This window comes from Schistocerca nitens, chromosome 3 (genome assembly GCF_023898315.1).
Source record: "Schistocerca nitens isolate TAMUIC-IGC-003100 chromosome 3, iqSchNite1.1, whole genome shotgun sequence".
Classification (NCBI taxonomy): domain Eukaryota; kingdom Metazoa; phylum Arthropoda; class Insecta; order Orthoptera; family Acrididae; genus Schistocerca; species Schistocerca nitens.
In genome coordinates this window covers 213,596,115-213,734,502 of record NC_064616.1, presented here as the reverse complement: position 1 = coordinate 213,734,502, position 138,388 = coordinate 213,596,115, and the positions used below count along the sequence as shown (strand labels likewise).

Here is a 138,388-nt window from a genome sequence, read left to right as displayed (position 1 = left end):
AACATCCATGCCCGAGGCAGGATTCGAACCTGCGACCGTAGCGGTCTTGCGGTTCCAGACTGCAGCGCCTTTAACCGCACGGCCACTTCGGCCGGCGGTAAATAAAGAAGATGAAGTAGGTTATGTGAATGTGCACCAGTTTGCTGTACTTCTGGATTATCTCTTTCTCAATGTATAGTTTCCTTGTCAATGTAAACTGTTGCATACCTGATAATTCCATTCATAGAAAAGAAATATGTGCGTAAGCTAACCTCACGTTCACAGTTAACAATTAAATCTGTCTGCAAGAATGAGAAACAAATCTGAGTGTGAGAATGTAAAAAACATATCCGATGTCTCAACCAACACTGTCCGTTTAAAAAAAAAAAAAAAAAGAAAAAAGACTGAACTTTAATGAGAATAATTAAACTCAAACGGCAACGAACGTATTAAAATACAAAATCTCCCAGTGAACAATGAATACAATACGCGCATTGTTGCGTTTGTGGTGCCTGTCATTCATTGCGGTCTACATCAGTCTATTTCGTGATCTTTACGTGTAATCTGAGCACCCCACTTACATAGTTTGCAGATGAAGCTGTAATTTACCGTCTAGTAAAAATCATCAGACGATCAATTCCAATTATAAAATGATCTGGAGAGAATTTCTGTATGGTGCAAAAAGTGGCAATTGGCACTAAACAAAGAAAAGTGCGAGGTCATCCACCTGGATACTAAAAGAAAAAAAATGGTTCAAATGTCTCTGAGCACTATGGGACTTAACATCGAAGGTCATCAGTCCCCTAGAACTTAGAACTACTTAAACCTAACCAACCTAAGGACATCAAACACGTCCATGCCCGAGGCAGGATTCGAACCTGCGACCGTAGCGGTCGCGCGGTTCCGAACTGACGCGCCTAGAACCGCTCGGCCACATCGGCCGGCGGTGCTAAAAGAAATCCGATAAATTTTGGGTATACGATAAATCGCACAAATCTAAGGGCTGTCTAAACTCAACACTGTTAATTGACATGCATTAGGCAGAAGTGAGAAAGACTTATGATGCAGAATAATATTTAAATGATATAATGGTATTATTCGTGATAATCGTACCTTTTTTCTGTATTACTGTTTAGAATATATAAATAATGGTTGATGGATACACACTGCACATATTCTGTGACATTGCTGCAATTAGTTTGTTTCATCATAAATACCAAGACAGCTCTTCACTGAAATGTATTTGTACAGCATTTCGTCGGTGATACATATTCAAGGAAAATTGGCGACAACATGAGCGTACCCAGTACAACACAAAAATCTCGTAGAAGGGTATCTCGAACTAAATATTTTGTCGAAGACTCAGAGCAAGATAAACATTGTGTTAAATCCCACTGACATCAACAGATGTTGCGTAAGTAGATGAATTCATGTGTAAATTGGTTGAGAGCAGACTCAGAGAAAATTTGGAAATTTGCGGTAAGGTCTTATGGGACCAAACTACTGAGGTCATCGGTCTCTAAGCTTACATACTACTTAATCTAACTTAAACTAACTTACTCTATGGACAACACACCCTCCCATGCCCGAGGGAGGACTTGAATCTCCGACGGGAGGAGCCCCCCGGACCGTGACAAGGCGCCCAAGACCGCGCGGCTACCCCGCGCGGCCTGATGCAGAGGATGCAGTTCCAGTCCACAAATTCTCCGCTGACAACTCAAAGCCAACGTGACTCACAACCGTTACTGCCACGTGCAAAGTTCCATATTAAGAAGAAAACGTAGTTTCATTTCATGAAATGTCTGTTAGTTGATAGTAATCTTGTCATAAATCCAACTGAAGAGAACTGCTGGCCTATATTTGTTGTGAAAGTGTGAATTCCTTGCGTAATAATATCACAGTGCTGATGTCCAAGCATAAAGAATCCCAAAAGTGTGTTCAATCAGAACATTACATAGACTATAAATATTGTTATAAAAGATTAAATGCGTAAGCTACTAGAAAGATTGACATATGTATGTTAAAGTGCTGTAGTACACGAACAGCCAAAGGAAGTTGGCACAAAAGAATAAGTTTGGCGGAGGCAATTAAGTATAGAGCTTAAGTTGAAAATCCTAATGCTAATCAAATGACAGAACACAATAAACACTGCATAGTAAAAGATAAATGAAATTATTCACGTCAGTGGAACAAAATAATCTTGGTAAGAAATCATGAACAAAATATTATTTCCACACTAGACGTTAAATGGGGAAAAGAAAATCATAGCATCAATGAACAAATATGTGACAAAGTTAAGTTACAAAAAAAAAAAAAAAAAAAATGCATCATCATCATGGTATATTAAATCAATGTTCGTGTGTGTATGACTGGCTTACATAAGGTGAAACATATTTACAACAATTACAGGTTAGAATACTACGTCCTGCAGAATGGTCGAGCTCGATCTAGAGCAACTACTACCAGGAAAGTGGATGAAGAGAAGAAACAAAAGGCATGCACATGTTACCGGCCAAACCCGATTTTAGGATGAACTAGTTTTAGGCAAAATTAGTTCAGATTAGGACGTACCAGTTTATGCTAAAGCATGTAAATTCTAACTAGAATAAATCGATTCCACCTAGGCTAAACTGTTTCATCCTATAGGTAACAGGATGAACGGGTTTGACCTAGGTGAAACTAGTTCATCCTAAAATCGGGTTTGGCCGGTAACACATATAAAACATAATTCCTCAAAAACATATCTCATAAATCCACGTAATGATAAAATCAGCATATTACCCAACAATCACAAAGCCATCACGTCCATTACTAATGGAAAAAAAATTTCAACAGTAATCTCCGTATACTCCATCTTAAACTATATATGTGCCTACGGTTTCTTACGGCTAATTGCTCATAGAATTTACATTTCACTATTCCGTCTCAGTAGCCTCTGCTGAAAATAGGATATCTCCTTCAATCAGTTACATAACGTGTCAGACCCGTCCAAAGAATAACTGTCTTATCCACATACAAATACTTAACATTGTATGTCAGCGTGCTTCAAATTCGTGAGCATAAAAGTATATGTGCCTGTAAGAAATATTACATCAGTTTAGAATGTATCTGATGTTACCTTCTATCAATCATGCTTTTATCCTATTTAATATTACTATGTGAGGAAAATTTGTTGCTTCCTCATTACTTTCTCGTTTTTCCAGAATTGTGTGACATATACAGGTAAAAATATTTTATGATTAATTACATAGGACTGATGATCAGTAACAGTAGAGCAAATTGTATCACACAAGTACATGAGCTAAAAGAAATACAAATTGGTTTACACCCTCTTCATTCTATAAAAACCAGGATCAATACTTAACCTCCAACTTACTCCTAACAAGACAAAATGACATTGAATAATATCAAAGGTGCACACCTAGACCCATAAGGTAGTTTGCAAAATTGGTAAAAAATTCTAAAACATAAAGAGGCCATGTACTTACAATTCAGATGTAATTAAATGTGCCAAAAGCTGCATATCAAGTCAAGAGTAGAAAATACGTAACACCATGAAATTTCTGAAATACTTCAACCAACGTTTGAGGTCTGTCTCTATCCGATACAATAATTTCATTAATTTGTCTCAAATCAAGGAAAAGTCTCGGAAAGCCATTTTTTTCGGTACAATGTGTAACAGGCTGTTGTAAGGACTACCTGCTGTCTCATCGATACTTTGCTGGAGCATAGGTTCAGTTTCCTGTTTAATATTTTCTCTGTTAATGAAGGAATGGTGTAGTATCTGGCTACAAATGCATTATGAGGTTTCACGCGAAATTCATAAACAAATCCACGAATAGTTCAATGAACGTTGTCGAAAACGTGAACATGAGTGAAGAATCTGCTGGTCATGTTACTTATCTCGGTATGATGCTGCTACACGGCTGTCTACTTTAACCTGTATTGCCTGAGAAATATCTAAATTCGATTTGTCATCTCCATTCATCTAAGGGAAATCTACAGTTGTGTAGTGTGATGTGTACCACATCATATTTTTATTTGAAGTTAAAAAAATGTAATCTGTTGATGTCTTATTCTTCCGCTGAAAGGCCATGCTCGAAGTATAATGTAATTTGAGCATCGTTGTTAAGTAGCGAAATGCATAAGTTGTTGAAATCAAAAATGGATTTATGTCTCTTCGAGAAGTCCATACCAAGAATTGCTACCATCGTAAGTAAAGGAACACTCGAAAAGCCTGCGAAAAATATGTAACCTTTTACTGTGATTTCTAAATGCATTTGCGTTTAGATATCAGTTCCTTTTTCCTGAAACAGTACCTCTTACTTTAGTTCTTTGTAAGAGTAAAGTTAGACATGCTTCATCATAATTTCATTTGTTGAATGCTGAATCACTGTTTACTGTGATGAGAGAAACTGAGTCTAGAAAGGTGTGTCTTCGTATATCTGAGTACTGATAATCCGACTGTAAATATGTTTCCGTGGTTCTTCATTTTAATGGAACAGCGTATTCCTAATGTCTTCCAAACAGATAATATTTTCAACAATGTCGTCAGAATGAGTAGTACACTGTGTTGTTTCAACCTGAGCATCTTCCGGACTCCTGGCTGCTAGTCACTGCTGTCCCCTGCTTTCAAGTCTGTGTGTTGGGCGACAAAACTTCTACTCTTTGTACTGATCGTTGTAATTCCCAATTATTGGAAATATGTTGCCGTGAATAGAAGCGACTGTCTGATTCATTCAACGAAAAGTTCTGCTGGGTTTTGAAATTCTCCCTTCTCCAGTTGTCATTTGTTTTGTTTCTGTATCTGTCCTTTTCCCTGTAATTATAGTTTCGTTGCCTGTGCTTGTAATTATTTTGTTGGTTTGATGTGCAGAGTACTGTTTCTCTGTACATAATTGTTGCCAGAATTATTAGGCTGAGAGTATGACTGTGACCTCGACTATTGATGTGAAGAACTGATCATATTACCTCATGTATAGTATGATCGCTGGTTGTAGAAGTTCAGATTTCGTTGGTAATTTTTCTGTGGTGATCTGTTAAAATTCTCGTTTCCCTGATAACGATTTTGATTCTGTCTGTTATTCCCGTACCGATTGTCTCTATTGTCATGAAATGATCGTGACTGTCCTCTGCTAAGTCCATCATAACAACTGCGGTTATTCCGTGAAAAGTTACTGTTTCTGTAAGAATCGTTACATTCCTCAATTTCGAGAAGTTGTAAGACGCTGAGGAAAGCATTTGTTATATTTCTGGTGTCCTGTTAGTGATGATATGCGTACTGATCTGGGATGTTTTGAAATGCATAGCTGTATTAATCCAGATGAGCTGTATCGTTCTGTTAAATGCTGATTGAGTTAAAGTTGCAAACTGTGAGTTTTCAAAATTTGGTAAGCTGACAAGTTTGTCCTTGACCCCACATCAGATCGGTTAGCGACAAGAAATTGTTCTGAAATTCTTTTGATGAATAATATTGTCGTGCTAAAGGTTGCAAACGCATAGATGGTTCTCCTTCTAAAAAACTGCAAACAAATTCTAATTTATGCGTGAGTGGCCAAGTAGGTGGTAAATAATAACTGAATTTCTGAAACCATTCTGAAGGATGTAAATCATTAACACCATTGCGAAAGACTTTGAACTTTTTACTGACAAAAAATGTTTGTAGTCACAACTATATTGTCTCGGAGTATGTGTTAAAACAAGTGTGAGAATGCTCACGTTCATGAGCAAAACCCTTTTCTCGTGTAAGTCTGCCTAAATATTCTTGCACCCATTCCTGTTCATGTCCATAATGACTCTCACAGCAATCACGTGTAAAGTATTCAGGTGTCAAATTCTTCTCAATCTCAGCGAGATGAATGTATAACCCATTTACTTCCTGTTTATGTTGTTTGTTAATTGCCATTTGTCCTTCCTTGAAGCCTTCTAGAGAGAGGAATTCTTCCATATAGTAAAATGTATTGGCTGTCTACCATCAGAGTGATTGCGTGCGTATAACTTGATTTGCGTAACATTGCTTGAAGCATCATCTACTTCTGCTTTCAGGGTGTCAAATTGTTCTATCGTGCTGAGGTCAATCTTTTTTGATCCTGCTTCTAAATGTTGTATTTCTCCAGAATGCTTTTATGATTTCCTTTGCCTTCGTAACCGCGGCAGTAGCAACTACCTTGTTAATCTTTGAAACAATTGAAGTTACGTCTTTGCGATATGTGTCTTATTTCTTTCAATTTTTCGTCAAGCTCAGTCTCTCTTTGAGAAAAATGTTGTTTTAACCGTGTCTGTGTAGCTGCAATTTCTTCGATCATTGTAGTGACATTATTTAACTCTGCTTTAACTCGTGTAGTTAAATTATTTTCGAGTAAATAGATGTTTTCTTTTTGTTTCGTAACAACGTGATTCGCTGTCAATTTGTTGTTTTCTTGTTATAACAGCTGAAGCAAAAAATGGCTCTGAGCACTATGGGACTTAACATCTGAGGTCATCAGTCCCCTAGAACTTAGAACTTATAAGCACATCACACACATCCATGCCCGAGGCAGGATTCGAACCTGCGACCGTAGCAGTCCCGCGGTTCCGGACTGAAGCGCCTAGAACCGAGCTGAAGCAGAATTCCAAGATCGTTATTCTGCAAATAATTCGTAATACTCTTTGGGTGATGAACCTATTGTTTCTCTGTGTTTTCAGTAGTTTTTGAAAAATTTTGCGTCGTCTGTATAGTCCTACTGTCCGACTGAGTGGAATCCAGAACATTTAATTGGAACCTCGGTTTCATCAGTGAAGAAACTATTTATATCCACGAAAATGTTGCTATCTGTGTCCTGTAGGGTGTCTGTATTAACCGAAGGCTGACTGTCCGAGAGGAAAACAGCAGCATAATGCACTGTTCCATCAGAATTAGATTCTATGTTGTTGACAACTGAATCATCTGAAATCAAAGTATTATTATCTATCAAATTTTACATATTGTTTTTCCGTGTAATATTAGTGGTTAGCGATTTGCTACTCCGTAAAGCGTGCGGCATGGTAATGGTAATATTACATAAAGGAAATGCAAAAATATACCCCAATAAGATGAAAAGAAATAAAAATGGTTAGGAAATGGCGCAGCAGCAAAGCGAAATTATAAATAAATGGTAGACATGAGCAGTGCACTGAATCCAAAAATTCACAGAAAATTCCTCCGGCGCCCCATCCTGGCAAAGGTCGCCAAGTGAAGGTCATCTTGATAAATAAAGAAGATGAAGAAGGTTATGTGAATGTGCACCAGTTTGCTTTACTTCTGGATTATCTCTTTCTCAATGTATAGTTTTCTTATCAATGTAAACTGTTGCATACCTAATAATTCCATTCATAGAAAAGAAATATGTGCATAAACTTACCTCACGTTTACAGTTAACAATTAAATCTGTCTGCAAGAATGAGAAACAAATCTGAGTGTGAGAATGTAAATGACGTATCCGATGTCTCAACCAACACTGTCTGTTAAAATAAAAATAAAAAAAGACTGAACTTTAATGAGAATAATTAAACTCAACACTGTTAATTTACCTTGTGAAATTGAAAGCTAGTATGTCCTGTGTTTGGTTTATCTGTGTCGCAATGTAACTGCTCTAATAGAAAAAGAAGAAAAATATATAACCACAGAGGCAGGATAGAAGAATTAAGAAAATGTAAGCACTCACAACATGCTGTGTCGGCAACCTGTTTGGCTCGATAATGTCTATATCTTCTGTAGCAGAATGGATGCATTATCCGTAGAAGATAAAAGAGGCCATCTACTGCAGAGTTCCATTTTCAACAATGTGGGCTGTGCAGTGTGATCCAAAAGATCTGCACATGCTCCAGTATTGTACTCTGGCGTTTTCTAACAAAGAGGTCCAGCACAGCAGAACTCCAGTTATCCAAACTCCAACTATCCGGATCTTTCAGGAAAAAGAAATTTGTACCATATGACTAAATTCGATGGTTCTGTTAGATATTTATTACTGTATACAGTACACTGTATGTTTTTTATCGTTCTAAACTCAAACCGCAACGAACGTATTAAAATACAAAATCTCCCAGTGAACAATGAACACAATACGAGCATTGTTGCGTTTGTGGTGCCCGTCATTCATTGCGACCTACATCAGTCTATATCGTAATCTTTACGTATAACCTGAGCAGCCCACTTAGATTGTTTGCAGATGACGCTGTAATTTAACGTCTAGTAAAATCATCAGACGATCAATTCCAATTACAAAATTATCTAGAGAGAATTTCTGTAAGGTGCGGAAAGTGGCAATTGGCAGTAAACAAAGAAAAGTCCGAGGTCATCCACCTGGGTACTAAAATAAATCCGATAAGTTTTGGGTATACGATAAATCGCACAAATCTAAGGGCTGTCAATTCGACTAAATACCTAGGAATTACAATTACGAGCAACTTAAAGTGGAAAGACCACATAGATAATATTGTGGGGAAGGCGAAACAAAGACTGCGCTTTGTTGGCAGAACATTTAGAAAATGCGGCAAACCCACTTAAAGAGCCGGACGGGTGGCCGAGCGGTTCTAGGCGCTACAGTCTGGAACTGCGCGACCGCTACGGTCGCAGGTTCGAAAACTGCCTCGGGCATGGATGTGTGTGATGTTCTGAGGTTAGTTAGGTTTAAGTAGTTCTAAGTTCTAGGGGACTGATGACCACAGAAGTTAAGTCCCATAGTGCTCAGAGCCACCTCAAACCCACTAAAGAGACAGCATACATTACACTTGTCCGTCCTCTGCTGGAATATTGCTGCGCGGTGTGGGATCCTTACCAGGTAGAATTGACGGAGGACATCGAAAAAGTGCAAAGAAGGGCAGCTCGTTTCGTGTTATCACGCAGTAGGCGTGAGAGTGTCTCTGATGTGATACTCGAGTTATGGTGACAGTCACTGAAACAAAGGCAGTTTTCTTTGCGGTGAAATCTATTTACGAAATTTCAATCACCAACTTTCTCTTCCGAATGCGAAAATATTTTGTTGACATCCACCTACGTAGGGAAAAATGATCATCATAATAAAATAAGAGAAATCAGAGCTCGAACGGAAACATTTAGGTGTTCCCTTTTCCCACGCGCCATTCGAGAGTGGGATGGTAGAGAAGTAGTATGAAAATGGTTCGATGAACTTAAGTGTGAACTGCAGAGTAACCATTGGGATGCAGATGTAGATGTACACTGACTTGTCGCTATACGTTCCGTCTTCCGCGCCTTTTGTTTTGTTTTGTGCATGTGGTTTAATTTACTGTGCAGCACATGTCTTCTGAAACGAAACGCCTTGTCCTGTCCGTGGCAGACAAAATAAAAGTCCTTGAACATTAGGCAAAGGCGTGAATGGTAACCAGTTATCTGAGATGTTTGGTGTGAGAACATCGGAAATTTAAGACATAAAAAACCAAGTTCTCAATTTTAAACTCTACGTCTTTCCTTCAGCGTGAAGATGAGAGTTCGTTGAGAAAAACAGACGGAAAGAGCAAAAAGAAAAACCTTGAAGAGGCTGTTTTAAGCGGTTTTTGCAGCAGCGACCATTGGGAAACACTCTTTCAGTGTCAATTCTATTATGAAAAAACAAAACTTTTGGGCTAGAAAATCGACAGTTTTGCCTTCATTTAAAGGGAACAATGGCTGGCTACGGACGCTCCGCGCCATCTCTCCCGGATTTGCCCTATTTGTCTTTAACAAAAGTAAAGAGAAGTAGCATGGAAAAGGCATCATGTGTTGCGTTAACAGACGCAGATCAGATGTGGATTACAATTACAGACATGCCAGAGGACTGTGCAGTAAAGAGTAGCCGAACTCGGCAGCAAATGTCACAGCAGAGCCTTAACCATATAGCAAGTTGGGTAATGTTACCACACCAGGGTAAGCCTCTTGTTTTGACTACGGGACAAGGCGCCAGGTTATACACTACTGGCCATTAAAATTGCTACGCCAAGAAGAAATGCAGATGATAAACGGGTATTCATTGGACAAATATATTATACTAGAACTGACATGTGATTACATTTTCACGCAATTTGGATGCATAGATCCTGAGAAATCAGTACCCAGAACAACTACCTCTGGCCGTAATAACGGCCTTGATACGCCTGGGCATTGAGTCAAACAGAGCTTGGATGGCGTGTGCAGATACAGCTGCCCATGCAGCTTCAACACGATACCACAGTTGATCAAGAGTAGTGACTGGCGTATTGTGACGAGCCAGTTGATCGGCCACCATTGACCAGACGTTTTCACTTGGTGAGAGATTTGGAGACCCTGCTGGCCATGGCAGCAGTCGAACATTTCCTGTATCCAGAAAGGCCCGTACAGGACCTGCAACATGCGATCGTGCATTATCCTGCTGAAATGTAGGGTTTCGCGGGGATCGAATGAAGGGTAGAGCCACAGGTCGTAACACATCTGTAATGTAACGTCCACTGTTGAAAGTGCCGCCAATGCGAACAAGACGTGACCGAGACGTGTAACCAATGGCACCCCATACCATCACGCCGGGTGATACGCCAGTATGAAGATGACAAATACTCGCTTCCAATGTGCGTTCACCGCGATGTCGCCAAACACAGATGCGACCATCATGATGCTGTAAACAGAACCTGTATTCATCCGAAAAAAAATTATATTTTGCCATTCGTGCACGCAGGTTCGTCGTTGAGTACACCATCGCAGGCGCTCCTGTCTGTGATGCAGCGTCAAGGGTATCCGCAGCCAAGGTCTCCGAGCTGATAGTCCATGCTGCTGCAAACGTCGTCGAACTGTTCGTGCAGATAGTTGTCTTGCAAACGTCCCCATCTGTTGACTCAGGGATCGAGACGTGGCTGCGCGATCCGCTACAGCCATGCGGATAAGATGCCTGTCATCTCGACTGCTAGTGATACGAGGCCGTTGGGATCCAGCACGGCGTTCCGTATTACCGTCCTGAACCCACCAATTCCATATTCTGCTAACAGTCATTGGATCTCAGCCAACGTAAGCAGCAATGTCGCGATACCATAAACCGCAATCACGATAAGCTACAATCCAACCTTTATCAAAGTCGGAAACGTGACGGTACGCATTTTTCCTCCTTACACGAGGCATCACAACGTTTCACCAGGCAACGCCGGTCAACTGCTGTTTGTGTATGAGAAATCGGTTGGAAACTTTCCTCATGTCAGTACGTTGTAGGTGTCGCCACTGGCGCCAACCTTATGCGAATGCTCTTAAAAGCTAATCTTTTGCATATCACAGCATCTTCTTCCTGTCGGTTAAATTTCGCGTCTGTAGCACGTCATCTTCGTGGTGTAGCAATTTTAATGGCCAGAAGTGTAATATAACAAATGGGCTCTGAAGGCATATACGAGGGCAGTTCAATAAGTAATGCAACACATTTTTTTTTCTGAAACAGGGGTTGTTTTATTCAGCATTGAAATACACCAGGTTATTCCCCAATCTTTTAGCTACACAACACTATTTTTCAACGTAATCTCCATTCAATGCTACGGCCTTACGCCACCTTGAAATGAGGGCCTGTATGCCTGCACGGTACCATTCCACTGGTCGATGTCGGAGCCAACGTCGTACTGCATCAATAACTTCATCATCCGCGTAGTGCCTCCCACGGATTGCGTCCTTCATTGGGCCAAACATATGGAAATCCGACGGTGCGAGATCGGGGCTGTAGGGTGCATGAGGAAGAACAGTCCACTGAAGTTTTGTGAGCTCCTCTCGGGTGCGAAGACTTGTGTGAGGTCTTGCGTTGTCATGAAGAAGGAGAAGTTCGTTCAGATTTTTGTGCCTACGAACACGCTGAAGTCGTTTCTTCAATTTCTGAAGAGTAGCACAATACACTTCAGAGTTGATCGTTTGACCATGGGGAAGGACATCGAACAGAATAACCCCTTCAGCGTCCCAGAAGACTGTAACCATGACTTTACCGGCTGAGAGTATGGCTTTAAACTTTTTCTTGGTAGGGGAGTGGGTGTGGCGCCACTCCATTGATTGCCGTTTTGTTTCAGGTTCGAAGTGATGAACCCATGTTTCATCGCCTGTAACAATCTTTGACAAGAAATTGTCACCCTCAGCCACATGACGAGCAAGCAATTCCGCACAGATGGTTCTTCTTTGCTCTTTATGGTGTTCGGTTAGACAACGAGGGACCCAGCGGGAACAAACCTTTGAATATCCCAACTGGTGAACAATTGTGACAGCACTACCAACAGAGATGTCAAGTTGAGCACTGAGTTGTTTGATGGTGATCCGTCGATCATCTCGAACGAGTGTGTTCGCACGCTCCGCCATTGCAGGAGTCACAGCTGTGCACGGCCGGCCCGCACGCGGGAGATCAGACAGTCTTGCTTGACCTTGCGGCAATGATGACACACGCTTTGCCCAACGACTCACCGTGCTTTTGTCCACTGCCAGATCACCGTAGACATTCTGCAAGCGCCTATGAATATCTGAGATGCCCTGGTATTCCGCCAAAAGAAACTCGATCACTGCCCATTGTTTGCAACGCACATCCGTTACAGACGCCATTTTAACAGCTCCGTACAGTGCTGCCACCTGTCAGAAGTCAATGAAACTATACGAGACGAAGCGGGAATGTTTGAAAATATTCCACAAGAAATTTCCGGTTTTTTCAACCAAAATTGGCCGAGAAAAAAAATGTGTTGCATTACTTATTGAACTGCCCTCGTAAATAGGTCTAGATTTTGAGGCAGGGATCACTCTTCATCGCAAGAAGCCAGCAGTACCTCCACGACACCAGAACGATGCCAGACAGAGAACGACTAGGCGTCGCCACCTGCAACCGTGGGTTCGAGACCAGGCTGTGCCTGCCGTCTGCACTAAGTCATTGATGGGGCTTGGTGACTCAGCTCTGCCGACCTGCCATCCACAACAGCCGACTCTACCACTGAGTTCCTGGTGGGACTCGCCACCACAACGACAGCCGCCACCTGACATCTGTGGAAGGGCAGCGGTTCGAATCCAGAGTACAGCAAGTTCCTCACGCCGTCACAGTGGCTGCGTGTGGAGCCAAGAGGCTGCCCCCTGGAAGGGGCGCCATTGCAACACAACACGACGCATCACTAACATCGACACCTGTGGCTTGCAGTCACTGCCTGCTTCAGTAGCGTGAGGCACTGGCTCAGTAACAGAGTCTGGCGGAAGCCAATGCCTCTACAAGAAACCCGGCCATGGTCAGCAAGACGAGGGAAGCCTGCCTCGCTTTCCCATGTATCAATATCAATAAAGTCCTTTGCAACTGTTAACAGTGTTTGCCACGGACCCCCTCGTTTCTCTCACCATCCTTCTGAGATCACAGAGTGGTGTCATAGGGTCCGACGCCGCGACAATGTACAACGAAGAGATGCCACCCCTTGCAGCGCACAGCGCATTTTCCAAGCTACAGCCCACGGTGTCTGGACGAACGGAAGGTTCCAAATGATTGGAAAAGAGGACAGGTAGTCCAAGTTTTCAAGAAGGGTCGTCGAGCAGATGCGCAAAACTTTAGGCCTATATCTCTGACATCTGTTGTAGAATTTTAGAACATGTTTTTTGCTCGCGATCATGTCATTTCTGGAAATCCAGAATCTACTCTGTAGGAATCAACATGGATTCCGGAAACAGCGATCGTGTGAGACCCAACTCGTTTTATTTGTTCAAGAGGCCCAGAAAATATTAGATACAGGCTCCCAGGTACATGCCATTTTCCTTGACTTCCGCAAGGCGTTCGATACAGTTCCGCACTGTCGCCTGATAAAGTAAGAGCCGACGGAATATCAGACCAGCTGTGTGGCTGGATTGAAGAGTTTTTAGCAAACAAAATAAGCATGAAACTTCCTGGCAGATTAAAACTGTGTGCCCGACCGAGACTCGAACTCGGGACCTTTGCCTTTCGCGGGCAAGGAAGTTTCATATCAGCGCACACTCCGCTGCAGAGTGAAAATCTCATTCTGGAAACATCCCCCAGGCTGTGGCTAAGCCATGTCTCCGCTATATCCTTTCTTTCAGGAGTGCTAGTTCTGCAAGGTTCGCAGGAGAGCTTCTGTAAAGTTTGGAAGGTAGGAGACGAGATACTGGCAGAAGTAAAACTGTGAGTACCGGGCGTGAGTCGTGCTTCGGTAGCTCAGATGGTAGAGCACTTGCCCGCGAAAGGCAAAGGTCCCGAGTTCGAGTCTCGGTCGGGCACACAGTTTTAATCTGCCAGGAAGTTTCATATCAGCGCACACTCCGCTGCAGAGTGAAAATCTCATTCTGAAAATAAAGCATGTTGTTCTCAGTGAAGAGACGTCTACAGACGTTAAAATAACATCTGGTGTGCCACAGGGGAGTGTTATGGGACCATTGCTTTTCACAATATATATAAATGACCTAGTAGATAGTGTCGGAAGTTCCATGCGGCTTTTCGCGGATAATGCTGTAGTATACAAAGAAGTTGCAGCATTAGAAAATTGCAGCGAAATGCAGGAAGATCTGCAGCGGATAGGCACTTGGTGCAGGGAGTGGCAACTGACCCTTAATATAGACAAATGTAATGTATTGCGAATACATGGAAAGAAGGATCCTTTATTGTATGATTATATGATAGCGGAACAAAGACTGATAGCAGTTACTTCTGTAAAATATCTGGGAATATGCGTACGGGACGATTTGAAGTGGAATGATCATATAAAATTAACTGTTAGTAAGGTGGATGCCAGGTTGAGATTCATTGGGAGAGTCCTTAGAAAATGTAGTCCATCAACAAAGGAGGTGGCTTACAAAACACTCGTTTGACCTATACTTGAGTATTGCTCATCAGTGTGGGATCCGTGCCAGGTCGGGTTGACGGAGGAGATAGAGAAGATCCAAAGAAGAGCGGCGCATTTCGTCACAGGGTTATTTGGTAAGCGTGATAGCGTTACGGAGATGTTTAGCAAACTCAAGTGGCAGACTGTGCAAGAGAGGCGCTCTGCATCGCGGTGTAGCTTGTTCGCCAGGTTTCGAGAGGGTGCGTTTCTGGATGAGGTATCGAATATATTGCTTCCCCCTACTTATACCTCCCGAGGGGATCACGAATGTAAAATAAGAGAGATTCGAGCGCGCACGGAGGCTTTCCGGCAGTCGTTCTTACCGCGAACCATGCGCGACTGGAACAGGAAAGAGAGGTAATGACAGTGACACGTAAAGTGCCCTCCGCCACACACCGTTGGGTGGCTTGCGGAGTATAAATGTAGATGTAGATGTAGATCGTCGTTAGAGTGTGTGAGACTATTTTTGCTGTTGTCAGATGATAGTCATGGGATATAAATTTAGGGTACATAATTATATGGGGGTTACCCTTACAAGACTGGAGGACCCAGCTGATTTATCACAGTTTAAGGGGAATTCTGGAGATGAGTGTTTTGTACTCAGTGTACTTTGCTCGGGCACTCCCCCCTCGTGCCGAATGGGTGGCAGTGAACTGCTTTACATGTAATAGTTTTGGCATTTATCTAGGCAGTGTAGGGAGTCCAGGTGGCTGATGATCAGACAGAAGAAGTATGTTGATAGAGCGACTACCTGTTCTGTCTGTATTAGTTTTGTTATCTCTCTTTCTTTTTCTGAGTCGTGAAAATGAGTAAGGTCAAGGCAGAGGCATAATCAGAGTCACAAGGTGTCGTCAGTGAGGAGGCTTCGTAATTGTTAGTGAATCAGGTGGTTTTAAACAATGTATTGGCGGAGAAAGATCACAAAACAGAAGTGTTGAGGTCTCAGGTTATAGGGTTAGATCCGTCTGTTGCTAATCTGTTGCTAACCTTCTCTGGCATGGCGTCGGAGGATGTGGTAGCGTTTATATGAGATCTTCAATCATTGCCTAGCTTAGAGGACTGGTCAGACAAATAATTATTATTGCGAGGCTGTGTTTGGCGGAGGAAGCTAAGTTGTTCGTAAGGTGCACAGAAGCGTTGCGTAACGCAGAAATGTTTAATCAACTGAGACAGGGGTTGGAACAATGGTACAGGAAACAGGATAGTGCGCTATTTATTCTGGCATACTGTGTCGAGGAAGTATAATGAGGCAGTGGAGGACATCACTGATAACATTATGAAGTTGACTTATCACAAAATGACGAGGCGAACGAAGTGGTGCTGCAGAAGGCCGAGCACCGAGCACTCCGTGCTTTCCTGAGGGATTTGAGAGATGTCTAGGTGGGTGCATACGGGGGCTCCTAAAGATTTCCATGCTACATCTACATCTACGTGATTACTCTGCTATTCACAATAAAATGCCTGGCAGAGGGTTCAATACACCACCTTCAAGCTGTCTCTCTATCGCTCCACTCTCGAACGGCGCGCGGGAAGAACGTGCACTTAATTTTTTCTATGCGAGCGCTGATTTCTCTTATTTTATCGTGACGATCATTTCTCGATATGTAGGTGGGTGCCAACAGAATGTTTTCGTAATCAGAGGAGAAAACTGGTGGTTGAAGTTTCATGAGGAGATTCCGTCGCAACGCAAAACGCCTTTGTTTTAATGATTGCCACTCCAATTCACGCATCATGTCTGTGGCACTATCTCCCCTATTATGCGCTAGAACGAAACGAGCCGCCCTTCTTAGAACTTTTTCGATGTCATCCGTCAGTCCCACCTGATGCGGATCCCACAGCGCACAGCAATACTACAGAATACTCTTTAGTAGACCTGTTGCACCTTCTAAGTGTTCTGCCAGTGAATCGCAGTCTTTGGTTTGCTCTACCCACAATATTATCTATGTGATCGTTCCAATTTAGGTTATTTGTAATAGTAATCCCTAAGTATTTAGTTGAATTTACAGCCTTAAAAATAGTGTGACTTATTGCGTAATCGAAATTTAGCGGATTTCTTTTAGTACTCACGTGAATAACTTCACACTTTTCCTTATTCAGGGTCAATTGCGACTTTTCGCACCACACAGATATCTTATCTAAAGCATTTATCATTTCGTTGTGGTTATCTGATGACTTTACAAGACGGTAAATGACAGCATCATCGGCAAACAATCTAATAGGGCTACTCAGATTGTCTCCTATGTCATGAACATAGATCAGGAACAATAAAGGGCCTATAACACTTCCTTGGGGAACGCCGGATATTACTTCTGTTTTACTCGATGACTTTACGTCTAATACTATGAACTGTGACCTTTCTGACAGGAAATCACGAATCCAGTCGTACAACTGAGGCGAATTCCATAGGCACGCAGTTTGGTTAGAAGACGCTTGTGAGGAATGGTGTCGAAAGCCTTCTGGAAATCTAAAAATATGGAATCAATTTGACATCCCCTGAAGAAAGTACTCATTAGTTCATGAGTATAAAGAGCTAGTTGTGATTCACAAGAATGATGTTTTTTGAATCCGTGCTGACTATGTGTCAATAAATCGTTTTCTTCTAGGTAATTCATAATTCTCGAACACAGTGTATGTTCCAAAAACCTACTGCAAATCAACATCAGTGACATGGGCCTGTAATTCAGCGGATTAGTCATATTTCCCTTTTTGGTTATTGGTGTGACTTGAGCAATTTTCAGTTCTTTAGGTTCGGAACTTTCTGTGAGCGAGTGCTTGTATGTAACTGCTAAATATGGAGCTATTGTATCATTATACTCAGAAAGGAATCTGACTGATATACAATCTGGACCGGAGGCCTTGCCTTTATTAAGTGATTTAAGCTGCTTTGCTACACGAGGATATCTACTTCTATGTTTCTCGTCTTGGCAGTTGTTCTTGATCGGAATTCAGGAATATTTACTTCGTCTTCTTTCGTGAAGTAGTTTCGGAACACTGTGTTTAATATCTCCCCTTTAGTGGCACTGTCGTCAGTGACTTCACCGTTGTTATCGCGCAGTGAAGGAATTGATTGCATCTTGCCACTGGTGTGCTTTATGTATGACTAGAATCTCTTTCGGTTTTCTGCCAGATTCCGAGACAGAGTTTCGTTGTGGAAATTATTAAAAGCATCTCGCATTTGAGTACGCACTATATTTCGAACTTCTACAAAACTTTGCCAATCTTGGGGATTTTGCGTTCTTTTAAAGTTGGCAGGCTTTTTTCGTTACTTCTGCAACAGGGATCTGACCCGTTTTGTGTACCATGGGGGTCAGTACCACCACTTATTAATTTATTTGGTATATATCTCTCAATAGCCGTCGATACTATCTCTTTGAAATCATTCCACATCTTTCCTATGCTTACGTGATCAGATCGGAAGGAGTGGAGGCTGCCTCTTAAAAACGCGTTAAGAGCATTTTTATCGGCTTTTTTAAATAGATGTACTTTGGGTTTCTTTTTGATGGTTGTAGGTGTTACGGTATTCAGCCTAGCAGCAACTGCCTTGTGGTCGCTGATCCCTGTATTCGTCATGATACTCCCTATTTGTCCAGGATTATTTGTTGCTAAGAGGTCAAGTATGCTTTCGCAAGCATTTACGCTTCGAATGGGCTCGTGAACTAATTGTTCAAAATAATTTTCTGAGAAAGAATTCAGTACAATTTCGGATGACGTTTTATGCCTGCCGCCGGCTTGAAACGTATAATTTTTGCAGCATATCGAGGGTAGATTGAAGTCACCACCTACTATAATTGTATGAGTGGGGTGCCTATTTGAAATGAGACTCAAGTTTTCTTTGAACTGTTCAGCAACTATATGTTCTGAGTCTGGGGGTCGGTAAAACGATCCAATTAATAGTGTAGTCCGATTGTCAAGCATACCCATACTATTTTGCAGGAACTACCTACTTCAGTTTCACTACAAGGTATATTACTTCTGACAGCAGCAAATACTGCACCACCAACTGTATTTAATCTATCCTTTCTGAACACTGTGAGGTCATTTGAAAAAATTTCGGCTGAACTTATTTCCGGCTTTAGCCAGCTTTCTGTACCAATAACTATTTGAGTTTCAGTGGTTTCTATTAGAGCCTGAAGCTCTGGTTCTTTCCCAACACAGCTACGACTACAATACCGATCGTTTCTTCAACTACCTTACTGAGTTTTATCGGCCCCCTTTTAGACGGACGCCCTTTCTGTGGTTTCCTGACACCCTCTAAGCTAAAAAAAAAAACAATGCCCAGTCCCTTCCATACAGCCCCTTCTACCCGTGTAGCCACTACGTGTGTATAGTCGACTCCTGACTTATTAAACAGAACCCGGAAATTCACCACCCAATGGTATCGCCCCACATTGTGGTTGCCTACTGAAGGGGCAAGTATACTGTCAGAGGTAAGTCTATTGTTCTCTTCTGATTGACAGGACCTTAACCTATTGTTCTGCTCAGTGGATTATGTTCCCCTGGGGATAATCTGTCCTCCCGAGAAATTTCCTCACACCCATTCCCCACTCCTCCACCACCCAACCGCTCTGGAGACTTCCAACTCTCCCCCCCCCCCCTCCTCCTTGCCAATACAAGTACACTTTCAGGCTTGAGTTAGTCGAATAGACCCCTCCCACTCTATCAATTTGATTGCCTGATCAATTAAATCGATCAATTAATTAACCCCTCCAACTCTAGTAAAAACCCCAGCTCCCCCTCCCTCACTTCCCTCCTCCCCTCCCACCTGGAAATTGGCACCTCCGTGCTGGAAAGGAAGGATTCCACAATAGGAAATTCAATTAAATAGCAGAGGATATGTTGTTTATTTGTAAAAAATTCAATTTGCAGGTGTTGGATCTCTCTTGCTCATTATTATCTGCTGTTTGGGAATGTACATGTCTTGCAAAATACATCGAAAATATGTACTTAAATCGATCGCTTTGTTTATTCTCATCATGCAAAGAATATTGTCATGAAAAACTCATCACACGTAATTACACTGTTAAAAATTTTTTGATCGCGAAGCACACACTGTCCACCATCCACTGGCCCACACACTGTGCTGGCGTATACCACTGCAGCAGCCACCATATAACACCATGTACCAGTGTCCAAGAGACTGCACTATGCGCACTTGGGGCCTCGCAACCAATGTCAGACCAGTTGCCACACCACCAGCAGCCTCATGCGACGCAAAGACCAGATGTCATGCTAATTCCCAAACAACAGTTTCACATGATGGCATCAGTTTGATATTTGATACCCACAAAATTACATCGAAAAAACACATGCTCTATCTCGCTCTCTCTCTACACACACACAAGCGTTCACATCTTGAACCATGCCACTGCCGGGCCTGCATGCACCATCGATCACAGTAGAATCGAACCACAAACAAATCAGTGTTTACCTAAGAAACCGCCAGCTGTATCAGGCTGATTGACTAACTAATTAAATCAATACCCTTTGCATGGAACAGTTTTCCTCTACTTCCTATTGGTGGATACTAGGATTGGAATATTTGGTGGGATGAGATCGTGCAACCACCTGGTTACCAGACACAACTGGATTGTTTTCCCGTGCCTCCTATCAGTCAATACTGGCACAGTTAGATCATTTGGTAGGAAGTCCATCACGTTGGAGGGAGCTGAAAATTTCAGATTTCAGCTCAGTTGCATGCTATATCCTCAAACAATTTGTAGGGGGGGGGGGGGGGCTGGACAGATGCGTGCTCGCAATGCAACTGTCTTAAACAATAAATTGATCATTCAGGAATTTGATTGGGTTTTTAAAGCACTATAAAATTCCTAAATTGTTTCTCTCCACTTCACGTGGAAGGAGAAGGAATAGTCTACCATGTGATGGGATAGTAACAACAACAACAAGTATCTCAACAAGACAGAGACTACTGCAATGTATTGAGAAGCACTAAACACAACACACATAAACCACGATCCAGTCCATAGTAATGAGTTGTCATGGATAGATGTCGGAGATAGCTATCAATCGAGAATTTGACGCCACGATTGGGTTTTTAAAACGCTATAGAATTCCTTAATTGGTTCCCTCTGCTACATTCAGAAGGTGGAAAGACCTACTGCCTGATAGGTAGAGACAACAGCAAATACCACTACAAGATAGAGTCCACTGCAATGTATTGAGAAGCAATAAATATGACACACTCAGACCACAATCCAGTCTGTTGCAGAAGTTGTCATGGCTAGTTGTCGAAGATGGCTGAAACACTCGCACATCTCATGTGCTCATGTCCCGATGTCCACACACTCTCCACCAATACCATCATATGCCACCAGGCCCAACACTCAGTGGTCAGTGGTAACAAATGCCGCAGCTGCAGCTGCAGTCGTTGGTGTATGCCAGAGTGCACCACTCCTACCATGGAGGGCACCTGGGGATGATTGGAGTGGTAGGAATTCGGATGTTATCAATATATCCAGCGCCAGTACTTGGCAGTCTCTTAGGAAGAGAGACATAATCGTCTTAAAAGCGACCAGATGTTAAAAACACGATCGCAACGACCATGTTATTGTCACCCTGTACAAAAAGCAGTCTTTTTTCTACAGGCACACACAAGTATTGCTAACGATATCCATGTTAAAAACTATACAAGCTTTATAAATCAAGGTATGGTATTGCTTCTGAATGAAGTGGTCTTCCACACAAATACCGCAACGTTGAATATAGACGGTAATCGTGGGGTGTGTATTTACAGAATGAAAGTGCATGTGTACATCAACAGAGGTGTACGCTCGTAATAAAATCACCCTTACCATCGAATTTAGAAAGTAATGCGGTTAAGGAATGGGGTATTAAGCCAATATTGGCAACTACCTCTTGCCACTGCTAGATATTTTCCAAGCTAACAAACAGTATTTGTAGCGCATTCTATATCAATACCATGTAAACAGTGTAACAGAGGTTCTGCAATATATCCACAGGGTTATATGCAAGGCAGGATCATGCTTGACTGAGAATGATCACATACTATAGATGGTGTGCTTTGTAAAGAATCACTTAAAAAATGCATCTCTAGATTGAAGTCGTAAGAAATGTACAAAATCCTATGACCCATTCACTGGCTTTCCACCGAACAAGGTGGTGTGGTGATTAGCACACTGGACTCACATTCAGGAGGATGACTGCTGAAACCCATATCTAGCCATCCTGATTTAGGATTTCCATGATTTCTCTAATTAAGGCATATGCCGGGATGGTTCCTTTGAAAGGGTATGGCCGACTTGCTTCTCCATCCTTCCCTAATCCAATGCAACTGATGACCTTGCTGTCTGATACCAAAAAATCAACCAACAAACTGGCTTTGTGTTGGATCCTATGGAGATGTCTTTTAATGATTACAGTCACTGATGATTCTTACACCCATGTTCCCACTCTTTCTTGCTGTGAGGAAAATATTCCCTACTGCTCTTGCAAGATCATGCACACAAGAATGAATCATAGGGGACAAAACTCCTCCAACATCACGCAGCATGATAAATAACTTTCCACGCAATTTACCATCCACATTAACAGTCGGCATAATTCTATATGAATACGTTAAGGACTTGCGTTAGTTCATCTTGATACAAATCTCTTGGTACCTCTAATTCCCAGGGCTTCATTCATATGCATTTCCTCTTCAAACCCTGATTGGTTGGAGTTGAAAACTAATTCCTTACTGAAATACTGAATAAGTTTGTTAATCTCATCTACAAATTTTTTGGCTAAGTCTGTAGTTTGCTGCTCATTGTCAAGTTGACACTCTGTTCGAAATTTCGTTACCTTACGATTTCTAATTCTGTAGCACTGTTTGACGTTATGCAACCATCCACTGCTTCCCTTGAAATCATTATAATCTATGTCGTGCGCAATTTGATGTGCATAATGTAGTAGGTCAGTATCACACAAATTATGTGAATTGTGTTGACTATCATTGAAATGTGCAAACGCCAGTTTTTATAACAAGTGCACCTTGTCCTCCCTTGAATATCTTATGCACTACACGATCATTTTGCTGTGGACTTATTCTAAATCTATTCATTATTGCTTTTTTACTATGCTGCGAGTAGGAGGGCAACAAGGACACAAGCACATTTTGTTAGTGCAGCTTGCCTACATTCAGGAACAAGTATGCATTCAGAGGGACAAACTTATTGTTCTCTTTTGCCTGATAGGTCCTTAGCCTATAATTCTGAACCTATTGTTCCCCCACCTGTCCCCCTCCCCCTCCTCCTCCCCCTCCTCCTCCCCCTCCTCCTCCCCCTCTTTCCCTCCTCCCCCATCCTTCTGGGAACTCCCCTCACTTATACAAGCACACTCTTCATATCAGTTTCATTGACTAATCAATTAAATTGATCAATTATTTAATCCCCCTCTAGGAAACCCCCTGCCCTCCTCCCCTCCCCAATCTGGAAATTGGCAAGAGAAAGACTCAGTTGATTGGCCATTTGGAGGGAAATAGATTGGAGTGTATGGAATATTGTTTAAGCACTTTGTACAACCTATGGCATACTGTTTATTTAAACAATTTATAGGATACAAGATAATGTATGAAAATATTTTATTTATTTAAAGAATTTGGTGGGAAATCGATTGCAGTATATGAAATATTGTTCAAACAATTTTGACAATGTAGTTTATTTATTTACACTCCTGGAAATTGAAATAAGAACACCGTGAATTCATTGTCCCAGGAAGGGGAAACTTTATTGACACATTTCTGGGGTCAGATACATCACATGATCAAACTGACAGAACCACAGGCACATAGACACAGGCAACAGAGCATGCACAATGTCGGCACTAGTACAGTGTATATCCACCTTTCGCAGCAATGCAGGCTGCTATTCTCCCATGGAGACGATCGTAGAGATGCTGGATGTAGTCCTGTGGAACGGCTTGCCATGCCATTTCCACCTGGCGCCTCAGTTGGACCAGCGTTCGTGCTGGACGTGCAGACCGCGTGAGACGACGCTTCATCCAGTCCCAAACATGCTCAATGGGGGACAGATCCGGAGATCTTGCTGGCCAGGGTAGTTGACTTACACCTTCTAGAGCACGTTGGGTGGCACGGGATACATGCGGACGTGCATTGTCCTGTTGGAACAGCAAGTTCCCTTGCCGGTCTAGGAATGGTAGAACGATGGGTTCGATGACGGTTTGGATGTACCGTGCACTATTCAGTGTCCCCTCGACGATCACCAGTGGTGTACGGCCAGTGTAGGAGATCGCTCCCCACACCATGATGCCGGGTGTTGGCCCTGTGTGCCTCGGTCGTATGCAGTCCTGATTGTGGCGCTCACCTGCACGGCGCCAAACACGCATACGACCATCATTGGCACCAAGGCAGAAGCGACTCTCATCGCTGAAGACGACACGTCTCCATTCGTCCCTCCATTCACGCCTGTCGCGACACCACTGGAGGCGGGCTGCACGATGTTGGGGCGTGAACGGAAGACGGCCTAACGGTGTGCGGGACCGTAGCCCAGCTTCATGGAGACGGTTGCGAATGGTCCTCGCCGATACCCCAGGAGCAACAGTGTCCCTAATTTGCTGGGAAGTGGCGGTGCGGTCCCCTACGGCACTGCGTAGGATCCAACGGTCTTGGCGTGCATCCGTGCGTCGCTGCGGTCCGGTCCCAGGTCGACGGGCACGTGCACCTTCCGCCGACCACTGGCGACAACATCGATGTACTGTGGAGACCTCACGCCCCACGTGTTGAGCAATTCGGCGGTACGTCCACCCGGCCTCCCGCATGCCCACTATACGCCCTCGCTCAAAGTCCGTCAACTGCACATACGGTTCACGTCCACGCTGTCGCGGCATGCTACCAGTGTTAAAGACTGCGATGGAGCTCCGTATGCCACGGCAAACTGGCTGACACTGACGGCGGCGGTGCACAAATGCTGCGCAGCTAGCGCCATTCGACGGCCAACACCGCGGTTCCTGGTGTGTCCGCTGTGCCGTGCGTGTGATCATTGCTTGTACAGCCCTCTCGCAGTGTCCGGAGCAAGTATGGTGGGTCTGACACACCGGTGTCAATGTGTTCTTTTTTCCATTTCCAGGAGTGTATTTAAAGAATTTGGTGGGAAATCGATTGTAGTGTTTGAATACTATTTAAACAATTTAGACAATTTGTGGAATATTGCCTATTTAAACTATTTATGGGATACAAGTTCGTTTATGGAATATAGTTTATTTATATATGTACAGAATTTGACAGGAAATCTATTGTAGTGTGTGGAATATTTAAACAATTGCGGCGATTTTGCATTCCAATCACGTAAGGAAACGCGTATTTACACTGTCACAGACCGCTTAAACATATCTGAAAAGCTTTCTCGTGTCTCGTCACCCACGCAGGCCGCCTCAGCCGCGCATCCCGACGGTTGTCGGCGGCTCCACAGCTACGTGAAGTACCACGCTAAGGCCTGAACAGGAGCATCAATGACGGCACCCCTTTGGTACTGTTACCTGAGAAATTCCTGTCACTGTCCCTTCGCCATATAAAGAGGTCTGTATACATGAATCAACCTGTCACATACCAGCGCTCGCGAGAGATGCCTTCCTTCCCAATCAAATACCTGACAGGGAATCGACCCAGAAATACTGCTGAAGTTAATAAATAATTAATTTCTGGCTACATGATTGTGATGTAGAGGATTTAAGGCAGATGTGGTAGCTATATCACACACACACACACACAAATTGATGATGTCACAAAGATAGTAGGAGGCTGGCACGAAATACACTTAAAAAAAAAGATAGTTGCATACAGAGAGAGAGAGAGAGCTGTAGTTTGCTTTACAGATGACACAGGAACTAGCTTGGGATATTTCATTCCGCCGTGGCCTCTAAGCTGCCCGAGCATTCCTGGCGCACTTTCTTGTGCTGCATTTCAGAAACTGCCTCAGGAGTTGTTAAATCTGGTGCGGAGTATCACATCTTGAAGATGTCGCAAATGTTGCATCAGAAGACATTCCACAGGAAATCTTTAGAGTGTAACAATTCGCTTCACACAACTTAAAACTACTCGAAATAAAAAAAGATCGACACTGTACAGTATTTTGCGTGCATAAACAGGAGTGTTATTTTTTTCACGAGGAATTTCATTAAATAATCCAAACCTATTACTATTTGATATTACGATTCGAAGTGGTGATATATGAAATGATAGTTGGAAATTCAAATGTCGACGTGAATTTATACCATCATGGTTATAGATTTCCCAACCACTACAGGTCTGCTAAGAGTATTTTAATTTTTAAAAGTACTGTCAGATTCCTAAGTTGACTGATTCTCTCAGCTACACCAGGACGAAGAAGGAGGGAGTAAAGGGTCTACTATGTGATAGGATAGTAACAACAATAAATACTGCTTCGATGTATTGACGAGCGCCAAACATGACACACCCAAACCGCGATCCAATCTGCAGTAATAAGTTGCCATGATCAGATATCAGAGGTCACTCACAGTCAGTAATTTGACATCGCAATTGAGGGTTTAAAGCAGTATAGAATTCCTAAATTGGTTCTCTTCACTACATTCGGAAGGAGGAAGCCCTACTGCGTGATAGGATAGAGACACCAACAAATACCATTGCAAGACAGAGTCCTCTGCAATGTGTTGAGAAGCACTAAACACGACACACCTAAACCACGACCCAGACTGTAACAGTAGTTGCCATGGGTAGATGTCGGAGATTGCTGAAATACTTGCACATCCCGTTCACTCACCTCCCAGACGCCCATACACAGCGCGCCCGTCCCCTCTTAAATGCCACCAGCGGTGACGTTCAGAGACCGGAGAAAACTACCGCTATAGCCGCAGTCATGGACGCGTGTGTATGTCAGAGTGCACCATCCCCGGCCATGAAGGGCATCCGGGGATGATTGGAGTGGTAGGAATCTGTATGTTATAAATACGTCCAGTACAAACATCCATCATTTTGAATCTTTTCTCGTGCAACACACACATCCGCTGTCGTGGGCAAGATCAGACAGGTCGGCGCATTCTTTGTACCCGGGCCAAGCTGAACAAATCCGTTACTTCGAGTTGCCGACTCCTCGTAACCAGCCATCTGCAGTGCACTACAAAACAAGCAGATGTAGCTTGGATGTATACAGTAGTTCTGAACAATTCGACTCCAGCATAGACCCACTAGTTTTAAAAAATCCACTTTACCCAATCCGAGGCAGTGATGTTGTTCACTACACACCTCGAATTTCTCACTCAAAATATAGATTCCTCTCATTTATAGGATTTATTTTCGAGGATAGAAGAAATCGGACAATACACGCGTTTTCACATCGCTAAAGTATCGTTACTTGTGAAAATCCTCTACAGGATTATGGTATAGGCTGTTCTCCCTCTAAGTATAGTTTCATCAGGCAGAAAAATATCTTTTCTTATTTGTCACATCCCGCATCACAGAGCTAGAATACTAAACTCATTTCTGGCTCATGATGGAGTGGTAAGGTCTACCACTGTCACAGAATGCCTCTTTGCTTTCGGACTCTCCCTTAGGGTAATAGCACAGAGAAATTGTTAATATAAGGTTTCTACTACATATCACTTTATAAAGTCGATAATCCATTTGATTTTAGTACGATGGTAGTCTCTCCTTATGTAGGTGAGAGATTAAAATATCGTTAAAAGATATCACCGCAACGAAAAATATGCCAAGTCAAGAATCATATATGTGCTGCGCTAGCGATAGCATCCACCAGCCAGGTGGCACATCATTGATATCAAATCGATAGGCTAATTAATGAAATTGATCTTGGGAGTCACTTTGCATAGCTAGTAATTTTTCTTTTTCATTAGTTAGATTACACTCACCAGATAGTACAAATGGGAATCCCTGGAGGGAAGATGACGTTCTTTTCGAGGAACACTACTGAGAACTGACATTTGAAGCTGACCGCAGAAGGACTCTACCGCCGGCAACATACATTTCACATAAGGACGACGCTATTAAAAACATGACCACAACAATTCTGTTACCGTCACCCTGAAAAAAAAAAGCGTCTTGGTTCTACAGGCACATGCACAAGAGTCGCTGATAGTGTAACGTTTTCTGGTAGAAATGCTGTCTGCAATTTGGAGTCAAGTCTTTCCATACACATACCTGGGTGGATCCTATGAAGATATCTTTTAATGATTACAGCCACTAGTGAATCATATTCTTGGCACTCTCATATCTCGAAATGAGTCACCGTTTTCGAACCTATCTGCTACAGGAAATCTTAGACAGCCCCCCAGCATCTTGTAACTGTTCCTTAGTCTCTGCCCTATCATCCATGAACCTTTGTCCATTTGACCATCTCAATGCATGTCAGAACTGAGCAGAATTTGGAGAGCTCTATATCTAAGACCTTCTGCAACCCGTGTAGAAACAGGGTGAACTGCGTTAATGAGAGGACCGTGTTTTGTTTACTCAGTGGAAATGAGACCATCTTATCATAGCTCAGCAAACTATGTATGATGTGTAAGGCCAGCGTCAAACGAATCTTTCTTCTGAAACATGAGGTAGTAGTAGAAAAAGACAGTACAATCAGTTACGGGGACTGGGAGACTGATGGGGGTTTCGCTACTGCATTGTGATGCGTGTCCAAACTACATACAGATACTGCAGTCCGAAGGAAATCTGCATTGCTCATGGTGCATTCATGTCTGTTACCCAAACATTCTCTCTATCATTGTTATTTTGTACCATCCAACAGAGAAAAAAAACTACAAACTATAAGAACTCCACTAACATCAAATCGTAGAGAACTCGAAAAGATATTACTGCATCCCTGTCTTCCAATATACAGGGTGAGTCACCTAACGTTACCGCTGGATATATTTCGTAAACCACATCAAATACTGACTAACCGATTCCACAGACCGAACGTGAGGAGAGGGGCTAGTGTAATTGTTTAATACAAACCATACAAAAATGCACGGAAGTATGTTTTTTAACACAAACCTACGTTTTTTTTAATGGAACCCCGTTAGTTTTGCTAGCACATCTGAACATATAAACAAGTACGTAATCAGTGCTGTTTGTTGCATTGTAAAATGTTAATTACATTCGGAGATATTGTAACCTAAAGTACCACTCGAGTACCACTCCTCCGTTGTTCGATCGTATGTATCGGAGAGCACTGCAACATACATCGCGTTTCTACAGAATGATTTGCCAACGTTGCTCGAAAATGTCCCACTGGAAACGCGTCGACGTATGTGGTATCAGCATGATGGTGCACCTGCACATTCCGCAATTAACACTAGGCTGACCCTTGACAGTATGTTCGGCGGGCGTTTCGTAGGACGTGGAGAACGTATAAATTGGCCAGCCCGTTCTCCTGATCTTACACCTCTGGACTTCTTTCTGTGGGATGCGTTAAAGGATAATGTGTACCGTGATGTGCCTACAACCCCAGAGGATATGAAACAACGTATTGTGGCAGTCTGCGGCGACATTACACCAGATGTACTGCGGCGTTTACGACATTCATTACGCCAGAGATTGCAATTGTGTGCAGCAAATGATGGCCACCACATTGAACATCTATTGGCCTGACATGTCGGGACCCACTCTATTCCACTCCGTAATTGAAAACGGAATCCACGTGTGTACGTGTACCTCACCCCTCATGGTAATGTACATGTGCGTCAGTGAAAAAGACCAATAAAAAGGTGTTAGCATGTGGACGTAATGTGCTGTTCCAGTCTCTTCTGTACCTAAGGTCCATCACCGTTCCCTTTGGATCCCTACGTAATTCGGTGCTCTCCGATACACACGATCGAACAGCGGAGGAGTGCAACTCAAGCGTCAACTTTAGGTTACAATATCTCCGGATGTAATTAACATTTTACAATGCAACAAACGGCACTGATTACGTATTTGTTTATATGTTCAGATGTGCTAACAAAACTAACGGGGTTCCATTTTTAAAAAAACTTAGGTTTGTGTTAAAAAACATACTTCCGTGCATTTTTGTATGGTTTGTATTAAACAATTACACTAGCCCCTCTCCTCACGTTCGGTCTGTGGAATCGGTTAGTCAGTATTTGATGTGTTTTATGAAATATATCCAGCGGTAACGTTAGGTGACTCACCCTGTATACACTCCTGGAAATGGAAAAAAGAACACATTGACACCGGTGTGTAGGACCGACCATACTTGCTCCGGACACTGCGAGAGGGCTGTACAAGCAATGATCACACGCACGGCACAGCGGACACACCAGGAACCGCGGTGTTGGCCGTCGAATGGCGCTAGCTGCGCAGCATTTGTGCACCGCCGCCGTCAGTGTCAGCCAGTTTGCCGTGGCATACGGAGCTCCATCGCAGTCTTTAACACTGGTAGCATGCCGCGACAGCGTGGACGTGAACCGTATGTGCAGTTGACGGACTTTGAGCGAGGGCGTATAGTGGGCATGCGGGAGGCCGAGTGGACGTACCGCCGAATTGCTCAACACGTGGGGCGTGAGGTCTCCACAGTACATCGATGTTGTCGCCAGTGGTCGGCGGAAGGTGCACGTGCCCGTCGACCTGGGACCGGACCGCAGCGACGCACAGATGCACGCCAAGACCGTAGGATCCTACGCAATGCCGTAGGGGACCGCACCGCCACTTCCCAGCAAATTAGGGACACTGTTGCTCCTGGGGTATCGGCGAGGACCATTCGCAACCGTCTCCATGAAGCTGGGCTACGGTCCCGCACACCGTTAGGCCGTCTTCCGCTCACGCCCCAACATCGTGCAGCCCGCCTCCAGTGGCGTCGCGACAGGCGTGAATGGAGGGACGAATGGAGACGTGTCGTCTTCAGCGATGAGAGTCGCTTCTGCCTTGGTGCCAATGATGGTCGTATGCGTGTTTGGCGCCGTGCAGGTGAGCGCCACAATCAGGACTGCATACGACCGAGGCACACAGGGCCAACACCCGGCATCATGGTGTGGGGAGCGATCTCCTACACTGGCCGTACACCACTGGTGATCGTCGAGGGGACACTGAATAGTTCACGGTACATCCAAACCGTCATCGAACCCATCGTTCTACCATTCCTAGACCGGCAAGGGAACTTGCTGTTCCAACAGGACAATGCACGTCCGCATGTATCCCGTGCCACCCAACGTGCTCTAGAAGGTGTAAGTCAACTACCCTGGCCAGCAAGATCTCCGGATCTGTCCCCCATTGAGCATGTTTGGGACTGGATGAAGCGTCGTCTCACGCGGTCTGCACGTCCAGCACGAACGCTGGTCCAACTGAGGCGCCAGGTGGAAATGGCATGGCAAGCCGTTCCACAGGACTACATCCAGCATCTCTACGATCGTCTCCATGGGAGAATAGCAGCCTGCATTGCTGCGAAAGGTGGATATACACTGTACTAGTGCCGACATTGTGCATGCTCTGTTGCCTGTGTCTATGTGCCTGTGGTTCTGTCAGTGTGATCATGTGATGTATCTGACCACAGGAATGTGTCAATAAAGTTTCCCCTTCCTGGGACAATGAATTCACGGTGTTCTTATTTCAATTTCCAGGAGTGTATATCAAAAACAAAGACCGCCTGCATGCTGGCATCGGGTATATGTGCTGATCCTGTTAATTATACAGATATTGACCCACTCAGTGATTGAAACCACCTGCACAGAGCAGTGTAAAGTTTCATTTCCTGTACTATGGGAAGACCATATCCCACAGACCATGAGTAGCAATAGGTAGTCCCTGTGTCCCTGTGGTGTTGTTTGACACTTTTTTTCTGCTGTAACTTATCCAAGCAATGTATGACTCCAGCTTTGTACACTGCCGTACATTGTGTTTTCTACCACGACTTCAAGGTCTGTGTCAAGTTCTTAACTGGCATTAACACATTCTGACTGGAGATCACACAATGTAAATTATCCTGCTGCTCCCACAACATACAAACACTGGGTGATTTTAAATAAAAGGCAGTCGCAACATGTGGAAACTGGAAGAGTTTTGCGATGTTTCCAAACAGCCATCCAAAGGTGATTGATGACCTCTACATTTCAACTCATCTTTCACAGTGATGAGATAGCTGATGGCTTGGTGTTTTGTTTCGATTGATCCCTCATATGACAGTCGTGTACGTGATCACGGCTTCGGTGCTATTCATCCCCAGAAGGTGCTGCCCCTCCACCAAGACTCTTTCTCAATCTTAAACAAGCGATGTTTGTCAATCATTACGTGCTAATCAACAGCGTACCAGTGGTTGGATGGGATGGAAAAGACACCATCGCTGCACTGTGATAAGCATGACAGTTGATAGTGCGATCAATTGTAGCAATTTTACCAGTTTTTCTGTAATTTCAATGCCTCCTAGTGACACAGCAGCATGGTTCCCAGTTTCTGTATCATCCCTAAACCATCCCCTCACTACTTTGTGAGTACCATTGCAAATATAAATAGATGAATGTGGGGTATGTCCATTCATCGTTAATTCTCGAACTTATACACCAAAGTATACTAGACAGCGATCTACAGATTTCTAGCACTCGAATCATAGGGTGTCACAGAGCATTTTCGCATTCTTAGGATAAAGTTAGAGATCGTATCTTTGGCCAGTGCTCCCTGTAACACTGTCGCTGATTTAATTTGCAGCTGACCAGAAGTAGGCAGCTACATTCCACATCTCATGAAGGAACAGAGTGAGCCAAGTCCATAACTTCTGTTCCCCACCAATCTTACTCGTGGCACCCATCCAAGTCCACAAAATCTCTCCAGGTACACACATGTTGAGTAGGTTAGCACCCCTTATCAGTGTATAGTAGGTATAAGAGCTTTGTGATCATATAATAGACGGTTTAGAATAGATGTGTGGCTTATGCATGATGGGCCTCAAGACGCATGTAGTTTGAAACATTTTATGTAAATAAACTGTGCTATCAATTCTAAACTACTGCTCTTGTGTTTGGTGTCCATACCAAGAAGATGTTGGTAATAGTGAAATGATCATGGAACATAAACAACGCATTCCTAAGGCGACACGTTCTGCACTCAAAACACATTATAACGTTAGAGCGGTGCGGCTAATATCCCAATATAAGAAATAAATCCCCAGCACATGACATACATTCTTGATTCAAGTTTTTCTTTGATAAACTATGGTAACTAACTGTAAAGTATTAAAACTACTACCTTGCACACCAAAGAAATCATCGATTCTTTGTAAAACAAACACTACCTAGGTTGCCAGAGGTGTATGACACCTGCTGTTTACGTGGTTCACGCCCGATTACGGTTCGGAAATTATGATATGTTCACAAGAGCCCTATAAAATGATCGTCGACAGCCGAAAATGCATCTGAAGAAACAGTGACATCTTAGGAAGAAATAAACACCATGATCAGTAGCCAGAGATGTAACAGTCCCACCACAGTTTACCTCCGCCCCTGGTAACCTTCCTTGGGTCAACAGAAAGGTCCGATCTTACTCGTCGGCTTTGACCCGTGACGTAAGCGTGTTGTGGTGTGTGACGTCATTACGGCGCGGAAAACCTAATACATGGTTTGATGTACTCTTGTTTAAAGAACATGTATACGTAATATGAAGCAATTTGATGAACATATTGATCTGTAGCGTAGCCCACTTGAGGTTAGGTTGGGAGTTTTTTTTTTTTTGGAATGCGGCCGCGGCAGCGGCCGCCTATGATTCGAAAATATTGATTTGACACTAATGAAGCCTGTGGGGGGATGGGGGGGGCACTGCAGACTCCCCCCACCGCATAACGACATATTTAGTTTCTCCCCACCCAAAAACCCCCAATTTCCCACGCTTGTCCCGTTACAGTCATTAGGCTTTTTGTGAAACTTGTGTATTTCAGTGTTTACAATACGTATTCGATGTTTTTATATCCGCCATATTGGAATTGTTGTTTATGGTCGTTTCCGCGGTATTTGTGACGTCATGGGTCAAAGCCGACGGGTAAGATCGGACGCTTCTGTATTTCCCCTTCCTTTTGCAAACAGAAGTCATGGTCCCATGTTAGGCTGTATTCCTCATGTGCGGGATAATATTACCGTTTCGCCTCGACGTTATGTCTCTAGAATGCCTCATCTCTCCGCTATTAAGGTGTGTATATGTAGCATCAGTCTACTCTTCTCCTCCAGAAAACACAATTTCATTGATTTGATTGATCTTTCATGGTATTTGTCTCTAATCTTGTGAATTCTCAGTCAATTTCCGTAATTTTACTTGGTTTTCGCGATTTTACGTTTTTCATGGTTGTTGTTGTTGTGGTCTTCAGTCCTGAGACTGGTTGGATGCAGCTCTCCATGCTACTCTATCCTGTGCAAGCTTCTACATCCTTCTGAATCTGCTTAGTGTATTCATCTCTTGGTCTCCCTCTACGATTTTTACCCTCCACGCTGCCCTCCAATGCTAAATTTGTGATCCCTTGATGCCTCAAAACATGTCCTACCAACCGATCCCTTCTTCTAGTCAAGTTGTGTCACAAACTTCTCTTCTCCCCAATCCTATTCAATAGCTCCTCATTAGTTATGTGATCTACCCACCTTACCTTCAGCATTCTTCTGTAGCACCACATTTCGAAAGCTTCTATTCTCTTCTTGTCCAAACTAGTTATCGTCCATGTTTCACTTCCATACATGGCTACACTCCATACAAATACTTTCAGAAACGACTTCCTGACACTTAAATCTATACTCGACGTTCATGGTATTTCCCTCAATTTTTACGTATCTCATATCAATTTTTCTTTATTATGCCAGATTTTCCTCGAATTTTACCGATTATGAGTCATCTTCCACATTTTTTCCCCAAGAGAACAACGGAAAAATGGTTAAATGTGTGATAAATGACCTGCAGAAACATCTCCCTCTCAACTGATCAGCCCATCTACTTCCTATCACCCTTTAACACAGATCCATGTAAGTTCAGAGACAGGTGGCTCTCTTTTCCAGGAAAGCATCAAAGACAGCAGTCATCTTGCATGTATCGCTATTACCTCTATAGACATACATTAGAGTGTTGCCATACAGCAATTGTTTGTTTGCTGACACCGCAAGGTTGTGATTGACGAACAGGACAGAGAAGCACATTGTAAATACTGTTTGTTAGGGTTTAAAACACCTATACAGTTGTGCACAGGGTGAAACACGAGATTCATTCTGTAGTTGTATACTGCAGTCACCCCAACCAGTAATACAACGCTCTTTAGGTAAGGACACTTCTTTTAGGTAATGATACTTTTCGTCGATAGCTTTGGGGTCACACCTGGCCTTGTGATCCGACATATATATATTTATTACTGTACATTTGGTGGTTATCCACGTTAAACATTCTATTCCAACTGCCTTATCGCTGTCGACGAAAAATGACTGTTTCCCTGGTTCCCAGTGCTTCCATGTCAACATGTTCTCATTATCCTCTTGCTGTCGCATACTCGTTCCCATGTAGAAGAATTTTCCTGCACCAAGCAGAAGAAATACAAGTGCTCCCTCAATTTCCCATCATTTCGGCGTATTCACCCTCAATTTATACGTATTTTCCGTCATTTTTCGTGGTTTTGTCGATTTTATATCACTTCTACACATACAGTCATGCATTACCTCTCGTTCTCTATTCTAAAATTGCTTGTAAATGTAGTACAGTTGTCAACACCTAGCAAAAATGCAGGATTTTTCTGGTCAGACGGCATAGTATAGCACTGTACTCGAATGCATCCAGTCACCTCCAACCACATATCCTGCAGCTGCAGTGTGTTTGCTTCGTTTTCTGTACTTCTGTGACTGTGCAGGCGTAGCGGACGGCTCCTATGACTCAGAGCAGACCCGAGTTAGTGTTTGAGTGTAGATCCACCACACATTTTATCCGGAGCGATGATGAGATGTGGAGTATAGATACTTAGGCTAGAGGAGTGCCCACATCTCAAAACTGGACTGGTTAGGGCACACATTAAGCATTCTAAACAGCCACAAGATGGCTGTCTTGCATTGGGGAGGTACATCACACTAATTGTTGCTTCATACCTTAACATATGTAGATCGACTACAGTAATAACGATTGTGTGTGAATTCTACCCATTTTACCTTACAAAGTTGAGACCCATTGCGCTGTATGTATGAAGGTGGGTACATCATGTGATACTGAGAGGCACCCACTTGCCTTGCTCATACTGTGGCATCAAGCAGTCAGGCCTGCAAGATGAGTGGTCTGCCAAGCGAGTGGATTCATTCTTATTTATCGAGTAACATGAACTCTAGTACTCACACTTAAGTTACAAGTTATCCTCCTGTATGATTAATACGCAACGGAAACACGCATCTGACTATCAGTAATTTACAGAACTCTGACTGTACACTACGCACTGGCAATACCACATTTTCTTTCCTTTTTTTTTATTTAACGGCTTTTGTCTACACGTGGCCACCGCACTGAATATGAATGGCGCACACATTATAAATTCGGGACATTATGACAACATACAATTCGAAGGAAAAGTCCACCAATCTTTTTCTTTTCACTATCTTATTTATTCCGATAAATTCTCTAACCTAAACACACAAATTCTATAACCTACAACAATAACACATGAGAAATTCCGCCCAGTGGGCATGGCTTTACATTGGTGAATCTCTATATTATGGTCTCGTAATTATTTAACGCTACAGTGCACTTTCTGGATAGGATGGTGGATCTTTTATTATTTCTCACACTTCGACTCTCACAATCATCATCACGAAACTTTCCTCCAGACCGAGCAGTACAAAAAGGAACGCGCATAACCCACTAATCTATTGAAACTACCTCGCTACTCTCCCATGCAAACCACACAAACCCAAATTACATGACATACACCACACTACAATGTGAAATACTACACAGGGAATAGTCACAACATTATCACTTTCAGCTTTCCCACTTCAATTAATATTTATCCCAGTTTCACACGACACTGCCCCACTTTGTAATTCTACTTTCCTACTATGAACTCTGGAGAAATATGCACGTCTTCCTGTGCAATGCAAGCCAAGTTGCGTTGCTGGATAGACGGCCGACTCACCTTGATTCTCTCTCAGAGTTTAAATCTAGCGTCACACGGAATCATATCACGCAAAGTAATATTAAGAACATATTCATCACACACGCGGGTCCTCAACTGATACCATGGACGAGTACTTCTCTTTATCCTTTGTCTCATACACAGATTGAGACTCACACAGTACTCACCACGTGGAAGTACTCGTCTCTAATTTCAAGTCCTGCACACGCCATTTCTTAAATATTTCAACTTATGGTACACACGCTATTTCTTAAATATTTCAACTTATTGTACACACACTAGTAATTCAGCTTAACTTAAGCACACGGAAGTATTTCAACTTATTGCTACACGTGGTTTCATTGTGACCGTTGGTCACTTCCGAAGATTACTACAGTCCCATTAATATTACCTGCCTGACATTTAATTCTCCCCACAAAAGTTCCTGAAATAGAGAAATTATTATTTCAAACTACTCTTAAATATTCCACATGCATACCATGTCTCCACTCTTTCATCATTACGGAGCACAACTAAAACAGGTCTTAACAGCACAAGATCCAGCGGCAGAGTGCTGAAACATGGCCGTTCTCTAGGTCCTCTCACACCTCTGTCGAAGTGGGGGAGCAACTTGCTACCGTATTGGTCAGCCACATTTCAGGCGCTCAAAGCTCAGGTAAATTTCATCTCTTTGGTCCCACCAAAGGTGGCCAAAGGATCGTCTCAAAGATGATGATATATTCACATTCACTATCTGCGGTTAGCAGACGACCATACATTCATTCATTTCACAGATCTCACCAAACTGGATGTAGGGATTTACTTTGTGGGAGTGCACATGTGATCAATTAAATAAATAAATTGTCATTCTTTCCCACACTGGTATCCGGCTTCGCTGTATTAATTGAAATTGAGTTATTTTACAAAAAAAATGTGTTGTTCTGACAAAAATAATGAAGTATGTTGTACCTATTTTCAATGTCGGGCGGTACTGTACCCTTTCAATACAGCTGACAGTTACAAAACTCTGCTGTTATTTGTTGATTGGGTTGAAGACATAACAATTTTTATGGGATGTATTTATTTATGACCAGCAATTACAGTAATAGCCAGTCTTTTTCATGCTATATTTTTGCTGACTGCTTGTCAGGCCAAATAAACTTGATGTAGAAGGCTGCTCCTGTGATTCAGACAATAGTAGTTCTACTAGTGGTGCAATAATAATACGGCTCCAAGTATAACGATATATGCGCACACATAATAATAGTAATAATAGTAATAATAATAATAATAATAATAATAATAATAGGTGTGCGCATATATCGTTATACTTGGAGCCGTATTATTATTGCACCACTAGTAGAACTACTATTGTCTGAATCACAGGAGCAGCCTTCTACATCAAGTTTATTTGGCCTGACAAGCAGTCAGCAAAAATATAGCATGACAAAGACTGGCTATTACTGTAATTGCTGGTCATAAATAAATACATCCCATAAAAATTGTTATGTCTTCAACCCAATCAACAAATAACTGATAATAGATGCAGAGGTGACATATCAAGCTAAAACTAAACAAAGGTCGCTACACTACGCATACATTGATTACCAAAAAGCTTTTGATAGTGTACCCCACTCATGGTTACTACAAATATTGGAAATATACAAAATAGATCCTAAATTGATACAGTTCCTAAACATAGTAATGAAAAATTGGAAAACCACACTTAATATTCAAACAAATTCAAATAATATCACATCACAGCCAATACAGATTAAGCGTGGAATATACCAAGGAGACTCATTAAGTCCTTTCTGGTTCTGCCTTGCTCTGAACCCACTATCCAACATGCTAAATAATACAAATTATGGATACAATATTACTGGAACATACCCACACAAAATCACACATTTGCTATACATGGATGATCTAAAACTACTGGCAGCAACAAATCAACAACTCAACCAATTACTAAAGATAACAGAAGTATTCAGCAATGATATAAGTATGGCTTTTCGAACAGACAAATGTAAGAAAAATAGCATAGTCAAGGGAAAACACACTAAACAAGAAGATTACATATTGGATAACTACAGCGACTGCATAGAAGCGATGGAAAAAACGGATGCCTATAAATATCTAGGATACAGACAAAAAATAGGAATAGATAATACAAATATTAAAGAAGAACTAAAAGAAAAATATAGACAAAGACTAACAAAAATACTGAAAACAGAATTGACAGCAAGAAACAAGACAAAAGCTATAAATACTTATGCCATACCAATATTGACCTACTCATTTGGAGTAGTGAAATGGAGTAACACAGACCTAGAAGCATTCAATACACTTACACGATCACAATGCCACAAATATAGAATACATCACATACATTCAGCAACAGAAAGATTCACATTAAGCAGAAAGGAAGGAGGAAGGGGATTTATCGATATAAAAAAACTACATTATGGACAGGTAGACAATTTAAGAAAATTCTTTATAGAACGAGCAGAAACTAGCAAAATACACAAAGCAATCACTCATATAAATACATCGGCTACACCACTACAATTTCATAACCACCTCTACAACCCTTTAGACCACATAACATCAACAGATACGAAGAAAGTAAATTGGAAAAAGAAAACACTTCATGGCAAGCACCCGTATCATCTAACACAGCCACACATCGATCAAGACGCATCCAACACATGGCTAAGAAAAGGCAATATATACAGTGAGACAGAAGGATTCATGATTGCAATACAGGATCAAACAATAAACACCAGGTATTACAGCAAGCATATTATTAAAGATCCCAATACCACAACAGATAAATGCAGACTTTGTAAACAACAAATAGAAACAGTAGATCACATCACAAGCGGATGTACAATACTAGCAAATACAGAATACCCCAGAAGACATGACAATGTCGCAAAAATAATACATCAACAGCTTGCCTTACAACATAAACTTTTAAAACAACACGTTCCTACATACAAGTATGCACCACAAAATGTACTGGAGAATGACGAATACAAATTATACTGGAACAGAACCATTATAACAGATAAAACAACGCCACATAACAAACCTGACATCATACTCACCAATAAAAAGAAGAAATTAACACAACTAATCGAAATATCCATACCCAATACAACAAATATACAAAAGAAAACAGGAGAAAAAATTGAAAAATACATCCAACTGGCTGAGGAAGTCAAAGACATGTGGCATCAGGATAAAGTTGACATCATACCAATTATACTATCAACTACAGGAGTCATACCACACAATATCCACCAGTACATCAATGCAATACAGCTACATCCAAACATATATATACAACTACAGAAATCCGTAATTATTGATACATGTTCAATTACCCGAAAGTTCCTAAATGCAATATAACACATACCGTACAGTTAATAGGAAGTGACGCTTGATCAAGGTCCGCGTCACTTTCCATTCTCAACCAGACTTAACGTCTGAGAAAGTAAAGAAATAATAATAATAATAATAATAATAATAATAATAATTCACAGATGAACGAAATACTTACTGACAGGTACTTCCAAAACAGTTCACAACAGCTTCTTACATGATGGACAGACATTTTAAAAGGGGTATACAGTTCCAGCAAATGCAACTCATAGTGTTGGTGGACCCTGTCAGATAATGCATCTTCGTGCCATTCTGTTGCACTGCTATTACTTGTTGAACAATATTCCTCTTATCTGCAGTCATACATTCCTCTGTTAGCATACCTCTCCATTCTTGATGCAGAAAGCTGTGAGCACATTTCTCTGACAGATATTTACAACAAATAAACTTAACAAAAATTTTAATTGAAGAACAGTCTTAACTGCACAAAATAATTTTTTCCTATCAGATGACCCGTTCTGATGTGTGTGAGATCATTTTCAGACCAGGTACTCCACGACGACTGATGGAGATGGTGGCGTGTAGCAGGAAACACTATGGGAAGTGTGATGGTCAACTTGAGCAATGCCACCATCTCTGATTGTCATCATGGAGTAACTGGTCTGAAGATGACCTCGCACAGATCGAACTGGTCACCTTTTAAAATAAAAGTAAATTGCTTTATAAGGTCAAGATTGTTTTTAATTAAAAATTTTAACTGTGCTTTTCGGTCACTGCTGTTTTCATGACAATGTTTCAAATATTACAAATAGACCTTTTAAAGTTTTCTTTGCTCAAGGCAAGCATCTCATCAATTGAACACATGAGACCTAGACGTAGTATAGACAGCGAAATGACTGCACTCATATAGTCGAATTACAAAAATTAAAATTTTCTCGAGAGGAGGGGGTACTTGAGCTACTACGCTCACAGACAGCACAATGACGTCGATGACATATACTGTAAGACAAAAAAAATGATGCTCCATGAAGGAATTATCCGAATGGGACAGAAATCAGTAACTGTGATGTACACGTGTGTGTATAGAGAAACAAAAGATTACATTTTAGGAAAAACTGGATGATTTATTCAAGAGAAAGAGATTCACAAATTGAACAAGTCAATAACGTGTTGGTCCACCTCTGACATTTATGCAAGCAGTTATTCGGCTCAGCAATGATTGATGGAGTTGTTGGATGTCTTCCTGAGCGATATCATGCAAACTCTGTCCAATTGGAGGGTTAGATGGTCAAAATTCTGAGCGGGTTGAAGGACCCCACCCATAATTCTGCAAACGTCTCAATTGGGGAGAGATCTGGCGACATTGCTGACCAACATAAGGTACAGTAAGCACGAAGAGAAGGAGTAGAAACTCTCGCCTTGTGTGCATCTTGCTGAAATGTAAGCCCAGGATGGCTTGCAATGAAGGGCAACAAAACAGGGCGTAGAATATCGTCAACATACCACTGTGCTGTGAGGGTGCTGCAGATGACAATCAAAGAGGTCCTGCTTTAGAAAGAAATGATGCCCAAGACCATCATTCTTGGTTGTTGGGCGGATGGCTGCTGCCCAGTGTCTCCAGACATATCTTCATTGGTCAATAGGGCACTGTTTGAAGCAGGACTCATCACTGAAGACAATGACATTCCACATTGAAGATGTGTTTGGAGATGGCCCAGAGAGAGGTAGGACACCAACCTGACTGTCACCCAGTATACTGCCTGACAACCAGCAGAATGAGGTGCCATTTCATTTCACAGCAGAACACCTTTGATTGTCATCTATCACACCCTTACATGACAGCGATACATCAATAATATTCTATGCCACATTTTGTTGTCCTCCATGGAAAGCCAGCCAGCTGGTGTGGCCGAGCGGTGGCACTTCAGTCTGGAACCGCGCGACTGCTACAGTCGCAGGTTCGAATCCTGCCTCGGGCGTGGATGCGTGTGATGTCCTTAGGTTAGTTAGGTTTAAATAGTTCTAAGTTCTAGGGGACTGATGACCATTGGGATGTGGCCCCATTGGTGCCGCCACTGCTGACAGTGCGCCAAAGCACCCCAGCTGCTGAAGCCCCCTAGATGCCAGCTTAACATACTATGACCAAGGACACTGTGGGAAACCCATCATGCTACACCAGGACCACCAGCGAATCACCAGCAGTCGACAACAAAGGCGCCAGTTCCCCCCCCCCCCCCAATGTAAAGGATACCCATGCCCCTACCCCTGTACTGCCTATGCCCAACACAGCTAATTTCCCTCAACCACCATCAACAGCTGTTTGCACTTCCAATGCCACATCACAGCCCTCACCATTTCCACAATAGCATTATTTCACATTCTCTCAGCATTACATCCCAGAGCTGCTGCTGCAGTGCCCTGTACATGCGCTTTCATCTGTCAAATGTGGCCACCTCTCCCCATAGCCAACCAGCAATGACGCTGCATCCTTACCTCCACAGCCCCACACTGGCAACAGCGCCCAGTGCCTGCCCACCCCTGCATGTGCAGCACTGGCCACAGGCTGAGGCGACTTGGCCCAGCTCCCCCCCCCCCCCTCCCCAACCTGCACATTGGCTGATTACTCATCACTTGTATCAGCTGCCAGTACTGCACCACTGCTGGCTGTCATGCAGCAGACCAGTGCTACTGACAGCCAGCCTCCCCACCCACTTCACACTCGGAACCCTGTAGTCCAGCGCCTGCCCTTCTCACATAACTGGCAACCGTAGTGTCACCACCGCTGCCCCCATCCTCACTGAGCTCACTGCAGGTACAAGATGCACAACCCACCAGTACCAACCTTTGATGTCACCATATTGCTCAGTGCTCTGCAACTACTCCACCACCTGACCCACAATAATGCATTCATCACCCCAGCCCAGTTCTTCAACTATCTATTCATCACACCCAGGAACACCCCGCAGCTGGGTCTGCCGTTATCAACATGTCAGGGACTGATGACATCATCGTGTTTGCCAAAGCCACACCCTGGACTGTGTCACCATTGTCATAGACCTTCGTGGTATCAGACATCACTTTGACATCAGTGTGAGCCTAGCAGCAGGATCCCTACCTGCTTTATTACAAATCACCAACTAAGTCCCGAAGCCACATTACACTACTCTGTGTTTGCTGGCTCTTTTGGGAACAGGATCTCACAAGCCAGTATTGACAACACGAATATGGGCTACTAAGATTCTGTCTATTTCATTACAGTTTGTGAAGCAGTTTTGGAAAGGGAGTTCCCCAAAATCGTCAGCCACCTGCAGTATGCTGCCATTAAGTATAACAGAGTTCTATGCAATGAGCTCATGCATTCCCAAAAAGAGGGCAGTGATGCTGATGAAAAGAAGTGCATCGTCCAAATTTGGGGAAAACTTGGTGTAATATCATGGGCCAATTCAGTCACAGAGTAGTTCAGAACTTTCATCAAGTGTGTCATACTCAGCAATTTTTCCGACATGCATGAAAGAATAATCGTATGTCTACAATCCACTGAATGTTCGATCCAGTTTCATCCCTCTTGTGACAGACATTGCTGATAAACGTGCTTGTATTAATGTCCAGAATGTCGATCAGAGAGACGAATATTGCTTTGCATAGTAACTTCTAGCTAGCAATAGAAATCACCCAAAACGTGTACAGCGCAAAAATCAACACAAAAAATTTGATGTTCACTCCCATTCCCCGTAAAACTCTAGGACCTACCAAAAGTCGAGAGGGAGAACACTGGTTATTCAGTTCACGTATTCATCCTGGATGTTGATGATAGGAAGTGGGAAGATAACCAAGAGCAAACGAAGAGGTCAAATACAAAGGAGTTAGACCCTCCCCTGCCCCCCCTCCCCCCCCCCCACCACACACACACACACACTCACACACACACTTTTCAAAATTAGTCAGTCAGCGCCCAAACATGTACATTTGTTACTGTTCTCCATGAGTGAGAAACAACACTACATGTGGATCAAAAGCATATCCCACCTACTTTCCAAACTGTATTTTTGCCGTAAATGTCTCAACTCTCTTAGCAAAAGTGAGGACCGAGGAAGGCACCTTATTGTCTGCTTGATGCAGGAACCAGTATGTGTGACAATACCTACCGTGGATGAAATAAAGTTTAAGAATGCCCACCACTTGGAGCAATGTCCCTTCATTCTATACTCCGACTTTGAGTGCCTCCTAGCTCCTGTGGTCCATTGTGAAGGCGACTACCCTGCCTCCCATATTATCTTCAAAGAACAAAACATACTATATGTGGCATTGTATCGAGTTGTATTCTTATATGACTCCAGTCGCAACAAATTCTATCATATGCCAGAGACAATCCTGCGAGATGGCTGCTCTCTGAGTTCGAAAAAAGTGTGTGGGAAGTTAATGGGGTTTATCACAGTAACATTCTCATGACTGGCTCGTAGGAGAGTGATGCATTATACAAGCAGGCAATTGATTGTCATGTTTGTGGGCTACTGTTAGATAGAAAAGTGGAAACTCCATATAGAGACCATTGTCGTTTAATAGGGATACTCCGCGATGCAGCTCATAATGAATGCACCTTGAAGTACCAGCTACCTTAGCATAATTTGAATGGGTATGATGCTCACTTCCTTATTCAGCACTTGCGTTATTTCAGGTTGAAAGTTGATAAAGTGCGTGTCATCTGTGACACAGCTGGAATCTACACTTCATTTTCCAAGCAAATCACTCCAAGAATATCACTCTGGTTTCGTTAAGTTTTATGCATGTGTCTCTTTAGAAACTTTCTGAGATAATGCATCAGGAGGACATACATATCACCAGACCTGCATATCCTGATCATTCTAAGTTTCAGTTTGTGACAAAGAAGAGGACCTTTCCATATGAATACCTGGATTCGATGGAGCGACTCCACAAATCCACATTTCCGAACATTTGTACTGCCCTTCTCATTATAAATTCAGTATCCCCTGTTAGTCCTATTTCGTATGGGTCCCACACACTTGGGCAATATTCTAGTTTTTACATGAACACAGATGTACATCTGCTCACAGACATTTTAGAGAAATTCCAGAGTGTGTGCCTGGTCACATACTCTCTGGATCCTGCCTTCTGTTTAATTGCACCAAGGCTTTTGTAGGACACAGTGTTAGAAGAATGTGTGTTAGTATCGAACTATTGACTGATGTCAACATGCTTCTCTTCTTCAAACACAGGATTCGCAGGCGACCTTGCCAGTGCATGCACAGGGAACTTTGCCAGTGCATGCACAGGTATGCCAAGGTAAATAAACTGCATGTGAGTGAGAGGGAGTACAGGTCGTCTGACGATTTAAGTTACAACCTTTATTTTAATGTAAATAAACTGTACTGTAATGCTATGCAGCTAAGTCTATCATTTGCAGGGTTTCGATGGATATCCAAAGAGGAAATCGCCAGGCTGAAGGAAAACGATCATGATGTGGCTGCAGATGATGGTCAGGGATATGTTCTGAGGGTAGAACTGGCATATCCTGCTCACTTGCGCTTGTGGCTTGCCGCTGTGTCTGAAGTGTCGCCTAGTCCTTCGAAATCAGTCTGACCCGTAGCTGCTGACAAATCTTTGGAACAAGCAGTGATATATTCTGCTCTACAGAAACCTCCAGCAGTGTCTCAGATTGGGGATGAAACTTGTTAGGATCATTTGCAGCATGTGCTTCAAGCATCATTAATGGCTTAAGGAATACATTGATGTAAACACTGAAGAGAGGACTCCAGTGACATGTGACTTTGAAACTGATTTTTACAACTTAGAGAAGAATTCAATTTTCGGAAAAAAACACGGAAAACTCTAAAAAATGTAGCGAAATTCATTTAGTTTACCTGTGGGTGGTGGGTCGTTATGGGGCAAGATATAGCATCGCCAGACCAAATTTCATCGCCAGACCAAATTTCGAAGAGATCACCATCTTCAATGAAGAACTAATCACTGTGAAGACGGCCAAGGTTTCAATGCAGTTCACGAAGCCCATCTGTATCGCTATGTACGTTCTGGACCTCTCCAAACGCCACATGTACCAGTCCGACTATGAGTTTGCAAAGTGAAACTTCCCTGATCCCAAATTATCTTATATGGGTGCACACAGTTTCATCTACTGGGTGATAGGCTGCAATCCATATGACGTAATTGGGTTCAATCACGAAGAATTCGACACTTCTGGATATTTAGTAGATAATCTTTTTGGAATAACACCATGAAACAAGAGGATTATCAGCCAGATGAGAGACGGGACGAATAGTTAGCAGATTGTGGAGTTTGTAGGGCTCAGCTCAAAATGTACACATACTGTATAGATGTAGGTGCCACCCAAAGGCAAGCTAAGGGCGTGTGTCATGCAGCCCCAAAGGCTAGCACAATAAAGGATTACAAGAAGTGTGTGCTCGAGAGCTCTGGTGCTGCTGCATATGTGGTGCACCAAGTAGTCTTTCTATCGAGAGGCAGCAAAAAGTAGGGCTGGTGCATCATGATGGCAAATGGTTCATCTTTGGAGATGGGATTGGGTCCTCCCATATTCACACCATTCTTTGATTTGTTTGTAAATAGTGGATGTGTGTGCAAAATAGATAGATGAACCACTTGTCATAGTTGCGTGCCTGATTGCACAACGTATGTGCATATTGTGTGATCACTATGTGTGCATGTAAATATTGTATGTATTTGTGTGTATATGTGGTCTTCCTTCAACTGCTACTGGTAGTCCTCGTTTCTCACATATATTGTATAATGAAAAATAATCATCAGAAGGGTATGATTAAAATGGAAATATTGTATATAAAATGATCAAAAAGAAAATGTAAATATTGTGTATGAAAAAAAAACAACAATTTAGATAGGGAAATATAGTATTTAAGTTTTAGTGCACCTGATAATATTAGTAATGTATACAAGTCTTCAGACAAAAATAATAACTTTGTAAATACAACTACTGTACATAAGTAAGGGAAAAAAGGCTGTGTCACTACACCAACAAAGAAATTGTAAAGGAAGCATTGAAATTTATTTTATGTAAAAAAGTAGCTTTTGAAAAAAGCAGTGAAACAAATAGCTTTGTAAATAATAAGAAAAAATTATTAATAAGCAACAAAAAATATTGTAAAATATTTTTATTGCAAAAAGTTATTCTTGATAATAAACCATAAGTTAATTTGTTATATCATTGTTATTATTTCCAAACACTTTCACCATAGAGTTATTGAACTATTAGTAAAGGATGATGCCCAAGCTCGAATCTTATTGGTCCAGAGAGAAATGGGAGATGTTTCTCACCATTTTAATTTACTTCCTTCATCCAAGGGTTTCCCACCAATTTTATATCATGTGACTGGTATCACGTTACATCATGATCTAGTCCACTTGCCTCAGTTGTGTGGGTAAGTAAGACTGGGGCTTCCCTTGGTGACCTTTATCAATTTTACGTGATTCCCCAGGAGTAGAGGAGAAGGGGGGGACCTCGAATATACATACCTGACGCTGGAAATGTAACGTGATACCCCCCTTATCTCGTCAGTAGTGCCCAGTCCATCTAGAACAGGCATGTTTATCAGTTACAGTGTTATCATATCACCAGATGTGCAGGTTTCCTATCCTCCTTGCCCTTAGGCTTGAACTGGCCTTTGATAACAACTTACGTCTTTGTAGCATGAAAACTTACTGGGGGTTTGATGTTCCCATTGTTATTTAACGATAGATTGTTCTCAGTCCACCCTTTCCTGTGTTGCCCCCTACTTTCGCATTCCTCATCCCTATACCCACTATTAAACATACGTTACACTGTGGTTGGCGACACTCCCTTTGAATGTTACTGGTACGTCCATAACAATAACACCTCACGTCGGTAGAGAAGACATTCCTTCCATCTCTCACTTTTGTTACTATACCTTTCTACTCAAGTTCTGCAGCCACCTTGATGGCGCCAGCCAGATCTCTCAGGAATTCTACCTGCGTCCTTCTTGACATCATTCCCTTTAAAGGTTTATCTAACGCCCTTATAACACATAACACATGGCTTCAACATAAACAAAGCTACAGGGGCAGTGTTCCTGGACATCGAAAAGGCTTTCGACCGTCTATGGCACAACGGCCTCATCCGCAAACTCAGCGACGCGGGATTCCCCGACGGGCTGCTGCGTCTAATACACTCATACCTCACAGACAGGAGTTTCAACACTGACGTGCAGGGAAAACAATCAACACGACACGGTATACACGCGGGAGTACCCCAGGGAAGCATCCTAGGGCCCCTACTGTTTAACCTCTACATAAACGATCTTCCAACCACACACAACACAATGATGGCAATCTACGCGGATGACAGTCATCCTTGCGCAAGATTGGAAACCATCAAACATTACGTCACGCCTACAAACTGCACTCAGAGTGGCCGAGCCTTGGTTGGAGAAATGGCGTGTTAGAGTAAACGTCGACAAGTGCGAAGCCGTTCTGTTCACTAAAAGACCGAAGCAACTGCGCAAACACCGCTACTGCAGACCAATAACTCTACATGCACGTCCAATACGTTTCCGCGAGAAAGTAAAATACCTTGGTGTCTGGATGGACCGGAAATTACTCTGGGGGGACCACATACAACACATGACCAACCGAGCTAGCGCGAGGCTCAAACAGCTCTATCCTATGCTCAACAGGCGTAGCACACTGAACAGAAGGGTGTCGAGGTCCATGTACATGACACTTATCCGACCCCTGATGACGTACGCAGCTCCCGTCTGGGGATACGCTGCGCCTACACCCCTGCGCCGTCTGCAGCTCATACAAAACAAAGTACTCAAAATCATAAGCAATGCTCCACGGTACACACGCATCGCGGACCTTCACCGGGAATACCGACTTGAGACTCTCACGGAGGTAATCCACAAACTCACCACAAGACTATACAGAAACTCCAGACATTCGCAGAACCCGTTTATTCTGAATCTGGGGAACTACGACCACAACCATAGATGGAAACATAAAAGACCAAAAAAACATACTTGCAAGGACATAACATCTATGGCCAAGCATACGCAAACATAACGGCACAGGCGAGCCCCTGTTAATCAGACGCATTTACTGGATTTCCATCTGAAATACACTGCCGAATAACTGGCACCACACAGGGAAGCCGTACCGTACACTGCATGCAAACAAGCTCCACACATCCCCCACACAGTGTGATGATCTATGGCCGATCTCCCACTACTGTTTAACGATCTTGATTGTTCCAGGAATGTAGCAGCTGCAGCAACTGGGACAAATCGCCATCGCTTGTCACGGTAATTATGCATGATACCTATACTAACAAATCCAACCTTGCATGAGCTATCGCAGCTAGTAAGCCACTACTGCTCTTACTACCCATCCCACTGTCGCAGAGGTTTTTTTCCCACGGCACGAGCCATGGCACTTTTTTCCCTCTGCTCTTCAAATCGCTACCCTCACTCGCGTTTCGTCCACTATCTATCACCTGATGGACCGTGTTAATGCGTAGCCTTACCCAGACGCACGGACATCATCACAGCCCAGCATCCTGTGATCCACTTACTAGATAACTAACATGTTTACGGAGGTGACAGTAGAACTTTTGGTTTGGTCACCACGTTGGTGCGGGCGTGGAGGGGCCCCATCTCTATTTGAACTGGTGTCCAGCAGTGAACTGACACGAAAAGGACCGCACAAAATCGCTCGCAACGTCGGGAATTTAGTGTCTTTATGTAAATGGCCAAATGCAGAGAGAAAGCTACATATTATTACAAAAGGGCGTAAGAAGAAATCAGTAAGTCTGTTGAGTTAACCTTAACAAATTTTCTTAACTTTTTTTCCTTTTGTAGAAAAAAAGTAGCCAAAGATTCAATTTTGCCGATCTATCTACTTCTTCATTAAAATCAGCAACAAAACTAAAGCGTTGCCACGAAAAACAAACTAAACAGCGACAATGAAGTAACAACCAGTAAATCATGTAAATGAAGTGCACAACATTCCGATTAGACACGGAAGGGATGCCCACGTGATGTCAATTTCCTGTCACAAACGTTAACTTACCGGGAGCATTCTTGCGCGAGACTTCCGCGCAAAATCTTCTGTGGTAACATCTGTAGACTCCGAAGACTCTTTGGCGCAATAGTATCCGGTGAGTCAGCGCAGGGCTAGAATGTGTTGAAATTGCATCTGTTATGAATTTGGTGAATTTATTTGTGGATGAAGAACATGTGTGTCACAGTTGTTGAGAGTGATAGCATATTGTGGTCGGAATTGTCGTCGTCGTCGTCTTCCAACAAACTTGTTGTGGACTTCACAGCAAGTTGGTAAACAAATTAAATGCATTTTTGTAACAAAGTAAATTTTTAGTATTGGCGTGGGAAACGTATGTTAAGAGCATGAACATCGTTATGGACAAGAAAATACATATAAATAAATAAAGAGTTTAGTTACAAATCGTCATGTAGGCCACACAGAATAGTACGTTGGGACAATAAGTTCAGTAACGTAGGAATTATAGTGGCTGAAGTAGCTAATCGCTAGTAGACTTAAATTCATGATCAAGTTAAATGCCAACCAAAAAATGCTTCTAATTTTCAAGTATTTAGAAGCTGTCCGGTGCCTGGTAGTGAGCAATGTCACTCCATCATAAGATACTTCAAATGAAACCGGTATTGTCAAATTTTACTAAGCAGTTCAACTAACTTAAGTATTTTAGTTAAGTATCACTGGGGTTAGCAGTATCCAGTCCACCTTGATTGTGACATATTGAAATCTAGTTGACTACTGTATTCAATTCAGTAGCAAAATTTCGACCATAGAAGCTTGTTACATTAGGGTAGTGAGGGTTAAGTGTAACGAAGCTATTGGTGGCATCAATGTAATACGGTTACAGTTCAGATATTCGCAAACCTTAAATCCGAACTTGGATGAGGGATCAGTGATAGCATGTCAATATTATTGTGGTAGAATTGGTTAATGAAGTTTGACTGCCAGATCAGTTACAAACTTATGGGGAGAAACCAATTACAGTTCTCTATAAAATCAGAAGGTACTGTACCTGGTTGTGTAAGTACGTATTATTCCCCATACGAGTTACATATTAAGGACCTTGCTGTGGATTGTCAGTCACTACCTTGTATTGGTACTGTAATCGAGGAAGGAACTTTTTTACTGTCTGTGTACTTACACAAAGTATCATTCCTCTCTTCATAGACAGACCTGACCGAGGTAGTTATGCATGTGAATTTGCTGTGCACACACAAATATCTTTTGTATGTTTCATCCCTGAGAATGCCAGCAATACAATGTAAAGGTGTAGTCCGTGATATTCTCAAACAGCCCACTATTAGAATTTTTTTCCTATATACACACTGATTATATTTAGTTAATGCTATATTTTCAGGCAGTTACAAAACAAGAAAAATTTTCTCAAATTAGTGTTAAAATCTGACTGCTTTTGCTGTCACTATTAACAGCTTAATATACCAAGTTACTGGTATAATTTTGTGCCCTTTTTTTTTCCTTTCTGTGCTATTCTTTCAACCTCAAAATACTAGCCCATCAGTTGAAGCTGTTAAGAATGGAGAAGCAGATGGACAACACTGGTATTCAGTATGCACCTGGGAGCATACTATGTCTTTTTGTGTACTTGACTGAAAGGTGTAGTTCCCCCCCCCCTCCCAAAAATATACTCTCACTTCATTTAGTTTTATGCATGCCTAGTTGCCACAAGGAATCAGAAGATGCAATCCCCCAAAACCGTCAAGATCCTTCAGTTTGTTAGCTACCAGTAGGCCTAATAATGGAGAGCAGTGCGAGACCTTCATACCAGAAAACAGAGCAGTGTAGTGCAGTTGTTCCAAATCCCAATTTAGCTTTGTAGGTTTAGATTTTCCACATATTTCATAAATTAAGGCAAATAACAGTTTGAGTCTTAGACAGAGGGTAAGACAGATTTCCTATGTTGTCCTATCTGAGCTTAAGCTATGCATTTGATTATCTTGATGCTTATGGTAAGGTAAACCGTTATGTACCTTGCATAAAAAGTTCGTTGATTACCTGCAGCATCAGATTTGGATAAAATCACTAGCTTTAGATTATTGCTGCCATCATCGTCGCCACGGGCTAAGTCTGTCAGTTGTGAAAATCACAAGGCTTCCACTTTTAATGCAAAAGGACATCTCTGTGACATAATTAAGCCAATCAGATACCATCCTCTGGACATATGAGTTGGAGTCTTGCCAGTTTCATGACAAGCAAACTGCACCCCTGGCAATGATAATGCAAGAAATATCCTAAAGCTTCGGATTTTATCCGAATTTTATGTGATTAGTTAACCAAGAACTTTTTACCCAAAGACACTTGCCACATAAGATTTCTTACCCCTAATGTATATTCTTCCATGCCAAAAAATTTGGGTTGCATCAAATTATGAGAACATGAGGGTGGCTGCAGTGGTATAGGACCAACTCTTTGTATAGTCAGTATATTGTTTCTAGTTGGTCACTAATTATCATGTAGCAACTTACAATAATATGAACAGTAAAGAATATTTTGTCCGTTCTTTATACATGCATGTTGTATCATTGCACACTTAGTCATGAGATAATCATTTGCTGACAATGATTACAGCACACACAGAGGCCTTCAAACAATAAATGGTACAATAGGACGTACCCTCTGCCAGCACTTATGGGGTACAAAAAGTGTGTATGCCCCACCTCAAACTAAAGGTTTATTGTTGTATGGTTTTAAATTTTAACAGCAATGGACTTTCTTATAACTTGCTATAGTGAACTGAACCACACTCAGATCTTCTATCAGAGTTCTCAGCCCATACTAGCTGTATACAAGCATGTCAGTCTGGCAATTACCTTTTTCATGGACTATGGGTGTTACTTTCAATTCATAATCTATAAGAAGATAAAAGATTCCAAGGCTGGTAAAGAACGCTAGTCATCAGTATATTCTCAAAATGTGATGCCATATTTTGTGAATAAAACTGTCTATATCACTTAACTCACAAAATAACCACATTGGTCACAGATTTATTCAGGATATTTATTTCCTTTATTTGTGAGGTTACATATGTTTCTTAGATGGTACCTGAGACATATTCATTTGTAAACTTTCATTTTACGTATCGCGTGTGTGTTTTGTTTAGAATATGTTGAGTAGACTATTGCTTGTGAGTGGAGGGTAAAGTTTTTATGTTTCCTAGACCTATATAGGTCTAACAGAGATGGTGATCCATTGAGGGGGACAGTATTTCATGTTGTATTGTATACTGCACCTGTATATGTATTTTATAATGAGGCTTCAGCAACAGGTTCTAGTCACATGGAGGTCCATAGTCAAATTTTATTTTGCTACTTATTATCGATTATAAGTCATCTGTCATTTATTAAGACTCATATGTGTCCCATCTTGATGATATTGGTCTATTTGTCAAGTACTGTGTTATTTAAAAAAAAAAATGGGATTGCCAGGATGGTTTCCATCATCACCTAGATACTGGTGTGACAAATGTAGCATCTACAGTTGAAATAATCAAAATCCCAAGTGTGGCAAGTTATTTACCACAAATATGAATGCCTCCGAAACTAGTGCAATCACATACAATGTGCCACTAAACTTTTCATAGAAATGAGAAGTAGGACCCTTCCTTGAAAAGCATGTCAACATTCCACACCATGAGGGTTTTGAGAGAGTCATTGGGTCACTGAAATCTCTTAAATGTCCTGCTAATGGCTACTTGCAATGGACGAAAGCAGTGCATCTACATAGATACTCTGCAAGCCACCATATGGTGTGTGCCAGAGGGTTTCCTGTATCACTACTAGTCATTTCCTTTCCTGTTCCACTTGCAAATAGAGAGAGGGAAAAAGACTGTCTGTATACCTCCATATGGGCCCAAATTTCTCGTTTATCATTTCCATGGCCCATGCGTGCAACGTATGTTGGCAGTAGTAGAATCATTCAGCAGTCGGCTTCAAATGCCAGTTTTCTAAATTTTCTCAATTGCAGAATAAGGAAAATACAGACATGTGAGATAGCTGGAGCTGCCTACCCCCACTCCCTGCGGATCTGGGGTTAGAATAGGCCCGCAGTATTCCTGCCTGTCGTAAGAGGCGACTTACAGGAGTCTCACACATTTCGGCCTTTATGTGATGGTCCCCTGTAGGGTTTGACCTCCATACTTTCAAATTTTTCCAAAGAGCGAGCCAATTAAGGGAGAGCGCCTTACATGGTGCAGTTTGTCCATCGTGCATGGAGATCTTTAGCCCTCTTTCTCATCGTCGCATTGTAGTCTAGCTCACTCTCCATCTCTTGGGCGGGGATACATTCCTGGGTGCAGTTTCTGCCATCCAATATGCTAAGTCGCTTTCTGCACCGAAGATGACCATGGACTTCTTTGCACCTGATATCCAGCACAGTAGCCAGTCCATTGTAGTGGGGTCGCCATGTACCCTGTTGGTTGTAGCCCCCTGACAACACAGGGATCGCTCTGCTGATGCCTGTGCCATTAACTCCCCATGTATGCCAAGGAGTAGATGCCTATCTCCCTGGGGCATCGGGACTCTCAGCAAAGGCCTTCCTGCCAGGTGGCCCCTGCTGCGGCTAGGTAGCGCCCCTGGGGAAGGCCCTTGCTTAGAGTGGGTGGCACCAGGGCGGATGGCACGCAATTAAACGTGGCACATCTTCTCTTGCTAGTGGCCAGCCGCCAGCAGTCTCTATGCATTCCAGGACTCAATTTAATGCAAACATGTATGACCCCAAATCGTTTCCCTCTCTGGCCACACCATGGGAGGAACGAAAGACTAAGAATGGCAGCGAAGCTTATTCGCTGTGCTACCTAGTATGTACAAGAGCTGATGGGGAATCGTTTGTGTCCATGAAGCCTTAGTTCTTTGTAGAGCATTTAGAGGACAAGTTTGGGGAGGTGGAAGGCTTCTCCAAAATGTGCTTTGGGTCAGTTTTGATAAAAACAGCATTCCCTGCCCAGTCAGGGGCATTACTCGCTTGTGACAAGTTGGGGGGCTGTTTCAGTTACCGTCACGCCCCACAAGAGTTTAATTATGGTCCAGCATATTATATTCCACAGGGACCTTCTTTTGCAGTCTGTTGATGAGCTGCTCGCCAATTTAGAGCGGCAAGGTGTGCATTTTGTGTGGCGCGTTCATCGGGGTCTGAGGGTAATCAGGTTGCCACCGGTACCTTCATCTTGGCCTTCGAGGGCGATACATTGCCTGAGAAGGTCAAGGTGATCGTCTGCCACTGTGATGTCAAGCCCTATATCCCTCCCCCGATGTGGTGCTTTAAGTGTTGGAAGCTCAGCCATAAGTCTTCCCGCTGTACTTCCAGCGTCACATGTAGAGATTGCAGACATCCATCACATCCATATACTCCGTGTGCCCTGCCTCCCATCTGTGTCAACTGCGGAGCATCATGCTTGGGTAGCTCAGTCAGTAGAGCACTTGCCAGCGAAAGGCAAAGGTCCCAACTTCAAGTCTCAGTCCGGCACCCAGTTTTAATCTGCCAGGATGTTTCATCATTTACCTTGCTCACCAGACTGTAGGATTTTACAGAAACAGTGGAAAATCATGGAATATAAGACCTTGGACCGACTGACCAACACTGAGGCTAAGAGGAAATATGAACGACTCCATCCTGTGTGAATGACTTCCTCTTATGCCGCGACTACAACAACAGTGATAGCCCCATCGGTTCAGCAAATTCCAGTCAGCTCCCTGAGCCATAAGGCTACACCTGCCCCCTTGACCGTGGAGGATACTACCCTCCCTGTTGCTCCTGCACCACCTACTTCGGGAGCAACACTCCCCGCCCATCGTGGACGTCCATCCCCACTTGTAAGCCAGAGAAGTGTCCAACATCTTCAGCTCCTCTCACTCGGAAGGGGTCCCTTGTGTCCCTCCCTTCCCAGGTTCCCACCAGTGGAAGGATGACACCCACCAGTGGCGTAAGTGCCCAGAAGCAACTGGTCGAAGGCTTCACAATCCTCCTCAGTCCTGGAGACTGAATCAGTGAAGCCCTCCCAGCCAGTGAAACCCAATGAGCAGTGAGAAAAGTCCAAGAAGAAGACCTCTAAGACAAAGGAACTTGCGGTGGTGCCCACCCCACCACAACCTACAAGCTCTGCGTATGAGGATGGGGTGGAGATTCTGGCATCTGCTGAGGACCTAGATCTCGGTGGACCCTCAGACACCATGGAAGTCGATCGCACGGGTACTCAGTTGGTGGTAGTAGGTGATCCACTGGTGTAATCTGCCTCCTCGCTCCCTTCACGCCTTTTTCTGCCACGGACAATGTCATCCTCCAGTGGAATTGCAGCGGTTTTTCCCCCCACCTTGCTGAGTTCCGACAACTTCTCAGCCTTCACCCTTTCTTCTGCATTGCTCTCCAGAAAACTTTGTTTCCAGCAATGCAAACCGCTGCCTTCTGTGGCTGTCGGGGTTATTATAAGAATCGGGCAGCTTATGAGAGTCTGTGTCTACATCCTTAACTCTCTTTACAGCGTCTGCGTCCCTTTTCAAACACCTTTAGAGGCTGTCACTGTTTGGGTGTGGACGCCTCAGGCTGTTACTCTATGCAGTCTCTATCTTCCACCGGATGGTGATGTCCCGCAGCTTGTATTGGCTACACTGATAGCCCAATTGCCACCACCTTTTCTGTTATGGGGTGACTTTAACACCCATAACCCTTTGTGGGGTGGATTGGTGGCAACAGGCCAAGGCACTGACGTCGAGCAAGTGTTGGCACAGCTTGACCTTTCTCTTTTAAATAATGGTGCCTCCACACATTTCAGTGTGGTGCATGGCACATACTCGGCCATCGACTTTTCAGTCTGCAGTGCTGGCCTTCTACCGTTTATCCAATGGAGTGTGCATGACGACTTGTGCAGTAGTGACCACTTTCCAATCTTTCTGTCACTGCCCCAGCGTCACTCACCTGGGCGCATCCCCAGATGGGCTTTGACTAAGGCTGACTGGGACTCGTTCGTCGCCATTGCCACTCTTCTCATGGCGCTATTGATGTGGTAGTTCACACGATCACCACCGGCATCGTTTCTGCTGCTGAATCTGCAATTCCCTGTTCTTCCGGGTCCTCTCGACGGAGGACTATGCCTTGCCACTGTTGGCACCCGTACCTCTCCATTGCAGGCTTGGTGCAAGATTAGGCGACTCTACGGGTATCAGACACCTGTCAGCGTACCTGGGCTTTCCCTGAATGGAGCAGTCTGTACTGAATCAGACACGGTTGCAGAACTCTTAGCAGAGCATTATGCTCAGAGTTCCACTTGTACGAATTACCCACTGGCCTTCCACTCCCTGAAAGAGCGGTTGGAAAGTCAGAGCCTTTCATTCCATACACTCCACCCCGAATCGTACAATGTGGGAATTCCACAGTGTGACCGAGCAAGGTGGCGCAGTGGTTAGCACACTGGACTCGCATTCGGGAGGACGACGGTTCAATCCCGTCTCCGGCCATCCTGATTTAGGTTTTCCGTGATTTCCCTAAATCCTTTCAGGCAAATGCCGGGATGGTTCCTTTGAAAGGGCATGGCCGATTTCCTTCCCGTCCTTCCCTAGCCCGAGCTTGCGCTCCGTCTCTAATGACCTCGTTGTCGACGGGATGTTAAACACTAATCTCCTCCTCCCCCCAATTCCACAGTGCCCTAGCCGCTTGCCCTGATACGGCTTCTGGGCTGGATCGCATCCACTACCAGATGCTCAAACACCTCACGGTGGACTGACAGCGACACCACCTCGACCTTTTCAACCGTATCTGGGTTGAGGGTGAGTTCCCCTCTCAGTGGCAGGAAAGCATTATCATCCCAGTGTTGAAGCATGGCAAAAAACCCCTGGAGGTGTACAGCTACCACCCCATTAGCCTCACGAAAGTTATGTGCAAGTTGCTCAAACACATGGTAAGCCGGAGGTTGAGTTGGATACTTGAGTCTTGGGGCCTTCTGGCTCTGTCCCAGGGTGAGTTCCATAAGGGCTCCCAGCCGCCGTTGGATAATCAGCTGCCAGCAGAAAGTCGTATACTCCTAGCTCACTTATTTTTTACATAGTTTAATTCTTAATTTCTTTGCGTGTTTTTGGTACTTGCATTGTTTAATTCATAAATTTCGGGCGTATTATAGTATTTGAGAGTTGTAGCATCGCGTTTTAGTACCTGAATAGTGTAAAATCGCGTAGTCTCCTTCCGCCGCCGAACAGTGTGTCAGCAGTATGCAAGTAGCAGCATTACTGCATTTACTAGGCAATCTTGTATTTTAATAACCATTTAAATTTTGTGTCGATTTGTTTGTGCTCTCTGTAGATTAGTTCAGACGTTCTTTGCACAACAGTTTTTAGCATGGATAGGGACTGCAACTGCTGTGTTCGGATGCTGGCTGAGTTGGCATCCCTTCGCTCCCAGCTTCAGGCAGTATTGGCTTCGGTCACACAGCTTGAGGCTGTTGCCAATGGGCATCACTGTGGGGGTCCGGATGGGGGTTTGTCGGGGATGCCCAGCTCGTCCCACGCATCCCCCGATCGGACTACGACTGTGGCTGCCCAGGATACTGCCCCCATTGAGCCTGATCCCTCACCTGTGGTAGTGTGGGAGGTCGTCTCGTGGTGTGGCAGGGTGCGAAAGACATTCCGGAGGGCTGAACGGAAGGCCTCTCCAGTTTGTCTGACGAACCAGTTTCAGGCTCTGTCTCAGGCTGATACAGATCTTCGGCCGGACATGGCTGCTTGTCCTGTTCCAGAGGTTGCCCCTCAGTCTGCAAGATCCGGGCAGTTGCAGAGGGTGGGCTTACTGGTAGTTGTGAGCTCCAATGTCAGGCATGTAATGGGGCATCTTAGGGATATGGCAGCAAGAGAGGGGAAGAAAACCAGTGTGCACTCCGTGTGCATACCGGGGGGCAGTCATTCCATATGTGGAAAGGGTCCTTGTGGATGCCATGAAGGGTACAGGGTGCACCTGTCTGTTGGTGGTCGCTCATGTCGGCACCAATGATGTGTGTCGCTATGGATTGGAGGAAATCCTCTCTGGCTTCCGGCGGCTATCTGATTTGGTGAAGACTGCCAATCTCGCTAGCGGGATGAAAGCAGAGCTTACCATCTGCAGCATCGTCGACAGGACTGACTGCGGACCCTTGGTACGGAGCCGAGTGGAGGGTCTGAATCAGAGACTGAGACGGTTCTGCGACCATGGGGGCTGCAGATTCCTCGACTTGCGCCATAGGGTGGTGGGGTTTCGGGTTCCGTTGGATAGGTCAGGAGTCCACTACACGCAGCAAGCGGCTACACGGGTAGCAGGGGTTGTGTGGCGTGGACTGGGCGGTTTTTTAGGTTAGATGGCCTCGGGCAAGTACAGAAAGGGCAACAGCCTCAAAGGGTGCGGAGCAAAGTCAGGACATGCGGGGACCAAGCAGCAATCGGTATTGTAATTGTAAACTGTTGAAGCTGCATCGGTAAAGTACCGGAACTTCAAGCACTGATAGAAAGCACCGAAGCTGAAATCGTTATACAAACAGAAAGCTGGCTGAAGCCAGAGATGAATTCTGCCGATATTTTTACAAAGGCGCAGACAGTGTTTAGAAAGGATAGATTGCATGCAACCGGTGGTGGCGTGTTTGTCACTGTTAGTAGTAGTTTATCCTGTAGTGAAGTAGAAGTGGATAGTTCCTGTGAATTATTGTGGGTGGAGGTTACACTCAACAGCCGAGCTAGGTTAATAATTGGCTCCTTTTACCGACCTCCCCACTCAACAGCATTAGTGGCAGAACAACTGAGAGAAAATTTGGAATACATTTCACATAAATTTTCTCAGCATGTTATAGTCTTAGGTGGAGATTTCAATTTACCAGATATAGACTGGGACACTCAGATGTTTAGGACAGGTGGTAGGGACAGAGCATCGAGTGACATTATACTGAGTGCACTATCCGAAAATTACCTCGAGCAATTAAACGGAGAACCGACTCGTGGAGATGACATCTTGGACCTACTGACAACAAACAGACCCGAACTTTTGGACTCTGTAAGCGCAGAACAGGGAATCAGTGATCATAAGGCCGTTGCAGCATCCCTGAATATGGGAGTTAATAGGAATATAAAAAAAGGGAGGAAGGTTTATCTGTTTAGCAAGAGTAATAGAACGCAGATTTCAGACTACCTAATAGATCAAAACGAAAATTTCTGTTCTGACACTGACAATGTTGAGTGTTTATGGAAAAAGTTAAAGGCAATCGTAAAATGCGTTTTAGACAGGTACATGCCGAGTAAAACTGTGAGAGATGGGAAAAACCCACCATGGTTCAACAACAAAGTTAGGAAACTACTGCGAAAGCAAAGAGAGCTTCACTCCAAGTTTAAACGCAGCCAAAACCTCTCAGACAAACGGAAGCTAAACAATTTCAAAGTTAGCGTAAGGAGGGATATGCGTGAAGCGTTCAGTGAATTCGAAAGTCAAATTCTATGTACCGACTTGACAGAAAATCCTAGCAAGTTCTGGTCTTACGTTAAATCAGTAAGTGGCTCGAAACAGCATATCCAGACATTCCGTAATGATGATGGCATTGAAACAGAGGATGACACGCGTAAAGCTGAAATACTAAACACCTTTTTCCAAAGCTGTTTCACAGAGGAAGACCGCACTGCAGTTCTTTCTCTAAACCCTCGCACAAACGAAAAAATGGCTGACATCGAAATAAGTGTCCAAGGAATAGAAAAGCAACTGGAATTACTCAACAGAGGAAAGTCCACTGGACCTGACAGGATACCAATTTGATTCTACACAGAGTACGCGAAAGAACTTGCACCCCTTCTAACAGCCGTGTACCGCAAGTCTCTAGAGGAACGGAAGGTTCCAAATGATTGGAAAAGAGGACAGGTAGTCCCAGTCTTCAAGAAGGGTCGTCGAGCAGATGCGCGAAACTATAGACCTATATCTCTGACGTCGATCTGTTGTAGAATTTTAGAACATGTTTTTTGCTCGAGTATCATGTAGTTTTTGGAAACCCAGAATCTACTCTGTAGGAATCAACATGGATTCCGGAAACAGCGATCGTGTGAGACCCAACTCGCTTTATTTGTTAATGAGACCCAGAAAATATTAGATACAGGCTCCCAGGTAGATGCTATTTTCCTTGACTTCCGGAAGGTGTTCGATACAGTTCCGCACTGTCGCCTGATAAACAAAGTAAGAGCCTACGGAATATCAGACCAGCTGTGTGGCTGGATTGAAGAGTTTTTAGCAAACAGAACACAGCATGTTGTTATCAATGGAGAGACGTCTACAGACATTAAAGTAACCTCTGGCGTGCCACAGGGGAGTGTTATGGGACCATTGCTTTTCAAAATATATATAAATGACCTAGTAGATAGTGTCGGAAGTTCCATGCAGCTTTTTGCGGATGATGCTGTAGTATACAGAGAAGTTGCAGCATTAGAAAATTGTAGCGAAATGCAGGAAGATCTGCAGCGGATAGGCACTTGGTGCAGGGAGTGGCAATTGACCCTTAACATAGACAAATGTAATGTATTGCGAATACATAGAAAGAAGGATCCTTTATTGTATGATTATATGATAGCGGAACAAACACTGGTAGCAGTTACTTCTGTAAAATATCTGGGAGTATGCCTGCGGAACGATTTGAAGTGGAATGATCATATAAAATTAATTGTTGGTAAGGCGGGTACCAGGTTAAGATTCATTGGGAGAGTGCTTAGAAAATGTAGTCCATCAACAAAGGAGATGGCTTACAAAACACTCGTTCGACCTATACTTGAGTATTGCTCATCAGTGTGGGATCCGTACCAGATCGGGTTGACGGAGGAGATAGAGAAGATCCAAAGAAGAGTGGCGCGTTTCGTCACAGGGTTATTTGGTAACCATGATAGCGTTACGGGGATGTTTAGCAAACTCAAGTGGCAGACTCTGCAAGAGAGGCGCTCTCCATCACGGTGTAGCTTGCTCGCCAGGTTTCAAGAGGGTGCGTTTCTGGATGAGGTATTGAATATATTGCTTCCCCCTACTTTATACCTCCAGAGGAGATCACGAATGTAAAATTAGAGAGATTCGAGTGCGCACAGAGGCTTGCAGACAGTCATTCTTTCCACGAACCATATGGGACTGGAACAGAAAAGGGAGTTCGTGACAGTGGCACGTAAAGTGCCCTCCGCCACACACCGTTGGGTGGCTTGCAGAGTATAGATGTAGATGTAGGCTGCTCTGCCACCAATAATCTGGTCTGCCTGGAGTCTGCTATCCACACGGCATTTGCCCACCACCATCATCTGGTTGCCATCTTTTTTTACATGTGTAAGGCATACGATACGACACCACGCTTTGTGAGTGGGTTCTTGGGTGCCCGCTCTGCTTTTTATTCAAAATTTTCTGTCACTTCATTCCTTCCGCATGCAAGTTGGTTTGTCCCATAGTTCCTCCAGAGTCCAGGAGAATGGGGTCCTGCAAGGCTCTGCCTTGAGTGTCTGCCTCTGTTTAGTTGCTGTTGCAGCTGCAGTTGTGTGAACGTCCATATCGGCTTCTTTGTAACTGATATACTTTTGTCTGTTCTATAGCTCCACTGGCATTCCAGTTGCTGAGGCTACAGGGCGCAGTTGTGGGCCATTGCGTACGGTTTCCAGTTATCGGCTGCCAAGATCTGCATCATTCATTTCTGCTGGCGTCGCACTGTACACTCTCAGCCACGGCTTTATCTTGACGGCGAACCTCTTGCCATGGTGAAGACGCAATGGTTTTTGGGCTTGATTTTTGATGCCTGGTTGACTTAGCTCCCTCATATTCGGCAGCTTAAACAAACATGGCACCATCTTAACGCTCTTTGTTGCTTGAGTCACACCAGCTGGGGTGCCGAGCGGTCTACTCTTCTACAACTTTATCAGGTGTTGATACAGTCCCGTCTCGATTATGGGAGCCTGGCTTACAGCTCGGTGTCACCTTCCTTGTTGCGGTTGCTTGACCCCATACTTCACTGCAGGACCCGACTCGCAACTGGATCTTTCCGTACAAGCCCTGTAAACAGTCTACTTGTGGAGGCTGGTGTCCCTCCATTGTGGATCTGGCGCCAATGACTACTGGCTGCTTAAGCTGCACATGTTTGTAGCTTTCCCAGGCATCCAAATTACCATCTCCTGTTCCCCAACTCGGTCGCCCATCTTCCAGAACGGCGGCCCCGTTCAGGGTGTACAGTTGCAGTTCGCGTCCGGGCTCCTCTCTCTGGGCTTGAATTTTTCCCTCTCCCACCTCTTTTCCAGGCTCATATACATATACCCCTGTGGTGTGTGCCTCACCCATGCCTTCGGCTGGATTTGGCACAGGGCCCGAAGGACTCAGTCCCTCCTGAGGCCCTCTGCCACATCGTTCTTTCCATCCTTACCGCATTTCACAGCTCTGACATGGTCTATACGACGGTTCGATGGTTGCTGGTCAAGTCAGTTATGCTCTTACTCTTGGGGATCATTCTGAACAACACTCATTGCCGGCTGGTTGCTGTGTTTTCACTGCCGGGCTCGTCACCATCTCTCGTGCCCTAGAGTATATCTGCTCCTGCTCAGCTTAGTCCTTCGTTATCTCTAGTGACTCCCTGAGCGGTTTACGAGTTATTGACAATTGTTTTCCTCACTCTCGTGTGGTGATGGCTATCCAGGAGTCCATCCATACTCATGCCCTTTGCGAGCACTCCATGGTTTTTATGTGGACCCTGGGTCACACGCTGGCCAAACAGGCTGTCAGTGCACTGGCTTTGGAGATTGGCCTTTCAGAGTGTGATCTCCGTTCATTTTTGCGACAGGAGGTTCTTGGTATCTGGGATGATGAATGGCGCACCCTGCCTTCACCCAACAAACTTTGGATCGTCAAGGAGACTACCGGTGTGTGGCGCTCCTCCTTGTGGGCCTTTCGCAAGGACCCTGTTGTACTCTGCCGGCTGCACATTGGCGACACCTGGGTGACGCACGGTTATTTATTGCACTACAAGGACCAACCTCTCTGTCGCTGTGGTTCAGCATTGACAGTGGTCCACATTTTGTTGGACTGTCCGCTTTTAACTGCGCTTAGGCAGACGTTTGCGCTGCCTGATACGCTCCTTGCCCTTTTAACAGATGACGCTGCCATGGCAGGCTTAGTTTTGAAGTTTATTCATGCAGGGGGCTTTTATCGCTTGATCTGAGGGTTTGTCTCTTTCTTTTGTGTTGAATCTGGCCTTTGGCCTACAGTGTTAGATTGGGCTTTTCAGTGTGTCTCTTGGTGGTTGGCTTTTGCTTTCTTTTGTTTCCATGGTCGGCCAACCACTGTAACACTCTGTGTGTTTTTAATTCCTCTTTTCTGGTCTTTGTCTATATCTTTCTTGTTCTGTGTCATCCCTTAAACTTGAACTGCAAGGTAAATTTAAAGCAGTCTATATTAGATTATGGACAAGTCTCCAGCATGTATTTTGATGTATGCTATTTACAGATATCATAAGTAACTAGAAAAGCTGGAAAGGGGCGCCAGTATGTAACTTTCGCTGTTGTTTTTTTTTGTCATGCAAACAAATGTCAGGAGCCTTTTTTATGTATAAAGTGCCATTCTGTAATGCCATTTACACCCCCAAAGTTTTTAATATTATTGAAGACTTAAATAACTAAAATGTCCCCCTCCCAAAACTCTGTTTCTCGATGGGGTCTTGATATTTTGGTAGTTAAAGTACACGTGATTGTATGACCATCACTCACCATACTGGTCAGAATTGAACTTTGTGTTGTATTCTTCAATAGTTCTAAATCATCACTGAGGTGCCTACCACCCCTATATTGTGTTAGGCTTTCAAATATTTTCAGGCCTATATCTAAGAGGACCTTTACTTTTGTTGAACTGCAGTGAATCCCATAAATTGAGTAAGTGACTTCTAATGGATTGTGTGAGCCATTGATTTGTACCAGCTACCAACTTACAAAGATAGATTTTGTGGCTAGGGCACTGATGACCTTAATACATAGCACCATAAAACACCAATCGTATCATATCCTTGGCTATTCCTGTACAGTTAGCAGCAAATAATAACAGTAAGATGATCCAGCTTGTATGTCAGATGCTGTTTGTTGAGAATGTGTGTTCTGTCCACGTTCCTAAGGGACTAGGAGGCTTAGTGGGTGCTTTGAAAAATGTAAAGAGGCTTCTTAACAGTCCTCACCTTGTTGTAATGCATTTAGGGGAAGAAACTTTGTAAGAATAATGTGGTGAAGGAGGATTAGGAGTTAATTTGCCATCAATAACAAGGTGATTAGAGACAGAACAAGCAGAGATTTGGGAAGGAAAGGGAAGGAAATCAATAAAGTCAATTTCAAAGGAATCTTCTTGGCATTTGCATTAAGAATTTAGGGAAACAATGGAGAAACTGCATCTGTTCTGTTGTGGTTCAATAGTCAGGTACTTAAGTGTGAATTGCAGAGTAGTCATGTAGATGTACTCGTAGATGTCTGGATTGGTGGATGGGGATTTGAACACTGGGCCCCCAGATGTGTGTCATGTCTTTTACCAATGTACCTATTTGCTCTGAAGAGATATGGAGTTACAAAACTTGTTCTGTAAAAATATGGAGTTATGGAACACTTTGAACTTTGTAAAAGAGTTGATACATATCAAGATCTTCCCCTCAGAGAGCCCAAGCTATTGCAACACCTACTTCCTTTCCGGTGCTGCAGTCACTCATCTCTGAATGTCCTTCCTTCTCTTACTCTCTTTCTCATGGTGACAGCCTTCGGTGCCAACCCAACTACTCCCTGGGTTTTGCATTCCTTTCTCAGGACATTCATTCACGTACTTTGCATCACATTTTGGCTTAAGTAATTTTTGGTCATTTTCTAGGTTTGACTTTCATTTTCCAAATTTTTTCTATGGCATGAACTTACCAAGGAAGAACACATTGAATAGCATCCACTGTATGTAGTGTTAAAGTTCGTCTGTGCACACTACGTGCATAAGCTCTTGTATACACTTACGTCAACTCAGTAGCCCATCTGACGTGATGGGGTCCCACTTCAGTAGTGCCCATGGCTCCTTTCCTGCTGTCAATCTAACACTCATCCCTCGATCTCGTGGCTTTGCTACATTGGTCACTACATGATGACCTTTGTGACAGTGTCCACTTTCTCGTGATGCTGTCACTTCCTTGCCACAGATGAACCAACTGCCATGTTGGCGGCTTCAAAGAGCTTACTGGCAGTTGTATGAGTCTGCTGTTACCTTTCCCCCACTCCGCCCCTGTCAGACTGTGTCAACGAGGTTGTGCAAGGCATCTCCAACGCGATTAACCACATCACTAGAACTGCTATTCTTCTTTCAACAGGTCCTGTTCATCACCAGCTGGTGTCATGGTGGATCAGAGTAATTGCAGTAGCTGTTCAGGATCAGCAGCATTTCGAGACACACCCTTCGCAGACCAACCTCATCACTTTTTAAGTGACTTTGTGCTAAGGTTCATTATGTAATTAAATACAGTAAGAAGAAATGTTGGGAGTGCTATGTCTCCTCTCAGGGAATGAATGCATCTTCATCCTGCGTGTGGGCCAAGCTCCATAGTCTTCTAGGCCACCAAAGATCCAAAACCCTGCCAGGTCTCTTTCTTCAGGAGAGTCTCTGTGCTGATGCATCAGCTCTTGCTGAACACTTTGCAATGGTTTCAGCATCCTCTTCTTACACACCTGTCTTCCTCATGCATCAAGTGACAAACTGAAGATGTCCTCCTCTCCTTTGCCCTGCCGGCCGTTGTGGCCGAGCGGTTCTAAGCGCTTTAGTCCGGACCCGCACCGCTGCTATGGTCCCAGGTTCGAATCCTGCCTCGGGCATGGATGTGTGTGCTGTCCTTAAGTTAGTTAAGTTTAAGTAGTTCTAAGTCTAGGGGACTGATGACTTCAGATGTTAAGTCCCATAGTGCTCAGAGCCATTTGAACCTTTGCCCCCTTAGCACTCCGAATTATATCATGAACTATTCACAGGGTGAGAACTGCTTCAGGCTCTGGCCTAGTCTCACAATATGGCTCCAGGCTGAGTCCATTCACAATCAGATGATTCAACATATGACTGTTGCTTAACAGCTCCATCTCCTCAGAATCTTCAACCATATTTGGCTCGATTGTGTCTTCCCTTCGAAATGGTGAAACAGTCTCATGATTCCAATCCTGAAGCCCAATAAAGACTAAACATCTGTTGGCAGTTACCAACCCATTAGCCTGAATAACATGCTCTGCAACGTGCTTGGAATGATGGTTGTCCACCGTTTATGCTGGGTTCTCAAATATCAGGGCCTTTTGTCCCCCTATCAATGTGGTTTTCAGGGAGGGATGATCCACAACTGACCATCTGGTGAGGTTGCAAACAGCAGTTAGACAGGCTTTTTCTAAACGCCAGTATTTCTTGACCTACATAAGGCATATGTCACCATGTGGCACCATCACATTTTACTTAACTCCCAAGACTGGGACATTCAAGGCTCCCTGCCAATTTTTAACCTGTCAGTTGTTCCAGTTAAAGTTGGCCCTTCAATCAGCTTGCCACGGGTCGAAGAGAATGGCATCCCTCTGGGCTCTGTACTGAGTTTGTTCTCTTCCTCATTGCCATCAGTAGGCTAGTGACCTCTGTCGAGCCATCAGTCACCGTGTGCCATATGTTGACTTTTGCATGTGGCACAGCTCCCACTCGGTACCCTCAGCTAAAAGCCAGTTCCAAGCTACCATCTGACAAGTATCTTCTTGGACTCTTTTCCATGGTTTCCAATTCTCTCCTGAAAAAACGTGGTTGTGCATTTCTTCTTGTACTGTGGTCCATCCTGGCCCAGAACTCGGATACACAACATGTAGACATTGTTACACAGTCCTGATTTTTGGTACTGCTCTTTGACAAGAAGAATACTTTTGGCTGCCACATATTTGTAAACTAAAACTAACTGCGTGCAAAAGATCATGTTATCTTCTTCCTTGCCCATACCTGATTGGTCATGAATCAGGACACACTCCTTCATAACTGCTGGGCCCTAATCCAGTCCTGCTTCAACTATGGTAATCAGGTTTATGGCTCCATGGTGCCCTCAGCTTTGAAATTGTTAGACCCATTCCATCATTGTGGAGTTCGACTTGCCACCGGTGTCTTCCAGCCTCCTTGCTGGAGTGGGGATCTTCTGTTTTGAGTTCTGATCGTACCAATTCTTCCTCAGCTATGCAATCACCATTTGACAATTTCCGGAGATCCGACACATCCTATCCTGCTTACAAAGTTCTCAGATGTACTGCCAGATCCAATCATTGAAGGTGCACAATATTTTGGCGAATAACTATTCTGCCATTGTAACGTGGTGCTGATGGAATGAGCGTCTGCTGCGTGCCTATGGTATTTATGCCTGCTGGTCCAGAGTTTGGGCTTCGCTGGCCCCGTGCTGTGCTCAGTGGTGGGGTATGTGCAGCAGCATTATTAGGGGGAGAGTATCGGTTGTCTTCCGCCCACCATCACCGTTGCACCTTGCATTCTGAATCTTGCTTTCTGCTTTGATGGAGGATAGTATTGGCACCCTTGCCTTGCCCAGTTGGAAGCCTGTGTGCCTGTTGATTAAATTATCAGTAACACAGAATTCAATTACTTCTTTGAAAATTGAGTCCCAAAATTAATCGCTTGTAACCAGGATTTTTGTTCTTCGCTAATTAATTTTATGTCTGAAGATAGTAACTGTTCTCTAAAGAAGAAATACCATTGATGACTGTGGAGCTTCTCTAGAATAAATGATAATTAATTGAAACCCTCAGCTGCCGACAGGTGTTGTTGACATACCTTGATGGGGACAGCTGAAAATGTGTGCCCAGACTATTAGGGGCATTACATATGTAGATTGTGGACAGTTGGGATTGTGGGTCACACAGGAATCGTGCAAGGGGTAAGTCCCTGCAGTCACACTATTCATCTGTGTCCTTGGTGGCTTAGATGGATAGAGCATCTGCCTTGTAAGCAGGAGATCCTGGGTTCGAGTCCCAGTCGGGGTACACATTTTCAGCTGTCCCCATCAACGTATGTCAACAACACCTGTCAGCAGCTGAGGGTTTCAATTAATTATCATTTATTCTTGAGAAGCTCCACATTCATCAATGGTATTTCTTCTTTCGAGAACAATTACTATCTTCAGACATAAAATTAATTAGCAACGAACAAAAATCCTGGTTACTAGTGATAAATTTTGGGATTCAGTTTTCAAAGAATGTCCACATGTTGTTTATCAGAGTTCTGGGCCAGGATGGACCACAGTACAACAAGAAATGCACAACCCACGTTCTTTCAGGAGAGAATTGGTAACCATGGGAAAGGGTCCAAGAAGATACCTGTCAGATGGCAGCTTGGAGCTGGCTTTTAGCTGTGGGTACCGAGTGGGAGCTGTGCCACATGCACAAACCACTTTTGGTTCAGCGTGTTTTGGCTATGTGTGTCTTACAGACAGGATAGCTCTCACTTTGGCTGGAGATCTGTTCACCATCCTTGCTGACACTGACACCCCCCCCCGCCTGAGGGTTCGGGGGTTAGAATAGGCCCGCGGTATTCCTGCCTGTCGTAAGAGGTGACTAAAAGGAGTCTCAAATGTTTCGGCCTTCTGTGATGGTCCCCTCTCGGGTTTGACCTCCATCTTTCTAAATTCTTCCGAAGAGCGAGCCAATTGGGGAAGGGCGCCTTACATGGTGCACTGTATCCATCGTGTATTGAGACCTTTAGCCGGCTTTTTCGTCGTTGCAATGGTGTCCCGCTCGTTTTCCATCTCTTGGGCTAGGATACATCCCTGGGTGCGATTACCACGCTGCACTCTGCAGTGTTGCTTTTAACTGTGACGACAACCTTGGACATTTTTGCACCTAAGATCCAGCACGGTAGCCAGTCCGTTGTGGTGGGGCCACCATGTACCCTGTTGGTTGTAGCCCCCTGACAACACAGGGATCACTCTACTGATGCCTGCGCCGTTAACTCCCCACGTATGCCAAGGAGTAGATGCCCATCTCCCTGGAGCATCAGGACTCCCGGCAATGGCCATCCTGCCAGGTGGCTATTGCTGCGGCTGGGTGGCGCCCGTGGGGAGGGCCCTTGGTCGGAGTAGGTGGCATCAGGGCGGATGACCCGCAATGAAGCGTGGTACATCATCTCTCGCTGGCGGCCAGCCACCAGCAGCCTCTAAGCGTTTGAGGGCTCATTTTAAAGCTAACGTTTATGACCCCAAATCGTTCCCATCCCTGGCCACTCCATGGGAGGAACGAAAGGCAATGAATGACAGTGACGTGTGTATCTCGTCTGTACCAGAGCTGATAGTGACTCGTTTCTATCCGTGAAGCCTCAGTTCTTTGTAGAGCATTTAGAGGACAAGTTTGGGGAGGTGGAGGGCTTGTCCAAAATGCGCTCTGGGTCAGTTTTGATAAAAACGGCATCCTCTGCCCAGTCATGCAGGTTACTTGCTTGTGACAAGTTGGGGGATGTTCACGTTAACATCACCCCACATAAGAGTTTAAATATGGTCCAGGGTGTTATATTCCATAGGGACCTCCTTTTGCAGTCTGATGACGAGCTGCGCGCCAATTTAGAGCGCCGAGGTGTACATTTCGTCCGGCGTGTTCATCGGGGTGCGAGAGACAATCAGGTAGCTACTGGTGCCTTAATCTTGGCCTTCGAAGGTGATACCTTACCAGAGAAGGTCAAGGTGATGGTCTACCGGTGTGACGTCAAACCCTATATCCCTCCCCCGATGCGGTGCTTTAAGTGCTGGAAGTTCGGTCACATGTCCTCTCGCTGTACTTCTAGCCTCACATGTCGAGATTGTGGACGCCCATCTCATCCCGATACTCCATGTGCTCCGCCTCCCGTCTGTGTCAACTGTGGAGAGCCTCATTCCCCTTGCTCGCCGGACTGCAGTATCTTACAGAAAGAACGCAAAATCATGGAATATAAGACCCTGGACCGACTGACTTACACTGAGGCTAAGCGGAAATTTGAACGGCTACATCCTGTGCGCATGATGTCATCTTATGCCTCCACTGTCACTTCTGCTCCAGCTCCTTCAGCTGCAAGATATACAGTCAGCTCTCAGAGTCAAGAGGACCTCACCTGCCCCCTTGACGATAGGGGCCCCTTCTCTCGCTGTTGCTCCCACACCATCTAGCTCGGGAGCCGCACCCACTAAACCAATGGGGACACCAGTCCCCACTTCTAAGCCGGAGAAGCGTAAGTCTTCTTCGGCTTCTCTCGCTCGGAAGGGATCCCTTGAGTCACTCCCTTCCCAGGTTCCTACCAGCGGCACAGCAGACACCAACCAGTGGCTGAAGAAGCCACAGGTCACTGGTCGACAGGCTTCGCGATCCTCTTCGGTCCCAGAGCCTGACTCCAATAAGCCCTCTCAACAACGGCAACCAAAGGAACAGCGAGAGAAAACGACTTTGAAGACCCGTAAGTCCAAGACACCTGCGGTGGCACCTACTCCACCGCTACCTAAAAGCTCTGCGTCTGGGGATGAGGTGGAGATCCTTGCGTCCGCTGAGGACCTCGATCTCACCGATCCCTGAGACGCAATGGATAGCACTTGCACGGGTGCTCCATCGGAGGCAGCAGGTGACCCAGCGGCGTAATCTGCCTTCCCAGTCCCGTCACGCCTTTCTCCGCCATGGACAATACCATCCTCCAGTGGAACTGCAGCGGTTTCTTCCACCAACTAGCTGAGCTCCGCCAACTTATCAGCCTTCACCCTTTCTTCTGCATTGCTCTTCAGGAAACTAGGTTTCCAGCAATGCGAACCCCCGCCCTCCGTGGCTATCGGGGTTATTATAAGAACCGGGCAGCATATGAAAGGGTGTCTGGTGGCGTCTACCTCTATGTCCTTCACACTCTGCACAGTGAGTCTGTCCCTCTCCAAACACCTTTAAAGGCTGTCGCTGTTTGGGTGTGGACGCCACAGGCTGTTACCGTCTGCAGTCTTTACCTTCCACCGGATGGTGATGTCTCGCAGCATGTCCTGGCTGCGCTGATAGCCCAATTGCCGCCACCTTTCTTGCTATTGGGTGACTTCAACGCCCATAACCCTCTGTGGGGTGGGTCAGTGGCAACAGGTCGAGGAGCCACCGTTGAGCATTTATTGTCGCAGCTCGATCTCTCGATTTTAAATGATGGTGCCTTCACACACTTCAGTGTGGCGCATGGCACATACTCTGCCATTGACCTTTCAATCTGTAGCCCTAGCCTCTTACCGTCTGTCCAATGGAGTGTGCATGACGACCTGTGTGGTAGTGACCACTTTCCGATCTTTCTGTCACTACCATGGCGTCACTCTTTTGGGCGCCCTAGCAGATGGGCTATGAATAAGGCTGACTGGGACTTGTTCTCCTCCACTGCCGCTATTGAGCCTCTCTCTAATGATGACATTGATGCGGTGGTTCAATCGGTCACCACCGGCATCGTTACTGCCACCGAATCTGCCATTCCCCGTTCCTCTGGGTCCCCTCAGCGGCGGACTGTGCCTTGGTGGTCGCCTGAGATCGCTGCAGCGATTAAAGATCGCCGGCGGGCGCTACAGCGTCACAAGCGACATCCCTGCATTGAACACCTCATCACCTTCAAACGGCTGCGTGCGCGGGCCCGCCGCCTTATCCGCCAAAGCAAGGAGGAGTGCTGGGAGCGGTATGTGTCCACCATTGGCCTCCATGTCTCTCCATTGCAGGTCTGGGCCAAGATCCGACGCCTCTATGCCTATGCGCTCCCTGCGCTCTCACTGAATGGAGCAGTTTGTACAGACTCCGGCAAAATTGCCAACAGCTTGGCAGAGCATTTTACTCTTAGTTCCGCTTCTTCCAATTACCCACTGGCCTTCCGCTCCATTAAAGAGCGGATGGAGCATCGGAGCCTTTCGTTTCGCACCCACCACCCAGAATCTTACAATGCTCCATTCAGTGAGTGGGAATTTCGCAGCGCCCTAGTCGCTTGCCCTGATACCGCTCCTGGGCCAGATGGCATCCACTGTCAGATGCTGAAACACCTTTCAGTGGACTGCCAGCGGCGCCTCCTCGATCTTTACAACTGTCTTTGGGTCGAGGGGGAGTTTCCGTCGCAATGGCGGGAAAGCATTGTCATCCCTGTTTTGAAACCTGGAAAGAACCCTCTGGAGGTGGACAGCTACCGTCTCATTAGCCTCACCAACGTTCTTTGCAAGTTGCTTGAACGGATGGTGAGCCGGCGCTTGAATTGGGTACTGGAGTCTCAGGGCCTTCTGGCTCCGTCTCAGGGTGGGTTCCGTAAAGGCCGCTCCGCCACCGACAATCTGGTGAGCCTGGAGTTGGCCATCTGTACTGCCTTTGCCCGCCGTCAGCACCTGGTCGCTGTCTTTTTCAACATGCGGAAGGCGTACGATACGACATGGCGTCATCACATCCTTTCTACGCTTCATGGATGGGGTCTTCGGGGTCCTCTGCCGATTTTTATCCGCAATTTTCTGTCGTATCGTACCTTCCGCGTGCAAGTCGCGGCCTCGTATAGTTCCTCCCACGTCCAGGAGAACGGTGTGCCACAGGGTTCTGTTTTAAGTGTCTGCCTGTTTTTAATAGCCATTAACGGGCTCGCTGCGGCCGTGGGAAATTCTGTCTCCGCTTCCCTGTATGCTGACGACTTCTGCCTTTACTATAGCTCTACTGGCATTGCAGCTGTTGAACGTCAGCTACAGGGCGCTATCCACAAGGCGCAGTCTTGGGCTGTAGCTCATGGGTTCCAGTTTTTGGCAGCCAAGACCTGCGATATGCATTTCTGCCGGCGACGTACTGTCCACCCGGAGCCGCAGCTTTCTCTTAATGGCGAACTTCTTTCAGTGATGGAATCACACAGGTTTTTGGGGGTGATTTTCGATGCCTGGTTGACTTGGCTGCCTCATATCCGGCAGCTCAAACAGGCGTGTTGGCGGCATCTCAATGCTCTGCGATGTTTGAGCCACACCCGCTGGGGCGCCGACCGATCTACCCTGTTCCGGCTCTACCAGGCGTTAATCCAGTCTCGTCTGGATTATGGGAGCCTGGCTTATGGCTCAGCTTCCCCATCTGCATTGCGGGTGCTGGACCCAATCCTCCATAGCGGGATACGCCTTGCCACTGGTGCTTTCCGCACCAGCCCTGTGGACAGCATACTAGTGGAGGCAGGTGTCCCTCCACTGCGGTTACGCCGCCAACAATTACTGGCTGCTTATGCTGCCCATGTTTTTAGCTTGCCCGGGCATCCAAATTACCGTGTCCTGTTCCCGCAGTCAGTCGTCCATCTGCCAGACCGTCGGCCTCGGTCGGGTTGTCCGATCGCCGTACGCGTCAAGGAGCTTCTCTCCGGGCTTGGGTTTTTCCCTGTTCCACCTCCTTTCCGGGCACCTCTGCGTACACCCCCATGGTGTGTTCCTCGCCCTTGCCTTCGGTTCGACTTGGCACAGGGCTCGAAGGACTCAGTCCCTCCAGAGGCCTTCCGCTGCCGCTTTTATTCCATCCTGGCCACGTATCAGGGCTCTGGAATTGTTTACACTGACGGTTCGATGGTTGCTATCGTGTCTGGTATGCGCTAACTCTAGGGGACCATTCCGAACAACGTTCCTTGCCGGATGGCTGCAGCGTTTACACTGCTGAGCTGGTCCTGCTCAGGTGAGTCCTTCGTTATCTGTAGCGATTCCCTGAGCGGTTTACGAGCTCTCGACCAGTGTTTTCCTCGTTCTCGTCTGGTGATGGCTATCCATGAGTCCCTGCATACTCTTGCGCATTGCGGCCGCTCTGTGGTCTTTGTGTAGACCCCCGGTCACGTCGGTATCCCGGGCAATGAACGTGTTGACCGCCTGGCCAAACAGGCCACCAGTGAACCCACCCTGGACATTGGCCTCCCGGAGACTGATTTGCGGGCAGTCTTCCGCCGCGAAGTTCTCTCGCTTTGGGACACTGAATGGCGCAATCTGCCCACGCCAAACAAACTCCGTTCTCTCAAGGCGACGACACGTGTGTGGCAGTCATCCATGTGAGCCACTCGCAGAGATTCAGTTGTTCTTTGTCGGCTCCGCATTGGCCACACCTGACTGTCTCACAGTTATTTATTGTGTCGTGAGGACCCGCCCCTCTGTCTCTGTGGGGCGGTTTTGACGATGGTGCACATTTTATTTACTTGTCCGCTTTTAACTGTGCTCAGGTAGACATTTGCACTGCCTGATGCGCTCCCTGCCCTTTTACTAGATGACTCTGCCATGGTGGACTTAGTTTTGCGTTTTATTCGGGCAGGGGTTTTTTATAGTTTAATCTGAGTGTTTATGTTTTTTAGTGTTGATTCTGGCTTTTAGCCTCTGATTTTAAACTGAGTTTTTAATGTGTTCTTGGTGGTTGGCTTTTCCTCTTTTTTTTCTGTATGGTCGGCGAACCACCGTCACACTCTGTGTGTTTTAATTTGTTTTGTCTGATCTCTGTCGGAGTCTTTCTCGTCCTGTGTCGTCTGACGTCTTTCCTGCTGTTCGTTTTTTATTCTCTTTGGGTGGTTTTAATTTTTTTGGAAAAAGGGACCGATGACCATCGCAGTCTGGTCCCTTTAATCCCACAAACCAACCAACCAACACTGACACCAGTGGTACATGGGTTCTAAAATTATGTGGACTGTTTGGCCTTATCTATAAAGTGCTGGATAGGGATATTGGACTTCAAAGGATTGTAAACTACTATGCATGTGGGGACAGCCTTCATCAGTCCATCCCCCTTTCCTCTCATCCCCACCATGAGAATGGCATGTTGACTTTTTGTCAGGGCATTCATGACCACACACCCACAGTTGGCATCATTATCAACAACAATCCCACGTTAAGATACAAGGACATGATTTATGATATCTGAACTCACACCCAAGAACATCACATAAATATAATGCAAAGTCAGTTCTTAAGAATCTGTGTGGCAGAATATCAACAGGAATTAATCTGACTGGCTATCATTGACAGTTTTCTGTTGTTGTGTTTGTTACAGAAGACTTTTAAACATGGATTGATACATATCGTTAGCAATAAAAAGTACTTCAGATTTTCTAGAATCTTAAGGTAGAAACAGCAGCTCTGTGAGAGGCCTACATGTACATTTACTACAGCAAAAAACTGTCATTACTGCTCCCCCCTCCCCAGACATATATCTTAGTGTGCCACAGGGATTCTCCTTGGAGACACTGGATGCTAATGTGGCCATTGACAGCCTGAAACAGAAAGTAGTTGGATCTGACTAAGGAACTGTTTGCAATGTTTTCTGGTATAATGGTTAACAGGAATACATGTACAGGTTACCTTCTGCAGAGCCCCATTTGCTGCAGTGTGCTATGAACAGTATGCTTTCAAACACTTCTTCCATCCCTAGCACTTTTGTCTACTACCCATCGTGATACAGATCACTGCGTATTTTATTTTACAGCAAATACCCATATCTATACTAGTAATTAAACTGTAAAACTGTCATGTCTGTCTGAACTTGCTATTCTCCAAAACTACTAGATTAATTTTCGTGGGGGTTTCACAGGTAATTTGGCATAGCTTAGGCCAACATGTGCTTTATTTCATCAAAATCAGAACATAGAGGAAAAAGATACTGTCATTCAGAGTTTTATCTAAAATCGTCTGCTTAGTGCAGTAGTTCAGATGTTTAATCACCATGGTTTAGTACACCAAAGAGGCAATAGTTGGCACTGTTAGTTTTGTAGTATACCAAAGAACCAATACATAGTGACAGAATTAAGTGCCACAATCTTTATCTTTACAAATAAAAACTAACATTGAATTTACTTGGCTAGGATGTACAAATTTACTACTTTCACTTTGTGTATTAAAAACTTAATGACATTGCTTTGCTTCTTTTGAAAGGTTTTATGTACGTTCTTTGCTAGGAACAAGGGATTTATGAAGTTTGTGTTGTGATTTGGGTGTGTACTAATTACATTTGGATATAGTTTTGTTTACAAATAAAAATGCTGTAATACAGTCGAGTGTTTCTGAAAACATTAGAACAATTAAGACTGAGGAGTATGCGGCCACAAGAACTCAATGAAGATTGTGAGGCGGGACTTGCTGCAGCATGAGAACATGAGCCTTTAACTTGCTCTTTCGAAAGTACTTCTGGAAGTGAAGTGTGACATAACTCTGATCTAGAATGTAACACATTATCTTGCTCCTCAGAACCCTTCACTCACAGAGGCATAAAGTTGTCTCTGGTATGTAACAACAGAGAAGGTGAAATTTTGATGAGAGTGGTGCAGGTGAAAGAGCTCCACAGCTGAACTAGGAAGATCTCCTGTATTGACAGGGGTGGACTGTAGAGCATCAAGGAGGGTGTTGTAAGAGATCCCGTGAAATTAGTGGAAGGAATCACTCACGAGTTTCAAAGTGCTACCAGCAGTGCTCACTGTGCATAGGGAGTTAAAAAGAATGGGGTACATTGGTGCAGCAATTCCTCATAATCCATGCATTTCGGCTAATGCTGAGCAATGCTTGAGTTGGTGTAAGGAGCTGGACAGTGCGTAACTGGAAAGGAGTTATTTGGAGTGTTGAATTATGCTGTACCCTGTTGCAATCTGAATGAAGGGTTAGGGTTTGGCAAATGTCTGGAGAACTTTATCTGCCATGATGTGTAGCACCAACACCAACAGTGAAATATGGAAAAGGTGGTGTTACAGTATGGAAGGTGTTTTTCATGATCCCCTTATTGCCTTTAATAAAATGCTAAATATGGAAGGATATGAACATATTTTACAGTATTATGTACTGCATACAGTAGAGGCACAGTGTGGAGACAGTGATTGTGTTAGCGGGGCAATGCACCCTGCCATAGAGCATCTGCGAGACAATGGTTTGTGGATGATATCATTCATGAAGTAGACTGGCCTCCTCAGAGTCCTGACCTGAACTCAATGGAACACTTGTGGGATGAACTAGAACATCCCAGTCCCCAGTATCCAATGTCGACGCCTTCTCTTGTTTCAGCTCTTGAAGAAGAATGTGCTGCCATTTCTTCACAGACATTCAGACACGCCATTGAAAGTGCCCCCAGCATAGTTCAAGCCATGCTGAAGGTGAAGGGTTGACAAACTGCTCTAATAAGTGTCCATACACTTTGATCAGATAGTGTAACTCCAAGGTGGTTAGTTTAAACTCAAGTCTCTGAAGTAGTAGTGAGACTGGTGCCATTTGCCAATCAATGGTGTGAAACTGTACAGGACTGCAGAATGTTTTGTCTCCACATCTGGACTGCAAGTGCAAAGATAACGGGATAGTGTATATTGTGATGCAGCACATGTGACCCTCCTTTGATGTGATCAGATTTAAACAGCAATAAAATCACCAAAATTCCAGGTGGTTACATATATTACTGGGTTCAGTATCTGAACACTGTGACATATACTGCCTAACAAACCTGAACAGTGTGAAATTCACCTACCCAGCCCTATTACAGCTGGTTATATGGTCCCTTTCAATTATAGAGGTGCTAGTATTGCTTTGTATGTGTCATGAGCTAGTTTTCGTTGCCTGACAGTGTTAACTAATAGTTTTGTACTCTGCATGTGTATGTGTGGCCATATATGGAAGTTAGTTAGTATTATCAAATCTTGGACATATTACCATGGTTGTACTCTCTCTCTCTCTCTCTCTCTCTCTCTGTGTGTGTGTGTGTGTGTGTGTGTGTGTGTGTGTGTGTGTGTGTGTGTGTGTGTGTGTTTTTACATTTATGAATTAATGTGTTAAATGTTTGTACGCCAGGTAAAAATTAATACAGTGAGAGGTGCAGACCCTGCAGGCCTATAAAGGAAAATACAGCAGCCCATCTCAGCAGGAATGTCAGGCGAAGGGGAGCCTAGTGTACAGGGCCACGTAAGTTGTGTTGACCAAGCTTAAGTCATGATACAAGAATCTGATATATTTCACACCTAACATTTTCTTATGCTTTTTGTATGTTGTATACAGTGTCAGGACTGGGAAAAGAAAATTGAAAGTGAAATCTTCTGAGCTATTAGTTTGTCACTTTCTCTGATGTTATCTCTGTGCCAAGATCTTTTTCCAGTCTTTTGTTATCTGCATGTGACCAGAAACTCAAATAAATAAATTATCTACACTTAACAAGATTACCTGTAGAATTTCCATCTCTCTTTCACACTGAAGATTTTACTCAGTGTTTGAATGTTGTACTTTTTAAAATGTGTGTATACAAACTTTTCGCTCTAGATGGAAATCTTAATTACTTCACAGAGTGCCTGAACTTGCCAAATGAACTCGGTAAATATGTGTCTTTTTTGTAGATACTATAAAAGTTTAACTTCTGTCTCTCTCTGTCCTGGTGAGTGATTTGTTTTTAAAATGTGTGGAAAAAAATCCTAGATCAATATTGCTAAAATTCCTTCATTGATTACTAGTTTCAACTGACTGGTGAGTTATGATACTGATACACACTGTATGAAGTAATAATTTTTGTTGATCTGAAGATGGCTCACCAATTACCTGAAACTAGTAATCAATAAAGGAATTTTAGCGATCTTGACTTAGAATTTTTTTTCCACACATTTTAACGTAACAGATCAGCTATCTTCCAATTGACAATGTCAAATAACACTGTGATTTGTTTTTCTTAACAAGAATTAACTTGAATTCTACCAGTATTCAACTTTCCAAACATACAAAAGGCAAATAGCATGATAGTTTGTAACAAAAGAGATCTGTGACTGAAATTTTAGATGTTAATTATTCTAAATGTTTAATGGCTTTCAGAAGGAACTGTAAGTTTCAATATCCTTTACAAATAGTCAAATGTGTCATATGAGGGTGCCAAGATTTAACAAACAGGCACGAGGTGATGCGGTTGAGATGTGAGATTACTATTGTTTCAAATTAGAAATGCAATAAAATGGGCTAGGCTATTTTTAATGGAATTTTATGACCACTGACATTACTTAAAACCATGTTTCAAAGAATTTTATTGTTTCAAAATTGCAATTTGTGTTAGTGAAAGAATGGCAGGTCAGAAATTGGCAGAGTATTTTATTTACCGTGAGCATTTAAAGGAACAGTGTTCCTAAAAATTGGGAATTTAATATGAAGGTACTTGTTCAGTGATTTATTATTATTATTATTATTATTATTATTATTATTATTATTATTATTATTTGTGTAAAAGCTTAACAACAGTGCCTTATATAACTTTGCTTAACTTTTGGTAATCAATCAGTATTAGAAAAAAAGGTCCACAGTATTTCTTCAAGGCTTCCATCAGTGACAAGTTTTGTGAAGGTCAGTCAAAATCAGTTGTTGTTCTTCCCAAAAAATAGGCAATATCATGCACGTGATTGAGGGCGATTGGCATATGACCCGCCGTGAGATAGCTAGGTGTCCTTAGCCATATTAAAGACTGCATTCATCTCAATTTGCATGAACATTTAGCTGTGAAAACAACTCTTCATGATGGACTCTGCACAATTTGACCAAAGCTCAAAAATGGGCTGCGTCAATTGGCGTTAGGAAATGCTCAAAAATTTGATTGAGGAAAGGCAAAATATGCAGACAACATTTAACAGGAGACAAAACTTGTATAGAATTGGGGAAATGAGCAGCAATCAACTCTTTCAGTGTTCCCAGGTGAAGTGAAACCAACAAAAGTCGTTCATTAACAAAGCACTTCCAAGAAATATCACTTTTCTTATCAAACAATGGAAAATCCAGGGTGGAATGATGACAATGTTATCAAAAGGATAGATTGGCTGTTTGGCTGAAACCTTACTTCTTAAGTCTTTTTGTAGAGCCTGTCTGCAACTCAAAATCTCTGCTAAATGGTGAGTAGCAATATATTCTTTTCACAATATTGTCACTCTTTAGTCAGGTTACATTGGATGTGGCATTACCATTCTTTCAAAATATTGAAGAATGGTTGACAGTGAGCAGTATACAGTGATTTGTTTGCCACAAGTCCTCAATGAAATCAGGCAAAACAAATAAAAAGGTTGTTTTCTCAAGCAGAATAATGTCAGCTATCCAATAGCATGTCAAACAGTTGATTATTTGATAGAGGAAAAACATTGAATAAATGTCTCATTGCCCCTATGCACCTGATGTATTTACTAACAACTTCTTTTTGTTCCCTTATGTCAGACAAAAAATTCAAAAACAGCAATTTTTGTACTCTTACAGAAGCTGTTGAATCCCTCCAAAAGAATTTTTTTTTTTAGTTCCAACATCATAGTGGAAATAATGTTTCCAGAACTTGATGCATTCTAAAGGGAATAAATTTTAAAGATCCAGATTTTGAGAAAAAGTAAAATGAGTACCAAAAATTGCTTTTCTTTCATTGTTTTTGTGGAAATTAGAAAGGTGATCTTCGTACTCAAGTGCTATTCACTGGGTTGAAGTGTTAGGTTTTCTAACATAAGACATTGTCATACTGTTAAAATGCCAGTATAGTCCATAGGTCAATGACACTGTCAAATGCCAGGATATAAACTCAGAATGATGAACAGGGGGTTGGGTGTGAAGAACCAATTCTTCGATACTCGTGTTATCAGGAATGCACCGATATCATCATCATACATTATCTAGCAAGAACTTGTACAGAAGATGCAGCTGGCAACTCAGTGGTGTGTGTGATGTTGCCAGGCAGCAGAGTTCATCTCAGAAAAGCACAAGGTGGTTTGTTTGGTGGAAGTTGGTGAGAATGCTGGCCGGGAAGGTGGCCATGGTAATCGCAACGTCAGCAACCTTGAAGTGTGTGGCTGCATTAGGCATTCCTCTGGCAGCAAGATGCAATGTGCTAGACAGATAGCAGCTCTGACGGAAGGTCAAGAGACACCTAGTTGAGGATTGTGAACCCAGGACCCCTCAGAGATGCCCAGGAGCCTGATGATGACCTGAAAGAGACCCCAGCAGAACACCAGCACAATTAGATCTAGAAGCAACCCATAAGCCAGCAGTTAACAGAGGCAGCAGCAGCTAGTTGGAGATGAGGTTGGGTGATCCACATTTGGCCAACAGGGCTAGTGCATAGTAGTTCTCGGCATAGACAACAGACAAAAACAGATCCCACGAGGCCCATACAGTGAGTATTTATGGCAAACTTGCCCAGCTTTGTTATTACTGGGGCCATGCCACTGGTCATGTAAGGGGGTGGAATTTCACAGGCAGTATACTGACCTGCCTGGCTAGGGTTGTGAAGTCTGCTAGGAAGGGTGTTTCGCAACGATACAGAAGTTACATTATTGCTCAGAAATTTGAAAGTTGCAGAGAGGGTGCCATCTGCATTTCCCTCTGGTGATCATACTAGAAATGATGATTTTTGATGACAGGCACTTTTTCAAAAAAGGGTTCAAATGGCTCTGAGCACTATGGGACTCAACTTCTGAGGTCATTAGTCCCCTAGAACTTAGAACTAGTTAAACCTAACTAACCTAAGAACATCACACACATCCATGCCCGAGGCAGGATTTGAACCTGCGACCGTAGCAGCCGCGCGGTTCCGGACTGAGCGCCTAGAACCGCTAGACCACCGCAGCCGGCGCACTTTTTCATTGACCGTATGTGACCTTAGAGGTAATTTCAAATGATTAGCCCTTATGGAACTCGCTCAGTTTGGCATACCTGGGTTACTGACCTAGGAAGTGGTTTATTCCCACTAACCATATACCACTGTGAGCTTTGTACATGTTCCTGTGTTTACCATGGGACACGACAGTGGAAGTCTGTTTTTCCCCAAGTACTTTTCTCTATTTATAATTCAGTGGAGGTAGAGATATCTATGGAACCTTCTCAAACTAAAGTTCACTGACTTTCAAGCTTTTCTCTGTGCAACTGCTGTTAATCTTCAGCTAAGCCCAGGAAGTATTATTGTAATTGGTCAGGAGGAAAAATCACTCAAGTCTGAGAAAAGTAAGGCTATCAACATGATAGATGTGCTACATACAGTGGTCAGTTTTTTCCTTCTGCACACGCAACACACAGGAATGGTTCATGTTGTCTAAGGTGAGACTTCATCTCCAGCCCACTGGTGTAGCCTCGTCACTCTCCTGAGCTCAACATCTCACTAATCATTGGAAGATGCTGACTCAGTTTTTCAGGTGGATTGAGGGAAGAATGCGAAGACATTTATGAGGTATAGTTGTATGTTTACAGGCTTGGAGTCAGTGCTAAGGGCGTAGGAACAAGTTCTTGGCCCAGGAGTCACCAGTGGTTGTCCGTAGCATGTGCAGTGATGAGATGCAAAACTATATTTTTATATTATAAGTTAACTGGAGCAAATTGTATGTAAATCGAAGAACATTGTACAATAAGGGGCAACCGAATGAGGCCATCTTGATTTAGGCTTTCTCTGGTTTACCTAAATCACGTAAGGCAAATGCCAGGATGGTTCCTTCATTGAGTCAATGGCCGGCCACCTGTTCTCGTAAAAATTATTTTATGATGACGAAGCTTGTATCATTGTGAGATGAACCCTGGATAAATAAATAAATGCTGTAATGCTACAGAATATAGAAACACCATGTTCACTCACACAAGAAGATGTGAATTGTTTTGGTTAGTAGACAACCTGAAGTGTATGCTTTCGAGATTGTATTTATGAGAATAAAACTGAACAAATCATGAAACAGAAGTTTTATTCTAAAATCAAAAACCCTATATGACTCTTAAAACATAAATTTCTTCATCAACAGCAGTTTATCAATTCATACATAATATTGCTCAATATAAAATTCATCTGAGGTATCATCTGATTCAAGCTTTGAGCTATTAATTTACCCATACTAGAATTTTGCTTGAACACTGTTACGTAGTCCTTAACCAACATTATTTTGTTACCTTATGCACACAGGCACACCTTGTTCCATGGGAAGTTGTAATTGATTTATATTTTGACAATTAGTCAAGTTGCACCATAAATTTCTTTTCTGTCGTAATTTGTTTCAGTACCTCTCCCCATTTGTTATTTGATCTACCCTACTAATCTTCAGCACTCTCCTGTAGCACCACATTTAAAAATTGTCTATTAATATCTTCTTATGTGTACTCAGTATCATCAATGTTTCACTGCCATAGAAAGCTACACTCCAGATGGATACATTAAAAAAATAGATGCTACCATTTAATCTTATTTTCAGTGTTAATAAACTTCTCATTTTCAGAATGGCTACTGTTGCTGTCACCAACCCGTATTTTACATCATCTTTACCATTGTAACTTGCTACCCAGTTAGCAAAATTCATCTACTAATTTTAGTGTCTCATTTCATAATATAATTCTTTCATCAGCGCCCGATTTAAAGTGATTGCTTTCCACTGACCCTTTTCTTTACTTTTGTTGTTCTTCTTACAACCTCTTTGCAGGACGCTATCCATTCCATTCAACTGATATTCCAACTGCTTTGCCACCTCTGACAGAATTACAATGCATTCACCAAAATTAAAAGTTTTTATTTCTTTCCCTGAACTTTAATTCCCTTTCAAAGTTTCTCCTTGGATTCCTATACTGCTCACTCAATGTGCAGATGAAATTACATTAGGAATAGGTGTGTTGTTAATGAGAAGCAAAATGAATTCTGTGTTTGTGATAAGTGAAATATTTTTGCATGAGTGTAACTGTTCAAACCATATGTTCAGTACTATGTGTGTGCACATTTTTACCAACAAAAATTCTTGTCACCAGCTGATATATGCCATATGCTTTTTCAGGTGGATCTGGCCAGTTTTTATGATAAAAAGCAGTGTGAATGTTTGAATGAATCTGACGAAAATGGATTTAAAAATTGCCTCACAAATTCTCCAAGTTATCTGGAGTCTGACTGTGATGAACAGGTTAGTATCAAAACACACTATGAAAAAGACTGTCTACACATTTGTCGATTATAAAAGTTATTTTCATGTACTGATATGAAGAATATCAACTGTATTATCATCATTTGTAAATGAAGAAATATGTTACATATTTATTCTTCCCATCCCTTATCTTTGCAGCTTATAATATCAATTTCATTCATGCAACCTGTGAAAATCCATTCAATAAAACTTAAAGCTGATAAAGAAAAAGGACCAAAAACCATAAAACTCTTCATTAATCGCACACAGACCCTTGATTTTGACTCGGCAAATTCTTATGCCCCAGTTCAGGAATTAATGTAAGTATGTTTACTGCTTTTGCTTATATTTTATGTATTTATGAGGTTAGTTACAAACTAAATTTGGAGTGCATCATCATTAGCCATTCATACCTGTGGGCCTCAGCCCTTTTTTTTTTTTTTTTTTTTTTTTTTTTTTTTTTTTTTTTTTTTTTTTTTTTTTTTTGCAGTGTTGAGATGGGGCTGACAAGTGTTTTGATGAAATATTTGGTAACAGGAAATTTCTGATATACTTTAATTGTAATAGGCTTGGTCATTTTACAGTATATTGATAATTTTTACTTTTTGGACCGCCTGACTACCACTGAATGAAGTTTGCAGTGACTTTTAATTGCCCTGATGATGTGTGAAAACAGTGGTTTCAAATATTTTTCAAAAATAAGGGTCTTGGGAGTGTACTGGTTGGGAACTGATAACACACAAATGTCTCCCTAATAGCAGCATTGTAAGAGATTTCTTAACACAAACCTTATCAGAAACTAATATGAGTAAAATTACCTGCAAGTGTTAATGCAATGGTTGACCTGAACTGAAACTATGGTCCCTGTGCTGTCAGATAAAGTGGTGGGCATTGTCTCAACACAGCCCCATATTTATCATCCAGATAAACAAAGCAAGTGAGCAAGCCAGCTAACCCCATCTATAAAGATGTCATCTCTAACACATGAAAAACACACTGAAAAGCACTGTGTACCGAAAAGTCATGTTCAAAGTCATTCGACTGGTCTAGTCAGAGTCGGAAGAAGACCAACCGATAGATGACAAGGACTTTAAAGTCTGCTTGAGAAAACAAACCAGTCCCTCTGTTAGCACCCCACGAATGTGAGTATACTGTGACAGAAATTTAATAGGAGGAAGGATAATGCAAACTGTTAAGACAGTTCCAATCCTACAATAGAATGTAAATTGGTTGAGGATACATGTGTAGTAGTTCAACTGTTGGTACAGAATGGGCTCCTATACTTGTTTGTACAAGAGACACATTTTAGTGTCGGACACCTATGCGCTAAGAAGTTAGCGCCTCCACAGAAAGGTCATCATCATTGTGAGAATGCTAAAGGAAAAAAGCTCTCTTTGTAGATAATGCAACACCCCCTCACGCCTCTCCCTCCCACTTCCTCCTGGCGCGTGCACCCACCCACACACACACACACACACACACACACACACACACACACAAAATCAAAAACAAGCAGTTGTTACAACATTGTACAGGGTGTACATAAAGTCCGGGAACACTTCCAATTATTTATTGCACAAGAACCAAACATTGTACAGATATCATGCATATGTCATTTTGAAGAGAAACCCTGAAAGTTTTTTTTCATGTATACTACCACAGCGTAGTTTGGTAATTTGCCGATAGTCAGCGCTAGTCGCAAACGTGGAAAGTTCAGGTGCGGACAGCTGTTTTATGAAATTGCCTCCACAATCACCAGATCTCACTCCGTGTGACTTTTTTCTGTGTAGACACATTAAAGACCTGGTGTATGTACCAACTCTACCACGTGATGTAGCAGAGCTCCGGGAGAGAATATGGGAAGCGACTGCCACAGTCGACGATGCCATGCTGGGATGGATATAGCAAGAATTCGATTACCGTATTGACATCTGCTGGGTCACTCATGGTTCACATATCAAATGTTTATTTTAAAAAAAAAAACTTTCAGCATTTCTCTTCAAAATGCAATATGTATGACATCTGTACAATGTTTAGTTCTCGTGCAATAAATAATTGAAAGTGTTCCCAGACTTTATGTACACCCTGTATGTGTTTATAATGTCACTGCTCCCTCCCTCCCCATCATCATCAAGAAACTTTCACTATTCACACCACACAGTTTCCCCATCCATTCCTTGTGTTTAAGGCTGGAGGAAGGGGGATTAATAGCATTGTCCCATGTATTCAGTAAGCCACTTGTGTCAGACGGGACGCATTAAATAGTGAGCACCTCACCTCATGAAGCTCAGTCGTTCTTGGGCTGGTTATGAGTTTAGAAAACCCCTGGGTTCCTGAGCTAGGGACTGGTGACCATTGCCAATCCTCTGTATAGTCTGTTAACTGAAAAGCAAACGGTGCTTATAGTGGGAGAAATGTCCTCTCCTGGAAGAATGCCACAACTGCCATGCTGGCATATTGAGAATTACTTTCCTCATTACCCTTCTGACAGTGAAGTGCAGTGCATTGTGTGATGATTTACATAGATTCTGTTTGTTTGTGATTGTATCTGTTAACCACTATTTATTTCTGTTTATATATTTAGTGGCAAACTTAGCGATTTAGTGAGGGGAAACAGTGGATAAACTTACTAGACTGCAAGACAGTGTTCTCAATACAAAAAAAGATATCTGCAATGATCCCACCCCTCTTCTGTTGTTAAATGATTCAGAAAATGAAGGTTAATCAATATGATTCAAAATTGTGTTGTTACCATAAGGGCAGCTTCCGTATAAAAAGTTATCCATGTAAAGCATTAAGTAATTGGACAGTAAAATAGGTAAAGTTGTAACTCAGCCACACACTACATAATAAACAGTATTTATTTCAGATTGGATCTCACACATTTAGTCACTACATGCATGTGTTCTGCTAATTATCTCATGAACAGCAATCCAGTAACAATAAACCTTTCTAGAATGTGTAGTTGCAGTCGCTTCGAAATAAAGTAATAAGCACTTCTTTGCAGTCCATACTTCGTGGTATTCAAGCCATGTGATAAACTTGTTAAGTAAACAGAATAAAACATTGAGCTCTCTGATGATATTGCTTCATTACACACAATAAAAGTAATTCTTTTTATCGCAAAGGAAAACCTGAAACAGATCTTTATTCACGTAAAACAACTAGTTTACTGTTACCAATCATTGTTTATTTATATCCACGGTGCATTTTGAAGGTTTAAACTTCCATCATGTGGATTTACATGTTTTAGTACAACATGTGTTGTGTTAAGATTTTGGGTTAACTTGTGGCACTGTGTCCAATGGTCAAAAGTTCCTTTCTCTGTTGTGACACATCATATGTAAATTTTCATATTTTGTAAACAAAGGTGGTGTCTGTATATTATGGCAGGTCCCCACAACATTTGAAAGCCACTTTATATGAATAACATTTATTGTGCAATTTTTAATTTTGGTTTCCTAAGAGCAGAGTTAAACTACTTTAGACATTTTGGTAAACATTTGACATTGTTCTGTTGGATGTGACTGGTGAATGTTTTGAAAGGCAACATGCCACACGTATGGCTCATTTCATATGCGGCTAAATACTTTGTTCCCATAGGTGTTTAGGGCTAATAACTTTAGGCGTGATCTAAAAACTCTTCACAGTGTCCTGTCAACTTCATTCCACCCACAAAACTTGTTTATAAACCCACATAATTGGAAACCACACTTTAAGCATCAATCCATATTAAGACATACATTGTAGTTAAGTTGCACACTTCATTGTCTCCACATATTAACACTTTGTTTTGCTGTCTTTCAGCTGCGATACATTGGAACATTGTCTTTAAAAATTGATACCTCGCACTATTGTCTTTAAACAGTAACGATTCACCACATTGTCAGTATCCAAGTCTTCCAGTAAAATATCACTTCATGCCACTTTGTCCTTACAAGTGCTAAGTGTTAAAACACCCCAAAACCAACTTCAGAGTCTCTGAATTTATCTTAGTTATTCTCAGCTGTATTGCCAACTGTAACTGAGCAAACCTCTTAACATGTTTACAGTAAAATCCCAAATTAACGAACCCACTTTTAAGGAAGTCTCACTTTCAACAAAAATTTCAGTCAGTCATGGAAAAACTCCCATGAGTACAAAGTTATTTCTCCCTGCCTTTAAGGAACCACACTGTAATGAAAAGTCTGCTTTTAAGGAATAAACACACAACATTTTGCAAATTGAAATCCAGTTTTTTTTTTTTTTTTAAATACATAATTCCCAACAAGTTTGAGTGTTTCTGATTTCTTTCATTTCATACAGGTCGTATATTTTGTCGTGTGCTGCAATAAATGATGATTGATTCATCTGGTTGACACACGCTTAGTCATCAATAACTCGACTTACCTTGTAGCAATACCACCAGATACGTTGACAGGATGGGAAATAGACTCCCTTGTGGCTTAGGTCACATGGTTGACGTCGTAGTCACTGCACCAGAAATACTCGTGGGCCTCACACTAAATTTACGAAGCACGAAAAGTGTGGTTGTTTGTTTACTGAAGTTTTGAAGTTACCAGTTTTACTTTTATGCAGTTATGGCCTGCAAACATTGAAAACTTACAGTGCAGCAAAAGCTGATGTCAATGACAATCTTAAAGAAAATATTTCCGACATGGCAAAGAAATGTAATTTAGCATCATCTACATGTGCAGCATATTCAGAAATAAGGAAGTGTTCTTAAATGCCAAAGCTAATGAGTCCCATGGGTCCAAAGAGCATGAATATCTGTAAGCCTATGTTCAGTGATGTGGAAAATATTCTTCTAAAGTAGTTTCAATGACTTGAGGAGTGGAAGCTTTCCTGTAAACAGAAATGTACTGCAATGTGAAATCTCTCAGATTATCAACATTGAAAACCCCAGTGCATCAAATGACTGGTTGAATCATTTTGAAAAACATCATAATCTGTTGTTTCAAAGTGTGTGTGGAGAAAGTGTGGCTCTGGTCATAGAAAATGTAAACTATTAGAGGAACATTATATTACTACGATTGATACAGGGCTGTCAGCCCAGATACATTTTCAACACTGATGAAACTGGCGTCTTTTATAAGTTACTGAAAAATCATATTCCATTATGGGAGAAAAATGCCATAGAGGTAAAGAAGGTAAAGTAAGTGTGACAACACTATTGTATGTAGATAGCAATGGGAATGCAAAGTTGCATCTTCTGTTAATTCCCAGATGTTTCCAAAAGCTGAAATGCTACTTTGTACTTATGAGTACCTGGAAACGTCAGAAGTCTTTAGGACTTTTTCATGCATGTAAATGCCAAGATGGGTGCAGCATGAAGGAATCGGACTTATTCTTGATTTATGCCGTGTACATCCGAAGGAAACATAATTTCTGAGGAATGTGAATGTGTTCTTTCTTCTGAACTGCATAAGCCATCTGCAACATCTGGATATGGCCATAATACACATTATTAAATCCAGCTACAGAGTAGCAGTTATACAGAAGTCAGTTTCATTCTTTGAGAGGAAGGAAGTGCTGAGATTCTGCCTTGTACAGGCTATGCATATGTTTGTTGCTCCCTGGAATTCTGTAACACAATAGACAGTGTTAAATTGCTTCACAAATGGTGGCTGTGATACATGAGTTGCTGATGAAAACAACATTGTTCAAAGAGAAGGAAGGAGTAGCAAAATTTGTATTTCTGAAAATGCAGCATTCCAGGAGACAGTTGTGATGATGATGTGATGACTTCTATACCTGAGATTGAAACAAGTGAAATGCTTGTAAGGGAACATAGGTTGGAGCCGGCAGTGACATTGAGCTAGAAGTAGGAAAAAGGAGGAGGCCGTTGCATCAAGTTTTGCTGCTGCTGTGCAAGGAGCTGATACTGTTAAGATTTTTTCCCCTCTTTTAATGTAGATGAATCAATTTTAACTTATATCAACTAGCTGGAGCAACAAATTCCTTTACTACAAGATGTCAAAAGGACAAAACAAAGACGACTTCTTGATTTAAAAAAAAACAAAGCTTGTGTTCTGTGAAAAATGTGCTAATTGTATATTTACTGCATTTAAATTTGTAGCTCAGGGTATTGGTGATTTTGCAATTAAATAGCACTTATATCACTTAAACAAGCTTGAATTACGATTCTGTGTCACTCCTTCCATTAACTCTGCCACTGTGGTACAGTGAAGTGTCATGAACAACGTACTACTATTCCTGACCGATTGTTGCATTCTTCCAGAAAAGGTGACTTCCTCCACAGTGAGTGCAGCTCACTTTCAAGTTTACAGACAGACTGTATCGCCCCAGTATTTCCTGTCCAGTTCTTTTATGTAAGTAGACAAAGTAACTTCACTGAGCTCATGTTAATGGAATGGAGTTATTAAATAAGTATTTATTTGCAATTGAGTTAGTTTTCATATAAAACATTCCTATAAACAATGGCTGAGAAGAACTTAATTTGTAAGTGGTGTTGTCAGTAACCTATGTAATTTTGGTGGGAAGGGATTGGATGTGTAACTTAATAAACTGAAAATAATACCACTGTGTAGAAATGAGTGCAGTAATGTTATTTTGTTCTACTCATATGAGAGAAGTGGACAGGAAATGCTGGGGAGGTATAGTCTGTCTGTAAACTGAAAAGCGAGCAGCACTCATGGCTGGGGAAACCGTTTTTCCTGGAAGAACGCTATAGCTGCCATACAGCAGGGTTAAGATTCAGTTTCCCTCTAAAATTGTAGAACAGTCTATAGAGTTTTCAGTATAATCTTTCCATATGTGTTTCTTTGTGTTAGTAATTCATATATGTATTACACGTTGTGAAAAATACACACCCTCGGATATGTCTACAGCTGCATCATCAGTGGTTCATAAGACGAGCTGTGGAAGGGTCGGTATAACTTTGCGAAACAGCCTATAGTCACTTTTTGTGACATTAACTTAAAGCTGATAAGGAAAAAGGACCAAAAACCATAAAACTCTTCATGAACTGCATATAGACCCTTGATTTGACTCAGCAAATTCTTATGCCCCAGTTCAGGAATTAATGTTATTATGTTTACTGCTTTTGCTTATATTTGATTTATTTTTGAGGTTAGTTACAAAACTAAATTTGGAGTGCTAGTCATCATTAGCCATTATTACCTGTGGGCCTCAGACTTTTTTAAGTATCAGTTGTGCAGTGTTGATATGTAGTTGACAACTGTGTAGATGAAATATTTGCTAACAAGAAATTTCTGATGTACCTTAATTGTAATAGGCTTGGTCAGTTTTCAGTGACTGTCAGACGTCAATCGCCGTGGGGGTAAAAACCACTGACCTAATATAACTCAGGAGATATGACATCATAAACACTGAGAGGCATGAAAACTGCCACATCGTGCTTGATATTTAAATTTATTACTCCTTCACAACTAACTCTATTTACAACATATTTCACAGATAGTATCCACATTTGCCACTGTATGCATAAGTGTATGACTCACAGTTCAGGAGATACAGGGGTTGCCCAGAAAGTAATGCACTGCATTTTTTTCTTTAACAAATCTTTATCGAACATAATGAGAATTACACACATGAAAGAATATCTACACACCCGATTTTCCCCGTAATCTCCATCCTGTTCTATGACCTTCCTCCAGTGCAGTTGTCCGCAGCTCGTGGTCGTGCGGTAGCGTTCTAGCTTCCCTTGCCGGGGTTCCCGGGTTCGATTCCCAGCGGGGTCAGGGATTTTCTCTTCCTCGTGATGACTGGGTGTTGTGTGCTGTCCTTAGGTTAGTTAGGTTTAAGCAGTTCTAAGTTCTAGGGGACTGATGACCATAGATGTTAAGTCCCATAGTGCTCAGAGCCATTTGAACCTCCAGTGCGAAACAAGGGCATGTGTGCCCTGTCAGTACCAGTCCTTGTCCTGGTGGCAGAGCCAGTGCTTCACTGTGTGAATCACCTCCTCATTGTCCTCAAAATGTCTTTCACAAATGGCATCCTTTAAGGGCCCTAACAAATGGAAGTCCAAGGGGGTTAGGTCAGGACTGTAGGGTGGATGGGGTAACACTGTCTAACCTTGTTTCGTAATGTGTTCAGCAGCCCTCAGACTTGTGTGGGGCCAAGCGTTATCATGTTGGAGCAAAACATCTCCTGGGTTGCTGTGGCGCCAAAGTCGCCAGGAGCGTGTCTCTAGTTTTGTTAATGTGTTGACATATGCTGCTGAATTATGGTACTGCCTCTTGGCATCATATCAATGAGAGTCACTACTTCACAGTCCCAGAACACGGTGCTCATGACTTTACTGGTGGAAGCAGTTGCTTTGAATTTTTTCTTCCATGAGGAGTGGGAATGGCACCATTCCTTAGACAGTCATCTTGTTTCGGGCTGAAGATGGTGAACCCAGGTTTCATCAACTGTCACAATCCGGGACAAGAAGGCCTCCCCCCTCAACTTCAAAATGTTGCAACAGATCAAGACAAATGTTTTTTCTGTGCGATTTGTGATCCACCGTTAGACACTGCGGGACCCATCTTGCACACACTTTTGAATATCCAAGAATGAGGATAATTGCATCCACATTTCCTTTGCTGATTGACAGATATAGCATCAGATGCTGAGCCATTATGTCTGTCCACGTGAATGACATCATCAGCTTGCTGCAGAAAGTCAGGTGTGACAGCCACAGATGGTCTCCCCGACCGCTGCAAATAGTGGAGCTCCGCCGAACCATCTTCCAATAACCTCACCCTCCACGTCCAGCCACTAATTGTACTTTCGTCGACAGCAGATGCTCCGTAGACTTTGCACATGCTTTTTTTTGTGAATATTCCCCACAGTTTCTTTGTCTGCAGTGAGAAAGTCAATGACGTCACATTGCTTATAATGTAAATCACCTACAGACGCCATTTTGAAACTGTCCTGCAGCTACGCTATGTGTCAGAAGTGATGGAAACTTGGCATGCTAAATCAAGAGACTTCAGATAATAGATACGTATTGTTTTGCATTCGTAACATTGTTTTCAGCTGAGGAAAAAGTGTGGTGTGTTACTTTCTGGGCAACCCTCATATGGCGTCACGAACAATAAGGTGCGTAGAAACTTGCCACATCGTGCCTGAAGTTTTAATACATTTGTTCTTTATTATTAAGACACTTGTACAGTAAAGTCAAATTAATGAAATATCTGACATCTGGCAGCACTTTTGACAGTTTTCAACCACCAAATGCGAACAGCTGTAGGTGAAGACAGTAGCTGTCTATAGAGCTATGAACAGGCATTGCCATAGAGACATTTACAAAATTGCATTGTAGACACGTGAAGCAGCTGTGCCCATCATACAAAAACTGTCTGGGATCGTGTTTCTTAATATAAATACTGTATACATTTGTATATTATGCATATTTCTTTGTATTACTGTTTCGTAATTTCAAAGGTGTTTTCAGAAACAGGTGGAAATGAAATTTTTCTATACTTCATTACAAGCTCAATCCATTTTTTGCTTTCATTTCTAATAGAAAATTGGCAAAACTAATACCTGGAAAATGCTGGGTTAGTCAGCTAGTTTAACAATATACATTAATTTTATGCCCTTTAAACATTATTTTTAATAATCTGAAGTTTTCCATTCTGTGCATCATGGAAACTATTAGACCATGCACTCATGCTCCATCGGTCAGGGTATTTGTTTCATTTCCCCTACCATTGTACAAAAATTTGAGAAATTATGAATTTTCCCATAATTTTCCTTCATTGGCTGGACTGCAGATTTAAATTACAATTTTACATTACATAGAAGTAACATAACCAAATATAATCTGCACATCTTTTGAAATGACTGATATATATATATATATATATATATATATATATATATAAAGATGATGAGACTTACCAAACAAAAGCGCTGGCAGGTCGATAGACACACAAATATACACACAAAATTCAAGCTTTCGCAACAAACTGTTGCCTCATCAGGAAAGAGGGGAAGGATTGGAATGACTCCTTATCCTCTCCCTTAAAACCCACATCCTTTCGTCTTTCCCTCTCCTTCCCTCTTTCCTGATGAGGCAACAGTTTGTTGCGAAAGCTTGAATTTTGTGTGTATATTTGTGTTTGTTTGTGTGTCTATCGACCTGCCAGCGCTTTTGTTTGGTAAGTCTCATCATCTTTCTTTTTAGATATATTTTTTCCACGTGGAATGTTTCCCTCTGTTATATATATATATATATATATATATATATATATATATATATATATATATATATATATATATATATATATAACTTACCAAACGAAAGCGCTGGCATGTTGATAGGCACACAAAGAAACACAAACATACACACTAATATATATGTGTGTGTGTGTGTGTGTGTGTGTGTGTGTGTGTGTGTGTGTGTGTTCTCATTGCTAGAACTCCTCACTCACTCACACCTGAAAGTCACATCACCATAGCCACAGATGGTGCACATCCTAATGTGTCAAGCTTCCTTGATACATCACATATTGCAAGTACCAAGCGGCCTATACACAACCTTGCCACAATAGGCCATATCAGCAAAGAACGCCAAAGTAAACTACGTAGTTTTGTGGAATTGCCAAGGAAGAATGCTGAGGATGTTACAGGAAACCAGTTTTTATAGAAGCTTTGACAAATCAGTAATTAGATATACAGTGGAGGACTTTTATATAAATAAAAAACAACTGCCAACATAACACTATGCACTACTTGTTGTGAAACAAAGGTTTTATTTGCCTTCGCAGAAAGATGTTCCCAAGATTTTTTGTGAAATGTGGAAGTAACTTGAAAGCAAACAAAAAAAAATCTGGTACAGAGGGCTGATATAGTTTAGTGGTGATGTAAATGCTTGATACAAATAAGAAAATTAAAGAAAACCAGAATTTTTTTTATGCTTTCAGATTGACAGGTATCATGGTCCATATTAGTAGTAGATACGTAAATCCTGTCTAGTCTTTTAATATTTTTTCTCAAGATAATGTACACTGGTGTGTCAAATTAAAGGAACGAACCACTATTTCCCTGTCTTGTGTCTAATTGACCATATAATCATACAAATTGTCAGCAGATGTTTGTACAGTCGTGTTCTTAATGGAAAATGGCATTGCCGTCAGTGGACGACGACGTCAACAGTGATGTCAGGTCTCCTATTAAACAGCGTAGTGTTTTCCAGGTAGTCCCAAATCCAATGGTGCAGTATGGCACAGAGAAGGCGTCTACCAGACTATCTGTGATGGAGAGCCATAAGAAGAATGGAAGCAGGACAGTCGCCTATTGATGAGGCCCGATGGCTTAATGTGAATTGTTCTGTTATTTCTTGGATGTGGCAACAATTTATAGAGGCGAAACAGTATCCTAAAGGCCAGGGCAGTGCCGACCATGTGTGATATCAGACACAGAGGGCTATTATTTGGATATAATGGCACAACAGTACCGCCTTAGTACTGCGTGGCACCTGGCATCTGATGTCACAGCATTCACTGGATGTGTTGTATCAAGGCAAACAGCGTACAGAAGGCTTTGGCAGAGTGGCATTTATTGTTGGAGACCTACTGTATGTGTAGCTCTGATGCGTCTTCACGGGAGGGAACGTCTAGAGTGTAGTCATCAACATGTGACGTGGGCAGTCTAACAGTGGGCCAATGTTTCTTTCACAGATGAATCCCGACTTGGCCTGGAGAGTGATTCTCGATGCATTTGCATCTGGAGGGAACATGGGACATGATTTCGGGACCCAAACATTATGGAAAGGGACAGATATCCAAGAGGAATGTTGTTGGTAGGGATTATGTTGATTGACCACATGAAATCGTATGGGTGGATCGGCAAGGTTTAACTGTGGTCAGGTATTGTGATGAGATCTTGGGTCCTCCTATGCGGTTGTTGCGAGGCAATGCGGGCCAGACTTTGTATTGATGGATGAGAATGGTTGACCTTATAGAGCAAGGATGGTTGATGTTTTCTTGGAAATGGAAGATATTGCATGCATGGCGTGGCCTGCTCACTCTTCAGATTTGAATCACATACAGTATGTCCAGGGAGTGCACTAAGGAGACCGGCTGCAGCATCCACCAACCACTCTCTAAGACGTGCGGAAAGCTCTCCCGGAAGAATGAGTGTTATTGCCTCAACATGAGAATAATGATATCATTCACAGCATGCCCTGTCATTGTCAGGCCTGTATTGCTGCTAGAGATGGTCACACCCCATACTGAGCACATTAACTAGTTGTTGGAATGCGTGTGCAAATCAGTTAAGTTGGAAGAAACAAAGAACATTTTTGTCTACCGTTATGCATATTGCAGTTGTTTACATTCTGTATTCTTTACATTGTTTCTACTTTACTATCACCTGTTTATACTTTTTGTGGCAAAATACACACAACCTTGTAAAATTTCCATTTGTTGCTGAATCGGGACACCAGTGTAGTTTATTCTGTAATGTTGTGATTTCAGAATATCCCATGTTTTATATTTTGTATAGTGTTAAACATTTAGCAAAAAATAAGCACTGCCTGAACATAGCGGCACAGTGCATCACCACTCATTAAAAGGCATGCTGTTGTAGTGGCGGTATAATTTTTTGAAACTTTGTGGGCCCTCTTTGGGACATAGCATAGTAGAAAGAGCCTCGACTCTCCTGTGTGCTCTTCAGTTTACCAACACACTATAACCTGAATCTTTGTGCATGCTTTTGTGGCCATGTGGTGGTGGAAAAATGTCTGTCACAGGTATCTTGGGTTGACAATCTGGTATGAACCTTAAAACCTCAAGTTGTGCTTCATGCCTGTGGCTGTTGAGGCAAAACAGTAGTTGGTGGGAACCTCTGAAGAATCTTCTGCATGCTAGTTGTATAGTGGATCTCACTCTGGGTGGATCTTTACAGGTCAACAGAATGGGACACCAGTGGATCCTGCAAGCACTGTGAATTAGAGATGGGGGATCCGCTCTTGAACTAATTCATAGAGTTGAATCTTTCAAAGGAGTGAACAATCAGTGATTCAGAAAAAAAGAACGGTAGCTCCAAACGTTTCCCACGGCAGAGAGAGAGAGAGAGAGAGAGAGAGAGAGAGAGAGACGGAGCATATCAGCGGGGCCTCTGCTGGTCAGAGCACACTGCACGCCACACAACACAGCCGGCGCCGGCCTCTGCCCTGCTTCTGCCTTGGCTGCCTGCATTGTGCAGTGCCCCATTGGATTTTGTGTTTCACATATGCCGTGCCGTCTCTGTGCGTCGTCTGCCGTGTGCAGTGTCTGGCGCAGCTTAACTTCGCATCGCACTCTGTCGGCGATCGTTTCAGTCGCACGTCCTGCCCTCTGGGCAGTTGATGCGAGCAACAGGACAGAGAGCCACCTAGCGGATAACATAGGAACTACTTGCAAAAACCTGCTCGCAAGGGAACGGACGATTTGTCTCGGAGCGGGTGAGTTCACCGCTCCCCCCACTCTCGGAACTCGCCCGCTCAACGCTCACCCCACCGTCTCGACTCTAGCCAGAGCGTTGAGCAAAGCGACTCATGTGTCACTCTGGTCTCTGCGGTCTTAGCTCACGCAGTAATACAGCTCGCGGCTCGACCTGCTCGACTCAGCGCCTCTGCATCGGAGTTCGTCCCCACTGGATATTGTTCTTCGTAGGAATACCGCTATGTATATTACATTATTATGTTATGTATACATCAATCGTTTTTATTTTTATTTGTTTAAACTGATTAGATTAGGTTCCTGATGACTCACCATAGGATTTTTATTATGGACACTCGAATTTACGCTTTAATTACGAGCGAACCGATAAACGTATCGCAAAATGTGATACACCAATATTTTCCTTGTTTTATTCTGCGTAAGGCTATATGCAGCACTTTCGTTTTACAGTCAAATTTATATATTTTTTTCTTATTCTGGTACAGATTTTGCGATTTTAGGCGTCTTCAGAAGGAAACGTTCACTTTAAAAATATATGGCTTGCGATGTATTTGTATGAGGTTAATGAAATTTTAATACATTATAGCCAAATATATTGTTAATGTAAATCTCAAGTTACAACATTTTTCGATCACCCAAAAAACCACGATAGTGCAAAATAAATCAATAATCAAAAACTTTGTCATATCGTGGAAATTTCAATAAACAATACAAAATTCTTACTCATTATCTGTGTTACTTCAAAATAGGATCAAATAAGATCAAAATACAGGCATAGTACTGGAATAAACCAAGTTTAAAGGGCAATGCGCCTTCCATTTATTTTCTATTGTAAATGAGTGGTGAGTCATGAAAAAGAGCTAATTCATTTCAGGGAGTGAACAGTTCTGATCCAATCTCTGAAAAGAACAGTTTTGCCCATCTCTACTGTGAATACTCACAGCTATATCGGTGTTGATTGGGCTGTGTACCACCCAACTAACAAAGAGACCTTCTGAGGCTTGCGCACCTGAGAAGTCAATCAATAGTAGAGGAAGCACTGTCCGTAACAGACCACATCCTGCAGTAAATAACAGCATATTTATTGTAATTATGCACATACACAGCACTTTTGATAAATGTATTCCTCGACGTACGCAGTGTAACAGGGACTTGGAAGGATACATAAATCTGTCAAGAGGCTGTGTAAAGGTACACTCCTTGCAGAGACAGTCCGTCTACCCAAATACCAAACCACCAAATTGCAAATTGCAAATTGCTTGGTGAGTGAGATACAAACAGTGAGCTTCACACTGTGTTAAATTACAGTAAAGTTGTAGTAATGTTCTGGGGACATCATGAATATTGATACCAAAGAACTGTAACAGGAATGGGAACCCAAATGTCACTGAAAGTAAAGCACATAATGAAGAGAGTAATCAGTAACCTTGAAAAGAAAGCAGATTCACTCTGGTTTACACTGTACCAAAGTTGTCAGTGCACTTTGCAGCAGTTTTACCAATTGTAAAATTAGGTTGTATGTAGCTGCTGAAGTTCAACACTTAAGTCACACTGCCATCTTATGTGAAGGACAGGCTGTGTTGGAGATGCAGTTCAGCTGCCTACAAATCGCATGTTCTATTCATTGCTCTGGTCTGTGTGTTAGTTTCTTTCAGAACCATGCAGTTGGGAACAAAGAATGTCAAGTCTTCATAAAAACAAAGAAAATCCAGGAAACAAAGGTTATACAAGGCACCTTGTACTTAAGTGAGGAACATATGCAGCTGGCTACTTTCACAATTTCATTTGCATCAGCAATGAAGCTGCATAATGTTAGCACCAAGGCCTTGACATCTGATCTATTGCCGCTGTGAATGTAGCTGCAAACCTGCACCACTGGCTAAACCAACAACTATATGCTGAAACAATAATGGCACCAATACCTATTCTTGAGAGCAAAAATATGCATTCAAGGCAAGTAGTAAAAAAGAAAAGCAAGAAGACTGTATGTTTCTGCTAACACAGCCTTAGCAACATCCCCTAAATCCACGCAATGGACCGCAAATAACAAGCGAAAAAGATGTGGTATAAAACTATCACACCATGCAACCTTGACCCTGTCTGATAGATCAGATAGTGGTGACCATTCGTACAATAGTACAGATGTCACTGTCAGCTTGAGGGAACCAGCAAGTCCCTCAAGAACACCCCCACTCCCGTCTGATGAAACTTCCCACCATGGAGGAACAACAGGATGAAAGACAGAAAATATTTCTCTCATGCAACATGTGGATGAACTAAGAATTGTAGCAAATGGAAGGCCAATATGTATAGGTGTATGACTGTACTTAAATTTTATTACACTCCAGAACTATTTGATGACCATCCCCACAATAACCACCTTAGTGGAGAGAGAGCTAGTGGAGTAGCGGCTATTTTTGTAAACAATATGTACCACTCTTCACACCTCCTTCTTGTCACCAGTCCTATAAATGCATGAGCATCACATATTAACAATATGTTTGCTATATTTGCCCTCATGCGGAGTTGTACTCATTAAGCAGTTCCTCCTATTATGGAATTGTCACACACACACACACACACACACACACACACACTCTCTCTCTCTCTCTCTCTCTCTCTGTGTGTGTGTGTGTGTGTGTGTGTGTGTGTGGGCGCGCGCGCGCGCGCCATGGGGCTCAGCAACTACTTACTCCAGGGGTAGAGCCATTGAGAGTGCCCTAATGTCACCACTGACATGTCTCTTGGACAGGGGGTGGAGCATGCACTTAATCAATTCAGTAGGGTTGTTCACTGTTATCAGTCTCTTGATATGCTCTCCAGCTAGCAGATATTCTGCTCAACATGAGGTGGTTGATAACTTGCAGTCCAGTGACCACTCCTTGATGTGGATTCATCTTCCAGTATGAACAGAGCCCGAAAGAAATCTGTCTCAATGGGTGCTCAGAAAGGCAAAGTAGATACTGTACAGCTGACTGTGTTTGAATGTAAAGACATTACCTACATGATCCACATTTCTGCAGATGTACCCATGCCAAAAGTCTTCAGCATGTATTAGAAGGTAATCCATTCACCACTTGAATGAAGAATGCCACTGTGTGATCAAGGACAGGCACCACCTGCTGAGAACCTTTCAGCCTTTTGGGTAGTGAGGGCAAAATGCTGTCATATAAAGGTGAGCAAGAAAAGTTAAAACACCAGTTCAGTTAAACTTTTGTAACAAATGGAGGGTGATTTCAAGACGAGTTAGGAACTGCCCTGTTACTGCTATAATGAGAAATGAGTCTCCTGACCAGATGAGACCTTGTCCAGACCATAATATCAAGCACTTTGCATGAATCACTGCCGCCCAGAATTCAGCTTCCTGTCGTCTCCAAGCAATTAGCGAGAGGCACAGTTCAGATATCAGTTCCATCAGCATTGAAGCTTATAAATCCCACTTCTCTATGTGAGAGCTGGATTCAGCAATGTTGTACATGACATACCAACAAGTCGTGGCAAAATCTGTGATTGTGTGTTATGGCACTTCACCAAAATGCAAAGGAAATCCTACTTGACCATTTTAACTTAATATGGGGAACACAAGTTACCACATCATGGTAGGAAGCTATTTTAATCTCTCTCTTCAATCCTGGTAAGGATTTCATTGGCCCAAGTACCTATTGTAATATTACTCCCCCCCACCCCCACCCCCCACCCTGCATTGTAGGAAAAACTGAGGAGTGGATGACCAGCTGCAACTTTGTCTGGATGGTCATACCAAGAGAGCTATGTGGTCACTTTCTTTATAGTTGCCGGAGGAGTCACTCCCCCATTTATAGCTTTACTGTTGGAGGTAGTACACAACGGACACCTTCTATCAGGTATTTTCTTTGGTCATGTGAAAGCCTACACTACTACTTGCTGGAGTCATACCACCATTGAACAGCACCATATACAGGGTGTTCGGAAATTCCTGTCACAGACTTGTAGGACTCAGAGAAAAGTGCTGATGCATTACAACAGTGGCTCTGTGTGGCGACCACCAACATTGTTACAGACATTGTACCTACAAAGCATGATCTTCCCCTGTCTCTGCAGGAGTCTCATAAATTAAACTTTGTGTACAACCTCACAAGTAGTAGTCCATAGTAGTTAAATCCAGCGATCATGGTGGTCACATGGTTGGACCACCCCAGCCTATCCTCTTTTACCAAATCACCTGTTGAGATGTCTCCGAACCTCATGTGAGAAGTGAGGTGGTGCATCATCTGCTGAAACCACATTTTCAGATGAACATTGTGGCATAACTTTCGTAGAACGGGTCTAATACTTTTGTAGGAAGCTAAAGCAAGCAGGACCAGTTGGCTTGAGTGGAAGGAGGTATGGCCCAATCACATGACCATCTAGAGTACCTGCCCACACGTTAATACCAAATTGGTGCTGAAATCTGTGAGCATGCATGGCACGAGGGTTTTCATTGGCCCAGACATGGCTGTTTCACGAATTTAGAACACAGTCCCTTGTGAACAGAACTCAACATGGAAAAAGGGGTGTGTAGATGCAGTAGTATGGGAACCACAGTGTAGTGTCTCATAATAAAGGACCTTTAAAATGCCCTTTACCCACATATAGCTATTCCATTTTTAGCTGTTCTAAGCTTACAGCAAGCATAAGCCAGCTGCAGTTGACAAGTGAGAGATTGAAAGTGGTTGGGGGCAGGGGGAGTGGGGCTACAGGTTTAATATTTTCCACACGGAAACATTTGTCCTTTTAACCATTTAGTTATATTTTCAAACTTCCAGAATTCATTGTGATACATATCATTTTATAGTTTCAAGAATATGTGAGCTTTCTGGTCCTAATTACTGCCAGAATTGTGAAACCAAAAGGCAGGATTACCAAATCAGTCAATAATTTAACTATTGTTAGCTCAAATAACACATACCACTTACTGCTCTAGTTTCATCAGACCTTTCTACAATATCAGCTCCTTCAATCCAATTTTCTCAATGCCTTAGTAACATTACAGCTAGTGCATTCAGCAGAGTAACTGATACAAAACATGAAACATCACCTTTTATTCCCACTTACGGGCACCGAGGCATGTAGGAATTGTGGAAAACATGTAAACGGACTAGTAACCAAGGAGTCCTGCTGAAACATAGTGTGGTACATCATTCCCTGCAGATTGTTATCTCGCTGTTGAATCAAAAACTCATGCAACCGTGGAATGAGGAGTAGCTTGTTGTATAGGAAAATAAGTTGCACATGGCAAGAGCAACATTCCACCTGTGTCATTCCTTGTATTGCCACTCTGACAGGGCTAAGTTTTCCTCACGTCTCCAGAACATGGTTGGAGGCTTGCCGACTCTGTAAAGCAGGATAGGTGACAATCTGTGGCAGATCTGATTACAGAGTACTGTGCTGGTGCAGGCACATGTTCAACATGGGGCTCTGCAGCAGACAACCCCCATGTGTTGCCATGTTGACTCAATGACTTCATCAATTAAGATTACAGCACACTGTGGGTCACTAGAAACATGTCACCTGGTCAAGTGAATCACATTTTGTGTTACACCCAGGTGAGTGGCTGCTCGAAACATGCACTGTGCCACTGACAGGCTTGTGGAGGCAGTATTATGCTATGGAGGACATTCAGTTGGGCTTCTATAGGATGTGTGGTAGTAATCGAAGGTATCGTAACATATGCGTGTACTACATGAACATTATTGTGGACCACATGCATCCCTTCATGCTTTGTCGTTGTTGATGACAGTGGCATCTTTCAGCAGGATAACTATCAGTGTTTTAAGGCCAGAATCATGATAGTGTTTTGAACAGCTCGATAGTGAACTCACATTGATGTCTTTGCCACCAGATTCACCATATCTGAACCCAATGGTACACACCTATCAGGCACCAGCTCTGTGCCCACAAGCCACCAGCCCATAATTTGCAGTTATTATGTGGCCTGCACATAGACATCTGGTGCCACACATCTGTGGTAAACTGCCAGGGACTAATTGAATCTGTGCCACATAGAAATGCTGCTGTATTGAATTCTAAAAGTGGACCAACACACCTGAAGCAAATGAAACTATACGGTTCCAGGTACCTTTCCAAGTCTCAAACATCTACCGTATTTTTGAGATTTGAAAAGGTCTCCGGAGCCATATAGTTTCATTTGATTAAAACACCTATCCCTATGTTTCAGGCAGGATCCCTCGTTTCATTCAATGCTGAGGAGCTATTCCAATATTGTTGCTGTTTGAGTTTACCAAATGGGCTGGGGTGTGAATGGGAATTTGGGTTGAGGAGGGAGGTTGCTAGGGTAGTCTGTGCAGTTGTGCAAAGCCTCTATGTCAAGATGGCATAGTGGTTAGTGCAGCTGCCTAGTGAACAGGAGACCCAGGTTCAAATTCCGGCCTTGGTACAAATTTTCATTCATGGCTTCAGTCTGCATATATACACATTAAGCAGGTGGTCATAATGTTTTGGCTCTTCAGTTTAGAAATATAACAAGAGTGGAAGATATTTACAAGTCAAAAATGTAATGAAGTGATCAAGCAGCCAACTAGAAATTTTAGCTTAATTTGTTGTGACCTTAAACTCTCCAACTGTTCTAGAGTATATACAGCCTAAATGTGATGCTATATGTCCTCAACACAATCTGCTGTTTAAAGTAACGGTGCCATGGACACACCATCACAATAGGTAGTGGAAGTGCAATATGTGGAAAATGTGGCCAAGCTGCACGTGTAGATGGAAACCCTTGTTCGGCTTCTGTATTCTGTATGAACAACAGAGGCAAATTTTAATATTTGGTGCTCTGCCTGTAAAGGTTTTTCTGGATGAAAAGAAAATTCAGAAGTTAAGTCACAAGGAAAATTGCTTATTTGAAAATCAAAACAGTATATGTGGTTCAGAAACTGTCAAACTTTGTCATCAGCTTCAGTGGCTAAAACATCATTAAAAAAGGTGGTGGGACAGATTCCTTATTACAGAATTTACCAACTGAAACTGCCAAAAACATGTACCTACAAGAAGAGTAGCAGTGGTGGTGGTGCTGTAAGGGCAGTTCTCTCTTGCATAGAACCAGCAAAGCTCACAAACTCATCCCCACAAGGCCACAATAGCCCTGCTCACAAGCAAAAATCTAGCAGAATAAGAGCAACGTACTTACAGTGCAGTTCAAAGAGTACAATAGACATGCTAAGTTGTAACCAGGAACACAATTATACGAAATCAATATCAGCCTTGAACGAAACCAAAGTAAATATGGAAGACTTTAAATCACTCAATAAGGAACCGAAATGATGGATTGATAAATTTGCAGCTTTCAGGGTGGCCTGGAAACAAAACAAGGTCGTATTACCGAAAATCCCTATACAGGTTTCAGTCCGGTGAGCACAACCACGCAAGGCGGCAACAGTTTACCCTCGCACTTTACTAGGAAGTCAGTGGTGCTAGATCACCACACATGAAACGATTGAATGCGGCTTAATCACTGTGACCATTTGCAATGACCACTGGCGTAGGAGCGGGTCACACGGTCAAATCACTAGTGTGCAAGTTGCCTATCGCCGTCTCATTTTGATGATCTGAGTACCAATTCCTTTGGAACATGTAGGTGTTGTAATTCTGAGTGTTCTTAGAGTAACACGTCAAGGAAAGGTAGTTAGCCGCTTTTTTTAACATTCCAGCGTGGATTTTATATGAATATAGATATAGTTTAAATGTATAGAGACTCAAGCTTCTCCACTCCTTGTCACCACCTCACAAACATGTCCACGTACCGACAGAAACACGTTTGTTTCAACTTGGGGAATTCTACTGCTTTCACTTCAAAATCAAATTGAATGGGCAATGCAATCAACATGAAGCATATTTGAGAAAGACCGAGGAAGAGAAGCAAAAAATCTTTGCTGTATCTTACACTATACCAGTATCTGGAAAGATTGGTAGACTCCTATGGAAATGTGGCATCCAGTGTATTTCATTCCCTACAACCGAAGTAAAATATGTTCTTGTAATGTCAAAGACGATCTAGGTCTCCGAAAGCCTGATATATATCATGCTTCATACTAATGTGGCATGTCTTACTTGGAGCAGACGGTCAGAACAGGCAAGAAGAGACGCAAGGGACATCAGCAACAGACAAGATTAAAGCAAACAAGCACATCTGGTTGTCTGCGAGCACTGCCTTGAATATAATCGTGAAACAAAATACGAGACCAGTATCATGGTGCAAACGTCAAGTTTCTGGGACAGTGTCATTTAGTATGTTGCAATAAAAATGTCAGAAAACCTAATAAACAGAGACAGATGTCTCAATTTAAACAAGGTTTGTGGCCCAGCGCTCAATTTATTAAAATTTCAATGTCTATTCTCCCCCCAGGGGCTCACCACTCTTTGGAGAGTACGTGCTTGGTGACCATGGGGCCCCAGCCCTCGCAGCACCGCTTCTCTTTCAGCACTGCTTGTCTCCTCTCCTTCTGTCCTTTTCCCCCCTCTTGGGGAGATGTCTCGTGCCCCCATGGGCTCTTGAAGCTCATTTGCGTTGGTTTACTTGCAGGTCTCTTCTCTCTTGTACTGCTCTTTCCCTGCACCGCTCTTTCCCTGCACCGCTCTTTCCCTGCACCGCTCTTTCCCTGCACCGCTCTTTCCCTGCACCGCTCTTTCCCTGCACCGCTCTTTCCCTGCACCGCTCTTTCCCTGCACCGCTCTTTCCCTGCACCGCTCTTTCCCTGCACCGCTCTTTCCCTGCACCGCTCTTTCCCTGCACCGCTCTTTCCCTGCACCGCTCTTTCCCTGCACCGCTCTTTCCCTGCACCGCTCTTTCCCTGCACCGCTCTTTCCCTGCACCGCTCTTTCCCTGCACCGCTCTTTCCCTGCACCGCTCTTTCCCTGCACCGCTCTTTCCCTGCACCGCTCTTTCCCTTGTTTCAGTTTTCCCTGTTCATCCCTTTCCGTGTTCCGCTCTCCTTTTCGTTCGCTGTGGTGTTTAAGGCCATCCTTCCTTTTTTCCTTTCCTTCTTATCTTTTCTTCTCCCCCCTGTGTGTGCCTAACGGCCACCCATGTGTTTGACGCGTAGCGGGGTAATGGGTAATTCCCAGCCTCGGGTTGGCTTGTAGGGCCCGCATGTACCCACAGGCCAGGCCCAGGGAGGGGTGATTGCCTGAGCTGTTGTTACCTTCCTCCTCTGCCGATTGGTCCCTCCGTTTGTTGTTCGAGAGGTGTGACCTAAGGTGTAGACAATTACATAAGGCGGGGGGGGGGGGGGGGGGGGGGAAGAAGTCTCCCCCTTGGAGGACCCGTGCTCTAAGGAGTACGCCATTGGGTACGTGTGGGTTCCTCCTTATCCCACACCTTTTCACAGGAGAACAGGATGCCTCAGGGCTCTGTACAGAGTGTCGTCCTCTTCACCATAGCCATCAACCCCATTATGGACTGCCTTCCAACTGGCATTTCCGGCTCTCTTTTTGTTGACGACTTTGCTATTTATTGCAGCTGCCAGCAGTCGTGTCTCCTGCAACGCTGTCTTTAGCGTTGTCTGGACTGTCTCTATTTGTGGAGTATCACAAATGGTTTCTGCTTTTCTGCTACCAAATCCGTTTGTATCAACTTCTGGCAGTACAAGACGTTTTTTCCACCATCTTTGCAACTGGGCCAAAATGCTCTCCCGTTCATGGATGCAGCAAAGTTCTTAAGGCTATGTTCATTTGGAAACTCAGTTGGTCTCTCCACGTGTCCTACCTGGCTGCACGCCGCACCCGGTCCCTAAATGTCCTTCGGGTATTGAGTGGTACCTCTTGGGGAGCTGATCGGACTGTCCTCCTCCGCCCCTATCTCTTGTCTGCTCCAAGTTGGATTATGGATGCATTGTCTACTCCTCTGCATGGCCGTCTGTCTTACGCCGTCTAAATACAATACGTCGTTTGGGGGTTCCGTCTCGCCACTGGTGCCTTCCGTACTAGCCCTGTTGAGAGTCTCTACCCAGAAGCCAGTGAACTACCACTGTCATACCGGCGCGACATCCTACTCAGCAGATATGCGTGTCGGCTTTCTTCCATGCTAGGCCACCCAGCCTTTGACCCTTTTTTTTTTTATGACATTCTTGACCGCCAGTACGAGATGTACGTTCCTTCTCTGTGGCCTCCCGGCGTCCGCTTTCGTCTCCTCCTTCAACAGCTGCAGTTCACACTTCCTGCCACTTTCCGAATGGGGAGAGCCCTTCACCACCTTGGCTTCAGACACAGGTTTGTGTTCGTTTTGACCTCAGCTCGTTCCTGAAGGATTCGACTCACGAGCTGACCTATTGCTGCGAATTTCTCAAACTTCGCTCACAACTTGCCGGTAGCGTATTTTTGTACACTGATGGTTCCGAGTCCGCCCAAGGTGTTGGCTGTGCTTTTGTCATCGGGGCTGATAAGTTTCAATACTGGCTTCTCGACCAGTGCACAGTTTTTACACCAGAGCTTTTTGCCCTCTGTCGGGCTGTTCAGTACGTCCGGAGGCACCAGCTCACTCGCTGTGTGGTCTGCTCTGACTCTCTCAGTTGCCCTTCAGAATATAGATGATCCCAATCTGGTCCACCCCATCATTCGACGGATCCAGGACTGCCTCCATTTGTTCCCGGATGGGGGAGCCCAAGTCATGTTCATGTGGATTCCTGGCCATGTTGGTGTGCCTGGAAATGACACTGCTGATGCTGCAGCCAAGGCCGCAGTCCATCTTGGTCGGCCCGCCTCTTACTCTGTTCCCTCGCAAGATATTTGTACTTTTCTCTATCAGCGTATCACGTCACTTTGGCACGACCATTGGTGCTCCCTTCATGGGAACAAACTCGGAGCAGTGAAACCTCTCCCAACAGCCTGGTCGACTTCCTCCCTGCCGTCTCACCATGAGGAAGTAATGTTAGCTTGGTTGCGAATAGGGCAATGCCGCTTTAGTCACTGCCACTTGGTGAGTGGCGACCCTGCATCCAGCTGTCCTTTCTGTAGCCAGCAGCCATTAACAGTCAGACATTTCCTGATCCTCTGCCCCTATTTTTGCCACTTACGTCTCAGGGTCGGGCTGCCGCCCGCTTTTCCGGACATTTCAGCGGATGACTTGCAAGCTGTGGCTCACGTTTTAAGTTTTTTAAAAAGCAGTAATATGGCAAGAGAGATTTGATTTCTGCCCGGTGACTCCGGTGTCTTGTCGACGTCTTTAGATACTCTTCTTGATGTTTTAGATTTGTTGTTTCTTTTTTGTATTGGACCACAACGATTTTTTACCCTTGCGGTCCCAGCGTTCTATGGTCCCATACTGGGCGCTTATGACCTTAGATGCACCCTAAAACCCCACAAAAAAAGTCTATTCCATCCATCACAGATGAAACCGCTGAGAGAATTTGTGTTTATATACAGAGTACTTTTCTCCGCCGTGTACAAAATCTAGGGATTGATCTATGAGAGGATACGGAACAAAAAACGTCTAATGAACATATGTGCGGACGATTTATTCAATCATACTTTGTTACAGAGACTGCTGTCTAATACGCACTGTACCACGCAGCCACTGTTACAGTATGCATGGTTTCCTCCTAGAGGGTGGTACTGTTCTTCATAAGTCATGCCCTAGCACCCTCACCTGCCATAGTAATTGGTAATGTTGTGTCCAATTCACTTCTCTTGATGACTCGCCATGTAGTGGATGTGATATAGTGATGGTCCCGTATTCGAATCGAGAGTTTGCCGACATGGTGTTTACATACGGAAAGACAAATGGCAACGGGCGGCGGGCAGCAAGATTGTATCAAGAGAACTCCCCCTCCGACAACAACCACAACATTCAATGTTTGCAACTGTGTTTCGCCATTTGTCTGAGACAGGGCCGTTTCAGGAAGTAGGAAATCGTGAAGGACTTAACTGAAATGTTCGGATAACAGACTTGGAGGAAAATGTGATTAACACTGTGGAAGGCGACCGCCGTGTCAGTAGAAGGCAGTTGGCCCACCAGTACAGGGTAAGCCAGTCGACCGTGTGTGTCATTCTCCATGACAATTGTTACTACCCTTATTTTTTACAGTATGTGCAGGGCTTACTAGCTACAGACTTTCCATATCGGGAGCAGTTTTGTCACTGGTTTCTTCACCAGGCAACCACGATTCCAGCATTTGTCACACCCATCTTATTCACAGATTAGGTCACCTTTACGTGGAGTGGTATATTCAGCTTTCGTAACAATCATCTGTGAGGTAGTATGCAGAACCCCCATGTTTTGATGGCAGTGAATCATCAACATCGGTGCAACTGGAATGTGTGGGCGGGGATAATTGGCGACCGTATTTTAGGACCAGTTTTCCTTCCACGTCGCGTAACAGGCCGGAACTATCGGCGTTTCTTGCGGGTGACTTTGTCTCCCCTGCTGGAAGAAATGCCATTGATGATTCGAAGGGTTACGTGGCTGCTACATGATGGTGCTTCAGCCCACTTCGCCATTAACATCCGGACGCATCTCAATCGTGTCTTCCCTGGTCGATAGATCGGACGAGGGTGGCCTGCTCGTTCACTGGATCTCAGCACGTGGAATTTCTGGTTATGGGGCCATTTCAAAAGTATCGTGCATCCAGATGCGGAGACACTGGAGCAGCGTATTCATGCTGCCTTTGACAGTTCGGATGCAGCATGGCCGATGTGAATGTGTTAAACAGAACATGCTATGGCGCATACTCACATGCGTGGAGACACATTGAAACCATTTTCATCTCATAGTGTAAATGTGACTGCGTGGTACAGCGCGTATTAGACCGCAGTCTCTGTATCAATGTATGATTGAATAAATGGTCTCTAGCATCAAAACCATGCATTTCCGGACATAAGTTCATTACACCTTTTTTGTTCCGTATCCTTTCATCGATCAATCCTTAGAGTTTGTACATGGTGGGAAAAAAAATCACTCTGTATACAGGGTGTTCAGAAATACCCCTTAAAAACTTTAAGGACTAATGGAGGGGAGTAAATACATAATATTTTGAATAGAAATCCATGTCCAGAAACGGACCGTTTCCGTTCTACGGCGGTTTCAGTTCAGATGTGCAACGCGTCCACATCTGCTGAGGTAAAGGGAAATCTCATGGGAAGTCGTATGCAAAGTTTAATTTACGAGACTCCTGTAGAGACAGGAAGATCTGCTGGCACGAGTTTAAGCTGCTGCAGTAGCACTGATCTTTCCCTGCACATTGTATCGTAATTAATGGAAAAATGGAAATTTGATGGCCTAAAGCATTAGATCAAATGTTAGGTAGTATTAAACAGCAAGAGATACCTAGCAAAACTCTCTTAAATCACTACTAAGTTTTAATACAAGCAACTGTGCTTAAGTGATAAATGGATGTTTCGTTATGTTTCCTTTCCAAATGGTACCTAATAATTGTACTAACAAGGGAAACTCCCCATCTCACCCCCGCCCCCGACCCGCCCCTCCGATTTAGTGGTAAGGCCGTGTCCTACGAGAGCTACAGAAGCGAGCGACAGCTTCAGGCGACAAAAAACAACTGCAGGTGTAGTTACGGAAGTGTCCTACGTGAGCGACATCTGTGTCGCTGCCTGTCTCCCGCTGTAACTGGCAACGTTTGAATTCAAACGTGTTTGAATCTTGTCGCTGCGCGACACAGAGCAACAGCCACGTATCTTCTTGGCAAAGCAGTGGAGCGGACGCGACAGCAGCTATGAATTACTTAACATCTGGTTTTAAGAAAACTATTTGGTGAAAAAATTTGATTCTTCCACAACCTATAGCTTGATATCCTTAAATGATAAAGGTCAGAATTTATTTTCGTTATTCGTCGTAGTTACTGTGCTGCATGAAATTTTTAAGAGTTTGCAGAGGTAAAATCACATTGTGTTGACTTTCCGTATAGTTCATTTAAGGCCATACATTATTGCGTATGAAATGTAACCAATATATCTAAATTGTATTTAAATTGAGACCGGGATGACATCTGTTTTAATTCTTGAGATGTTGGTTGTTGTTATCCGTGGACGGGTCGCTCGCGGCGCGTCCGAACCTTTTCTGCACTTCGGGAATCAAGTGGTCGTAAAAATCGTTGTACCTCATAGAAGGTTCAAGGTATCGAAACAACGAATTTTGGAAATGACAGTACGCAGAAATGACTGTTTTATCATATGATTAACACTCGATACGTTTTTGTAAACACGTGATCAGAGCGAAAACAAGACTCCCTATAGCTTACATCATGAGGTTTTGTCCAAATTTTCATAGCCAAACAAAGGGAAAGAAACAGGTAAACGGGGTATAAAAGTGACCAGCGTGAGGTCTAGTTCGTCATGAAAATATTTAACTGCTTGAAAGTAATCAGGATAATTAACGAAAACTTAATTAATAAGTTCAGGAAAAATTGAAATATTTCACGAAAAGCTGCTGCCAAGCTATGTAAATGAAGTGTCAAAAATTTCATCTGTTCAAGACCTACCAATTTTGCACATAAAAAGAGACATTGGTGTGGTATTTAAATCTCAAAAAGGCTTCCTTCGAATCAAGTACGTTAGGAAGGCAAACGAGGAGTCAGTACGATCATGCTTTCTGAATAAAATCTGAAATTCATAAACAGAAGATATCAGTCATATTTTATGAAATGATTTGTGTAAAAGAAATAAGTAGATCAGAGAAACGTTCTACATGCCTGTGAATGAAGCTCGAAATCATGAAGAGAAAATGAGGTGCACCAAACGTTTCCCTAATATTTTTTTTCATACTTTTAGACAAATCATTACACAAAATTTTGGAAATTTTACTTTTACAGACTATTTAGAGTAATTGAAACGCTTGGCCTTAACACTGACTGCTGATTAATTACATTCGCAACATCAAGTATCTGTAAAATTTCATGGTTCATTGTAATTTATTAGGAATTAAATGTGTGTAATTTACTGCGATAGGTGTGAAGATCAAGTTCTTTGGCAAGACCTTAAAAATATACTTAGCGATGCGGTGTAAACAGTATACATAAAACTTAATATACAGAATCGTAACTGAGTCAGTAAAAAGATAAAAACGGCTGAGATTCGAACCCAGGACCTTTTGGACTCGCATTCGGGAGGACGATGGTTCAATCCCGCGTCCGGCCATCCTGATTTAGGTTTTCCGTGATTTCCCTAAATCGCTCCAGGCAAATGCCGGGATGGTTCCTTTGAAAGGGCACAGCCGACATCCTTCTCTAATCCGATGAGACCGATGACCTCGCTGTCTGGTCTCCTTCCCCAAACAACCCAAACCAGGACCTTTCCTATACACATAATCATGAACTATATACAGTACCCCTACACCACAGCTAGCTACTGTTCACGAGTATCAATTTGTGTGCTTATCTTTGTATTTACCGTAGTTAGTCATGTAATAGTCATTCCTCCGCATTTATTGGCTGTTAAAAGGTCTTGATTATGGGGAAAAAAAACATTTGTATTTAATTTATTGATGAGGTAGCCGAATGCTCCTCTGCTCATTCATGTGAACTCAAAGAATTTGTCTGGTGATCTTCATAGTTGACGATACTTATGAAATTCTCCATGGAGATTCCTCCCTTTATAAATTTCATGCACAGCATTCCTTTTCGCTTTATTTTCTTAAGTAAACCTAATTCTGTAGCCTTACTCTCCAGCTACAGTATTCTACAGGTTAAGGACGCCGTTTTATAGAAACAGCTGGTTGGCTCGCAGCCATCTTGTAGCGCGACATGGTCGCTCGCACGCAGGACACCCAAGGTTGTCGCCCGAGGCTGCTGCTTGTCGCTGGAGTGTCGCGTATGCAGACGTAGCTCGCTTCTTTCACTCACGTAGGACACGGCCTTATCTATGTGAACACCTGCAGATAACTTGTAGAAACGACTATTGACAGAGAAAAAACAAAATAGCGAATGCTGATTGATTTTAAGACAATGAATTAAAATATGGTAAAACTTAAGAAACACGCACTTTAACAGCCAGATGGAAAGCATATGTCAGTCCAGAAAAAGGGCAGGTAAAGAAAGTGAAGCCACCGAACGTAGTACTTCCCGTCATTAGCTCATCCGGTAATCTTTTAACTTCCTCGAAATCTGAATCCAATGGATACAGCCATACAGGTCACCACTGGAGCTGTTATTTGCTACACTGATGACAAGCCGATCACTAACACAATCCAGAGAACCATCCAGGACAAAGATCTACATTTCCTCTTCAACTTTTATGACATTCGGAGTGCAACTGGTTACAACACTTTATCGGGATCTATGATCAAAGATCATTCGTTTAGGGAAATTTCCTACACAAACAGTTGAGTTACCATACTTATTCCCATATTATTACTTGTCTGCTATGACGCGGAGAATTCTGGGGCCGGTCTTTACAGACGCAGGGAGAAAAGGTCGGTGCTTTGCAGGGCCTTCAACTTCGTGCGCAATACATACCTATAGTCGTCGACGTGAGAAATGACGCGCAGCAGCTGCAATGATTATAGAGACTCGAATTCAAATGTGGTTACACCCCTAGTACTTCGGAGCCACTCATTGTTAATTTGCAAAGGTTGGCAGCCATGGCAAGTCCGACTACAACCGACAACACCCGACCGGCGGCAGGCTCCACGTCTTAGCGGCCAAGCAATACACCTGTTACGTTTATGCTCTTGAGATGGGAGAAATTGTTGTGATTTCCGTTCGTGCTGTTAGAGGCTTGTTGGTCATGGTCAAATAAGTTAAAAATTTTTGATTCTGCTAAGATGTAACTGTTTACAACGTCGTTCATGGAGGCCGAGGGGCCCCTTGAGCTTGGGAGCCTTGGGGCACTGCTCTGCTTAGCTCTGGTAGCTACACCATTGACACTGGCACAGGCTATCAACTTCCCACAACGTGAACACATGTTCATGGGTTTCCTTCCCCCAACATTGAGCGCTCTGAAACGAGCGGAGTGTTATCCACTAAGCTGACACAATGCAGATCTCTGCTAGATGCAGTTCTGAGTTTGAAGAAGAGGTTTGACACTTTAAAATAAAGATCTAATCCTGCTTGCATGCTTCCATCCAAAAGTCAAAACCAAATGGATTTATCAACGACATGCCTGTGTGAACAAGGGACATCTGCTGGAAGCCACACTGCAAACAACTGTACGAGACACAGACAGGAAGAAGCAGAAGTACTCGATGGCAAAGAGGAAGATTTTTCTGCTTTGAGAGAAAAAAATACACTTAGCTAATGCACTCAACAGGATCTTGAACATTTTTATTAATTTCAACAGATATACAGACACTCCATGTGTTTCCTTCAGTCAAGATCCTCTATTAAGTACATACAGCCATATCAACTAGTGCATGTGAAGAGAGAATTTTCATATAAGGGGGTACCAAGTAGAGGGCAGTGAGGGGCAGGTTATTTACAGTTGAGTTACAATTATCATTTTAAAAGTAACTGTAATGATCATTACTTTTGATGTATAGTAACCTTACTATAACATAGTTACTTTAAAAATGTAACTTTCCCAGTTTGCCTTGTTTCTGTTAATTCTAGCCTAGCTATTAGTGAGTTGTGCAGATTCAGCAAGGCGCTGATATCGGTCGTTAAAGGAACACAGATAGTCCATAACTTCAAAGTTAAAACTTTATTCCCCCTCAATCATATGGCACAATTTTTTTCTCGATTTGATGTCAAATGTTTTGGGTCCAACAGCGCAACAAAAAGTCGAAAACCAGGGACTTCTACGACTGAGAGCGGTTGAAAATCGTCTATTATAATGTCCACAAGTGCTGCATCTAGTTTTTGTTGCCTTTTACATCTGTCTGTGAAGAGAAACACAAGATGTAGACCAGTGCTCCTGCAAGGAGATACGGTTTGCTCAGAAACTAGTTCAATAAAATTACATATCGCGCCATACAAAAGTTCACATAGTTTTGAATTTGGGTTTGGGTTGTATGTCGGAGCCTGATTTAAAAATCAGCTTTCCAACCACGGAGGTCTGCTTCAGGTACTTATCGACCTTTTGCATGAAATTCCCATTTTCTGTGATTTTAATGGATGACATACATACCTAGTTATTTTGTCTGCCTCACATTTGTGAGAAGAACTGAGTTCCTGTATCAGTGGACGTCAGTGTTCGATAAATTGTCTAATGTAAGAAGTCTAGTCGTGCCCGTTGTATTTTTTGAAACATTATGGAGCTTCTTAAAGCAAGTGTTGTAACAAAGATGCATATTCTCCATAAAGTATTGCCAGCTGCATGACTGTCGTTTTCACGTATCCTTATTGATTTGGATCACAACTTTATTCAGTGAAACGCGAGACATACGAATTACGAGCACAACGAGCCGCGAGCGTGTTTGTCTTGTGTCGGCATTCAATACAAATAACCACTCCGGTGCATGTTGTGTCGGTGAACGAGCATGCAGCGACACACGTTGCCATGCCGTTTCTCGAGAACCGCTGGAGAAGCAGAAGTGAAGGAATTGTCAGTGTGGCTCGAGTCGGCACGCCTCGCCGTCCCATCCCTAGCCAATAGGCAAGTGAAGTGTCGTTAAAAAGGCAAAAAATGAACAGTTCTCCGTATAGAGAATGTGAAAGGCGAGTGATGAGAGGGGTACGTGTGTGTGTGTGTGTGTGTGTGTGTGTGTGTGTGTGTGTGTGTGTGTGTGTGTGTGAGAGAGAGAGAGAGAGAGAGAGAGAGAGAGAACTCTATCGAATGGCGATAAACTCAGCAAGCCTGAAATGTGTAGATAAATGTAACTGGAAGGTAGTGACATAGAGTAAAATAAAAGACAAGGCGACAGCCACGCAAGGGCACAAAAATGAGACGCTAATAATTGACGACTCGATACTAAAAAAGATATCGCTGTCACCAACTGCAAAATCGAAATGAGACCGGGAATTAGAAAGCAACAATTGGATAAACATTTTAAAAAATATGGTAAGTGCAAAACAAGCGACTACAAAATCAGATTCTGAAATAGTGTAATTACAGAGGTGTCTTTATACATGTCAGGATGAATTTGTTTGGCAAGAAGTATCTATGCGGGATTCTAGCTGATACTGACCACCTCATGAATCTGGTGAGTGAGTAACAAATATATCTCCAAAATAAACTGTGCCATCAAATTACAGTGTTACCGTCTTGGGGCAGATTTCATTGGCCCTAGCAAATTTCTATGTGAAAACTGCCTAGCAAAGGATGGCATGAATTTGAGTAGATTGGGGTCAGTAACACCCAGCAGAATGTCTACAATATATTCAGAAGCAAGGGGAACTAATATGGCATGACTGGGAAGGGGGGGGGGGCTGAAAAATCAGGTGCTACAGCTGGGAAAAAGAAAGAAAAAAAATATATTACACCACACAAAAAGTAGGGGTTGTAGAATGTGTTCTAAGAATGCAGCCCACAACATGTAGGCCAGCAAAATAATAATAATAATAATAATAAACGTAACAGCACTACATTAAAATATTAAATACATTAATAACAAGAAACATACAGTAGAAATATTTATAAGTGAGATACAGCCAGACCATGTATCAGTGAACATGGGCTAACTGAAAGTCAGGTAGCTAACCTAACAAAGGACTATGTCTTATCCAGTTACTTCTGTAGATCTAACCAAAAGTTGATGAAGTTTCTACATATACACTGAAGAACCAAGGAAATTGGTACACCTGCATAATATCATGTAGGGCCCCTGCGAGCACGCAGAAGTGCCACAACAATATGTATCATGGACACGACCAGTGTCTGAAGAAGTGTTGGAGGGAACTGACACCATGAATCCTGCAGGGCTGTCGATAAATCCGTAAGAGTACGAGGGGGTGGAGATCTCTTCTGAACAGCACGTTGCCAGGTATTCCTTATATGCCCAATAATGTTCATATCTGGGGAGTTTGATGACAGCGGAAGTGTTTAAACTCAAAAGAGAGTTGCTGGAGCCACTCTGTACCAATTCTGGACATCTGGGGTGTCTCATTGTCATGCTGGAATTGGCCAAGTCTGCTGGAATGCACAATAGACATGAATGGATGCAAGTGATCAGTCAGGATGCTTACGTACGTGTCAGAGTCATATATAGATGTATGAGGGGTCCCATATCACTCCAACTGCACACGCCCCACACCATTACAGAGCCACCACCAGCTTGAACAGTCCCCCGCTGACATGCAGGGCCCATGGAGTCATGAGGTTGTCTCCATCCACTCGATACAATTTGAAACACGACTTGTACGACCAGGCAACATGTTTCCAGTCATCAACAGTTCAATGTCCATATTGACAGGTGTCCAGGCGAGGCGTAAGGCTTTGTGTCGTGCAGTCATCAAGGATACAAGAGTGGGTCTTCGGCTCCGAAAGCCCATATCAATGATGTTTCATTGAGTGGCTCGTGCACTGACACTTGTTGATGGCCCAGCATGGAAATCTATAGCAATTTGTGGAAGGGTTGCACTTCTGTCATGTTGAACGATTCTCTTCAGTCGTCATTGGCCCTGTTCTTGCAGGATTTTTTTCTGGCCAGAGCAATGTCAGAGATTTGATGTTTTACTGGTTTCCTGATATTCAGGTTATACTCACAAAATAGTCGTATGGGAAAATCCCCACTTCATTGCTACCTTGGAGATGCTTGTAATTCCTTCCTTCTTCCAACTAATGTCCACATTAAACAATGCCCAAGCCAAGCAATTGATAAACAGTCTTTTATGAAGATTTAAGAGGAGCAAAGATTACAATAAACTTTAAAGTTTACTTAGCTTGTATCGAGAAGGCTCCTGTTCTTCTTGTCTAGGGGTCTGATTCTTGAAGCTGAGAATCTAATATCAGGTCCTCACGGTTGGTTTGAACTAAATAAATTGGAAATTGCTGTTGCAGAATTTTTTACATAAATATACTTTCCATTGATTTTCTCACTTTTAGTATATCATACAGTATTTTGATTTTTCACTTTAACAAAGCGAAAATTACATTGTTCGCACCTATTATACAGAAAAATGTCCGATCACATCAGAGGCAAGCCTGCGACTCCCACACTCAGGGAAAATAACAAGATTCCAAAGGATTTACAATTTTTCTTGACAAATGAGTTCTTACTAGCTTTCGTTACATTATTAAATTTGATTATTTCATAAATTAATCCAGAAATAAACAAAGTAAACAGTACAGGATTGTGTAATTAATAATAGAAATTTTAAGTGTGCAAATAATTAGTAATTTAAAATGTTTCTAAAAAAAAAATAATTTTAACTGTTCATTCAGAACTAGTACTTATCAATTATAACATTAAAATAAAAATATTTTATAATGTAACTAGTTTTCATAAATTTTAACTTGAAACATAACTTGCTGTTTATAAAATTATATGAAAGTTTTAAGCAAAGCAACTAAAATAATATTGACCGGACCAAAATTCGTAAAATCATACTGGTATCGACAACTAGTGTTGAGGAAAAGTAACACAAGAGGATGATGTCCCGTTACATGCTGTGTCCCATCACTTTGTGTGCCGACTATAACACCACGTTCAAATTCACTTAAATCTTGATAACCTGCCATTGGAGCAGCAGTAACCAATCTAACAACCGCGCCAGACACTTTTTGTCTTATTTAGGCATTGCCAACTGCAGCGCAGTATTCTGCTTGTTTACATATCTCTGTATTTGAATATGCATGCCTATACCTGTTTCTTTAGCGCTTTAGTGTATATTAAAACAGGAAAGCCTCTAAACACTAAACAATAAATATGTGAGGTTACTTGTAGTTGAATAAAGACTTTGAAATTACTGTTATAGTGACAGATGACTTTGTGTGTTTTGTGTGCACGTATTACCGGGTTGCAAGATAAACATCTATCTGAAGAAAAAAAATCCACCTTGCTAAGAATGAAAATGAAGAAAAAAATTTTATGTGGAGACTTCAATATTGATATCAGAAAAGGATCAAGAACAAAACAAGATTTCAAATTATTAACACAGTATAATGAGGAGGCAACACCATCTGCATGAACAAGAGTGAAGTGAGACTGCTATTGACATCATCATTACTAATATTAGTAGGTGTAATTATGACTCATGTAGTCCAAACAGAAATATCCAATTATCATGGGCAGCTGATCGGCTTCTGCTGTAGTAATGACATAGTGTCAGACTCAGAACGAACAACCAAAGAAATCAAAATCATCAGTGAGCAAAATGTTAACATGTGTTGAACAATGTTAAGTAGGGAAACCTGGACGAAGCCCTACAAATGCAGAATGTAAATAAAAAGTATGATTCCTTTATTACAACCATTAAACACTATTTTAATGTAGTGTTCCCTGAAGTAAAGAGACGAGAAAAGCTGCGGCATCTAATACAGTGGATCGCCAGTGAAATAATAGAACTACATAAGGGCTGCAGGCTCAGAGACAGGGGCAAAGCTGAAAATTATAAAATATTACAAAAATAATATGGAAAATAATAAGAGAACAAAGGCAAGAGCAATTAATGCCATAATGAACTCAAAAAAAGTTAAAGGCAGTTTGAAATATAATTGATGTTGACAGAAAGGAAAAAGTGGATCAAACAGAGATTAGGTCAATGAAAATAGACAACACAGTGGTTACAGGTGGTAGAGAGGCAGGTAATATATTCAGTTATAACTACATAACTAAAGATTGGAAAAAAAGGTTACCAAGGTATATAAAAAAGGGGCAGAACCATTTACTTCGAATAATTTGCGTAAGATGAACTGAGGAAAACTGTACAGGAACTGAAGTATAAGAAATCTGCTGATGATGAAATATCAAATCACATGATAAAGCTAGTATGAGTGCAAATCTAATAATTACACCATTGCTGGTTATAGTGAACAACTCTCTCATAGGTGAACTTATTTCAGAAAAACTGAAGAGAAACAGGATGGTGCCAGTATTATACAAGAAAGAATGATCCCAACAGAATCAGGCCTCTTAAAAATCATGGAAATGCTGACGTACAATGGATTAGTTGATTATCTGGATAAACATAACTTTCTTGAACCATCGCAGCACAGTTTCACAAATGGTAAATTCTTAGAATCAGCAGTTGCCAATCTGACAGAAAAAAAGTTGTTTCTGCAATGTTTCTGGATCTCTTCAAAGCATTCACCAAGATTGACCATGAAATACTGACACAAAAACTGGAAAACTGGGATATTCAATGGAAAGTGGGGGAGTGGATGGAATCTTATGTATGCAACAGGAAACGATATATATCAGTAAGGGAACACACATTTATCGGAAACCAAAGCCACCAGACATGGAGTGCCACAGGGATCAGTAATGGGGCCATTGCTATTTAATCTGTTAAAGATGTAAGCGTTGGGGGAGGGGGGGGGGGGGGAGAGAGAGAGAGAGAGAGAGAGAGAGAGAGAGAGAGAGAGAGAGAGAGAAGGAAATGTACGCACGAGATGACTATACTAAACAGTTACCAAAGTGTGAACAGCTTGAGAAAAGAGCACATGCTTCTGCAAATATCACAATGTTCAAAAACAGAGAGAAGAGTGCACGCATGGGTATTTGACTGGATGAAACAATGCTGGAAGAAGTAGAATCCTTCAGATTCTTGGGTACTGTTATGGATGATGTGCTGAAATGAAAACAGCATATTAATTCTGTCCATAAGAAACTCAGATCCGTCATATTCATAATGAAGCAGCTATCACAGTATGCACAGAAACGGATTCTGTGCACTGTATACCATGGACTGTTCGAACCATACATGCAGTATTAAGTAGCAGAGTGGGGAAACTCTAACATTCAAGAAATAAAAAGTGTGTTCACATTACAAAAAAAAAGCAATTAGGATCATTTTAAGAAGAGATTTCTGAAACATGCAGAAACTGCTTAAAAATGTAAGCATCTTAACTTCTTCATCTTTGTATGTATATAAAACAATAATATATGTAAAAAAAGGTAGCACAGAATGGATTAAAAATGCTAGTGTACACACCCACTACACACGGAGGAAGAATGATATATGAAGCATACACCATCGACTGACAATGCTTGGAGGATGACCTGATTACACAGCAACTGCACATTGTCTATCTGCGCCCAGCATACACCTTGTGCCTAAATTCCTATATGACACTAACTTTCCAAAGAACCTAAAAAACACTGGTGGAAGGGGAATTTTGCAGTATTGAAGAGTACTTTTAACATTAAATTTGTATATATTGTTATTTACAATGAAGCACGAAAGAAACTGATTTAGGCATGCGTATTCATATACAGAGATGTGTAAACAGGCAGAATACGGCACTGCGGTCAGCAACGCCTATATGGGACAACAAGTGTCTGGTGTTGTTGTTACATTGGTTACTGCTGCTACAATGGCAGGTTATCAAGATTTAAATGAGTTAGAACTTGGTTTTCTGTATGATCATTTCACATGTGTACCGTAAATATTAGGAATCCAGTAAAACATCAAATCTCAGACATTGTTGCGACCAGAAAAAGATCCTGCAAGAACAGGACTGACGATGACTGAAGAGAATCGTTCAGTGTGGCAGAAATGCAACCCTTCTGCAAATTGCTGCAGATTTCAATGCTGGGCAATCAACAAGTATCAATGTGCTAACCATTCAGCAAAACATCACTGATATGGGCTTTCAAAGCCAAAGGCCCACTTGTGTACCCTTGATCACTGCATGACACAAAGCTTTACACCTCACCTGGGACCGTCAACACCAACATTGGACTTTTGATGGTTGGAAACATTTTGCCTGGTCGGATGAGTCTCGTTTCAAATTGTATCAAGCAGATGGACATGTATGGGTATGGAGACAACCTCAGGAGTCTATGGACCCTGCATGTCAGCAGGGGACCCTTTAAGCTTTTAAGCTGGTGGAGACTTTGGAATGATGTGATGTGATAGGGCGGGGGGGGGGGGGGGGCAGTTGGAGTTATATGGGACCCCTGATATGTCTAGATACGACTCTGACAGATGCATGTAAGCATCCTGTCCGCTCACCTACATCCATTCATGTCCATTATGCATCCAGAGGGACTTGGGCAATTCCAACAAAACAATGCAACACCCCACACGTCCAGAATTGCTACAGAGTGGCTCCAGGAACACTCTTCTGACTTTAAACACTTCCGCTCACAACCAAACTCCCCAGACATGAATGTCATTGAGCATATCTGGGATGCCTTGCAACGTGCTGTTCAGAAGGGATCTCCATACTCTTACAGATATCTGGACAGCCATGCAGGATTCATGGTGTCAGTTCCCTCCAACACTGCTTCAGACATTAGTAGAGTCCATTTCACTTCATGCTCTGGCACTTCTGCATGCTTGCGGGGGTCCTAAACAGTATTAGGCAGGTGTACCAGTTTCTTTGACTCTTCAGCGTATAATCAATTATTTTAGAATGTAATAAAAATGGTTGGGAAGTACATGATAATGAATGTTTTCTGTTTTTGACATGTCCTGAATTACGTGCACATTTACCAAGCGAGGTGGTGCAGTGGTTAGCACACTGGATTCACATTCTGGAAGATGACGGTTCAAACCCATGTCTGGCCATCCCGGTTTAGGTTTTCCATGATTTCCCTAAATCGCTTCTGGAAAATGCTGGGATGGTTCCTTTGAAAGGGCACAGCCAACTTCCTTCCCCAGCCTTCCCTAATCTGATGGGATCAATGACTGCGCTGTTCGGTCCCCTCCCCCAAATCACCCAACCAACCAACATGTACATTTACTGTACACACTCTAATCCTACACAATCAAATACAATAGCATTCAGTTTGATTGAGAGGTCATTGGTCACATCTATATATTGTGTAGAAGACCATGTCCTAGAGTGTCTGTCACTATGTAGCACTCCTACCCAGTCAGCTGTTACTTATCTTGTGACCAAAATCACGGTTAGTGTACATCTTATCACTTAAGTCGTGTATCCATTCTAATAGCTTTTAACTGAAGCCGAAGAATCTGGATGATAACTATTAGATCATTCTACTTGAATAGTGACAAATTGTAGCTTATATATGTCAGTTTAATAGGTGAAAAACTTGAATAAAAATCCTTTGACAAAACAACATGCAAGTATTAATTTTTGTAATTGATACCCTGTGTGAACTTCTATTAGTTTAACGTCAATATAACATTAAAAAATGCAAGAATGATGCATACCGACTGTCAGCTAGGCAGCAACTGCACGCTGTCTATATGTGCCCAGCATATACTTTGTGCAGCCATGATTGTTAGACTCTGAAAATAGCTCATATTGTTTATCAGTGGTTACATATTTGGCTGGTGCACTGTAATACTATGCCTGTGCAATGTTAACAGGCATAGAGAAGTAAATAAATAATTTTAAAAAAATGCTATGGTAAGCATGCTGTGCTCATAAGCTGAACATTCAGTCCTACTGGCACAGAGACCAAGTTAAGTAGTGTGTTCACAGTACTGAACCATGACTATATTCTGAACAGTTTGCAAATGAAAATAAATGGACCATAACCATCAAGCAATGCTGCATGAAGGTAGGATAGCGAATCCAATTAAAATAGAAGTATAGTCATTATTGGCATCAAAATCTGCCAGAGGGAACCAGCAAGTCCCTCAAACCCTCCCTCTTTTTCTCTCATATCACCACTCCACTGATAATATGGTAGGAGCAAAGAAAATAAAATACTCACAATTAAAATGGCTCCCATTTTATTAGTGGAAAACAAATGAATTCAGGCCACATGTAGAGGAAATCGGACTTCTAGCACTGGGCAGAACTTCGGGCTTGTGTTTATAAAAAATGCATAAATTGTATGACATCCCCATGCCAAGGGGTTGTCGCCTCCACACGAATGAATGAAGTGGAAAGGGAACTGAAAGAATAGTAGCTGTCTGTTCTTGATGCAGTCCACTCACTGTGTTTTCCTGCCAACACTAGCCTACAAGCAGTTACTATTATAATATACATGCATCATATCATTAGTGTGTGTTCGTTTGTCTCACAATGAACCAGTTGATGTAGAGATTCCTACTAACCTTACCACTTAACTTCCCCATCCTTTTTCCATTGTGAGGATTTTATTGTATATGAAGTGCTTTGGGGCTGTCCTATCGATTGTTCCAGGCTCTTGTTCTTGAGAGTCTCTTGTTAACAGGTTTGTGTCTTGTGAACACAAAAGTTTTGTCTCAAGATCATTCTCTGCCATGATATTTCTTTATGCTCTCCATCCCTAGTATAGATTGGTCGGTGGAAAGTGGTCAGTGATCTATGTGAATGCAGGCACAGTAGGTATATGACCTCCTGAGGAGTGTTTTGCCATAACTGTTGCAGTTAGCACTTGATCTCTCCTTTGTTTGATGTTGGTTGAAGAAGTGATCTTATCAGATGACAAAATGTTGTCAGTGGATGACAGATCTGAAGCAATTTGTTAACATCTCAGAGATAACTGGCACTCTCCCTGTTGCATGAAGAAATGAACAGAAGTTTTCATATATAATTAAATCTTCCCCAATATGAATTGAAGTTTTGTGTTGGGGAGGACACTGGAGTTGGGCAGTTCGTGCAGCAATGTTGTCCATAGTGCTGTGGTGGTGTAAGTGTCAGCATTCCTGCCTAGTAAGAAAGGAGACCTGGATTCGAGTCTCAGCCATGGCACAAATTTTAATCCTTTTCTTCAGCTTCCATCATCATCATAGCACTTTTCATAGCTTATTTGCATGTACCCTTGTACATCATTGTTCTGGGGCTCACAGCTGCGGGATATGACAAGTCATGCAATCTCACTTCTTGACATATTTTGTTGATACTCGAGTAAACCACTCAGAATAGTCGCAGCCACCAAACCTGTTGTAATGAGTGAACTGTGAATGGAGAATAACCTGACAGACACTGTGGTGACAGGTTCTTCACATCATTCTATTGTATTAGTCCATAGGTAATTGCAATGAAGTGGACTTCACAAAATTCTCTCTCTTTTTCAAAGCAGTGTCTAATGTGCCTTTGTGCTGGTGATCACACATACTTCTGACATGCCAGATGTCATCTGGCCAGCTACTTCAGAACAATGTTAGCATTGTTAGTGAATGTATACTGTACAAGTAGTCTTCTTAAATTTAATTAGAGCCATGATGACGTGTTGCTATATTATGGACAGTGTTTTGAAAGTGGCTGTAGTGACACGCAAAACAACAAGGGATGCACTCCTGTCGAAAAACGCACCACCACTGTAACACCACCGCCTCCGAATTTTACTGTTGACACTACACATGCTGGCAGATGGTGTTCACCGGGCATTCGCTATACCCACACCCTGCCATCAGATCACCACGTTGTGTACCATGATTCGTCACTCTACACAACATTTTTCCACTGTTCAATTGTCTGATGTTTACGCACCTTACAGCAAGCGAGGGTTCGTTTGGCATTTACCGGTGTGATGTGTGGCTTATGAGCAGCCACTCTACCATGAAATAGAAGTTTTCTCGCCTTCCGCCTAACTGTCATAGTACTTGCAGTTTGGAATTCCTGTGCGGTGGTCTGAATAGATGTCTGCCTATTACACATTATGACCCTCTGCAACTGTTGGCGGTATCTGTCAATCAACAGACGAGGTCGGCCTGTACACTTTTGTGCTGTAATTGTCCCTTCACGTTTCCATTTCACTATCACATCGTAAGCAGTTTAGGAGTGCGGGAATCTCGCGTACAGACGTATAACACAGGTGACACCCAATCACATGACCACGTTCGAAGTCAGTGAGTTCCGCAGAGCACCCCATTCTGCTCTCTCTCATGGTGTCTAATGACTACTGATGTCGCTGATATTAAGTACCTGGCAGTAGGTGGCAGCACGGTCCACCTAATATGAAAAACATATGTTTTTTGGGGTGTTTGGATACTTTTGATCACATAGTGTGTGTGTGTATCTGTACAAGAACTACATTGGCAAAATTTGAGATGTTGTTCAGGGATATTTCTCGAGTATCTTAGTACAGGGATCAATAGGCTCTAGTGTGTCTTTCAAGAGTAACAATGAAATACAATGTATTCAGTTTGTTATCCCAGTTTACCTTTGTTTCTTAATGTACAACATAAAATATGGAGTAATGCAACAGCAGTCAGATGCAAAACTACTGTAATGAGGTTAGTTTTGCTCTGCAAACAGTTAATCATAGGCTTGTTGTACCACTATTTTGTTTCTTTCAGAGAACACATACACAGAGTGCATATTGGCTAACTTTTCCGCAGTAAACCTATCTATATTGCTGTGTATCACTGTTAAACGTACAACTAATACTGCCAGAAGAACAAACCAAAGACAGAACCAAGCAATATTGAATAAAAGCTTGAGGGCAAGGAGTAAAATGAGCGTTAGTGTTGTCAGCAGCAAGTACTGAGAGCAAATAGAATGAGTTTCTTTACAAAAAAGACATACAGTGCATATTGTTGACATTTGCAATGTTGGGCAAATATTTCCATTGCAATACAGATATAAGGATAAATAGGGACAAGAAATAAAACAAAATTCAATTACTCTGTATTGAGCCATTAAATATCATGGATTCCTTAGACCAAAATACTCAGAAAATATCCCTGAACAACACTGAAATTTTATCACAGTTCAGGCTCACCCTGTATAGTCCCAATGCATCCATCAGTTCAGATATAAATTTTTCCACAGTGGTGCTAATGTGGAAGATTTGCATGATATCGAGTCTTTTGAAATTATTGGTATTTACTTATTTCCATCCACAAGCATCTCTTTCTCCCTCGCTCGCTCTGATGGTCACACAAAAAATATTACAATATTGTTTTGATACAGGTCATGAACTAATGAGGTGCACTGAAAGGTTTGCTGCCATCCAAGTATTTCTGAGTTTCCGTCTATTTGTGTGTGTGTGTGGGGGGGGGGGGGGGGGGGGGTGGTTCGATTGTTTCTGAAGAACAATGTATTATATTTGAAGCTCTCACTTCTCAACTGTCGTTAATGACATTTTTTAAAATAGCAATTATATTTTTGTAACTCCATTTTTTGTGATTCTAAATAGGCTCATTTGAAACTGGACCCGCTGTAATTAAGTCTGAATTAGTGTATGTTTGATGAAAATATTTAAAGTAATTTCGTGTTAATTGTTTCAGACTTACACCAAGTGACCTCGAAGGGAAGCCTATAAACCTAAAGTTTGTAAAGTTCCAGAATGTTCAAAATATTCAACTATTCATCAAAGACAATCAATCTGGAAGTGAAGCGACTCAAATTGAATATCTTTCATTTATTGGTTCAGCTATATCGACTACAAAAATGGGTGACTTTAAGAGAGTTGCTGGGAAGAAAGGTGAAAGTCATTAGAAACATTGGAATTTACTCACAATTTACTATCATCTGCCTAAAAATGACAATATTTATGTAATGCTAAATCAGCATTTCACACCTTTTCGTACAGTTTGGCAACATGATGGAGAAATAATGTTTACTGCTGAAAATCATTTGTTTGTTCAACAAGAATGTCTGGTTTGTGTGACACGATATTGAGTAGCATTTTCAACATTTGGGTGTTTCACATTTCTGTGATCAGTACTAAATTTCTACACAGATGAGGAAAGGACAGACATGTTACCCATTCAACAAAGTACATGCAGTACCTCCTTCTGGTATTGTGCTGAACTATTGCTTCAAATTTGTATGCCTCATAGTTGTTTATTGTACTGTTGAATAATTTGCATTCTTCATGTAAACAGCTTGTATGATTGAGATGGCATGTCTTACATGTAAGATACAGTGGTATAAACTCATGTATTTAGGGTTCCATAATACAGTATTATTAGTTTCGCTCTACATGTGACAGGTGATGTGCATTTTTATCTGCAATTGTTTAAAGGCACAGTGACAATGAAATTTAATCTGACTACACATAAAGAACGATGTATAATTACTTCAGGATATTAGTTCAAGTTACTTAACAAAGTAAAAAAAAAAAAGAATCCAAGTGAGATATACACTTCAGATTTATTATTGCTGTTGTAGTTCTAATTATTTTCCTCAGCAGAGGTTAGATTAAACCACCTTTTATAATCTCATTCAGAAAATTGTTAAATTCACTCAAAGACAGATGTCTTTGCATTTAACTACTATAAACTAATTCGTATATTTGATCTGTCAGCTTGATGTATCTGAAACAGATGTGTTGAAGGAATATGAAAATGCAGACAGAAGTAAATGTCATTAGCCTTACATGTAGCGACAAATGTAATTGATTTAAATTTGTATATTATTAGTCATCTCACCGGCATCTGTGTATATGTCGATACACCATATAATCACTAACTGAAATGAACTAGCAGCTGTACAGTGTGTGTGTGTGTGTGTGTGTGTGTGTGTGTATCAGAGAACAGCCATGTCCTCAATGAATTCAGTCGTGTCACTTTTTTGTTTTAAAGCTTTTGAGAATCATAATGCATTAATATGGCTAATAAATTTTGTGGATGCTACTGCATAGTGTTTTGTTTGTGTTGAATGAAGCTGACCCTTTGCCAACAGAACCCAAATCTTTAATGATTAGGTGTGTAATTGTATCTGGTATTCTGGCTGTTATTGCTGTGATCTGTTTACATTTGGTTTACACCCTCTATAACCATCTCCCTCATTTACTGTGCATAGTTAAATTTATTGAATATCATGAGCACCTGTAACAGTTGTTGTGCAGGTGCCTTCAATAACTTGTATTTTCCAGTGAATCATGGAGAAAACTGACTTTCTACCAAATTTGTTGCTTGATATTGTATTTATTGATGCGAGATTGTTCTTGTTTACGATTTCTTGGATATTACTCTTGTGAAATGAACATATTTAATCAATGCTTACAGTAATCTCTAAAAGAGTGCAAATCTCAGTGATTGTTGATACGGTATAATCTATTACATAAGCTGGCTGTTTGGGTAGTGTATTATATGTTACCTATGTTAAGACTCAAAAATTAAATGTTCAATTTCTTATTAAACTACCATCAAGCAGTCATAAAAAAGAATAGCACAGACACTGTCATTGTGTTATAGGCCACATTGTAAGTACATTGCAGACTATCATTATCATTTGTCTTAGAACTGTGAATGGTATGATCACATCCAGTGTCAGGTCTTTGTAATGCATGTTGGTATCCCTTCATGAACTGGTAATGTAAAACAGTAAAACATTTCCAAATTCAAATACCATGTTTCTGTATGAAGCCAAGAATGATAATTATTTACAATCAGAAATCCAAATTCAGACTCTGAAGATATTGGTTTGCATCAGTGTAAGTACTGTTGATTATTTGTTAGAATGGAAGAGCAAGGGAAAATGAGCATTCAGTATATGCTGAAGGAAAGACACTAAATAGCTTTGTCAAGGTAAAATGTAAGCTGTTTATTGAAAGGATGGCCTTTTCTGTGCATTAACAAGAAGGCTGAGTTGCAGTCATCATGTCAAGGATGATCTATCAAGTTCAAATCTTCCAGGCCTGGCTACACTAATTATAGAAAATACACTCTTATATTCCATTCCCATCATCCTGAAACAAAGCAAATAACTCCAGAAAAGTGCTTCCAATTGGAAATAGAGCTTTGTGTGAGGACAATAAGGAACAGCCTATAGAAGAAGCTGCAGCAAATGTGACTCATATTTCTGTCTTGTTATTGTATCACAGCTGCTTTCTCAACAGCACCTTTTCAATTGTAAATCTTCATTGCTTTGTTAGGAAAAACACTTATTTCAAAAGGGCAGTATCACTGTGTGAACACAAATTATTAAATATATATAATTCGAATATGTGAGAAGGTTAGATTAATAATTATGAAAAACATTGTCATTTACACCCAAGTTACCCCAACCAACACTACCCAACAACTGATTCTCTTAGTTTCATAAGATGATGGCTGAAAATGACATAAATATGATTATAAAATGAAAATGCTGTAATTGACTGTAACCAGTGTCTTCTAGGTAAGTCAAAGAACTCATCGCGGAGAACATGCCAACAGGTTTCGTACTGTCTTTTTAAAGATTTTTTTTTTTTTAACCACAGCCTTAAAATACACTAGTGCAGCATTTACACAGAGATTATCACTTGTCAGAAGTAATAAATGTTAGCAAGCATTAGTCTGATTTATTTGTACAGGGTGAGTCAGAAAGGACTTAACAACTTTGGAATGATACAGAATTTATTGAGGTAACTTACAGAATCAGTAGACGTCATTTTGTAGCAAAGAACCTCAAGTTTTATTCACATAATGCATCAACCCCTCTCCTTCCTTGAAACGAACTCTGCAACAACTTTTTGGCATAAATTTCACACCAAATACACTAAAGAACCTCCAAGAAAGCCTACAACTTACTCTTGGCACAAGAAATATTTCTTCATGAAGAAAACTGTCACCGGTGTTGTGTATATGGATATGTTTGAAAACTTTAATTCCACGTATCGATGAAGATGACAGAGGTGGGGTGGTTTACTAGTAGCAAGATGGTGAACTATCTCATTTCCTCATGGAATTTCGAGGCTTTCTCAATAGTCACTTATCAGGTCGGTGGATTGGTCTTGGGCCAATTGCACGGCCACCTCGCACCCCAGACTTGACACCACTGGATTTCTTTCTCTGATCATGTGTATGTTCCTCCCCTACCAAATAACATAGCCAACCTGAAAATTTGAAGCTGCCATTACACAAGTTATACCAAATTTGCTGCAACGGGTGTGGGAAGAAATTTATTACTGGTGGGACGTTTGCTGCATCACGAATGGTAATCACATCGAACCAAAATGACACTTGACACTTTTATGTGGAACTTGAGGTTGTTTGCTACAAAACGATACCTCTACCAATACTGTAAGTTATCTCAAATTTCTATATAATCCAAATTTTTAAGTCCTTTTTGACTCACCCTGAAAAGGGACATAACAAAATGGTGCTGAGAAACGTAAAGGAGTTGTACAAGGTCTCTTAAGAAAAGAGTTGAGTACAGGAACCCATTTCCAGAAGCATCATCCAAGAATGCTACAGAGCATGGAAGTAAAAGGAATCAACATCTCCCACTAGGCCACCCCTTTGGTAGCAGAGTTTGTTTGCTGATGAATGAAATCAGAGCTCACAATGGGCCTGAAAGTATTCAGGATGCCAGATGGCATCCAACACATCTTCACCTGTCACAACACAAAGAGAGACCACTATGTTTAGCATGGCAATTTGCAGACTCACACTTCCTGCCAAAACATTTACCTCATGACAGGCAGTGGCTCCTAAAGTTTCAGCACTGTGTACCTCCGTCGGATGATTTCAGATATGGGTTCCTATCCTCAGTTGTCCCTCAAAACATTCTCTACAATGCCTTCAACTTTATCAGTAGATTTTGTTACAGCCTGTATCTTGCTCGTGTGTACCCTTTTAGCAACAGCAGCTTCATTTCCGTAATATGGACCTTACAAAGTTTACAAATACTCACAAAAAGCATGTCCTTCAAACATAAAGGATATACCTAAACTCCACTGACAAAATTTCCAATGTTGTTAAGAAATATTTTAGTACCAGGTGGCTTTTTACAGCAACTGCATTTCATTTGATTTCTACCCATTTATCTTTGAATTACACTAAAATACTCAATTCACACACGGTACTTGTTGACAATAATAATGCCCACTTTACTCTTAGCCCACAGGCTTCCATTCAGTATTGTTCTGCCTTAGGTCTGGTTTTTCCCTTTTTTCCCCTCCCCTCTCCATCATTATTAATACATTAAAACTGATATGCCGTGTTGTGGGAAGTTTCACTGATGAAGAGCTGGCTGGCCCCTTGTGTACGGTTTCACTGAAGGAATGGGTGAGCAGTGTGATAGACACTACGCTGAGATGTTCCAGCTGTGTTGGCAATGATATCACAGCACTTTTGCATCTGCCACTTTTCATCAGTGGACAGAAATTTGCTAATCCTGCATTTAGGCTGGCAAGAAGCATGCAGATAATAGCACAGAGAAAGCTCTTCTTGAAGACGGAACTGGCAAAAGTGCTTTACATAAATATGTAGGCTATGTCTGTCCAAACATTAAAGTATTGTTTCAAAATTTGAAGTGAATTGGGCAAGAACTTCTTGACAAGTTTGGTAACAATGATAAACATCTTGGTCTTTATATAGTAGTACAGATTAAAGTGCAGCTTCCTCATTGCATCATCCATACCTATTACTGATGTAGTTATTTCAGAAACCGTTCAGACTTAAGTATGAAGTTATTAACCACTTCTTGGTACACCATGTTAGTGGGTTCAGTAAGATTTTCATCAGTTTTCTGCAAATAGCTGTGGGAAATACCAAGTCCTACTACATAAGTGCTCAAGATCAAAATTCCAGCATCACCAGCACATCTAATTCTCATAACTTAATACTAAATATTTCTTTGGTAATGACTCAAAGGACCCAGTGCACTTGAAATTATGCCCACGCAACAGTTTCCTATTCTACAATTAATTTCCTACAATGCACACACTTGGATATCATGATGCAAACCGATGTTTTAATCGGAAGACTTTGATTATTTGGCTCATCACATGCATTTATTATAGAAGTTCTTATTCATAATTTAGACAAAACCTTTCTACTGATGTCAGTGCATTGATCCATGAGCACGTGCAGAGTGATGAGAGAATTTGTTGAGACATTTGGAAGAATCTGGCTCTATACACTTACCTGTATTACCAAGTCCCCATTGTTCAGAAGAAACATCTCACTGGGAGTCCCATTTTACCATAGAAATTTCTTATCTAAAGCAGTTGTATCTTACTCACCATCATTCCATGTGCCCATCCCAAAAAAGGTATGCTGTATTATACATTGGGATTTTGGAATCTCTCTCACTTTTGTTTATAATTTTTTCAGCCCAGTTACACTAATTAAAAAGGATGGGCCTGTGGATGACTACTAATAGCTGTTGCCTATAAAAAGCTGGGAAACTGCAGATGATTTGAAAATATATCTACCCTTACCTTCTGTGGTACAAAATTAGGATCACACTGCAAATTGTCTCTCTTGGCATGAAGACATTTAAATGTGATTTTTACAAATTTAAGACAGCTCAGGTCAATATCAACAGCTTTAATCTCCATCTGTGTGAAACAGTTGTTGGACTGCATGGGTAGAAACAGAGGGTGTTTATTTCTATACAGTGAAATACTTCCAGTCAGCCATATTGATGAGTAGTCAGGCAGGCTTAAATCGTGAGACTTGGGTGGCAAAGGCTTTTCAATACCAAGTGTGTTCATTTTCTAAAGTTACACAGGAAACTGTATTCCAATGATTTTTAAGGCAGTGGCAATAATTACTCACTTAACCCTGTAGTTTTTTGGTATTTTCTGATCAACATCCAACAGCTGTATACAACACTATAATGATACACATCTTCATCTAATTTTGTTGGTAATGCCATATTGTATTCTTTGAAACAAACCTGTCTCACTACTAGCCAAATAAAAAAAAGCTGTTTGACTACATAAATTGTTACTAAGAAGTCATAACTATCAAGATATTGAAATGCAAAACAAATTATATGAACAATACAATTTGCTGCTTCTCTGTTTATCAAATTCATAACAGTCGCAGACCTCATGTAGATACATATATCTTAGATACAGTTAAAATTTAAAATACAGATTAGTTATTGAATGAATTAATAGGGATATCTATTGTTCTGAATCACTGTAATTATGTACCTACTTGTACACCATCAACCGTATAAGAGATTTGAATAAAGAAATTTGGGATCTTTAACTAGAAATACTCTCCAAAAGACAAGTGTGTGTGTCCTTGTTATAGTCATCCCACTTATATGCCTTTCTGTGTCTGCTGCTGAACATATGCTTTCTTTAACACTCTAACTGCTGTAGACTTGCTTGCTACATGCCATCTTGAGTTTCTGTCATTATCGTAAAATTCTGCTACCTGTGTTTAGTGCCTTGCACTTTGGCCTTATAAGGTACCAAGTTACTTTGATGGCCAGCATCATCCTATGCTGAATACATCTGGAGCATTAGCAACCGGTCTTGTCACTCAAGTTTTGTCACTGCCAAGTTAAACTAAATACAGTGACTTTACAAATTATTCAGAAAATTAATTTCTGACTTTGCACCTATGTAAATTACTTATAGTAATGAAAAAACGTCTACATGACTACTACGCAATTCACAGTAATGTGCCTGCCAGAGGGTCCATTGAACCACTTTCACATTATTTCTCTACCTTTCCACTCTTTAACAGCATGTGGGGAAAAACAAACACTTAAGACTTTTCATAAAAGCTGATTTCTCTTATTTTATTATGACAACTGTTTCCCTCTAGGTAGGTGGTTGTCTATTGAATATTTTCACATTTGGAGAAGGTTGGAGATTGAAGTTTCATGTAATGAAAAAAGCCTTTGTTTTAATGGCTGGCACTGTCATGTATCAGATCCAAGACATAGTCTCCCCTATTTCACAATTATGCAAAATGAGCTTTTCTTCTTTGAACTTTTCCAATATCCTCCACCAATCATACCTGGTAAGGATACCATACCGCACAGCGATACTCTAGCGAAGTATGGACAAGTATGGTGTAGGTGCTGTCTTTAGTGGTGTGTTGCATCTTCTAAGTATTGTGTCAATAAAATGCTGTCTCTGGTTCACCTTCCCCAACATTATCCCAGTCAGGGATGCACAGACCTCGAACTGCAGGCCCCTCACTGTTTGTTCTTGTAATTTTTTAGTTTTTTCTTTTTACTCATTGCCCCCTAAAATGAAGGGAGAGGGCCCTTGTAGAACTTCTTTTGAGCCCTGTCTAGCTGGCACTGGGGTATGGGGATCCTAATGCAGAATAACATCTTGTCTCATGGCACAATATTTTTGAACTTGTAACCCATATGTAGTCACACTAAGTGGTTTGTTGCACGTGGTACTCGCAAGTCTGTACACCCCTGGTGTATGTGATAATTCCAATTTAAGTTGTTCTTAATTGTCCCCTAGGTATTTAGTTGAATTGACAGTCTTCGATTTTGTGTGATTTATCATGTAACCAAAATTTAACTCATTCCTTTTAGTACTCATTTGGATGACCTCACACTTTAATTATTTAGGTTCAATTGGTCCTGTCTAAATCATTTTGCAATTGGTTTCAATCCTCTGATGACTTTACTAGATGGTAAATATTCTGCAAACAATCTAAGATGGGTGCTCACATTGTCTCCTAAATTATTTATATAGATGACGAACAGCACAGGGCCTGTAACCCATCTTTGGGGAGTGCCAATTATCACTTTTGTTCTAGTCAATGACTTTCTGTCAGTTACTGCAAACTGTGATATATCTGACAAGAAATCACAAATCCAGTTACACAACTGAGACAATACTCTGTAGGCAAGCAATTTGACTAGAAACCCTTGTGAGGAACAGTGTCAAAAGCCAAAAAACACACTCAATTTTCACTATGAATTACATGTTTATTGGTTGTTTGCTATATGACTTTTCTTTCAGAAAAGTAAGGTGTCAACAGTTACATGCGTAATTCATTATAGGTCGCTGTTTGATGGAGAGCAAATTAAGCTGTGTGCTGTTTTTCATTATCATCTCCATTACTTTCGCAGGAGAGTTTTATTAGCAGGTCTGTGGCTTACTTTTTTCCTTAAATAAAAAAACTTTCGTCAGCTACGTGTTTGTGTTCTACACTCCTGGAAATTGAAATAAGAACACCGTGAATTCATTGTCCCAGGAAGGGGAAACTTTACTGCCACATTCCTGGGGTCAGATACATCACATGATCACACTGACAGAACCACAGGCACATACACACAGGCAACAGAGCATGCACAATGTCGGCACTAGTACAGTGTATATCCACCTTTCGCAGCAATGCAGGCTGCTATTCTCCCATGGAGACGATCGTAGAGATGCTGGATGTAGTCCTGTGGAACGGCTTGCCATGCCATTTCCACCTGGCGCCTCAGTTGGACCAGCGTTCGTGCTGGACGTGCAGACCGCGTGAGACGACGCTTCATCCAGTCCCAAACATGCTCAATGGGGGACAGATCCGGAGATCTTGCTGGCCAGGGTAGTTGACTTACATCTTCTAGAGCACGTTGGGTGGCACGGGATACATGCGGACGTGCATTGTCCTGTTGGAACAGCAAGTTCCCTTGCCGGTCTAGGAATGGTAGAACGATGGGTTCGATGACGGTTTGGATGTACCGTGCACTATTCAGTGTCCCCTCGACAATCACCAGTGGTGTACGGCCAGTGTAGGAGATCGCTCCCCACACCATGATGCCGGGTGTTGGCCCTGTGTGCCTCGGTCGTATGCAGTCCTGATTGTGGCGCTCACCTGCACGGCGCCAAACACGCATACGACCATCATTGGTACCAAGGCAGAAGCGACTCTCATCGCTGAAGACGACACGTCTCCATTCGTCCCTCCATTCACGCTTGTCGCGACACCACTGGAGGCGGGCTGCACGATGTTGGGGCGTGAGCGGAAGACGGCCTAACGGTGTGCGGGACCGTAGCCCAGCTTCATGGAGACAGTTGCGAATGGTCCTCGCCGATACCCCAGGAGCAACAGTGTCCCTAATTTGCTGGGAAGTGGCGGTGCGGTCCCCTATGGCACTGCGTAGGATCCTACGGTCTTGGCGTGCATCCGTGCGTCGCTGCGGTCCGGTCCCAGGTCGACGGGCACGTGCACCTTCCGTCGACCACTGGCGACAACATCGATGTACTGTGGAGACCTCACGCCCCACATGTTGAGCAATTCGGCGGTACATCCACCCGGCCTCCCGCATGCCCACTATACGCCCTCACTCAAAGTCCGTCAACTGCACATACGGTTCACGTCCACGCTGTCGCGGCATGCTACCAGTGTTAAA

The 138,388-nt window shown here is 42.5% G+C and overlaps 1 protein-coding gene across 3 annotated transcripts; it reads left to right on the top strand.

Annotated features, from left to right (window-relative positions):
• The first annotated feature begins 50,373 nt into the window (after nt 1–50,373).
• Nucleotides 50,374–129,975, top strand: LOC126248169 (thioredoxin-like protein 1). 3 transcript variants are annotated; one of them, XM_049948930.1, is made up of 5 exons: nt 50,374–50,394; nt 79,051–79,161; nt 84,990–85,112; nt 85,272–85,432; nt 128,626–129,975. In XM_049948930.1, the coding sequence occupies exons 2-5, from the start codon at nt 79,126–79,128 to the stop codon at nt 128,834–128,836; spliced, it is 531 nt and encodes a 176-aa protein (XP_049804887.1). In that variant the 5' UTR covers nt 50,374–50,394; nt 79,051–79,125; the 3' UTR covers nt 128,837–129,975. The 3 variants fall into 3 exon arrangements, with proteins under 3 accessions (XP_049804887.1, XP_049804886.1, XP_049804884.1); XM_049948929.1 differs by lacking the exon at nt 50,374–50,394 and adding an exon at nt 50,401–50,565; XM_049948927.1 differs by lacking the exon at nt 50,374–50,394 and adding an exon at nt 50,401–50,569.
• The last annotated feature ends 8,413 nt before the right edge of the window (nt 129,976–138,388 follow it).

Excerpts from the sequence above, each read along its gene's own strand:
- LOC126248169 (XM_049948930.1), top strand. The coding sequence starts at position 79,126 with ATGTCAGGCGAAGGGGAGCCTAGTGTACAGGGCCAC. Across the intron at positions 79,162-84,989 it reads AGCCTAGTGTACAGGGCCAC|GTGGATCTGGCCAGTTTTTA; the intron begins GTAAGTTGTGTT and ends ATGCTTTTTCAG. Across the intron at positions 85,113-85,271 it reads AGTCTGACTGTGATGAACAG|CTTATAATATCAATTTCATT; the intron begins GTTAGTATCAAA and ends TTATCTTTGCAG.